The sequence below is a fragment of the Xenopus laevis genome, chromosome 1S (genome assembly GCF_017654675.1).
Source record: "Xenopus laevis strain J_2021 chromosome 1S, Xenopus_laevis_v10.1, whole genome shotgun sequence".
NCBI lineage: Eukaryota > Metazoa > Chordata > Amphibia > Anura > Pipidae > Xenopus > Xenopus laevis.
In genome coordinates, this window is record NC_054372.1 from 157,385,129 (window position 1) to 157,521,375 (window position 136,247).

At 38.5% G+C, this 136,247-nt stretch overlaps 1 protein-coding gene across 1 annotated transcript; it reads right to left on the reverse strand.

Moving 5' to 3' along the window:
- Nucleotides 1-45,879: 45,879 nt before the first annotated feature.
- Nucleotides 45,880-121,473, reverse strand: prdm6.S (PR domain 6 S homeolog). Its single transcript, XM_018244284.2, has 8 exons — nt 121,282-121,473; nt 120,191-120,623; nt 107,809-108,116; nt 68,200-68,327; nt 63,708-63,832; nt 61,681-62,020; nt 53,607-53,783; nt 45,880-46,729 (listed from the first exon to the last, which is right to left on the reverse strand). Exons 2-8 carry the CDS (start codon nt 120,612-120,614, stop codon nt 46,615-46,617), a joined length of 1,617 nt encoding a protein of 538 aa, XP_018099773.1. The 5' UTR covers nt 120,615-120,623; nt 121,282-121,473; the 3' UTR covers nt 45,880-46,614.
- Nucleotides 121,474-136,247: the final 14,774 nt, after the last annotated feature.

A 136,247-nucleotide genomic window follows, 5' to 3' on the forward strand; every position in this document is an offset into this window, starting at 1 on the left:
TGCAAATTCTTATCCCTACACTTAAGGTTATTTCCCACAGAAATCACAAAATGTCGACGATATATTAAAGATCATTTCCAAACAACCAGGGCTGGCAATTTGTAAACACATTTGTTAATAATTTCAGTGGTTGAAAGAGAAATTAGGAAAACAAGGTCCCTCGCTTCCCTCCCCCCTTCCTTCTGACGGCAGACATTAATTCATAATAAAGTGTCTAGAGACAGTCTAAGCTTAGAACCGCGCTGTCTGGATTAAATGTTTGTTGTCACAAATGTCTGTAACTATTCAGAATTTGGTAACTTTCCAATTGTTTAAAAATTCTATATTCATCCGTCTATCTAGAGACTTATTTAATGTGTCCCAAAGAGCCACTAAGAAATATGATGCCAGACTGAGGGCTGGAGCTGGAACCACCATTGAGTTCTGTCCGTTCCCTGTTTAATAACCTCTGTTTAGTTGTCTGGACACCAAGGCTTGAAAAATGAAGGGTCATTTAATGACCTCTGTCTTTTTAGCCAAAAATAGCTTAAGTGGACTTTTCAGTTAAATATAATGTGTAACTATTATTGCTGGAGTCCAGAAAATAATATGTAAGGGATTAGAGCACGGATATTAATAAAGTCTTCTGCTGTGTCAAACTAAAATCTCCCTTTTGAGGAAATCATTCTGTACAGGATCCCTGAATATAAAAATGTTACATTTTAAGCTTCTCAAGACCCCGTCTCTCCTTAGTTTCTTCTATGCTGCCTTCAAGTGTGCCAGTCTTGTATGCCAAGTTATTAGACCAGTGGTGTAACTACGATGGACTACCTCCACAAGAAAAATTCAGAGGGCCTGGGCCTGACACGCTGAGTTCCTGGCACCGCACCCCTCGAGAAAAACATTTCAAGGACACAGTCCTGTCTCATGCAAGTTCTCAGCAATTCACTTCCACCATGATGATCACCCACTTGTTTTTCTTCTTGCAGCAGCAGGTAGCAGAAATGAGAAGGCAGAAGGGACCAGGTAAAGGAAACCCAGTGGTCCAGGCCCTTACCCGTCCCAGTCTCGGGGTCTGCTCTTTGGTAGTTAAGCAAGTGTTTTAGGCAGAGCTCTATGAGCCAAAGGTATATTCAATATACGGCTTCGAATTGCTCACATTGCAGTAACGCTAGCGAAAATTCACCAGTGTTTGGCGCTCAGGACGAAACTCTGCATGTTCGTGAATTAGCGTTGTGTTACGATGGGTGCAAAGTGGACACTGGCGAATTTAGTAAATCTGCCCCTATGTATACAAATTAAAAGCACATGTATGTAGTTTACATATGACCATGACACTGATTGTCCGATGTAACATCCAGTTCCAGCAAAACAAACCCTAGCTGTCCAATCGTGTTTAAGCCTCTTCCATTTTTTGGTCTGCAATTTCGGACCATCCAATGTGTTAGGAGCTTCACTATTGGCACCAGTCTGGACTCCTCCTTCAACCCCTCCCTGGTGGCTGTGCGGTGTCAAGTAAATGGCTTATTTATAAATGTGCCCATTTCTCCCTACATGTGATTTTTTTTTGCCATTCATCTCCATCCCTGAAATTGTCCATTAACTAGAAAATAAGTACAGTATTCCTAAAGATTTGGGGAGGGGTTTAAGTTGCCTATACCAACAATATTTTATCCCACCTCACACCTGAGTAAATCCGAAAAGTTCCGGAGGGTAGAAACTGTTGGCAAAAAAAGTAACATGAATAATAGTAGAAATTTGCTTGTATTTACACTACTGTGGCATACAGATGGATATATATATATATATATATATATATATATATATATATATATATATATATATATATATATATATATATATATATATATATATATATATATATATATATATATTATATATATATATATATATATATAACAAACAAGGGAAAGTTGTGCTCACCACTAGTTTTTAAAATCATTAGGCGGGGGTGCAATGAGGGTGTGACCACAAAATACATATAGACAAATACAAGATTCCTCTGCACTCAACCCATTATCAATATATTTAAGACAGAGACATTTTGTGCATACTGCTACTGAAAAATGCCTTACCCTTTAAACAAAACAGGGATTGTTTGTCCATATATTGCAATATATTTAAGCTGGCCAACTACGTCAAAGTCATCCCATATCTGGCCAGTCCTATGCTCAATTTTCATTTGATTCATTAAGAATTCTATGGTTTCATTATACATTTTATAAAAGGGACGAATGCGTTTTACCTGCAACTTACTAGCTGCTTTCAAAGTAAAACTCCCAAACTTGGCTGCCCTTTTATTAGACACCAGTGGGATCACCTGACTATAGCTGGGAAGGGTGGGAGCTACAACATGGAGCTGGTCACTGCTCTTGTAGAACTATAACAAACAAGGGAAAGTTGTGCTCACCACTAGTTTTTAAAATCATTAGGCGGGGGTGCAATGAGGGTGTGACATTTATAAAATGTATAATGAAACCATAGAATTCTTAATGAATCAAATGAAAATTGAGCATAGGACTGGCCAGATATGGGATGACTTTGACGTAGTTGGCCAGCTTAAATATATTGCAATATATGGACAAACAATCCCTGTGTTGTTTAAAGGGTAAGGCATTTTTCAGTAGCAGTATGCACAAAATGTCTCTGTCTTAAATATATTGATAATGGGTTGAGTGCAGAGGAATCTTGTATTTGTCTATATATATATATATATATATATATATATATATATATAAGTATAATAAATGCTATTGCATATGTACCCAAATAGGGGTTATTTTGTTACAAAGTTATGATCATAAAATTGATAAGCCACCATACCACGTCAAGGTAAACCCCGAATGGCGGTCCCTAACTTATTTTATTTTATATGTGCATTCTAGCATTACCTGTAATCAATGTCCATTGAACGCTGTTTTTTCACTGAGGGCTAACCCCCCTGTTTTGATATTGTATATATATATATATATATATATATATATATATATATATATATATATATATATATATATATATATATATAACATAGTAATGGTGGACACACACACCAGCTGCCAGGGTGCCAAGTGGTAGTTCAGCAAGCACATCCACAGCAATAACTTAGCACGCTCAGGAGGGGAACTTTTCTTGTTTACATGGACTCCGCATACTTGATCCTACCAAACATTATTAATTTATACATACTGTATGTTGGTCAAGTAATCAGATAAGCCAATTGTTTATTGGGCAACTTCCGTTAAAATGATGATAAATGCTAAAAAGCCCTGGGACAATAAAAATCTTTTTGGAGGCTGTATGTTGTCCATAAGTCTGACTCCAGTAAGGATGTAGTTACTGCTTCTCATGAACCGCACTCTCCATTTTTGCCCCCATATTTGCATACAATTATTAACTTACAATCCCCTGCATTTATTGGTGCATCCCTTATAGAAAATGGAGATGTTTTAGAGGTTAAGTGGCTAAAGACAGATGTTTATACTGTTGTAATCCCACTACTTCTTAGTGATATATTCAGCTTCTTGATCTTATTCCCAGCATGCATTGGCTCACAAGGAGAGCACACTGATAATGACAGTCTGCTGGGAAAGCTTCCAACTTGTAAAATAATAGGATTATGAAGTGACTTGTTATATTTTTTGCATAGTATACATAAAAAAGTCGCTAAGAGATGGATCATGGGATTTTCTGAATCCATCCTAATGTCACAGACGGTAACATCAAAGAATGTCTTCCCTTTCCTAATAATAGGGACATGTTCTCCATGCTGCCGTTCAAATGTGGAACTACAAATCCCAGCATCGGCTCCAAACAATGTAGGATTATGTTAACAAATTCTAAATGATCTAAAGCTAGTTTCTGAGCCATTACTTGGTTTGGCTGGGCTGTAGCTTTCACCACCACTTTATACTAAGCACTTGTTAGTACTCGGATTTATAAAACAAAGAAAGAAATCTTATTGTAATTGGCCTGTACTGGCTTTTTATTTAGGACTCAATGTAACCACAATTCCTGTGGGTTAGTCTCTGATATTCTTGGTTATGTGAGTCGGTTGGAGCATGGGATGGGAATACTTTCTTTTTTAGGAATGTTTGTTCTGTATGAAGCAGAATAGAATCCATAGCTGGGCTGTTTTCTGCTGTTAAAGGAAAACTATACCCCCCAAACAATGTAGGTCTCTATAAAAAGATATTGCATAAAACAGCTCATATGTAAAATCCTGCTTCATGTAAATAAACCATTTTCATAATAATATACTTTTCTAGTAGTATGTGCCATTGGGTAATCATAAATAGAAAATTGCCATTTTAAAAAATAAGGGCCGCCCCCTGGGATCATAGGATTCACTGTACTCACAAACATACCAACAAACCATACATGTTAGGTCACATGAGCCAATTAACAGACAGAGTTGTGTCTTTTGCTTCCACACTTCTTCCTGTTACAGTTAGAGTTGTAGTATTTCTGGTCAGGTGATCTCTGAGGCAGCACACAGACCATCACGAAATGGTGGCTCAAGGCAAGAGATGTAAAAGGGCAAGATTTACTTAAATATATATTCCAGTTTGGTGAGATTCTTTAATATGCCACTTAATATGATATGAACTATCTGTTGCTTAAGTGTTCATTTTGGGGGTATAGTTTTCCTTTAAGTGAACTAGAGTAACTGGATAAAAGCTACTTTATTCCATCTCGGAACAGTGCTAATATGGCAAAAGGAGCATTGAATAAGTCAGCAGACTTCAATTTAACATTTTCCCTTTGTATTTGTTGATAATAAATAGGATTATTTCCTCTTTGATATGTTTTCCCTAGTCTTTATGAATGTGTAGTGATTTGTCACTTTTCCAAAGCCTCCATTGTATTCAGGCTGGCCATGGCATTTCTTAGCACTCTGTAGTGTTACAGTCTATCTATGAGTGCACATTGAATTGAATTCGCACAGACTTGGTATCAGGGCTTAGCCCCCATTGTATACTACAGGTATGAGACCTGTTCTCCAGAATCCTCGGGACTTGGGGTTTTTCAGATAACGGATCTTTCAGTAAGTCAGATCTTCATACCTTAAGGTGGCCATAGACGTAACAATTTACGATCTTTCTTGGAAAAGATCTTTCCATGAAAGAACGTTTGTTTCAATACACACGTGTAGAGCTGAATCATCAGGGACAAACAATAGAAATCTACCTGTATCTGATGATTCAGCACTAACAATGGCCAATGTTTCGTTGCCTTCAAAGGCATCCGATCAAAATTTTCCGTCCAGCCCGATCAACGAGCCAAGTGATATCCAAGTTTCTGCCAATATCGGTCGGCTCTTTTCCCACCATACACGCACCGAATATCGGACCAAAATCCGTTTAGTACGATATTATCTGTGCGTCTATGGTCACCTTTAAGTCTACAAGAAACTCATTTAAACATAAAATAAACCCAACAGACAGGTTTTGTCTCCAATAAGGATTAATTATATCTTAGTTGGGATCAAGTACAAGCTACTGTTTTATTATTTCAGAGAAAAGGGAAATCGTTTTTAAAAATTTAGATTTGGATAAAATGGAGTCTATGGGAGACAGCCAATCTGTAATAATGGGTTTCCGGATAACGGATCCCATACCTGTACTGACTAACTGTAAAATCATCCTTAGGGGGTATATAATAAAAGGCACTACATTTGCACGGGAGCAGTAACCAGTAGCAACCAATGAGCAGGTCACCTGTTAAAAAGAATGCTTTTTATTGGTTGTTATGGGTTACTGCTCCTGGGCAAACTTAGTGCCTTTTATTACATATGTAGACCTATGTATAAACATTATGGGATGAATACAAAGGTCCATGATGGACGTTTCTCTATTAGTTCTACAGTAGTAGCAAAAACTTTAGTCTTTTTACATCTGGTATGTATTCGTATGAGTAGGAGCTGCTGTAGTGATTTCTCTGGTACTTATATGGGAAGCCTCACCCACAGACACCACTTATATTGCCATGAAGCTGACGCAAGGCTTTATTAACTAAAAGCATCTGAGCTAAGTACATTAGTGCCTTCCTGACTTAACAATAAAAGCCATTCAAAGCATTTGTTTCCTAAATCAAGAATTGTATTCATGTATTCATGTTTGTTTATAAAAGAAATGCTCACAGTCCTGCTGAGGATCAGTCCCAGTGTAGCATCATTACTATTGCAGCAAGTGGATTTCTTGTCATTAACGTGTGCTGCAGAGCCATGTACAGTATAATCAGCAGGATAAGACTTTCAATATTTACAAGACTTGGGCTGTTTTGAGGATTTTATGAGCAGATTTTGTCGCAGGGATAATGAACCAATACCAGGAGCTTTATGTTAGTAAATAATAATAATAATAATATAATTACAATAATAAAAAGTCTGGATCATTTCTGTCAATTTTATACTAAAGGGTATTGAGTGAAATGTTTTGCAGTGAAAAAGATGCCTCTAGACTACAATTGTCGCCCATAGACTTCAACGCATTTTGACAATTTTTCGCCGTTTCACCAATTTTTGGCAAAACAGGTCCGATTTGCCCATCACTACTACAAGGTTTAAACTCTTAATCATTGGGGCCAGGAGGTGTATCTCGTGCAACTAATGACTTAGTCAGACAGAGAGGCACAACCCTGTGACAACAATAGAGGGAGTCGTTGCACTATTATTCCATGTTACAATACGTAGACCATCTCACCAACCCAAATGTTCTGCATCGTTATTCTGATACTGAGGCCTATTTATTAATATTCAAATGTGTACAGTTTTAGACAATCTTTCAAACATTAAACTAAACTCACATTTAAAAAGAAATGCACAAATGTCTACTGATTTATAAAATAAATAAAAATATGAAAAACCTTAAAATCCTTGTTTACTCTCTAAATGGTCCTATGGATAGTTATTGGGGCTACTTAAGGGGGTTGTTCACCTTTGAGTTAAATTTTAGTATGATGCAGCAAGTGATATTCTGGGACAATTTGCAATTGGTTTTCATTTCTTATTATTTGGGGTTTTTGAGGTACAGTATGTATCTTTTTATTCAGCAGCTCTCCAGTTTGCAGTTTCACCAATTTGGTTTCTAGATTCGAGTTTATCCTAGCAACCATGCACTGCTTTGAATAAGAGACAGGAATATGAATAGCAGAGAGCCTGAATAGAAAGATGAGTAATAAAAAGAGACAATAACAATAAATGTGTAGCCTTTCAGAGCATTTGTTTTTTTAAGATGGGGACAGAACCCCCATTTGAAAGCTGGAAAGAGTAAAAAAAAAAAAAGGCAAAATAATTAAAACTATAATAAATAATGATGACCAATTAAAAAGCTTCTTAGAATTTACATACTAAAAGTTATCTTAAAGGTGAACCACCCTTTAAGATTAAGAAAGGGGTGCGAGGCAGGTGGGTGCAGGCCAGTGTTCTCATCCAGCTGAAGATCCTTAACTGTACTACAGGATAGCTAAACCTTAGGCTAACTGGGGCTATTAGGGGGCCTATTTACTAATTTTTACCAAAAAAGTGACAAAACTCGCAGAACTTTTTAAGCCTATTTAAGAAAAAATGTGCCAGAATATTCCTGAAAGAAAAGTTTCACATCAGCAAAAATAAACGTAAATGTTTTAATGAACTGGGAAAATAAATAAAGTCGTTAGAGAAATTCCCTCTATTGAACCTCGCCAGCTTTTACTCGCTGAGTTTTCTCTGGTGACTTTCATGGTTTTTTTTTTCTTAAATAAATACTAATTATTCAAGGTTCTGTCGAAAATTCTGGAGAATATTTATGTTCATGTTTTTTCACCGCAATTTTGCAAACTGTTATTTTGATCATTTGGCCCCTAGATATGTTGCCTTTTGACTAGGGCAATTGCTTTATTAAGAGGGAACTAGAAGGGGTTACCCATAGCTCCCTAACAGCCAACATATTCATAAATGGCACAGAACAAAACTCTGCCTCTCTTTAAAGACCTGATAACGTATTAATTTTTTTGGGTTTATGTTTTGGAGTCTCGACTACATGGCATCCTTTCCCTTACACAAGATAGTGTATGTTTTGCTAAAGGCTTTAATTCCTGTTTTGCTGTTTATCTGGTTTGGACCATTTGCCTTGACCCATAGGGGCTAATTTACTCGAGGGTGAGGTGGCTAAAGCTATCGTCAATTCGCTAGTGTTACGGCCCGCAGGGACATCGCTGATTTACTAATGGGTGCAGGCGCGAATTCGCTTGCAAAAGAGACTGCTGCTACCAGTCATTTGCACTCTATCACCAGGCGACTTTTTGCTCTGGCAAACGGACGCTACACCGCAAATTCACTAAAATGCGGATTTTACTGAACATTGCTTTGTGCAATTAACAGTGGAAATGTAATGCATTTGCTGCAACATATAACATAAAGACGTCCATTCAACTTTAAATTTCCCGCCTATGTAAATTAACTTGAGTGCAAGACCTCTAGCGAATTCGTGCTAGGCAGAAACGAACGCTAGCACATCTTTGCTCTGAATTGCTCGCATTGCCAAAGTAACGCTAGTGAAAATTCGCCAGCGTTCGGCACCGAGAACAAAACTCTGCATGATAGTGAATTAGTGTTGTCAGGGCGATTTTTCACAAGGTGAAGCGTTGCAAAGGGTGCGAAGCGGGTGCTGGCAAATTTTGCCCGCTTAGTAAATCTGCCCCTCAGCCTTCCCCTTATTTCTATTGTTTTTGCTGTCCTACTAGTCTGATCTCCTGAGCCGAATAAGTTGCCTTCTTGTACTACCACAGAAAGTTCCTGGGCTCCAAATTAACATCCATGATGCTTTGATGAAAAGATTGAGACAGCTGACTAGTCGTCTCTTTCTGAATCAGCATTTTTAACTAAATTGTTACACTTTTCTTCTATTTTTTGGAACAGACCACCTGGTCCTTAAAGGAGAAGCAAACCCAAAAGTTAAAAAACCCCAACCCCCCTACCCTACATAGACCACCCTCCCTCCTCCCCCACATACTAAGTGTTGGGGCCTGGGGTAACACTTAGGCTGGGGGAAGAGGGAGGAGAGTCTATGTAGGGTAAGTGGGTAGGGTTTTTTTTAACTTTTGGGTTTGCTTCTCCTTTAAGAGAGAATAGGTTGACCCCCCATTAGGCATGTTAAGTCCAACTCCAGTGCATACATGAATGCAGGCTGCTACAAGGATGGAGGAAGCAGTTTCTCCAGTGACAATAATTAAACAGCTTCTTATTCTGAGAGCAGAACGTTCATTTATTTCTGATCTCTTTGCATTTCTTTGGAGCTACTGTGACTGGTCAACAAAGGTCTGTGCACAGGGCCACCATCAGAATTCACAAGCCCCATAAGACAACATTTTCTGTCCCCCCATTGGTGACCAGCCCCCCCATAAAAGTTTTAAAAAAACATTGGTGGCTAGGGCCCCCCTAAAAGATTTTTTTTTAAAAATTGGTGGCCAGGGTCCCCACATGAAGACAAAAGAAATTGGTGGCCAGTGGAACTTACCTTTGAAGTTGTCTTACCTTCTTTGGCTTCCTTCATTGACTTCTGCTCCCTCGTTGGCTTCACCCCCCTCAGTGGCTTTGGTTCCTACTTCAGTGGCTTTGGCTCCTACTTTGGCCACTTGGGCCCAGCTAATCCAGCATGGCCGGGCCCCCTTGACACTTAAAAGCAGCCATACTCAGTATGATTGTGCCCCCTGATGGCGGCCCATCTGTGCATAATGCTACAAGGTATAACTGCCTGCTGAGTCTCTCTAAGGAAACCTTAATGCAGCAGGGCTTTTACAAAATATTGTGACATTTTTTAGATAAATCTGTTTGTGAACTGTCCGTTAAAATATCAGTTTTCGCTTTTTCCTAAAGCTCACATCTTCAGCCCAAGTTGATAATGAATTAAGGAATCAAGGCTGCTTATGCTGAACAAACAGAGGATTTAAGTTGGATAAACAGAAGACAACTCAATGTCTTTTATGTCCAACTGGAAGAACGGCAAAACCAAAAGACAATAAATCACTTATGTAAAACAACGTGGTGTAAAATGGTGTGTGTTTATGTAATACATTATCCAGCCATTTGTCTGGAGTATGTACAAAGCAGCAACGAGGCTTAGGAACTTGTCGTAATCAAAGATAAAGAATGTTTCTCTCTGGTTTATTGCTACAGAACATTCACTGCTATTTGGGAATGATGGAAAGTAATTGCTGAACTGCAATGGACTGCCAGCCCTACAGGGATCTAATGTTAGCCAGGATGTCCCAGCCTTTCAGCTGTTGCTAAACTTCATGCAAATATAAAAATGCTCCAGGTTTTCTCACATGCCTTATTTTTTGTTCATCAGTGTCACCATTTATTGGTTATTCCAAGCAGATCACTGGTTACAATTTGGGATAGCCTTTGCTCTTGAGCCGTAAGAGCCGATTTATCAGAATTTTAATTAGTGCTATGTTTCAAATAAACTTGAATTCGTATCTAATTCGAATGTTTCCTTATGTATCAAAGAATCTGAATTTAAAACATTTGACTGAATAAAATTGTGAAAAAAAATCGAATACCTTGAATTTGTACCTTCATTTCAATGGGTCCAAAAACGTGGTAAAAACATTTTACATTTGCTATAAATGGCTTCCATTGCCCTCTACACGAACACGGCAGCTTTTAGATGCCAAAGTCTTACAAACGAATTTTTCGAATTTTATTGCACTTAATAAATAATTTTCATATCGGTTTTTGAAAGCATAGTTTGAATTTAAGAGTTATAGTGCCACAAAAATTGAATCATGGCAAAAATTTTAATTTGATTATTGATAAATCCCCCTCTTAGGGTGCTCACTCCAAGAGCACCAAACAGTAGGATGTATCCCCCTTTGTCTAGCACTCATTCACACCATCACCCTTCAGCCATAGGGCTCAATATTTACTGAGGATTTTATACTAAGAGGCCATCTGACGCCAGTGGGGCCGTCTTAGTACTCTCACTTTTGCACACTTAGGAAACACTATTGCATATTGAGTATTGAGCCCAGGTATTATCATCCCCAAATGAGCCCACACATTTAGGGCAGAGACACATGGTCAGATTTGGGAAGATTAGTCGCCCAACAACAAATCGCCTCTTCTCCAGGGCAACTAATCTCCACAAACTGCCTCCCGCTGGCTAGAATGTAAATCGACGGTGGGATGGCAATAGGTGCCTTTTGTTTTCCGAAGTCGCCCGTAGTCGCCTCAAACTGCAGGCGACTTGGAAAACGAAGCTCTCTGAGTGCTATCCCATCAGCGATTTACATTCTAGCCGGCAGGAGGCAGTTCGGGGAGATTAGTTTCCCTGAAGAAGAGGCGATTTATTGCCGGCCGACTAATCTTCCGGAATCTGAGCGTGTGTCTCTGCCCTTAATGTGTGGGCTCATTTGGGGATGATGTTAATAGCTGGGCTTAATACTTTAAGAAGTTGTCATTGAATCTGATCGTGTGTTTCTTCCCTAAGAGACATGTCGTTGGCAAGTTTGTTTAGGGGAGAGACACCTAGGAGAAATTTAGGGCCACTGGGGACATCAGGTAATTACAAATGTGGCAGTCATAGATGTACAACTTGAGGACACATGAATGTGTCTAAGAACTTTAAATCTGACAGGCAGGACATTTGAGATTAAAGGATATGTGAACTGCAACACTTCACTTATGATCTATCTGATCACATGTTTAAAGTGTAGCAAGCAATATGTAAGATGTACTAGCAGAAAATTAAAAGAAAGAGTGAGAGAACACGTGAGCCAAATTAGAAATCCACGAACAGAGAAAAGTAATGTAACCAGACACTTTACACAATGTAATGGTGAGGACACAGCCTGTTTTTTTGTCCAAGGGATAGAATGGATAAGGTTAGGAATCAGAGGAGGTGATCCCATAAAGCTTTTGGCAAAAAGGGAGGTATTTTGGATCTCTCATTTACAAACACGTTTACCATTAGGACTTAATTATGAGTTTAATGTTACATGCTACACCGGAATACCACCAGGACTGTGCTTTTCTAGAATGAGAAGTCTATACAGGACATTTGGGTTACATTGGCAGAAATGGAGGCAATCATATTGGAGATGAGGTGTCATGTAGTGTTTTTTAAATAATATATCCGTGGTGGTTTTAACAATACATATTATTGGATTATATTTGAGCTATAGTATGCTGACTATATTTATGGGACTGACTATAACTTTAGTGATTTAAAATATACTTGATACATTAGTCTGTTATTTAGTACAATCGTATGTTATTATAAAGACTATAGATCAGCTAGTATTATATGATTATATATGGTATAAGAAATGGTATGAATACTAGTACCCTGCAAAGGTGTACCTAAACGATATAAGGAGGTGAGGTTAACCCCATTGATTGGTCTAAGCAAGATAGGGTGGGACTACCTGGTTTTAAATTCTGTGATTCATGTGATATTGCCAAAAACCCCTATGACCGGAGGGTATGAAACGCGTAAGGTGGACCATCTGAGGGTCAGTATGTACCAATTTTTATTATGCTAACTTAATAAAAAATGTTGATTTTTATAATCAGTGGTTTACGGGACATTTTTTTCAAGTAACCTTTGAGAGTGCCTTGGGAACCGGGGCAAAATCCTGGAACCTCTATTGCCCAGTGTGGACTAGCAAACCAGACTCCCCCTACACCAAGGTATTTTTCCTATTCACTATTGCATACCTCCCAACAAGAGACAAAAAGATTTGGCATGCGGAGCACGATGAAGTGTTTTGACCACGCCCATTTTTGTAGCCACACCCCCTATATACCATGTTCATTTTACATACACACATTTCTGTGGTTTTTATGTGTTATTACAGTTTTGCTAAAGAAGGCGAATTGCCCTTTAAGCTGCAAGTCACAGTTTCCCCAAGAGACCTGCTTATCTTAAATTGTTACAATTGTTCCTTTGCTTATCTTAAATTGTTACAAATGTACCTAAGTGCACTTGCCACTATTCTGGTCTCTCTGCCAAAAGTTTTATGAAGTTTTTACAAAGTTTTAGAAACATATCTTTTTCTGGCTGTTCAGTGCAGGAGATCAGTCAGGACATTTCAGTAACAATCCGGGACTGCTGGTTGAGCTGTCAAACCCGGGACTGTCCCACGAAAAAGGGACAGTTGGAAGGTATGCTATTGCGGCAAGTAGATTGCATCCCATTCTTACCTGGAAAACTAGCATATGGGGCACATAACACACAGGGACACACACAGTATCTGCTACATCTCTACAGTAGTGTTCCTATATGTTTGTTGTGAGCAGACTGGACACATAAAACTCACATTTATAGCCAACCCCTAATCTGTCAAACCCAAAGGAAGAAAAGGACAAAAATAAAAATTGAACTATCAAAAGGTAAAATCATCCCTGTAGAAATGCATTTGAACAACCACTGAAAAAGTCACAGCTATGTAAACCATCAGCCCTAGATGGTAAGGGTGAAACCTAGAGAAATCTGGTAGTCACAGCTTATATTCCTATCATTATACAGGATAATAATATTAACACCTCTAATGTACAAGGATATTAGAAGTAGCTTTGTGACGCTAAAGAGGCAACATCTAATATTGTCTATATTGTTTTGGTAGGGGGTTCAGTATTAATTATAACACAAGTGATAGTGGGCTCTGAGCAGCTCTTGAGAATCTTAGGGGTCGTCACTAATTATCCAGCAGAAAATTTATTTGTCTGTAATATAAGCTGATGCTACAGGGGTGATTATTAAATGCTGATGCTAATTGCACTGGTTTCTGTGCTGCCATGTAGTAATTATCTGTATTAATTACTAATTAGCCTTATATAGTGACATTTCTATTCTATGTGTACTGTATATTGTGAGTGGGTCCCTAAGCTCAGTAAGTGACAGCAGCACAGAGCATGTGCAGTGAATCAGCAGAAAAGAAGACGGGGAGCTACTGGGGCATCTTTGGAGACACAGATCTTTACTGCTAAATGGCTGTGGTTGCCTTGGGCTGGTACAAAAGCGCAAAACATCATGTATAAAATTTCTAGCTACTTATTTAGTTAGGCTTCAGTTCTCCTTTAAGGATGCATTTAGCCCTCTTGCTGTAGAATCGCTCTGCCCAACATATACACGGTACTATAGAGGCAATTTAATAGCAGACACAAAGCTTATTATAGGTCTAGCAAAATATAGCAACCAATCAAATGCTTACCTTTGCCTGAAACTGCCAGTTAGGCCGGTTAAACCTTTCAAGAAGCAACACAAAATAACGGGGAAATAATGATACTCTCACCCTCTTAACACTTCCTTGAGGTGAAAATATCCCAGGAAGGTATAGTGGCCCTTTATGGATAATCTGATCATCTTATCCAGTAGTGATAAATGATGGGGGGGGGGGCAGAGCGGTAGAAGGTTTAGGTGCTAAAGATCCAAATAAAATGAAATATCACACAATGCTGCTTGCAATTGTATGGGATCACATGAATGATTAAAAAAATACACATTAAAGCAGCCTAAATGAATGGTGTGGTTTTATTATCTGGCTGTGTGGGCATTAGGCCTGTGGACCCTGAGGGAACACGGATTATCGAACTTTCTGGATAGTTACCAAAACAATCTGTTCCTTGAGTGTTAAATTTCATAAATCACACGTTTCCCTGCACTAATCATTTTGATGTAGCTTAATGGCCTGTATTGTTTCATAACTGAACACCTCTTGAAGCGAAGGTTCCGCTGTACGTAATTATGTGACAGTTGATAGAGTTACAAAGGATTTGGATCTTGGCAGCCGGGTTGAAATAAACTATTTGAATGCTGTACTTATGATGTATTTATTTTGGAGAGCAGTGTTTTTCTTGTGGGTGAAAGACGTTTTGTTTCTTATAATAAACAATATGGGAGTTGACATGAAAAGGACTATTAATGTAAGAGCGCAGCTTGTTTCCATATCCACAGATAGAGCCACCCGGATGGCTTCTGCTTAGAAATCATCTTGGACCGCACTTGTTTATACTTTCATAGAAGATGTGGGTAAAATGTAAATCCTACCTAATATGTAACTGATCCAGAGGAAGGCAATTTCTTTTCCTGAATTTAACTCTCTATAGCAGCCAGGGTGGCAGTGTTGGGAGCTGTTTAATGACAAACATGTTTATCCATCCCTTATCACTAACTGTGGTGAGTCTTTATTATGTTTAACTACAGGTATGGGATCCATTATCCAAAAATTCATTATCCAGAAATCTCCCAATTACATGGACATTTCCTATCGACTCAATTTTAATGAAGAACTAAACCCCCCACAATGTTAAGTCTCCACTGGTCCCCCTCCATGCCTGCCCCCTGAAAGTTTTACCCCAGAATTCTGTCCCCTCTTGAAATAGTGATTCGTTCTCCCCTTTCTGCAATTTCCATCTCTTTCAGAGCATGCGCAGTTGTCGCGAACCACAAGATTGCTCCAACTGCGCATGTGCACGAAGATTACAGAAGAATAAAATGACGCCCGTGAGCTCCGCTGCGCTCACTCTGCACTCTGCAAGAGGGAACAGAAATCTGGGGTAAGATTGTGCAGGGGGAGGCAGGGAGGGGGCCAACGGAGGGGGGCAGTGGGGACTTGACATTGCGGGGGGTTTAGTTCTCCTTTAATCAAATAATTCACATTTTTAAAAACATTTCCCTTTTCTCTGTAATAATAAAACAGTACCTTGGAGTCAAAACAATACTGTTGGGTTTAATTCATGTTTAACTACTATTTTAGCAGACTAAGGGGGTTATCTATCAAGGTCCGAATTTATCTCAATATCGGCTGCCACAAATTGCAATCTAACCCGCTCTGGTTTTTAACGCTTATTTATTATTACATTTTCATGAAAATTTGCTTTGCAGGAAAAGCTCAGATTTTCACGATTGTTTCGTGAATTTTCCCTGAAATCTCCGAAAACATCGTGAAATTGACAAAAACCCCTGACACAACCAAAAATCAATGGGACTGTTCCCATTGACTTTTATGCAACCGCGACAGGTTTGAGATGCCGTGTTTTTATATTCGGGCTTTTTAGCCCTCTGGGTTTAATAAATTCCGAAAAATGTGCGATTTTGTTAAAAGTCAGATTTTATAGTATAGGTATGGAGATTCAATTTATGGAAAGTCAAGTTATTCAGAAGATCATTCTGGATAACAGGTCGCATACCACACATTTGTATAGCTGAACATTGCACTCACTTGACTTTGAGTTAACTGACTTACTAACGAACTCGCTTTAAGTCTTAGAGGGGTAATGTAATAAAGGGCACCAAGTTTGCCCAGGAGCAGTAACCCATAGCAACCAATCAGCAGGTATTTACTGGTCATCTGTTTAAACGCAAACATCTTATTGGTTGCTATGGGTTACTGCTCCTGGGCAAACTTAGTGCCTTTTATTACATATGGGGTTAAGACTCTTTTAATGCATTTGATGCTCTGATCTCCTCACTAACTCCAGCTGTAACTCCCACAATCTTCTATTCTCTAGATTCTGCTCTAGATTTCTAACTTCACTAACTCCCCTTTCCCATCTATGGTCACACTCAGCTTCTATTTCAACTTACACCAGCTCCTTACTTCTAACTCACATTTCTCAAGAAATGCATAAACCATACTATATACCATATACCTGATCTTATACCTTCAAAACTCTTTGGCAATCCCACCCCAGTGGCAATCCCAGCCCCCTTTAACCATCATCTTCAATTCAAACATTCTCTAATTACCCCTGAATTAAAATAAATCCTTCTCTTTATTCCTCCAGTCTTGGTAACCTCCATCTGATCTCTTTGCTTCTCTATCATTAAACTTGCTCTTACTCTATAACCTACAGTCTACAAGTTAATCCAGGGACTAGTCCGATTGCCATCTTGGAATCAGGAAGGATTTTTTACCCCCAAGGGGCAAGTGCAGGTGAATCTAAAGGGTGGAACTTGTGGGGCATGAGAAGAACAGTTGTTAAAGCTATGAATTCCCTAGTACACACTATATAAAGGTCTTCAGCACTGTTGTTAATAGTTAAATATGAATTCTGATTTTTATATTTTAACAATTTTATAGAATGTGCTCTCTTCTCCCCAAATTTAAAAAAAATGTTTGTGCCCAAGGCAGGTGCTTGGAACCTGAACAAATGATAGCAGTACGATTTATCTTAATAAACACTCCTCTATTATTAAACCTCACATTTTTCTGGTTGAGTTTTTAAAGGAATTTTTAGAGGAAAAAAAACCTAGAATTTTGAGATTTATTAAGCTCTGAATTTGAAAAAAAATTAAAATCCGAAAATATTACAGCTAAAACCTGTTGAAATCATGTAGAAGTCGATGGAAGATGGTCCCTTTAACAATTGGAACATGTTTTTTTACCTTCAGGATTCTTGTTAGTTTTGGGCTGTTTGCTCTGGGTTTTTTTTTCAATAATCTGATATATTCAGATTTTTGGGTGACAATTTGATAAAGTGAAGTTTTTGGAGAGACAATTAGAAAAAGTTGGACTATTTGAACTGACGCTGGATTTTGTTGTGACTTTTTGTGGCACCAATTTTTTTTCGAGAAGTTTTATTGGTAAATTAAGGGGATTTGGGTTTTGGAGTTTGGTTGAATTTTTTTAAAAATAAAGTGAGAAGAAGATAAGTTTTAGCAAATAACCCCCTCAATGATTTACACAAGGAGGGGCAGTGAGTGGCTTGTCTGTCAGCATGATGTTGAGAAACCTGTTCCATTCTAAGTTTGTGAAAATTCATTTTGCAGGGAGGGGAACTACTTAAAACAAATTAAAACTAAAAAAATGGTAGGGGGAGGGGAAATTGCTCCCACCTCAACATGTGCCTCTGTTATCTGCCTTTAGTTTTGGCCTTGCGACCTGAGACAGGTAAATCATATTACTAATACTGCAAATTTCCGGTTATACACATCCCAACATCAGTTCACATTTAAGGGACATATTTATCGAAGGTCGAGTGATAGAGATTTTTTTTTTACCTCTAATGAACTCGAATGACCTCGTAACTCGAATAGTATCTTATTTAAGAAAAAACTCCAACGTCTAAGGGTAGAACTACATGGGCGTTTTTTGGTGCGCGTCCATCCGTTCCAACGCGACGCAAGGAAGCACAGGAGTCACGTCCAATGCACCAAATCTAATGTAAGTAATACAAATGTGGAAAGCTGACTCCGAAAATCGCCTGTGTAGTTCTACCCTAAAACTCGAATGAATAATACCGACCACGATTCAACAGAACTAGATACGAGATTTTTTTTCCAAAAAAAAGGAAGGCTATTAACAGCTTCAAATGGGTCACTGGACCTCTGCCATTGACTTCTACATGAAGTGGGCAGATTTTAGGTGGCATACTATCTAATTCAAGTTGTTCCCAGGGTTAAAGTATGATAACTCGAATTCGAGTTTGAAATATTTTTTGACCAAATATCCAACTCGAAAATTCTAATTCAAATTTACCATTCAAACCTTAATAAATCTGCCCCTAAGTGATATGTTTGTAATATGTGACACATTTTTAGGACATAGTAATTGTCCCTGGCACAATACAATAAGCGAAAAGTAATAGCCCATTGAAAAAGCACAACGTAGCAAAGCCAATATTACAACTTAACATTTATTAGCTTAATATTACAAATGTTTTGTTTGGAAAGATAATCAGTGTTGAGTTTTTATCTTTATCTTTTAAAATGTTTTTCTCCCATCAAAAACAAGAATCATATACCTCTAGACTGTTGTTACTACTGATTCATTCTGGCAACATGAGATGCATTTAGGATAGCTGGCCAGGCTCGTTAATTGGGTTTTGATTATGAAAATAAAATTCAAGTCAAATGATTGAATCAACAATGACCTTAAATGCAGTTAAGTAAAGATATAGTTAAAGGAACATTATACTGAATGTTATTGCATTAGAAAGCCAGATATGCTTTGCATGGTTTCTCTGCATGAATAAAAAAGGCTACATCTGTAGCTGAGAGATATTCTTTCAAAGTTCAAAATCAAGTGTTTCACCATTCGTCCTGATCCCAGTCTGTCCTCAATAAATGCTATGAAGAATGTTTTCTTGCCAGAGGAATCTTAGCTTCGCCCACTGATATGAACTGATACAAATATAGGACACTTAGGCCATAAGGCACCATTAGACGGATGCCAATGTATTTAGTTTATTTTAACCTTAATTCAAAGAGTCTGAAAACAGAGGAAGCAAGTCCAGTCATGGTTGGACTGGGACCGTGGGACACCGGGAAAAACCCCAGTGGGCCCAAGGCTGTTGTGGGCTCCACCAGCCCAGATCCCCACCCCTTTTCCCTTTTTTCGCAACTGGCCCAACACAATGTGCTTGTACACGCATGCGCACTCACTCATAAGCATAAGGGGGGTTGAGGGGGACCCTGTGACAGGAGCCACGGTGGGCCCCGGGACCCCCAGTCCCACCCTGGGTTCAGTGAGTCTTTGGGGGCTAAGACTGTCAAGGGCCCAGAGGGGTTATAACCTATGCATACTTTCGAAATATATACATAACTCAAAACAGTAAACATTTGTACGTGATATTGTTTTATGATGTTTATAATTAACACAACATACATTTGCTACATGCGTAAGTATTCAAATAAACTCTACACTGTTTTACATTAGTAAAAATATTAACAGGAAAAAAAAAGATATGTGCTGCTTATATAATGAATAGGGATGCACAGAATCGTCCGAACCCTCGAATCGTTAGCGAAATATTATTTATTAAGAACAAAAAAAATCCATAAATCTTTGTCATCTAAAAGCTGCCAAGTTTGTGTGGAAGTCAAGGGAGTCCTTCTATGGCAATTTTAAGGCATTTTTTTTCCTTAGTTATTTTCATGGTTTTCGACCCATTAAAAGTGATAAATAGCTTAAATTCTTTCAGCTATTCCATTTTTTTACAAAATTGTTCTTGAATTCTTTATACTTAGAAAGCATCAGGGTTTTTTAAAGTAGAAACAAAAAACATTATACAAACTGGAAGTTTTGAAAAAAAAATTGATTAACGCTTATACCTTACCTGGACAAGGCTACTACTACAAGCTTTGGATATTATATAAACCTGTTTCTCTAGGTAAAAGGCTACAGAAAGTTATTTTATATATATATATATATATATATATATATATATATATATATATATATATATATATATATATATATATATATATATATATATATATATATATATATATATATATATATATATATATATATATATATATATATATATATATATATATATATAATACACAAAAGCCATGAATATCCTGTAAATTATATCCTTATAAACGGTGAGTAGTGATGTCATCAGTTATAAATGGTGAGTAGTGATGTCATTTCTGTCACATGACTCACTAAAATTTGTGTATTATAATAAATAAAGTACCCCCAGTTGTAAAATATGAGGATATTAGAAGTTACCTCGGAGTTCCATGACCTGTATAAAAACACTCGGCCTTCGGCCTCGTGTTTTTATATGGTCATGAAACTCCTCGGTAACTAATAATATCCTTATATTTTACAAGAGGGGGTACTTTATTCACTATATATATATATATATATATATATATATATATATATATATATATATATATATATATATATATATATATATATATATATATATATATATATATATATATATATATAAAGACCAAAACCAGGGCCCAAGGGCAATGGCGGCTTTGGTATATTGCCAGTGCCTTCAGAAAAATACTATGACTCAGGCAATGGTTAGACTATTCGTTGACTCTAAATTCCATTTCAGGAACATTCTGGTCATTATCAGATAAATACCATTACACTGTGCTGGAATCCTGCTAAAAATCCTAGCTTGCAGGTGTAAAATAAAAATAATGTTTGATAAAGTTTGGGTGACATTATTCCCAGAGCACTAAATTCTTCATTGTGAAATATGTCATGTATTTGGCTTTGAGTGAAGTCTAAGAAAATGCCCCGTATTCTCTCCAGTCAACACATAATGACACAACACTTCTGTGTGAAACACTTAAAAGCCCGACAATATTAAAAAGTCTTTTAAAAAAACGTTGATGTATGTCAAGAACAAATTGCTAAGGGGAGCTTGGGGCTGCATTAACATGACTTCACCATCTCACGTTTTAATGCAAATACATAAATTCATTTTAAGAACCAAAATATTTGGAAGGGAAAATTTACAGTGGAAAAGCATTTATGGTGTAATTTATGGGGTGCTTGGGACATACAAATGGGTTGGGATGGGAATATTAGTCCATACATTAGTCCATACAAATATTTTAAAATAGTCACATAACTGTCTGAAAATTACAATAACCATATTAATTTTTGCCCTTTTGCATTCTTTATGTAGCACATTTATCCTTGGGTCAATTTATCTTGCTCCCTACTTGACCAAGGGCAAAGGCCACTGCACAAAGGCTTTTATTGGTCCACTATTTGTAAGGAAACATCTGGAACAATGTCTCAATTAGTGAGATCATTCATTCTGTGAAAAAACAGGTGTCAATTCCGGCCCTTATTTAAGGAAAGAAGGCAGCAATGTTATTGGGCATCTCTCTCTGAAAATATGAGTAACATGGGACGTTCCAGACATTGTTCAGAAGAACAGTTTATTTTGATTAAAAGTTGATTGGAGAGGGGAAACATATAAAGAACTGCAGAAAGTGATAAGCTGCTCAGCTAAAATGATCTCAAATGCTTTAAAATGAGGTTTTTGGGTGGGCCCCTGGTGTCCGACACTGCCCTTATTATGATTATCACGGCCATTGAGAGAGCTTCAGGGGTCAATGTCCAATCTTTATAGCTGATGCTTGTGTAGTCAAGTTTTTCTACAAATGTAACATGTACAGTGTTAAAAGCCTGGAGCTGGTATTTATTTATGTTCAGCAATTCTTATAGAGATCTGCAATAAAATAACATACTGTGCAAAGATTAGAACGTTGCTAAAATATCCATGTGCCCATCAATGGTTTCTGGTGGACTTTCATTTATTGCAGGTCATTTTTCATCCAGTCATATTCTGCATTTTGAAGAAAAACAGCTGAAAAAAAGACACCCTGGCAGTAAATGATGTTTGAATTACGCAGCTCTTAATGTATATAATACGTCTGTTAAGATATTTTATGTGTCTGTTCAGTGTCACAAATCACTTTCCAAGTCATGGCCTGGATATCAGTCAAAGCAATTGATGAGCTGACAGACAAACACAAGTTTTCCTTATCTTTTGCTGCCCTTGTCTCCTCGCTCCTATCTTGCCCGAGTCACAAAAAATTCTTGGATTTGCTGTCCTCTTACTGTTACCCCAACACCATGTGAGGTCTGTGCATGGGGAACTCTCTCATCTTACGTCTCGCTTCTGTTACAGCAATAACAGCGCCTGGTAAAACACCTACAGAATCCTCCTCTGTCTCTTATTTAATGATATACTTTCCTGCCACACAGCCGCATAGACTCAGTGCAACTAAATCATATTATTGTAAGCTCAGACAAATCAAAGTACAAGTTAACTTTTAATATGTTATAGAACGGCTAATTCTAGCCAACTATTACATGGGTCTTCATTATTATTTTTTATAATTCTTTTTAATTATTTGCCTTTTTCAAATGGGGGGTCACTGACCCCATCTTAAAAACAAATGCTCTGTAAGGCTGCACATTTAGGGGGTTATTTATGCAAATGCAAAAATGCAAAAAACTTGAAAGAGTTGTTTTTACTATAAAATTATAATTTTTAGTGGAGAATTTGCCGAGATTTATTATACCCCGACGATGGAAAAGTCCAAATTCGAAAATACTCCATCTTCAACCTGTCGAGGTCATTAGAAGTCAATGGCAGAGGTCCTATTTGCAATTTGAAGATATGATCTATATCTATATAGCTGGGTTTCGTACAATCATCCGAATATTTTGAGCTTTTGAATGAAAAATTCAGACTTTTCGGGCATCAAATCTGAGTTTTCCACACGACAATCTGAAAAAGTTGTGGTTTTCGTGCAACAATCCGAGAAAAAGGAAGATTATTTCATACTTACCGAGATCTTCCTTTCCTAGACGTACTCCATGTCAGTACGTTACGGGATAGCCCCTCCTCCCTGCTCCAATTAGAAGGAACCTCCCCAAGCCTTTAAAAGGCCACCACACCCACCTACCGGCGTCTTTGTAACAAGCTCTTAAATTACCGGAAAAGAAAGGGCGGGTGTACTGACATGGAGTACGTCTAGGAAAGGAAGATCTCGGTAAGTATGAAATAATCTTCCTTTTTCCCTAGACGTACTCCATGTCAGTACGTTACGGGACATAGCAAGTTAACGTTATCCCATGGGAGGGAATATGCTTTAAGAAGAAACTGTAATAAGGAAAGGAGTATCTCTGACTAGATAGTCCACCATCATGCAAACTCCTTACCTTAATATAGAGAGTCCAGGTGAAAACCCCAGAATAAGTTCACCAGGCTAAGAATAGAGCTATAGTATAGCATATACTATAGAGAAAGAGAGAGAGAGCGCGAGAGAGAGATGTTAGCCCACTGAGAGTGAGGAACAAGTTAGCTCACTAACCACCACTTCACCCTCCAGAAGAGAGAGAGGGGAAGACAGTCCTGTAAAAGGCGAATTCAGCAAGCTGAAATACTTACTCTCCTACTCACCAAAAAGCATTCATCACATGTATGCCTAATTTCAGTGCACATTGCAAGGTACCTGTAAGAAACACTTGGTAGGAGTAAGAACCCAAAACAGACACAATATAGAAATGATCTGCTTAGGATATATCCATAAATGTAGGATATCCAATGTACCCTCAGGTACCCAAGGCAAGTACCATAAATATCTTCATATCAGAATGCATGTTAGTCAGGACTGTTCTAACAGAAAGCAGATCCTAAAGATCGGAGACAAGGGCATCTGAGAAAATAATTGGGATTAGAATTCCTTACCCTGTGTAAGGTCCTGTGATGAGGCAGACTCAATTAACTGTAAAGAGTTGAGCAACTACAGTACCTAAGAAAGAGCCCCTGTTGGTTGACCCAACCTAGTACTCTGAGAGGTATAACTGAATACCCCTAAGGTTACAGATCCCAATAACCACAGTGCAACTAAAGGACTAATTCCAAGATTTATGGAGGCAGATTATATGCCCTGGATAAATGTTTATAGTCACCCACAAACCTGTGTTCTCTCTACCCATAAGGGACCCACTTAGATGTGGAATCAACTATACTACATATTTAATCGTTGAGGCTGACCTTGGAACTGGAGGGACACTATGGATGTTCCAGTAAGTGTCAGAAGGGCCTCTGATCTACTAGAGTAATGCTGGGTCATATGTATCAGGAGTAGCACAGGAATGTGAATCCGAGAACAAACCAGGATAATAGGAGTGTTGTATCTGGAAATTACCTGGACATTGAGCTCTGTGCGAATGTTTCAGACACAATTTTCAGCAGGTGTAAATGTAATCCCCCTAGCATAGGGAATAATGTGACAGACATGGTCAAAACAGACAAAAAAAATACTTCCAAGCCTCCCATTTGAAGCTAGACAAACCTGTAGGACAGATACATAAACTATCCTTAATTCATTCTCAATGAAATTAATGACTGGAAGTGGTAAGAGATTACACTCTACTGTAATGACTGCAACCGTCCCACTTAAGGGAAGACTATGATCCTGCTCAGAAGAGCCAAGTACATTTTCGGCCGAAGCAATAGGATAAGTAGCAACTGCAGTATGTAACTGTAAGGAGGAAAGATCCAAAACTGCTGGTGTTCCAAGAGGGCACAGACATAGAGAGGGAAAATAATTAACGCTCCTAGGATGCCTCCATCTGCTGTCCAATCAGTTACCTATCTGGTGTGGAAGAACAGCCGGCCCTGTATTCTAAAAAACCACTAACTAGGGGTTTGAGAATTGAAGAAAAAAAAAAAAAAAAAAATAAAATAAATGGGCCCAAAATAAGTGCCTTCTGGACACAGAGCCTTAAGTCACAAAGCCGTTTTGATGATAGTATAAGGTAGTATAAGCAGAATATCCCTATCCTGGGCCAGACTTGAACAGAGGTCATCTCTATGGACTAACAAGACACTTTGGAGGACTCCTATAGCCTGAAAACCCTTGGTTTGAAATATATACCTTATGCAAATTCCCAGTGGCCTGATATGTATGTGTACCCTGTCTCTATAGACACCCTGTATTGGCAGATAAAATGTCCCCTCTATCCTGACATTAAGAATATCAGTAGAAATAGTATAGGAATAACACTGGGTAGTGGCTCCCCTCTCTAATTTGTAGGAGGCACCAAGGAGTCACCCTAAAAAACGGTAGAAATACATCTGGGGATCCTTCAGCCAAGCATAGAGAACTGTATACCTTGTTCTTCCTTAAACCTATGAATATGGAATTTCCACAGGTTGCACCCCTCGAAACTAGCCAGATGTCCTGGCTGCTATAGTGAAATTTATGGATGAAGAGTTCAAGTACTGATTGTTCCAGGAATCTTCAAAAATACTATATGTTGCATAAAAATATAGGTTTATTGAGCCAACGTTTCTGGTTCCAAAAAAGAACCCATCCCAAGGACACAAATCATATATAGATATCTGTGCAAACATATATACACACTCATATACATGCCTTAATAATAAAATATATGCACCTGCCTATGGCCCTCTTATAGATGCAAACATATATGTTGCTTGGTAGACCAGTTGTATTATGGAGTTTATCCATTTATTGAGCATTTGTTCTGAAGGCAGTAGAATCCCCCTGCAGGATGTGGGCCATGGTGCAAGCATATATTAAAATATGTGATAATAATATGTACCTCGGTCAGAGTCCTAAGCTCCTGGTAGAGCACAGTACCCGACCCCAGAGCTCGAGCTGCGTGGGTAGTAATAGACTGCACAATTGACTGGGCAAAGCAATTATCTGGTCCTCCATTCGTTCAGGCAGTGATCGGTGATACAAGGCTGCTGAATCTGGAAAAATTTACATTCAATGGTCCCAAAAGTAGTACATACCTGTGGTTATTGTTAACCCAGCAATCCTTATGACAGACAGGCTTCAGAACTCCTGTAGTGCTTATCAAGACAAAGTTAAGCTTACCTGCCATCGGGAAAAAATATTGCCTAGTGTTTAATTTATTAAGCCATATCTTATCCCAGGAGCAATGCCATAGAATGAAAAGACCTTCATATGTAGGTATTCCTATCAGTACTCATCTGGATTAAACCTGAATGTACCCCAGAAACAATTACAACCCCATGTAATGCATAGTTTAGGTTAGCTGCAGTCAGAGCACACCTATATCAGACCTTCATAGCCACCCAGTCCAGTGATGTACATCTATTAGAGCTACTGGTTCAAGGTGAGTAATAATTAGAGCATATCATACTGCAGAGAATAGGAGCATACAGATATGATCACAGCAACATGTAATACATAAAATATTAGCTACTGCTTAGGGCAAGCGTAAATCTGGTCCTAGCCGTTCCCAGGCCTGTGCTTTACATACCTTAGGGCTACCTATTCCAGGTGAGCCATAGCCAGGGTATATACTGCAGAAGAAAATATAAGCACAGATTCAATCACAGTAACATGAAATACATAGTTTATATGAGCTGCTGCTTAGGGCAAGCATATCTCAGGGCCTAGCAACTCAAAAGGCCTGTGCTCTACATCCATTAGGGCTACTTGTTCCATGAGAGAAATAGCCAAATCGTAAACTGCAGAAAACATGCAATACATAATTAGGTTAGCTGCTGCTTATAGCAAGCATGTATCAGGACCTAGCAGCAAGACAGATCTGTGCTCTACATATCGCAGGGCTACGTGTTCTTTGTGAGCAATAGCCAGAGCATAAGCTGTATAACAAAATAGTAGCACAGGTACAATCACAGCAATATGAAATACATAGTTAGATTAGCTGCTGCTTCGAGCAAGCATGTCTCAGGGCCTAGCAGCCAGCCAGACCTGTGCTCTACATCCTGTAGGGCCACGTTTTACCTGTGAGCAATAGCCAGAGCTTAAGCTGTAGAACAAAATAGGAGCACAGGTACAATCACGGAAACATGAGGTCCATAGTTTAGATTAGCTGCTGTATAGAGCAAGCTTATATCGGGCCCTAGCATTCAGCCAGACCTTTGCTCGACCTCCATTATGGCTACCTTTTCTATGTGAGCAATAGCCAAAACATAGAATGCAGAACAAAAATAGCGCAATACATATTATGGATTATCTGATGTTTATAGCAAGTATATATCAGAGCCTAGCAGCCCCCCCAGCCCAGTGATCCATATTCAATAGGGCTACTGGTGTCCTATTTGTAAATGGCTTGTGCTTTCAGGCAGGAAACAATCATAACCAGGCACAGTGCAGATAAGCATATGAATATATAGCATGCAAGCAGTTAGTTAGACTTTAGTACACTGCAGAACAGCATATGGACACACTCCTTACCTGCTGCTCATTATGCAAGGCTGGAAGCTGACCCTTTAATGTCACAAATTCCAGGACACTCTATTGTTAACAGGAAAACAGGCCTCACAAGTTTACTGACAACAGCAGGACTTACCTGAGGCTGCAGCTTCCTCGCTTGCTGAGTTAGAGAGTGGGCGGAGCCATCTCCACTTGCTTTAGCTGGACCTGATTATACTCAGCTGGTGTCTGCACTCAGTGGGGGGTTGATTATACTCAGCTGGTGTCTGTATAGGCAGGGAACCCAAAGCAACTGCGTGGGTTATACTGAGGCAAATTGGATAATTAGTGTTGGTGCTTCCTGCACAGGCCCAAGTTTGCTATAATATGAAGCCTATAGCGAAACTTTTTTATATTTTTTATTTTTTTATTATTATTTTAACTACCTCCACCTTAGGAAAGTCTGTTGAGGGAGGCAGTTGGCCATGACCTGCCCCCATTAAAACAAAAATAAAACAAAGGTAACAGGGGGCAGTAAGGTTCAGGCCCCTAACTAATTAGCCTAAATTAACTGCCACCTCCCTCGCCCATTCGTAAAAATGGGGTGTAGGGGCCACATACACCAGTGCCGCCTGAGGCCCTCTGGGCAGGTCGGGAGGGCACACGAATGGGGGGACAAGCACCTGCCACCCAATGCTCTTGATAGCAATACAGGAAGGCAACTGAAATACAGGCAGACAAGGAGTAGCAAACATTGCACCTCAGTGCCTTACCTGATTCAGGAGCTGAAGTTCAGAAGACTCCAGGTCTGAGGTAGTGTGCTGGGGGGAAAAAAGGTCCCATGGACCAAAACCCCTGTCCCTAGGACGCCTTCCGGGCAGGCCTAATGCTTTCCTAGGCATAAAAAGAGAAAAACAAAAATTTGCTTCTAATGATTGAGGCCTTTGTTCAGAGAACAAAGCCAAGAGCATAAGAGAAGGAAAAAAAAGACGCCGGTAGGTGGGTGTGGTGGCCTTTTAAAGGCTTGGGGAGGTTCCTTCTAATTGGAGCAGGGAGGAGGGGCTATCCCGTAACGTACTGACATGGAGTACGTCTAGGGAAAGCTGTGTTTTTCCCTGATTTTTTTGTGGTTTTAAAGGATAAATAAGGGTAAATCATGCATTCTAGTTTGGTCTGCCTTTTTATATTTAAAACATCAGAAAAATTTGGATTTTTATAAATAAATTTTTTTATCAATAACTCTCTTATTTTTATTTCTATTATTTATTTATTTTTGTTTTCAGGCCCTCTCCTATTCCTATTCATATACAACCATGTATTTTAACTCAATGCATGGTCGCTAGGGTAGTTTGGGCCCTGCAACCAGATTGCTGAATATGCAACTAGATAACTCAAAAACCATAAATAAAAAAATGAAAACCAATTTGTTTCAGAATATCACTCGCTACATCTAAGGGGCAGATTCATTAAGGGTCGAATTTCGAAGTTAAAAATACTTCGAAATTCGACCCTCGAATTGAAATCCTTCGACTTTGAATATCGAAGTCGAAGGATTTAGCGCTAATCCTGCGATCGATCGATCGAAGGATTTTTCGTTCGATTGAACGATTAAATACTTCGAATCGAACGATTCGAAGGATTTTAATCCAACGATCGAAGGAAAATCCTTCGATCAAAACATCACAGGCAAGCCTATGGGGACCTTCCCCATAGGCTAACATTGACTTCGGTAGGTTTTACCTGCCGAAGTAAAGGGTCGAAGTTTTTTTTAAAGGGGAAGTACTTCGACTATCGAATGGTCGAATAGTCGAACGATTTTTCGTTCGATTCGTTCGATTTCGTTCGAATTCGAACGAATTTAACCAATTCGATGGTCGAAGTACCAAAAAAATACTTCGAAATTCGAATTTTTTTCATTCGAATCCTTCACTCGAGCTTCATGAATCGGCCCCTAAAAGTTCAGGTGAATAACCCCTTCAAACTTATTTTACATAAACACAACATTTCAGCAAAAATGATTGTGATCACCGTCCCCTCATATTAAACCAGAAATATAAAGCAATTGCCGCTACTTTTTTTCGGTTGTTTGCTTGGTATTATAATGCCACGGTAACATCCTCAGCTATAGCTTTGATGTAGAACAACATGTGCAATAAAGCTTTCTATTAGAAGAAAAAGATGCCTTTTGAAAAGGGTTTTATTTATTAATCAATAAATCCCAATTACAGTAGGTGACCTGACTGGAGTCCCGAATGGTAGAAAATTGTATTCTAGACTGTATTGTAGGGTTAAAAAGATCATCCAGGATTTTGGGGATGAAACACTTTTTTATTGGTTTTGATTTTTCTTTGTCTTTGTCGTTCAAGAAATGCAGAAAAAGCGTTAAAATTGGCGGTGCCTAATCATTTGCTTACTATTAAAATCAGATGTTTCCTTGTGCAAAGGGGCATTAAGTCAGTTAACTCATTTGTATATTCCTTCAGCAAACTACTATATTATTAGTAGTATCTCTATGTGCATCTCTGTAATATAGTGAAGTACAGTGTTTGTCTCATTATCCCCCAACAGACCGTCTGGAGACTGTATCACTCACTACCCAGGACAATAATCCCCAGTAGCTTTTACTGTAGATTTCACCCCATTATCAGGATTTTTCTACTTTACAGGAAGCTCTTGGAAGGAATTCTGACTATTTGAAACCCAGAAATATAGACAAAAATGCAATGGCCAATGGAGAGTTGATAAGGGCCGTGTAAACATCTGGATTGTGAATTTGTCGGGGTTTCGTCATTATACAGATTTTTTAATACTAACTTTTTAGTTAGAAAGGATTGAATTGTCCTATATATCCAGTGAATAACCTGGAGATGGAAAGTTCTGGGAATGGCAGGGTCTACAGTAAAAAATGTATCACACGGTAACACATTTGAACAAAATCTTATCCATTGAAAATATAAAATGGGACTGTTTCACAATAGTGTTGGAACAATCCGGTAAAGAAGTAATCATCAGAACCAGGCAAAGAAGCTTTGGCAACCACCTACCTATGGTCCAATCACATTGTTACCTTTCTGGAAGAGTTAGTGGTAATGAAAGACAAGGAGCTGCTCAAATAGCATGCAGCTGTGCATATTAAGCATATTTTTGGGTATTGTGCACCACCCCTTCCCAAAATGGTTCTACACTAGACAGGTTCATGATGATACTGATAAAATGAGAAAGTCCCCAATATATCCTGCCTGTCCCCTTTGATTGTGGCCCTTCCTAAGGGGACCTAAGGAATACCACAACATTGCTGCCCAGACCATAATTGGTTTCACTGATGGCAGGAGAGATTTGGAGTTCTTCAACATCACCTTTTGCCAATGCAAATTAGGCTCCCGTCCTGTTCAGAGAAGAGATATACAGTACATGTAAAAAAAAAGGTTTAAAATGTGAGAATTTTAAATGTTATTGGCTCAAAACCATACAAAACGAAGCAAACTTTCAGGCCCTCCTTTGTACAGGGTTGGCAGTAGTCACCCAAGATTGTGAGTCACACCTCACAGGTTCCTGTAAAAGGATTATGACCCCATGGGAGGGTTATAGAAGATGATACAATATATTTATATAGGAGATGATACAATCTATTTATATAGGAGATGATACAATCTATTGTGGCTGTCAGAAAAGGCTCAGTCAGTTGAGTAACATTCAAGAAGCAGATGAAGAGGAAAATAACTTAATGAACACTCAACTCTAAAAAATTCTATTAGTCTAATACAGAGAGTAACTTTAACGGGGTAATACTGCTAAAATAAATAAGGGTTTAGCTGCTGTACTACTCTATAGTCTGCTTTTCTCCTTTGGATAATAGTGTTATGTAAACCTAGGTTGTGATAAATGGAATCATAAAATAACAAACATGTTAACTGTAAATACTGTATTCAGATAAAATTGCACATAATCACTGATTCCTTTAGAATTTTCTCTTTTACTTTAACAACTATTCTAGGCCTTTTTGTTAGTAAAGGGAACATACAGTTACTAAGTAATTATCTATAGGAACTAGAAGATCAGGAATATTGGGAGATTTATTTGGCCTAACATAGTGATTTGCATCAAGTGTTTAATATTCATATTTAATAATAACATTGTATTACAAACTGCCCATTGGCCCATAGTTGCCCATTAGAACCTTGTTGAATGCTACTTTATATGTGCGATTAGTTGTCTGCTAAATGCGCAAGAGGCTTCAATTTTCGGGAATTAGAGCAATGCTAGAAATCACATGTATTTCTGCAAGTACAGTAAGCAAACTGCAATTTTGAGCGCAATTGCCATGTTTTTTTCCCACAATGCAGCATTTTATCCCTGAATTCTTGCATCTTTGCTGTTGCTAAGATGTACTCACAACTTGAATGGGAGGTTATTTATGAAAAAATCCGAACATCTAAAATGGGAACAATCCAAAAATTTGTTTCGTATTCTAATCGAATACGAATGAAACTCGAATAAAAATTTTCCGAAAAAACTTGAATGTCAGGAAGGCTTTTGACATATTAAAATGGGTCAATGGACAACTGCCATTGACTTGTAAATTAATTCGGCAGGCTTTAGGTGGCGAATATTGAATTAGAACTGTTTCTATGGATAAGTTGTGGTAAATTTCACATTTAAATTTACATTTGTGTGAATTTTTACACCAAAATAAATTTGAATTTATTATTCGACCCTTAATAAATCTGCCCCTTCCTGTGTCCAAAATAGAACCCAAGTGTGAGTGCATTTCATCAAAAATCTGGGACAGTTGTGTTGGATATTTCCAAAGTCTGTCTGACATAATTTCCAGTGTTTTCTGGCTTCATTTATGGGGACAAACTTCGCCGATTTACAAACGGGCGCTGGCGTAACTTCGCTAGCGAAGGAGATCGACTCTATCTGTACTTCACACCCTAATGCCAGACGAAGTTGCGCTCTGGCAAATGGACGTAACTACGCTAATTCACTAAGATGCGGATTTTACTGAACGTTACCTCTTGGGCCAGATTTGCCTTCGCACCTCAGACCAGGCAAAGTGCAATAGAGTAGATAGGACTTCCTAAAAAAATAGCTGAAATTTTTTCTAAGTCCCAAAAAGCGCTGGCGTCTTTTACTTTTTACAGGGTGATAGACTGCAAGCTTCTCCCCTACATTTCCTAACATATGGCACATAAACTATACACTGGGCTCATGTGTAGGGCAATATAACAAGTGATTGACACAGGGAGCTCAGGGAGCTCTGGAACTACTGTCTGGTCAGGAGGTGGCAGTAGTTTTGTGGTTCCCCCTGGTCAATAGGCACAGAAGCATTCAGTTCAGAACAGGAGGCAGGAAGTACTGAGCGGCACTAACAGTGCAGGAACTAATACTGCATCTGTAGACCTACATGTGCCCTTAGTTCTCATTACAAAGGTATAAAATAAAATTGTAGATGAATTCTGCATTCTAAATAGAAAGTCCACTTAGTCCTGATTTCATTAAAAAAAAGATTAAATACATTTATTAATGGAAGTAGTGAAACTATTGGGTCATTCCAGGATTCTCTCTTCTGCTGAACCTTAGCAATTCAGTCCATTGTCTGTAGATCTCATTGGGAAACTAATGCTCCATATTCCAAACATAGATGCTGTCAGATGGCTGGGCACTGCATTATTTTAGCACTATTTGTTCAATATCTGTTGCTCCTTCGGGATTAATGAGTTTAACTTTAAAAATAGATTGTGTCTTCTTATGTTTATGACTATTTTTGGAAGCTGAATTATAGCTGGAACCAAAGCCACAGGGCTCTGTCATGAGCAACATAACTCTAGCCACGTGCTGGAATCAATCAACCAACATCATCTGTCAAGAGCTATCGATTATATAATGCACTCACATTTCATTCACTCATAACTATTGTGTTGGAGCAATAGAATATAATGCTAATCCATTTGCAAAAAAAAATTTGCACTTAAACTTAATGGCGTTTTTATAGGATGAGGCATCTCTGCTCGCTTGTACCACTCCAAATAAAATGAGTTCATTTCCAGCAAATACATCGCGGTTTTGGCAAATGAGTCTGTTTTACAGTGAACTGATGATCAATATTAGGATCTATCAAGGCTCGGGGAGAGTTTGAATTAATAGAAGGAGTGTAAAAGTTATAGAACAGGAAAAAAGGCAAGTAGAGTTTTCAGCGATCACATTAACAAAGCTGTTACAGAGAATAGTCAGGCCCCAAGGGAAATATGGCAATGAGTGTATAATAATAGATTAATGCAGGGAGCGAATAAACATGAAATAATTTTTGAAAACATAAATGCTCCAATTCTACTGATTCTGTTGTGAAACGGATCTTTGGTTCTTGGCACAAATTTTCTTCTTTTGCTTGAAACTCCACATTTATTCAGAATGGTTTGGCCATCTCTGCCAGATATCTAGGTCACTGTGAAAAACCTCATTAAAACATATAGGGGCCTATCTCTTAGGCTGTGTAAAATCATTTACACAGGAAAAACTGTGTACAATAAATGGTGAATTATAAAAGCTGCGAATGCTCCAAATCAGACCTCACTTTAGAGCCCACTGATTGAGTCTCCATCTGTTAACTGCAATACATTGTATTTCTTGGATTTATAACCAATTAATAGAACAACCTTCAGACTCTGAGGGGGGGTATTTACAAAAACTCAACTTTTTCTCACTATAATTTAACGTAATAAAACTTCTTGAAAAAATTGGTTTGAGAAAAAGTTGTGAGAAAATCGTGCATCGATTCGAATCAAGCAACTTTTTTGAACTGACTCCCTGAAAAACCCAACTTTATCGAATTGTCGCCACAACAACTCAAATTTATCGGATTGATGAACGGAAACCGGCACAAACAGCCCTGAAACTATTGAGTATCATAAAGGTAAAAAACATGTTTCAATTGTTAAAGGAACCATCTGCCATTGACTTTTACATGACCTTGGAAGGTTTTAGCTGAAGTATTTTCAGATTTGGATTTTTAGCAGTTTAGGAGCATAGCAAATCTTTAAAAAATAAAAAAAATTCTTCTAAAAATTCAAGTTTTTCTCCTTTAAAAACACGACCAGAAAAATGTAAGGTTTAATGAATAGGCCACTGGGTGTCCATATATGTCTCAGTGTAACCTATTCATGTCTATGGGAAAAATATTAATGGCAAATAAATTCCAACAGTGAAAAAGACCATAAAAACAGGGGTGGGGGTGGGCACTGTTCTTTACATAGCATGTTCAAGTAGCTGCTGCTTTTTATGCCAGAACTTTACACTGAAACTTCTTAAGATAAATATCCGATTGTTTACTTGGCGATTCTGGGCATGTGTGGTGTATGTGATCACCGGGATAAATACCACCCATAGAGTTACCTTGAGGTGAGGTTAGTGGAAACAGCTGCCAAAAGAGTTTTCAAAATAAATGTTATTTTATGTAATAATTACAGAATTTTGGGTGAAAGAGGTTATAATAAATGCCCAAATAACTGCTGAAGATAATGAAAGTGTCCTGCACAAAAAGAGGAGCCATAAGGCTCTAGATATTATCTTTTCCAGTAGCAAAAAACATACTTGCATCCCTGCTGTAAGTACTTCTACAAAGTAGCCCGGTTTTTGTGTTCCAGGTTATAGGCAAGTACAGTAGTGCAATTCTCCTGCATGTTAAAACAATGGGCAACTGTGTATAAGAAACATGTTCAACTAAATATTGTAGGCACATAAGGACTACGTTACACATAATAAAGAATTGACCATCCTTACTGCTAATCAGGCCAAAACAGCACGTTTTTATCTTATACATAGCTTCCTAAAATGTGATGAATGCACAGTGACATTAAGGGGCAGATTTATCAAAGGTCGAGGTGAATTTTCGAATGAAAAAAATTCGGATTTCGTACTATTTTGTTGTGTACTTCGACTAGGGAATAGTCCAAATTTGATTCGAATTTGAAAAAAATTTGAAAATTCTAATTCGAAATTTATCATGTACTGTCTCTTTAAAAATTCGCCATCTAAAACCTGCTTAATTGCTGTTTTAGGCTATGGGGGACCTCCTAGAACTTATTTGGAGTCAATTGGTGTAGTACGTTTTTTTTTTTGGGAAAAACTTCGAATCAAATTCAATTGAATGCGCTATTCCTTCGTTTCGAACAATTCTAATTCGGCCGAATACTGACCTATTCGATCAAAAATTTACCTATTCGACCAAAAAAACTTCAATTTAATTTTGGTTGGTCTTTTTGAATTCGACCCTTGATAAATATGCCTCTAAATTATCTTTGATGTTGGCAATTTAACAGGGAAAGTGAGCCAATGCTTAGATTTTAGAATTTCAAGAAAGGTGTGGAATATTTGAACTTGTATGCCACATAGATGCCCTGACAGAAATACAGCATACACATCATTTATTTATATAGTGCCAGCAAGTTATGCAGCACTTCACATTAATTTCTAACAAACAGGGGTCTTAGAATTAAACAAGGATGGCTTATAGTATAAAGATAGTGTAAGGCCACTCACCGTTGTGTGGAAGGGATGTCTGGTTCTGTCCGTCCTTGCAGGCAAGTAGTTTGTCGCAGTCGCCGGCGAAAGCGCGCCTGTGCGTCTGTGCGCGGGCGTGCGCTTTGATGCGCGTGCGCATTGTCGCGCGCGCTGCGTATGTTCGTGCGTTGCGTCGCCCGGCGTTTTTGCGCATGCGAGTTCACGCCAGGCCTATATCAACTCAGTTGACATACAAACAAACTGCTAGGTTATCTTAGTTCATTTCCAAGAGACCCCAGCGTTATAGATTTGATCTCCTGTTGTTGACCCGGCTATTCCTGACTCGCTTGAACTCTGCCTGCACCCGACCTCGGCCTGACTTGACTACGAACCTATTCTGCCTGCATCTGACCCCGGCCTGAGCCCGTTTATGAACCTGAGCTGCCTGCCTCTGACCCGGACCTGTTTGACCTCAGCCTTCATACTCCTGTTACTTTGTTTGGACTCTCCGGCCTCTTTTCACAGCGCATTCTTCCTGTTCCATCCTCAGGTTAGTCTGTCGCTGGTGAAAGCTGCTTGTGAGCCCTCTTCTACTAACTGATCCGCATAAAGCCTTATAGTATAACCTAGCCATGGATCAAGAAGAAGAGGAATCTGTGTTAAGTCAAATGACACAGCAACTGGCTGCTCTCACCCAAGCAGTCCAAGAACTACAAGGAGGATACAATCAACTCCAGGACCAGCTGCAGAATGTGCAACCTGCTGCTGGACCACCTCCTGTTATAAATATACAGCAACCCAGTACTTCTGCCTCTTCCGCTGCTGCTGAGCCCAAGTTATCTCTCCCAGAGAAATTTTCCGGTGACCGGAAGAAATTCAGACTTTTTGTTAACAATTGCAAGTTGTTTTTACGTTAAAACCCTTATCTTATCCGACAGATCAAGTGAAGGTGGGGTTTATTATTTCCTTGCTTCAAGGTCAACCTCAGTCCTGGGCCTTTCGTCTTATGGAACAACAAAACCCTGCACTCTCATCTGTGGAAACCTTCTTTTCTGCCATGGCTGTCATTTATGACGATCCACATCGTACTGAGACTGCTGAAGCTGCATTAAGAGCTCTCACTCAGGGCCGACGGCCTGTAGAGGACTATGCTATGGAGTTTCGGGAACTTGCTGTGGAGACTGAGTGGAATGATGCAGCACTCAAACATCAATTTCGGTTGGGATTATCCATAGGTTTAAAAGATGAGGTTGCTCGTGTGGGAATTCCTGGCTCCCTGGAGGAATTGATTCTTCTGGCCGTACAATTGGACATAAGACTGCGCGAAAGGAGAACTGAAAGAGTTGCTGAGACCTCTCCTTCTTGGGTCACTCCCAGAGCTCCTCCTCCAGTGAGAAACATTCCTGTGCTTCCTGACCCTGAGCCAATGCAAATCGGGACTATCAGACCCACTCTTTCGACTGAGGAGAGATTGAGAAGACGAAGGCTTAACTTATGCCTCTATTGTGGGCAAGCAGGACATCTTCTTCGAACCTGCCCTATTCGTCCAGCTTCCCCAAGTAAAAGAACTTCATTTTCCGTTACTAATCAGTCATTAAGCTACTCCCCTTTACTGATTGTATCTCTTTCTTTACAGTGGGGAGAGGAACAGGTGAATCTTCCAGCCCTTGTTGATTCTGGTGCAAGTGGGTGCTTTATTGACTCTCAAGTAGTGGATAATCTTCACATTCCTCTTCTGTCTAAAGAGAGTCCTGTCTTTATTAGAGTCGCGGACGGTTCTGCAATCAGCTCCGGACCTGTGACTCAAGAGACTATTTCCCTGATCACTTGTTTGAATAAAATTCACTTTGAGCAATTGAGTTTTGATGTTGTGGCCTCCCCATTATTTGCAGTCATCTTAGGTCTTCCGTGGCTTCGTAAGCATAATCCTGTTATTGATTGGGTCTCCGGAAAAGTAACCTTTTACTCTGAACTTTGTCAAACGTCTTGTCTACAACCCCTTGGGAAACAGTTATGTGCAGTGCCTTCAAGTATCCAACTTAATCCTCTTCCGGAACAGTACCAAGAATTCGCAGATATTTTTGACAAGAAAGGTGCGGACATATTACCTCCTCACAGAATATATGATTGTCCGATTGAACTTTTGCCTGGCAGTCAAGTACCCTTTGGACGTATTTATCCGCTATCCGAGCCAGAACTAAAGACTCTGAAGGATTATGTGGACGAGAACCTGGCCAAAGGGTTCATAAGATATTCTACGTCCCCAGCAGGAGCTGGTATTTTTTTGTAGGGAAGAAGGATGGTTCATTAAGGCCATGTATTGATTACAGGGAATTGAACAAAATAACCATTAAAAATCGATATCCGCTTCCTCTTGTTCCAGAACTGGTACAACAGCTTCGAGGTGCAAAGATTTTTTCAAAACTTGATCTGCGAGGAGCCTATAATTTAGTGAGGATCCGCAAGGGAGATGAGTGGAAGACTGCTTTTCATACCCGATATGGGCATTTCGAATATCTGGTTATGCCATTCGGGCTTTGCAACATGCCCGCAACATTTCAGCATTTTGCAAATGATGTTTTACGGGACTTTCTTGATATTTTTGCAGTTGTTTATTTGGATGATATTCTTATTTTTTCACAGTCACTTCAGGAGCATCGAATCCATATGAAAAAAGTCTTCACTCGTCTCAGAACCCATCGTCTGTATGTGAAATTAGAGAAGTGTGAATTTGAAAGAGAATCTGTGGAATTTTTGGGTTTCATCATCTCGTCTAAAGGAATTCAAATGGATCACAAGAAGGTCTCTGCCATTCTGGACTGGCCAATCCCTACTAATCGCCGGTCTGTTCAGAGTTTTATAGGATTTTCTAATTTTTATAGGAAATTTATCAAAAATTTTTCTCAAATTATTCTTCCTATAACTAAACTTACATGTTCCAATAAAAAATTTGTTTGGACTGACGAAGCACAAGTAGCCTTTCCATTCTGAAGAAGACTTTTACTTCTGCCCCTATTTTGTGTCATCCTGATCCAACTCTACCTTTTGTGGTTGAGGTAGATGCATCAGAATCTGCAGTGGGAGCCATTTTGTCTCAAAGAACTACAGTCAAGGAGGAGCTACATCCTGTTGCTTTTTTTTCTAGGAAATTGAATAAAGCGGAACAAAACTATGATGTCTCTGACAGAGAACTGTTGGCGATTAAACTCGCATTTGAGGAATGGAGATTCTTGCTTGAGGGTGCTAAACATCCAGTCATCGTATATACAGATCATCGAAATCTTGAATATTTACGTTCCGCTAAACGTCTCAGACCAAGACAGGCTCGTTGGGCAATGTTTTTTATGAGATTCTGTTTTCACATTACTTATCGTCCAGGTAGTAAAAATGTTAAAGCTGATGCCCTTTCTCGCATGTTTTCCACAGACCCAACTCCAAACTCCTCTTCTGAAACAATTCTGAAATCAAGTAATTTTTTCTCTCTCCTTCAAGAATCTTTAATGGATCGTTTAAAGAGAGCATCATCTTCGGTACCTGATGTTATTTCCGGTCGATATTTCTTGTCTCGAAGGTCTAATTTATTATTTTTTGGAGCAAAGATTTTGTACCAAGTGAGATTCGGCTCGATGTTCTCAAAACTGTTCATGATTCGAAACTTGCTGGTCATCCTGGTATTAAAAAGACTATTATTTTAGCAAAAAGATTCTTTTGGTGGCCAACTTTAGCCAAAGATTGCACGGCATTTGTATCATCATGCGAGACTTGTGCTAGATTCAAGAGTCCACGTTCCAAGCCAGTGGGGTTACTTCAACCTCTTCCTATCCCAATGCGTCCTTGGGGATCCGTTTCAGTGGACTTTATTTCTGAGTTGCCACCTTCACAAGGACAAACTACGATTTTTGTTTGTGTCGACAGATTAACCAAGATGGCACATTTTTCATCATTACATAAATTACCTTCGGCCGCAGTCACGGCTGAAACTTTCATTAGAGAGGTGATTCGTCTACATGGAGTTCCTGATGAAATTGTGTCTGACCGTGGTGTTCAGTTCACTTCCCAATTTTGGAGAGCACTATGTAAGGCACTTCAGATCAAAGTTTCATTTTCCTCTGCCTTTCATCCACAATCTAATGGACAGACGGAGAGGACTAACCAGACTCTTGAGCAGTATCTACGATGTTTTTCTTCCTTTGCTCAGGATGATTGGGTAACATTATTACCGCTGGCAGAATTTGCCTTTAATAATGCCCATCATTCTTCGATACAACAATCACCATTTTTTGCAAATTTTGGTCTTGACCCGGCTATGTTTCCAGCTTCTGTACCTGAAGTACCTGTTCCTGCAGTCCAGGATCGCCTTGCTTTTTTGTATTCAAATTTCAAAACTCTACAGGAGACAATGGCCAAGGCACAACGTGATTATAAAGACTATGCGAACTGTAGACGTTCTTCTGGGCCAAACTTCAAACTTCTGTAAATTTGAGACTAACTTGCCCTAGTAAGAAGTTGGGTCAGAAATACCTGGGACCTTTTTCCATTATTAAACAGATTAATTCTGTTACATTTCAACTTGAGCTACAGTGCTCTTGGAAGATACATCCTGTTTTTCATATGGCTCTTCTTAAACCTGTGATTCCTAACATCTTTCAAGAACGGACTATTCCTCCTCCTCCTGCGGTTTTGGTTGATGGTCAGGAGGAGTTTGAAGTGGAGAAAATTTTGGATTCAAGATTTCGAGGTAAACGAATCCAGTATCTTGTCAAATGGAAGGGTTATGGTATGGAAGAGAACTCTTGGGAACCCGCATCTAATCTCCATACTCCCAGTCTTCTTCAGAGGTTTCATCGAGCTCATCCAGAGAAGCCAGGTTCGTTTCGCGTCCTGAGGCCGCTCCTTGGGGGGAGGCACTGTAAGGCCACTCACCGTTGTGTGGAAGGGATGTCTGGTTCTGTCCGTCCTTGCAGGCAAATAGTTTGTCGCAGTCGCCGGCGAAAGCGCGCCCGTGCGTCTGTGCGCGGGCGTGCGCTTTGATGCGCGTGCGCATTGTCGCGCGCGCGTCTTTGCGTGCGCTGCTTATGTTCGTGCGTGCGTTGCGTCGCCCGGCGTTTTTGCGCATGTGAGTTCACGCCAGGCCTATATCAACTCAGTTGACATACAAACAAACTGCTAGGTTATCTTAGTTCATTTCCAAGAGACCCCAGCGTTATAGATTTGATCTCCTGTTGTTGACCCGGCTATTCCTGACTCCCTTGAACTCTGCCTGCACCCAACCTCGGCCTGACTTGACTACGAACCTATTCTGCCTGCATCTGACCCCGGCCTGAGCCCGTTTATGAACCTGAGCTGCCTGCCTCTGACCCGGACCTGTTTGACCTCAGCCTTCATACTCCTGTTACTTTGTTTGGACTCTCCGGCCTCTTTTCACAGCGCATTCTTCCTGTTCCATCCTCAGGTTAGTCTGTCGCTTGTGAAAGCTGCTTGTGAGCCCTCTTCTACTAACTGATCCGCATAAAGCCTTATAGATAGGATCAGAGGGCCCTGCTTACAAGAATGATGTCTAATCTCTATGTACATCCATTGGGCATGACATGGCAGCAATGGCTGTGAACCAGATATTAATTGGGCTTGAAAAGCTTCTTCTTCTGTCTAGTTATTTTGACTTTACATTTGCTGAAAAATGTTCTTTGCAAACAAGAGGTACATCTATGGGGAAGACCTGTGCTCCAGCATAGCCAACTTATTACTTGGGTTTTGGGAAGGAACAGAGATGAAGGGGGAACCTTAAAGGTCATGTAACCCCCCCAAATTAATCAATGAACATCCTCTTGAAATCTTTAAATACCTGCCACTCTGGTTGTTAAAAGGTTAACAGTAAGGCTACAGCATCCCCTTAATCACTTAGAATTTCTTCTCCTCTTCTTACCCACTCTGCCCCCTCCCTCAGGAATTGACTTTGACTGTTGAGTTATGAGAATGCTCAGTTCTTCTCAGCTCAGATTACTAAACACACCCTCCAGTCTAACAGCCAACGAAGAGATAGCATAGCTGGTTCCCAAAGAAACTCTGATCCTATTTTTTTCTCTTAACCACCTCTCCTGAGCTCAGCAAAGCCATTACAGTGTTCAACCCCAGCAGAACTTTTTACCAAAGTATGTTGTGCCTGTGTAATCCTGCATTTTGCATTGCATGAACTTTACAGCATAGATGTCTCCATGTTACAGATTTGGGGACCATATGTTTGCTGTTGCTGCTGGGCTGGGCGCTGGCACAGGTACATAAATACTTGGGGGCAATATGATGTGATCAGATTTATTTTTGGCTGCTGTTGGCACAGGTAAAGATTGGGGGCAATATGATGGCTGCAGGAGGGCTGTATAATGGATGGCTGCTGGGCTTGCTGGTACAGGGGGCAGTAATATAAATGAAAAAGTGTTGTGCATTTCTTGCTCTCTTTATTTAAAAACCATCATGGTAAGGAGGGAAATGGTAATGTAGGACAGGGGGGCACTGAGTGAAGCTCTTGCCTAGGGTGCCAAACTACCTTGACCAGGCACTGGCAGGGATGTCACTCATATGTGAAAAAGAGAAGACATACCCTTAAATCCATATGCCTCCTCCTCCCCTGTGTATAATACAGTACCCCAGCATGTGATTAAACACCTAAGGGGCCCCTAACAATAATTTTCAATTGCTAACAAACCCCCAGAACAAATACCAAAGTATGACACACACAGGGAGCATAGGGAAGACAGAACAGAGCAGGAGACAGGAATCAGGACCAGTCTAATATGTACTACATACAGTGACATAGTGCTGGTGCCCCATTAGCATTTTGAATAAGGTGTGAACAGGAGAACAATGTGGGCAGTTTCAGTCTGGGTCTCAGGTGTGAACAGTACAGGCCTTTAGGATGTGAACAATAGAGGTGTCACAAGTGTGAACAATACAAGGGGATCACAGGTGTTAACAATACAGGGGATTACAGTGTGAATTTGAGGTTTAAACAATGCAGGGGCCAGTCTCTGTAGTGATACCTTTTAAATCTAACATATGGTAAGCAGACACAGCAGGGAGACTTTGATGTGGAGGGCCATATAAGGGGGGGGTCACGGGCCGCCAGTTGGACAGCCCTGCCCTTGCCCTAGGGTATTTGCCAACATTGCCATGTAAAGTAGAATACTACTTAAATTATAGATATATTTGGAATTAGAGGGCTTTATTGCCATCACAAAAATGAAAGACTAAAAAGCCAAACATACATCGTCCACCACAACTTATTACATTATAGTTGAACACCGTAGTGATCACAGAGTTATAATTAAGATTTGTTTGAGGATCAGTGATGTCGTTTTATAACAAAGCTTCTTAAGATATTAGAGCAGATGGATATTTTGTTGCATTCTGTGTGCCTTGCCTTTTCCACTCAATGCTCCCTCAACCAATAACATGCCATTGGCAGGAAACACATAGAAAGACATCTATGAGGTTATGTATTAAAAGACACTAAGGTCTCGGATTCTGACTTTGTGCATCCTCGGCTTATAATAAATCTCGAAAAATTCAAGTTTTTTTCCATTTTTTTGAATTTTATAGTAAAAAAATAAAATGTTTCAAGTTTTTGGCATTCGGACTTTAATAAATAAGCCTCTAAATTTGCCCAGCAGCAGTAACCAATAACAACAAATCAACAGGTAGAATTTACTGGTCCCGTGTTTAAAAGCAAACATCTTATTGGTTGATATGGGTTACTGCTACTGTGCAAACTCAGTGGCCATTATTACATATAGGGGTTAGTTATTGAAATTCTTTTGCTAGATCATCTACATGCATTCATCTCACTGGTCCAGACATGAGTTGTCTCTTAAGAGATTCTTTGGTTGAAGTTGCAGCAGAAAAGCTCCCCAGGGGTATATTTATCAAAGAGTGAAGTTAATAGTGAAGTTTCGCCACTAGAGTGAAATTCTGCCACTTCCCATTCATTTCTATGGGATTTTTAAAGGCGTATTTATCAAAGGGTGAAATTTCACTTTCACCCATTGATAAATACGCCTTTCAAAATCCCATAGACATGAATGGAGAGCTGCGGAATTTCACTCTAGTGGCGGAACTTCACGCTTTGATAAATTTACCCCCCAGTGTCTATGAAAGGTCAGAGAAATGGGGCTTGTCTGACAGTGATATCCACAAAGGTTGTTTTGATTCTGGAATTCTCTCTAATTTTTCATTTCATTGGCTGGGTGCAAGAGCATATACTGTACAGTATTAGATCCCCTCAACTCCCCTTTGTTTTTCTTCCCTGGTTATATTTTAACATGCATTGCCATATGATTACTATTAGGATTTTTTAGGGATTGTTGCTGTTTTTTTAAATAGATTTCAAGCTCTAATTCTGACCCAGTACAAATTTTTGAAGGTGCACACACTGCACAGTAGAACCTGTACCACTCATTCATAAGGACCCATGAATATGAAACATATAACTTTTTTTGTACCAAGTTTTTGCAACAAAGGATTCTTTTCTTTTACTCCCACCTGTTTGTGAAGTATGGACTTTACTTTCTCAAGCTGTAGGTCTGAGGTTTGCATGTTTCTACTGGTGAGTGGTGGTATTTCAAGTCCATACACTTTACCATATGACACATATCAGATCTATTTGCCTGCAAAACTGATTGGTTCACCAGTCAAGTCTGGTTATAGGTCCACCTATCTGACCAATGATGTTATGGCATTCCATAGCAATGGAGAACTTTTTAGGAGCACAGTTTTTTCAATGCAGAGTGAAAAACAAATCAGGCAATTTTTTATTTTTGGGTTTTCAACCCTTTTATCTTGAAAGATTAGAGTCAAATGGGAGAATGTAATATAGGTCGCTAACATGAAAATTGTTCACAATGCAATTAAATATTCTTATTTCAAACAATTTTGCCTTTGCAAAGATTTTGCGAAACCCTTTGCCTCTCATGCGACAGTAGGATAGCGACTGCGAATTTTATAGTCTGCAGTGTGTGTGTTTTGCTCCAAAAGTTGACACCGCCTTCAAGCAGGTCTTAAAAGTTGCGAACATTGTGACATGCAAATTGTCATTCTTATTTGTGCGCAAGTATGTTCTACATTTCCCCTAAAGATAACTACAATTACAGTTTCACCAAACTTGTGAATTCATAGCCCTAAAGGGACATTAAAATATAAATGAAATGTAACCACAGTTCAGCTTTTGCGCTTCACCGCCCACAGTGCCTAATCCCTGGCTGATTCACACCAACGCAAACCACAGACAAAGGGAAAAACACCAATTCTAGATATTTAGTGCAAAGCAGATGCTGAAGGCACAAGCATATGGGAAATGCCCTTCATAAGAATGCTGCATCTGTGGAAGTGGGTTGCCCACAAAAGATTGTACCTTTGTTTTCTGTTTTAAAATTAATGCAGTAGGGTGATAGCCCAATAAGAATTCTGTGCGCAGTTTCTTAGTAGAGAATCACTAAGGGCTACAGTATGGCAGCCCCTAGTGCCCCGTGCACTGATACATCACTTGGTCCCTCTTGTGACCCCCTGGTATTCCAAGATAGGGATGTGGCAGCACTGATAAACATGCAACAGCATACAGAGACTCAGAGGCTCAATTCTTTATGCTCCATGATAATATGGCCACCAGAGGCCACTGTTTCATTAAAGTCTGTGGCTGTAATTTGATTAGTGGCTTTGCTTTTCCTATACATGAAAAAAGACCAACATTCAGATACAGAGGGTCCCTGGAAATTTCTTTTTTGAATATAGCATAAAAAATTAAGTGACAGAAAATTCTACTTTTGAACCCAATATATATATATATATATATATATATATATATATATATATATATATATATATATATATATATATATATATATATATATATATATATATATATCCTTTTTAAAACAACAAACTAATTACGTTTCTGTACATATTTATATAGATATTTATTTTGGAATATTGCAACATGTTTAGTCCCAAATCATCCTACATCATTATAAACAATGTTGATGAAACTGTTTACATGAAAAGTGCAAGTTTGATTCATATCTAGTTTCAGTAGATGATGGATGTCAAATGTCATTAGGCTCGGAGTCAGTACCTCAGACACGGTACCTGTCATCACCCCATCCTGGTGAGTGTCTATCATCACCTTGTCGAGAGAAAAATAACCTTTACAGAATGAACTTTCCCCAGTCTGAAGCTTCTCCAAGTCCTGTTTTGAGAAGAATGAGTTCATGCTACAAAAAAGCCTTGTCCTTGTGCATTCATAGCCATAAATGTTGCCAGAGGATGGAGAATGTAGCGGAGCCTTCACTTTGGTATTAAATAACATTTTTTCTTTTCATTAAAAAAAGATATTTAGAAATAAAGCTATATATATATATGCATGTGTATGTGTGTGTGTGTGATGGGACTAAAAAGGTTAAGTCCCCTTGTCCTTTGAAATATGTTTCACTCCCACTCATAAATAAATAATGTCTCTCCTGGTCTCTAGTCCATGCCAGGATCAATGTCTCTTAACATCTTACTTATTTTATTACTGCTTTTGGTTTTCTTGGACTGATTGAAAGTTGTTCAGAGGAAATCTTTGGTTTTGCTTAAGTGTCCGTGACATTTAATCATGACTTTTCTTGCAGTTTAATTCCAACCAGTCAATCAGTTAATCCACTTCAATTGATTCTGTGCTCTCTGTTATGGGCTTGCACTCGTTGGGCATTCTCTGATGTCGACTCAGCTGGGTGGCCTGTGTGAAGCTCCTCTCGCACCTCTCGCACCTAGTGGAGACAACCGAGAAAATTAACAACACCAAGATTTTCTTTAGGGTGACATGGTTTTTGTTTATCCTCTCTAATGTAAAGAGACATTCAAAAGGGCCTTTGGATTTCACCATTCCAAAAAGCTTATTTGGTGGTTACTAGCAGAAGCTTGATGACTATGATAGGGCATGGCCTCGCTGATTCAGATCAGAGAAATCTGTCAATAGTAAGGGGAGTAGGTGATTTCTCAGGAGAGGCCTGTCTTGTCCCTGCTCTGATCGTTGTCACATCAAATAAATAACCAATAAAAAGAGATTTTTAGGAGTGAGCCATCAAAGATGTAGCTTGTCTGCAGCCTGCTCGGTAACCTCTGGAAAAAATTTATGACAAAATTTCACCTGCTGCTTTCAAAATCTGGAATTCAGAATCCACAAGTCCACACTTCCACCCTATATATATATAATACAATTCCACCAAATATTAGACACATGCAGGTCATCATAACATAACTGCTCTAAACACCACATTGTAATTAATGGGGCAGATATTATCCCATAGGGATAGAAGGTTAGAGGCACTAGATCCTTAGAAATGTACATAACCCACCACTAAAACAAGTACTATAATTACCACAGATAGACATTATGAAGGTGCCGAAGCTCCTATTTAGTTTTATGTTCCTAAGCAGAAATATTATTGACGTAGCTGCAGCGCATATTTCTCAAAGCACCAGATTATCCTCTGCACTAATGTGCTGAATAATATCCATTTCCAACAGCTGTGTCGATGGCAGGGGATCTCATATTGTCAGATCTATTGCTTTGTTCTGAGCCATGATTAATTCTTTAATGGAACAACGTAACAGTCTATAAAGATTTTTCAGTATTTCATGTTTATATGGCAGTCGACATTTATTTGGCAAAGTATACATTAAAATACATAATAAACAGCACAAGCCTTATTTATGCATATCACTCGATACAGCAATAAGGTCTACTTATATAAATACATGGGTGACACTCAATATAAATGACCCTGTCTGGAAGAGTTTACAATTGAAACAATGTGAGGTAAGTGCCAGTAATGATGATTCGTTCATAAAGGAGGCAATAGCTTCTCATTTCCCACAAACAACTCATGGTAAATATAATAACAGCTGCTAAACTGGAGTTTTCAGTCGGGAGTTAACAATTCAAAATTTTAAAAGGGTGTAAAAGCTTAGAAGAGTATATCTTTAATAAATATACAATATATACAAGGAGCAAATTGTAATGTGTCCGGTGTTGATAAACTCGACTAAGCCTGTGATGAGGCCAAGCAGTAACTATTGCAGAATTGGGTGACCAATGGGTCTCGTGTGCAGAACAAGAGACTTTTGGACCACTGGACTAATAGAGCATTAAAGCCAAGTTGATCAATGACTGTCATTAACATGTGTACAGTGTCATTACCTATAAGGATAGTTATTTTCTCACCCTAAGGTGCAAGACAAGGGATAAGATAATTGCATTGGGAATCTGGCTCTGAGGGTTTATCCAGGGTCTTTTGCCTGATGCTGAAAAAGTGACCTTGCAAATTGACGGATGTGAGGTCCTGCTGGGGACAAACCAGTCAATCACATTCAGCCTTCCTGATATATCAGGAGCAATGAAACAAAACCAAGTCTTCCACCTCACTTCTTGCCAGGCCTTTGCACTGAAGTATAATTCTCTGTCATTTATATTTACCTTCATCATTTATTTATGCTACACTTCCCAAACATTGTTTATCACTAATGTTTTCAGTCCCTGCCCCGTGGAGCTTACAGTTGTTACCATGCCCATACATTAAAATCAGTTTCATGTTTAACATGTCTGTTTGTTTCTCTCCTTGCTAGGGATGGGCGAATTTGACCCGTTTTGTTTTGCCAAAAATTCACCGCCGGCGAAATGTCAGCGACGCCCATTAAAGTCTATGGGCGTCAAAAAACTTTTGTCGCGCGGCAAAATTTTTTGGACACACGTCTATTTATTTTGACCATACAAGTCTATGGGCATCATTTTTTCCACGAAACAAGGCAAACAAATTCGCCAATCCCTACTCCTTGCAGAAAGAACTCTGATTGGAATCAACCCGGGACTCTGCCTCTGCTCAAGCCACTTCAAGCATTTGCACCAACATCTCTAATAAAGACATATATATAACCTATATTTAACCGCCCTTTTCAAATTGACCTAAGCGTAAGAGTGCTAACGAAGTTTCGAAATGAACGATAGCGAAAGTTCTCTATGAAATGCTTGCGCTGACAAATTAACTGTAGAGAAACTTTACCAGCATTTGGCTACAGAAACGCAACATTTTAGTGAATTAGAGTAATGGTAACGAATTTACACCTGGCAAAGTGTCACGAAGTGTGGTGAAGCGGCCGCTGCCAAAAATTTGCCCTTTAGTGAATTTGCCTCAATGAGTCTTTACTCCTCTATGAATCTGGAGAAGGGAGGCCCACATTGTGGCTCTTCAGGACCTACTGCCACCAGTACAGGGGTGTAACGACAGAGGAGCCACAGAGATATAGGGGGCCCCTTGAGACCCTCATTAATGAGACATTTCAATATATATTGGTAAAACAGGACAAACTCTGGATATGTTGGGGGTCCTAAAATGAATGTGATGTGGGCCCAGTAACATCTAGTCACACCACTGTTACCAGAGGCCACAGGCGGGAAACACTACTTTTAGAAGCATTAACAAAAGTCAAAGTTTCCAAACTCTTTTTTCACCGATTTTACACTCCACACCCCCAGCTAATGTGTCTGCATAGCAATGAATGACGTATTGCTCTTAAACTACATTAAAAATATTCTCTGAACTACATTTCTGAACATGTATTTATTTATAGGGCTGCTAGACCATCTTGCCATACGATTATAAATAAGTTGTGATTCCTTGATTGTCTTTCTGGGAATATTCTAAGCAGCCTGTTCCACTGTTATAAAAAAATGCACTGTGATCTTGACAAATGTAAAATGTCAGCTTTAATGTATCAGACCTATCAGCTCAATGAAAATAATTCAGAAGTATTGATTGCAGAATGATTTTTGGTGTATTCATTAACGTCTATGGGCAGATCATCCCCTCTGAGCGCCTGAAGTGCTGATGACACATTAGTGTATTGCTGATTGTTTATTAGGAAACTGATTAGTTCATGGATTGGTGTGCCAAAATATACTGCTTTTTATTGCATGACAACTTGGAACCAAAGTATTTAGTACTTTTTTTTGGAACTTCGGTAATTTTGGAGAGGAAGGTGTGAAATTAAACTTGTGTTGCAGTTTTATTGTATTACAACATTATTGGAACATTCCAAAATGACTAAACACAAATGCAATAATGAAGAACGAATAGAAAGAGATAATATGTTTGTGTGTCAGTGCTTAACGAATTTCTTTTCCTCTGTGGAAAATAGCACAAATAAATTTGCTTATAATGAAACAAAGTTTGGACCAGTTGCTGGTCAGCAGTCTAAACCATGTTAAAGGGGGATATTCACCTGTCTGTAAATGAACAATTTTTTTTAAAAAAAAAATTTAAATCAAGTTTTCAAGATTTTTACCTGGCAAGCTGCACTTTTCACCATAAGCTCCCCACAGTCCCCCTATGGGTAGATCTACACAGGGGATTTTGTTTGCTATGGTCCAATGAAAAGATCTGTACAAGTCAGATGTAGATGCAGACATATTAAAATAATTGGACTGATATGAGGATCTAATGTATAAACAATATGAAAGAATTCCTATCCAATATGTAAAAAGCTAAATAAATGCATGCTGCATTTTCATATGAAAAGGATAGGATTTTGCCACTTCTGGTGACTGAATTTCTGGTTATTAAAAATGAAATTCGGCTCTTCTAGTGCCAATAGCACAATTGCTCTCTCTGCGCTAGCGATGCGGCCCCCCCTCAGGCAGCAAGGGGCACAGAATCATTCTTGATACAGGTGCATGAAAACAAGAAACCAATCAACAATATCTGATAAGATTTTATATTACAACATGAAGGATCGGCTTTTGGAGCTTCTCACAAGTCTCATGCTGTTGAATGCAGTTGTTTGACATGCCAGAAAATCTGACAAACTTCCATGAGGTTCTACCCATAGTCATTTGCAGGGGCGCTCCGCCAATGAGGCGAGCTGAGGATTCCAGGGGCGGCAAAAAGCTGCTCCTGCACCTTTAAGAGCTTAATTTCCGGTTTTTAAACCGGAAATACGGCTGTGCTATTGCGAGAGAGCGCAATTGCGCTCTCCGCAATCGTGTTCCTGCCTCCCCTCCCGACAGGTAAGTCGGTGCGGGGGGCGGCATTGCAGGAGCAGCCTCAGGCGGCTCCTTCCCCAGAAACGGCGCTGGTCATTTGAACCTAAGGTTACCACCTGTTTGGTTTTGACCCAAACAGTTTGGTTTTCTTAGGGCCTGTTCGGGTCTCAACCTTCTGTTCCGTTTTCAGCCTTGTAAAACCCAAACAATAGTCTGGCCAATAAATGAAAAACATTTAAAGGCTCACCTCAACATGGCTTAGTTATTACCAAGTGCACTTCATTTCTTATTATTTCAGAAACAAAAACGCAAATAAAAAAGTTTTTTTTTAAAATTAGCATTACTATGTTTCCGAGCTTTCTGGATAACTGATTTATGTATAATAGATCCTATGCTATCTGCCTCACCCCCTTTGTTCGGGTTTAGTGGCCAGCAAAGGTGACAACCCTAGACTTGAACCCCCTCGCCTATACTAGCATTGTCAAAGCATACTTCCTATACTTGAGCAAAGTATAAAAACATTATAATAAATATATGTTTACTAATACTAACTAATGACTTTTGCTAAATGTGAAAACAGGACGAACTAATAAAAAAATATATATATAAATTTATAATATATAAATATATTTATTAAAAAAGCAAACATACAGTGTATATATGTTTATATCTATAGAATGGGCTTACAGAAAAGTAACATATCACATTAAAATAAATCTATTTATCATTGCTGGCCTTTAAACCTCTTCAATTAATTACTAAAATCTATTTACAGTGCAGCCAGAGGAAATCAATTATATTTCAGCTTTGCTTTTCCCATTCCTTCTAACAACTGTTTAATGGGGGCTATTTGTCAAAGGCTTCCATCTGCAAATATTACACAAAATGAATGGGGAGCCAGAATTAAGTACAGTATCTAAGTGTTCTTTTTTCTTACAAGACAGGTATTGTCTTTCTAATGTATTATTGCTCATGGTTTATCAAGTGACGAGAATTAATTTGAGGAGAAAAATCTTTTCTCCAAATTCAGTTCCAGTTTTTTCCCCAAAGACTTCAATAGAGTTTGCACCTGATAAACATTGAGAAAAGTTTTTCGGAATTGCATTGCATCTCAAATTGAATCTCGTCCATGAGTTCTCATGTGATAAACCTTTTTCTCACTGAACTGAATCTGGCCCAAAGTAAGAAAACAAAGCTTGTGACCTTTTATGAATATTATCTAAAAATTTGGAATAAAAATCCTTTTAAGATTAGTTATGTTTTTGGTTGGTCATAATTCACTAATCCCATTGATTGTGCAGATGAGTTATGGGAGTGCAGGGCGGTATATTACTGGATCAGCCAATGACCCAATAAATATTCTAGATAAGGTCCTATATTTTTTTCTAGTTTTTGTGTTAAAGATAAATATACAGGTCGGTCAGGAAATGACCAAATTGTACAAAACCAATGTGTGCGGCTGAGGTTTTCAGATTTAGAGTTAAGTCTCTAAAGCAACTGGACTTTATGACCTGGATGAATAAGAATCTCAATTGACATACTAATATGAGCATTCTGCTGCTTTGCCATACAATATTGGTACACAGATGACCTGCTTCACAAGTTGAACATTATTTGTAAAGTGGAACCAACTTCTTGCAGGTAAAAGGGAAGCAGTGCAGTCATAAAGGGGATAGTCTAGAAGGATTGGGCAAAACCCATTGGGACAAATTCACTAAGCACCGAAGCGCCGAACGCTAGCGTTAATTCGCTAGCGTTTGGCATTTTCGTTACTGCACAAATTCACTAACGAACGCTGGCGTAGTTTTGCTAGTGTTACTTCGCACTCTTACGCCAGGCGAATTTTCGCTAGCGATGTAACTACGCAAATTCACTAACTTGCGCAGTGTACTGAACGCTACCTTTTACGCTAGACTTCCTTCGCCACCTCAGACCTGGCGAAGCGCAATAGAGTAGATAGGGATTGTTTGAAAAAAAGTCAACATTTTTTCTAAGTCCCAAAAAACGCTGGCGTGTTTTCTACATTATGGGTGATAGGCTGAAAAAGATCGAAAAAATTTTTGGGGCTCCCCTCCTTCCCCCCTACATTTCCTGACTCATGGCAACTTACCTAGACAGTGGGCACATGTGTAGGGCAAAATAAAATGTTTATTTGCTGATTTGAAGGTTTTCTAGGCATTTGTAGTGCTGATACGTGTTCCTCCATTGAAATTTGAATTTCGCGCCGTATGCAAATTAGCCTTCGCTAGCGTAACTTCGCTTTACATAGCGAATCAAAGCTAGTGCAACTTCGCAACCTTATGCTACCCCTGAGCGCAACTTCGGATTTTAGTGAATTTGCGGAGCGCTGGCGAAACTACGCCTGGCGAAGTGCGGCGAAGTTGCGCCTGGTGCAACTTCGCATCTTAGTGAATTTGCCCCATTGATTCTGTGTTTGTAGTTATAAAAGCAGGGGGAAAGGGGGAAATTATTCAATCTGCATAACAATAAAAATAAGCAATGTGCTACTAAAACATTATGTATAATTGTTAAGAATACAAACTCTGTACTTGAAAACTCTATCCCTTTCTGTGTGTTACTGATGAAGCTTCTCCTTAGCTACTTACTTAAATGGCTTTTCGCCCGTGTGCGTCCGGATATGATTGTTTAATGTAGTTGCCCCAGCAAAGGCTCTGCCACAATAGCCACACTTGAAGGGTCTATCGCTGGAGTGGGTGACGACGTGGTTCCTTAATTCTGAAGGCTGGGAGAAGGACTGAGTGCAATGTCCACACTGGTAAGGCCTAAAATAGATACAAACACAGTTGAACTGTCTCTATATGGACTTTTAAATGTCTTTTATAACAGTGGGGTTTTTATTTTTTTTAATTCTTTAAAAGTGTCTAATCAAACAAGAATGCTTACACAGCCCCTGCCCCCAGAATACAAAAAGAATACGATTTTTTTGCTAGGGTGACAAAACACTTTTTATTTAACATTTTTATGAACTGTGCTATTTTTCATTACCCTTCTGTAAGAGGCCATTGGTAATCTAGATTTGCCTTTTGATTATCTGACTTGACCATGACATCTGTTCCAGAATTTAGTGCCTAAGCCTTAATACATGTGGAACCAGAGTAAGACAACCCTAAAATATATTTTACCTAAGGTTTGATTAATGCTGTGAAGGCAGCTATATGCACTGCTTTACTGTCTACTGCTGTGGACATTGGGGAGCCAAAGTCATACTGTATATGAGGGAAGGAGCACACCAACTTGTTCTGGTAATTGCCTTTATCACATTTTATTGTAGCAGTTGAAGCACAGGCTTTTGGGGACCAACTCCTTCCTCGGGGTTGGTCCCTGAAAGCCTGTGCTTCAAATTTTGTAATAAAATGTGATAAAACCAATCGTCAGAACAAGTTGGTGTGCTTCTTCCCTCATATATGACTTGGATGGTATATTTGGTTCTGGAAGCGGTCTGGGAGGTAAATGCACCCGGCAGAGTAAAGTAAGTGGTGTGCTGCAAAAATAATTGGACATTGGGACGACACCAGGCAACTGTAATTGCAGCTACATGTTCATCACTGACAGAGCTTTAGAACATCTCCTTTGTATTCATTTACAGCCACTAAAGAGTCTGGACAGAGAGCGGGAATATGTGTCTGTCTGCCAAGAAGCTCCCAGGACATTGTGGTGGAAGTTATATGTAGCTTTGGAGTGACTGCCCCAGCATTAAAGAGTCTTTGAAAATGTTGGCAGCTATAAGACGCAAACTAATTTTCTGATTGCTTTTCTAATTTGAGGACAGTCACAAGTGTTGGGATGCTAAAGGAGTGCAAGGTTTTCTGCACATTACAGCGGTTGCTCCTTTGTTGCCACATGCAGCACAAGGCTGCGAGTATGGTGAAAGGGAGCTCTGTACTTAAATGATATGTAAACCTTCTCCACAAAAATGTAATCAGTGAACAGCCTCTTTGAAATCTTTACATAACTGCCACTCTGGTTGTTTAAAGGTTATTATTAAGGCTGCAGCATCCCCTTAATCACTTAGAAATGCTTCTACTCCTCTAAACCACTCCGCCCCCTCCCACAGGAATTTACTTTGGCTGTTAGCTAATGAGCATGCTCAGTTCTTCTCAGCTCTGATTATTAAACACACCCTCCAGCCAATGAAGAGATAGCATTGCCAGTTCCCATAGAAACCTCAAACTGTCTGATCCTATTTTTTCACCTAACCACCTCTCCTGAGCAGAACTTTTTATCAAAGTATGGTGCGCCTGCATTCTGCATTGCATGAACTTTACAGCATACATGTCCTGTTTGTAGATGTCACTGATGATGTGTCAGAGGGAAAATGTCCGCCGGAGGGAGGGGTATATGCAGTACAAATATGCCCAACATGGTAGGAAAATGTTTATATGTCAAAATGACTTTTTTTTTAAAGTAGATTTATTTTAATAGGAGATTACAACCTGCTATACTATTTTATGGTATTGGATTGTATTTATAAAGTTTCCTTGCTCTTTACTTACAAAATTAACTTTAAAAGTGCTCCAAATATTTTTCATCGCAACATGGGGGCGCTCACTTAGCAAGAGCAGCTTGTTGTTGCTTTGAATTTAAGAGATTCTTATGATTCTCCAGGCCGACATCAGCTCTATACTTCCAGTTAGATCAGCACATGTTTGTATTCTACCTATACCTTGGTGCCTGGTACATTCAGCTTTATAGCTCCTATTGGGGAGCAAATGCAGCTTATAGCCAATAACAGTATCTGCTTCATCGTGCAAAGCAACATGTGATTTACCTGCTGATGACTCTATCTTTAATCTAGAGTTATACAGACATGACTATCACCTCTGTTTTAGAGATATATTTTATATAGCACTTTGTAAAACTTTCATTACCTTTTTAAAAGGATCTATAAAAAAAATGAAAATTTTATATAAATATTATAAATCATTTATGAAATAATCTAGTTACTCTTCATTCCCCACATCTAAGAACCTCCTGAAACTCTTAATTCTCTCTTCGTGCAATAGGTGGAGTCAGTTTTGAGTAGGGACGCACTAAATCCTCTGTTTTGGATTCGGCCAAACCCCTGAATCATTGTCGAAAGATTCGGGTGAATGCTGAACTGAATCCTAATTTGTATATGCAAATTAGAGGTGGGAAGGGGAAAACATTTTTTATATCCTTGTTTTGTGACAAAAAGTCACGATTTCTCTCCCCATCCCTAATTTGCATATGCAAATGAGGATTAGGATTCAGTTTGGCTGGGCAGAAGGATTCCTGTATTCGGAGCATCCCTAGTTTTGAGTCACAGTTTTACTCTTTCAAAACAACTGGCCTGTTTCTCTGCATACAGGGTGTGTGCCACAATCAGTTTTTTTGTTAGCTTTTGTTTGTGCAGGCATCAGTTGATTGAGTGAGCTCTGCTAGTATAGGGAGACATAGTAGACCTACGTGTCAATCAAAATCTGACCCAGATTAGCAGGAAAAGAGCATGAAGTGAGACAGTTTGCAGAGAGGGAGATACTGAAGAGTAACTTGATATTTTCATAAATAGTACCGAATTTTTAATTGATTATATTTAGAAAATGTAATAGTTCAGTGAGATGAAGCTTATATAAAATTTTCATTTTTCCAATAGTTCCCCTATAACGGAGCTAATATAACAAAATAAGAAAAAGAGCAGACAATACATAAATACAATAAACAAACAGCCGTAGTCTCTGCTTTTCATTATAGTCAAAAAACATGAACTGCTCTAACTATTATTATTTATTGCAAAATTCAATCCAGCAGTTTTAACAAAATAAACTTTAGTGGAACAGGACTACTGAATATGCAGCGTGCTTGAGAAATGCATAAGAATAATACCACTTATAGTGATTATACAACTTTTATAATGCTACTTCTCAGCCAGGAATTGTTATATTGACCAGGTAACAGACAAACTCATATGACATCATTATTCTAAAATAGCTTGGACCTTGATCTTGTGCTCTGACCCTACCACCCTCTCCAAAACTACCAGCCATGCATTTAAAATTGTATCCCCCTACTGTAAATGATAAAGAATAATAGAAGTTATGTTGGTGTTCTGAGACTTTTATGTGGTCACGGAATGCTAGAGTGACATCTAATCTCCTTAATATTTAGGATTATACAGCTGTAACAATTTATCCACAAAACTATACATTGCTTCCTGCAGAAGATACTGTTAGTATGATGGATCAGAGCAACATATGCAACAAGTCCAATATAAAGTTTGAATTTCACAGATTATTTTGAATAACAGATTATTCAACAGCTATGAAGCCAAATAATTGGTGAGACACCTAGAAATTGCCTATCTCACATTTTCTTTTATACCATCATTTTGCATTGAAGGTGCACATCACATACTGTGATTAGTGATGGGCGAATTTGCGCCGTTTCGCTGAAAAATTAGCGAAATGGCGCCGTCCTCTCGTTTTTGACGCTGGCGTCCATTTTTTGAAAAAAAAATTCGTGGGCGTTTCGCGAATTTATTTGCTGGTGGCGAATCGCGCAAATTCGCCGCAAATTCGCGCCTGGCGAATAAATTCGCCCATTACTAACTGTGATTGGCCCCCTGGCACAACGGATGAAAACATGCAAATCTGCCCAAGACAATACATTTAAAAGGTTACATAGAAAGTTCTACACTTTTTTACAAATATGTGCTAGATTCAATTCAGTGAGAAAAGGGTTTTTCATGTGAAAACTCATGGACGAGATGCAATTCAGTTCAGAGAAAATGTTTCTCACTGTTTATCACGTGAAAACTCTATTGAAGTCTATGGGGAAAAACTGGAACTGAATTTGGAGAAAAGTTTTTTATATTTGAAATGAATCTCGTCTTACATGATAAACCATGAGATAACTTTTTCTCAGTGAATTGAATCTGACCCATGTTGTTTGAGCAACTCCATGGCATAGAATACTAAGAAGTAGACCGTCACTGGTATTGATCATTACTCTCCATGAAAATTCTATCTCTGTAAATACAAACAATATAAGAACACAAGTCAATTTTATTTATTGGATATCTAGTATAGGTCAATCTAAAAACAACTGGACTTGCTGAGTAATCAATGAAGACGTTTCACTACTCATCCGAGCAGCTTCTACAGTTCATCTGACTGGTGTGGGAAGTTTTCGGCATATAAACTCTTCCTGTACTAGATATACCATGACCTGGATGAATGAAAATCTTCATAGTCTTATTTATTGGATGTTTATCTCGGCCTTTTATTATTGCCTTAGCCATAGAGACACAGACAATAGGGTGAAAATCTGCCACTCTCCATTAATTTCTATAGGATTCTTAAAAGAGTATTTATCAATGCGTGAAAGTGAAAGGTCACCCTTTGATAAATATGCCTGTAAAAATCCCATAGAGATGAATGGAGAGTGGTGGAATTTCACACTAGAGACTAGAGACTTTACTCTTTGATAAATATACCCCATTTTCTCTGATTATGCTTTTTATAGTCAAGCAATGGAGACTTACTGTATGCTAGATTAGCATAGATTTGAGTCCTTATTATGGGTATCAAAATTATCATTCAAATATTTTATACTAAAAGCTACTAAAGACGACATAGTCCCAGAATATCTTGGGTCAGGGGTAATTTCTGTACCGATGATGTGGAGATTGGCACTTGAGAGGCCTAAAGCTGGCCATAGATGCAAAGATCCTATCGTACGAATCATCGTACGATCGGACTTTCCCATCTCCCGACCCGCCACTAACCATTCAGATCAAAGTCTTACCAGTCAGATTAGTTAAAGAACAGATCAGCAATGTTCTGCCCCTGACAGCAATCGTACGATATCTACTGTATGTCCAACCAAAGCTAGTGACAGTCTCCCACTGAAAATCATACGATCGGCAATACACGCAGAGATATTATCGGCAGCCGACAGAAATTTTCTAACCTGTCCGATTGACCAAACGACCGATCTCCGCCGGACGAAATGCTCCACACACGTTCCGAAAATCGTACGAATCCTCGATTCGTACGATCAGATCTTTGCGTCTAAGGCCAGCTTAAGGGTCTCATCAAAAATGCAAAAACTGCATTACAGTCTCACAGTTTGTTGAACACTGTACTAGGAAAATAGATTTAGATTCAGAAATATGATAGACTACAAACACAGATATTGCAGCCTTCAGAATATTATAGTTTTATGTTGTGGTTCGGGAGGCCTCATAATATATATTTTAATCATTCTACATATATATATCAAAACCGGACAGGTGGCAACTCTAATATATATATACTATATACACATATATTTTTTTTTCATATATAACCTTGTGTTGTTACAGCTTATAATAACATGCTTCTACAAATCAGAACATGTACATGATTGTGAAAAGCCATGTAAGAAAAAAACCAATGTAATCCAAATGAAACAAGGACTTCAAGCTAATATTTTTGAAGAAATGTATCTAAAAAAGTATAAAGGGATGAATCTGAGCTAGTTCTCTCTCTTTCTCATATATAATATCTTTAACACAAATACAAAACATTGCATTTTGAATGTAACAAATACAATTGAATGCAATGAAATATACATTTTAGTCCAAATATTAAAACCATAAAGGGCACAATGCTTTTGTGGAAAGCATTTTTTTTCAATCCCCAGCACTCGTATTGTTATATATATATATATGAAATATATTTGTTGAAAAAAAAAAGCTAAGTAGACAGAATTTTCATGTTAAATTAATCAGATTTTTTTTTTTCTATTGCCAACCATGAGAACTGTCAAATGAACAAGCTTTGATGCATAAATAATAGCTCTATTATATGCACTGTGCCACTGGCTAAAGTACCAGAAATACTAATTCACTTGTTCAGCTAAATTTCATCTTCAGTTCACGGCCATAAAATTCTGTATTGACAAACATTCAAACCAACTTTGACTCTAAGGTATCTGGTCAACATTTTTCTTCTGTATGGATATTTGTTTATTGAATAAATAGCATCTGTTTTCCTCCACATCACTGCTAGAGCAGGTATATCTTTTTGACAGCTCTACACGATTTATAGCTTTGCATGCTCTGAAGAAAAATAGTGCTAAGCAAAAAATTCCAATTCATTGCCTCTTAGTACTTAATTAAGTTCATACACATTGCATGCCAGAGGTGAACCCTTAATGATTGTGACACAAAAACAGAGAAGCGGCATATTTTATATCCCAGGGATGTGTGGTTTTGTTTTGTAAAATGCATGAATATAAGTTAACATAGAGCATAGTTTGTTTGGGTTGTAACTTACAAAGTATTAGTTTTATGATGTACTGGTATTAATGCTATTAATAAGATTCAGATTCCCATAACTATGTTGGTGTTATAGCCCCAAAATGCACATAGTTCTTCCAGGTGCAGTAACTCATTACAGCCAATAATATATTATTAAACAGGTGACCAAAAAATGCTACTTGTTGATTGGTTGCTGAAGGTGATTAGACCTGTAGCTAACTTTGCACCTCTTAATCCATTACCTTCATATTGTTCTTTGCACATGCTAATATTATTTTTCATCCATTTATGGGGCCAAAACAGCATATCCCAAACAATATCTGGAGGGGAATTTGTCAATAGTTGCAGTCTTCCAATTACAAGTCTGCATAGACTTGGGGGGGGGGTCTAAAGTTTTATTAACCTGATCTGATTATCTACTTAGGTTATCAGATCATGTAAAGATCACCTGTCTAGTGAGGATTTTCCATTCCACAATATAATATATTTACATGGCATTAAATATGCCAGCACATAAACTTATAGTGAGACAACATAGAAATAGACAACAAAGAGTCAAAAGACTGACATATTCATGGAGAGGAATATTTATGTGGTGTTTTTTCCTTGAGGTCATGGATTCAAATAGTGGATCAGGCAAGGATATTGTTCTAACAACTCATAGCCATTTAATTTCTATCATACGACCTCCCACCCAACCACTCAATGTTATGGCATGTTTTGCGATTGTTGTTTGTGCTGTACTAAAGAATAGAACACATTTAAATGTTTGTAAAATGTGTTTGAGTGACCTTTTAAAGTTTCTGAGGGGAGCAATGCATTTCTACTATACATTAAACATATACAGGTATCATAAGTCGGCATGTCTTTGCCACAAAATGTTTACATTGGAATGTTAAATAAAAGGTGATACCACAACAAGGCAAGGCTAAGATTATTTATATGAGAGTTGATGCAAATCTTTGTCACCCATGTATTATATTGTGGATAATGTACCCCCTATTGTCAAATAAATGGGTTATTATAAATCACCAAGACATTACATGACAATGACAAAGGCTGAATGCTTTTATACAGGTCATGGAACTACTAGGTGACTTTTAATATCCTCATATTTTACAAAAGGAGAAAAAATATTTATTATAATATACAAGTTTCAATAACTCATGTGACTCAACCATTTTAACTGATGACATCACTAAGCATGGTTTATAAGGCTATAATTTGCAGGATATTGTGGCTCTTGTGTATTATAGAGCAATAAACTCATATCTGAGTGCTTTAACAAAAGACTTACAGTACTTCTGGTCCAATCGAACTTTGACTGATTTTCAAAACAACTGTTTTATGTATTTTACTTTACTGCCCAAGCCTTCAGTTATAGTGATTTTTTTTACCTGTCTGGGTTCTGGGTGCACACATGCATCTGTAGAAGAATTCGTTGGGTGAAAGTCTTAAAGCATTGTCCACATTTCCAAAGATGCCAGTCACTGAATTCTGAGTTTAGCTGGCTTGTTGAGGTAGGACTGGCAAGTATTCGCTGGTTTTTTACATTGATCTGGTTAAATCCTGTGTCCAGAGGCCCAGATTTCTCCATTAGAGAATAATTTCTATTGCATGGAGTCTGTGGGAAAACTAGGGACCTTTGCAATGAGCTGCTTAACTTGCCATTTTTGTTGAAAGATTGTAATGTGTCTTGCCGTGACATTGCTTCAATAACTGGTGAAGGAACATTCACTGCAAAAAAAACAAAAAAACAGAGATTATAATCACAAATATTTCGTGCAAACAAAAAATTTTCTTTTTTCACAGGGAGGAAATGTCCAGTATGCCATTGGCTGTTAACAATAAGAGTGAGTCATTACTCTTAAAGGAGATGCAAAGGCTTCTCATTAAATTAAGGGATTATAATAGAATCCTTAAAACCAAACAACTTTCCAATATACATGCTTTACTTTATTCTTTCTGTTGAAATAATCAGTCCGTTTTCCTCTGCAGCCACAGTCAGCCTTAGGCAGCTGCTTGCTTCATTTCTGCTATAACCCTGTAATTAGAATCCCTTATCTTAATATAGATAGGTGAGCTATAGGGTCAAACCCCACAGGGCTGCAGCAGCAGAATTCCACAGTCTAACTGCTAAAATAAATAAGATGCTAATACCGGAAATGAGTTTGCTTTTGAAGATTGGAACAGCAGACCTGCTTTTTTCATAAACTAAAAGACTTTTCAGCTAACCATCTTATTGTAAAATCATAATACAATACTAAATATGCATCATCTACTTTGACTGAATATTTGAATGATTTCAAAATATTTTATACACACAGTAATACAATCATGCCACTTGCAACTCTTTATAGAGCACCTGTCACCCTAAAATAGTTTCTCTCACTAGAGATGTGGGTTAATAGACTCCAACTCCTGCTAGAGGAAACAATAGTTTTTTTTAGTTTTTTTAAATGGCCTCACCAGCACTAGACTTCCCACAACAAGAGTGAGCTCCTGGTGCAAGCGGCTGTGGGGGAAATTTACTAAAAGGCGAAGACGTCATTTCGGCACTTCCCCGATTTACTAACGGTAGCTGGCGTAATTTCACCAAGGAGATAGACTCTGGCGCAACTTCGCACTATAACGCCAGACGAATTTTCTGGCGAAAAGAGCGTTACTACGCAAGTTTTTGATTTTACTGAACGTTACCTCTATCGACAGACTTGCCTTCCCCACCTCAGACCAGGCAAAGTGCAATAGAGTAGATAGGTGTAGAACGCTGGCGTTTTTTCCTATTTAAAGGGTGACAGACTGAAAAAGATGATAATTTTTTTTTGGGGTACCCTCCTTCCCCCCTACATTTGCTAACATATGGCATTTAAACTATACTGTGGGCACATGTTTAGGGCATTATAACAACTTTATATAATTTTATTAAGGTTCCCTGGCCTTGTGTAGTGTAATGTATTTGCTGCAGCATATACGGCCATTGTACTTTAACTGCACGCCGTATGCTAATTAGCCAACGCGAGTGTAACTTCAAACTGCTGAACGTAATTTCGCTGGCAAAATTTCGTCAGCATTCGGGACCCTGTGCGCAATTTCGATCTTCGTGAATTGGCATTGTCCAGACGAAATTACGCCTGGCGAAGTGTTTCGATGTGCGCAAAGCCAGCGCTGGCGAATTTTCGCCTGTTAGTGAATTTGCCCCGAACGTTGTGTACTGTTCATGCACATAATGAGCTTCTTACATAGGCTCCTCACAATCTGCACATGTGCATAAGTAGAGTTGCGGCACTCACTCATTATGGGCATGCGTGTGCCCCACAGTGCAGGCAGCCTAACGCTGGAGGGGACAATTTAAAAAAAATGATTTGAGACAGTCGTCCTTTAAGGGAAGTCATGGAAATGAGTTTAAGCATACTGGGTCTCTTACAGTTTTCATCCTGAGCAATGCACTGCAATGGAATCCCAAAGAATGATGTGTAGCTGTCATTGTACCAGACCAACAGTTCTGTGCCTCTTGGGATGTCAATACAAGCTCTATAAAATATATTCGATCTGGAAAAGAGAAAAGAAAAGCATTTGTCACATCTTTTTACATTCAGATAGTCGTGAATAAATATTCAAAGATGACCTAAAAGTACTGCATATTTTCCATTATACTCTTACTATACTTAGCAAACAAAAATAAGACAATGGGTGTTTAGATTGCAATAATGTTGAATAAAGCAATATCCCAAAAACAACAGATCTTTAGAATAATTCATTATAAAAAAAACTTCAGTCCTTCACTAACTTCAGTCAACTGAAAAAGACTGAGGGCTCCAATGTTTTTACAGAATTGCAGACTGGCAAGATAAGACATGAAAGAGATACCATAATCACATATACTGTATTTTCACTGTTTTTCCTCAAACTAATTTAATATGTATACCGGTATGGGACCTGTTATCCAGAATGCTCGGGACACAAAGTTTCCCAGATAAGGAATTATTATTACAATTTGGATTTCGATACCTTATGTCTTGTTAGAAAGTAATTTACACATTACATAAACCCAACAGGAGTGTTTTGCATCCAATGAGGATTAATTATATCTTCGTTTGGATCAAGTACAAGCTACTGTTTTATTACTACCAAGAAAAACGCTATACGTTTTAAATTCTAATTATTTCATTATAATAAAGTCTATAGGAGATGGCCTACCCATAATTTGGAACTTTCTGGATAACGGGTTTCCAAATAACAGATCTCATACATGTTTACATTGTTTCAACAATGTTTAGTTGTGGAAGAGGACTCGTGTGTGTGTGTGTTGTGCTTTCAGTTTTACAACAGGCAAATTCAGGGTGTGTATGGTGTGCGAGGCTATAAGCAGCCCTGGGATTAAGAGCCCATTGTTTAGCTTGGTACAGGAGAGTGTGTTTCAGAGCATAGAGTCCTATGGATTTCCTATTGAATAAAGAACTCTCTGTTCAGCAGTGCTTTATTGAAGAGGAGCACTTAGGTGACCCATCCCTTAACTTACGTTTCATTCAGATGTGCATGTTTGGGAGAGGTCTTAAGGAAAGGGCACAGACATTTACCGGGGCAGAAGTGTTGCCTGAATGAACACTAAGAGCCACATCCTTGTACTTCTGTATTTTTTTATCCCTTATATTGACTGTCTTTAATTAGGCAGTTATCTTTTAAAGTTATATATATATATATATATATATATATATATATATATATATATATATATATATATATATATATATATATCCTCCTTTTAAACCAAGTGGCTTGTAAAAGAAGGAAACTACAGATAATTATTTCTTCAGCGGGTTTAGACTACAAAGATTTGCTTCTACACATGTGAAAGGGAAGAAGATAAAAATGTAAATGTTTGTTAAACCTTTACTTTCAACTTTCCATAAAAATTGTCTGGAAGAGGGCAATTTGTTCATTGTAGAACGCTGCAGACATAGGGGGATCCTTCAACACATTTTTCACTGCAGTGAGATATGCACTTGTCAACATATTTTGTCACCGCAAAGTGGCTCTTGGCAACGAGATCATAAAGATCAATAAAAAAGTGCAGATTCTCAATATTTTACTTGCAGCTGCAAAACTATCTTCTTTTTCTCCATATTTACAGCAATATTGTCTCACATGGGCGCTGCTTGCTAAGCAGAATGTTTTTCTTTAGCTTTCTATGAATATGTGACAAAAACTAACATCTTTCTCAATTTCACTCTTTTCTCTTTACCTTCGCTAATAGAGTTGTTTCAAATTGACTCAACTACGTTGACTTAAAGTCCCTGACATTTGCAAAGAGAAATAAGAGCAGCAGCTTAAAAAAATGATTAAAAAAATCAAATCTACTTTGTAATTTGCCATTGCAAACATTTCATCTTTCACTTTGGCTCTACCTAACATAAACAAAGCAATGTAGCAATGAAGGTATTAAAGACCAAAATGACAAAGTTTGCTGCTGAAAGAGCAGAACTGTTTTCAAGCAATGGGTGGTCTCTAAGGGTTGGTGTAGACCAAAAAATAGTGTAAGCATACTCCATTTCTTCCAAGAGTAAAACGCGTCCAAAACTCGCACAACGCTCTGCATGCTGAAGTACATCAAAGGGATTTTTCTCATTTCGGATAATATTTCCCTTGCTGACATGTATTTAGTATTGTGGTTGGATGACTCATAAAGATAGCTTCATGGCGTCCCAACGCTGTTGAAGCAGAACACATGCCAATGGACATTATTGTCAGCCTCAAAATAAAAACAAAACGTTCAACTGAGGGTCAATCAATCACACAGCTCTTTGAAGAAAATTCCATTTAGATATTAGAAATCATAACACAGTGAATTCAAACCAGCTGACATTTTCTGTAATGGACGTGTATGGACAATACAAAAATAGGCCAATACGTAAATATCCACTTCTCTTTTTCCATTTCACTGAGTCATTGCTAATTTAACACAATGTATTTCCCTTTTTTATGATCCAAAATACACCGCATGGTAGCTGGCTAGCTATATTTCATAAATGTCACAAACATACATGGAAACATATACGACATGGGCAGTGTAGCAGAGGTTTGCTGAGCACTGTTGCTGTTCTAAAAAATTTAATTATTTTTTTTCAATAGCTTTACATAATAATGTCATTTTAATTTTCCATGTGATCATGGGCTGCTTACAGTTAGCCTGATGAAATGCATACAGAAATAGGAGCCCAAATTGTTTTTATTTGCAGCATTAAAGAGCATTGAATTCTACCATCAACCAGACTAATTATGATTGGGTTTAGAAAAGAATTACCATGAGAAAAAATGTAATATACAAAAACGTTAAACAATTGTATACCAAAACCTAATCAGAGAAACTTTGAAACATGACTAATAATTTAGAACTGACGCAAACTCATGCATATATTCTGTAAATAGCACACAGCGCTTTACAGAGATAATACATCATTCATATGCCCCAGTGAAGCTTGCAATCTAAGATCCCTATACAACCTCCTGTACATTTTATCAGGAGCCAATTAAACTGCCTGAGGAAACACACTCAGACACAGGGAGATCATACAAATACCTTGCAGATTATTCCCAGAACTCAGGTTATGTGTTATGTGAAGGTATGGAGGGGTGTGTGTATGGATGCTGGGTTTTCATTTGGAGGGGTTGAACTTGATGGACTTTGTCTTTTTTCAACCTGATTTAACTATGTAAATATGTAACTATGTTACCTACTAATCCAACATGCTATTAAAGGGCATGTAAAGTCTAAAATTGAATAAGGCTAGAAATGCTGTATTTTGTATACTAAATATAAACATGAACTTACTCCACCACAAGCCTAATCAAACAAATAATTTATGCTTTTAAGTTGGCTACAGGGGGTCACCATTTTATAACTTTGTTAAACATATTTCAAGACTAAGACTAAGTGCACATGCTCAGTGTGGTCTGGGCTGCTTAGGGATCGTCATAAACAAAGCTGCTTGAGTTCTGCATGGCTGGTAAGTAAGGCGGGGCTCCCCCTGCTGTTCATAAGTATAATTGTTTCCCTGCTCAGCAGTTAGGGACCGTCTGACAATTCCTATCCACAGCAGTAAATGAAGGGAGAATTTCACTGCATACAGTCAGGTTTCTTATAAAACAGTACACATTTTTTAATTAAAGTATATTGGAGATAGGTTTCTTTTTCATTAAAGAAAGTAAAAATGGGATTTTATTTTTTTGGCTTTACATGCCCTTTAACTGTAAATATGTGCCTTTTACTTAATAATTATATAATTAGTATTGTAGATGTGTTGATACAGAGATGCCATATTGATCATTGGTTTTTTCAATTCTAAAATATTAAGGGAGCAATGTAATAAAAGGTACCAAATTGTTATTGCGTTATAGTCTGTCTTTTTCTCATATTACCCCTCAATACCTTCCAAAGGACTCAGCGAGCGTATGATTTATAGGGAATAACTGTAAAGGCATGGCCAAATGCAGTGGTGGCTAGTTTAGGGCATCCTGGAGGGTACTTATGGTGATATTTGCGAAAAATACCTGCTTCAGATAACTGGATGCCTGATACAACTGTAACCTTGTAATTAGCAGTGGCAAACCTAAAGGTTGAGCTTTACAGGTGAAGCTTGAGCCAAAAAAGTCCAAAGCACATGGCAATGACGCCAAATTATGCAAAGGTCAAACAAAGTAGCAACAGTATGCTTGCTTAGAACCTCCATGAAAGATACCATGAAGGCATCAATGTCATTTCACATGATAATTATTATTCAGTAATAAAATGTCAAAGTTATTATGCCCAACAAAAGCAAAGTATAGATGTATTCAACTGACACATCTTAAATGAACTTGGACATATAGAAAGTCAAGGTGTAATTTTTTGAAACATGCAGGTTGATTTAACACATTACCTGTACTGAACTACTGTCAAATTCTGTTCCCCGCAGTGTCTAGCGCATCGGACATACCTCATCCAGCTTGACTTACTAGGCTCTCCTCCATCAATAAAATGCTGTAGAGTCCCATCTTGGTCATATATCTACAGAAAAGGTTGCAAAGTCAATTAGTAGGAAAAAAGCATTAGCTATCATTTTTACTGTGTTACTGGTGTCTCAATATATCTTTTGGTGGAATTTACTACTCTGTGGTCTGTCACTAGTTTATGGAAGAATTTAGAGACTTGGATGACATGCAAGAGAAACATTTAGAGTTGTACTATAAATGTGTTGTTTTATGAAACCTACTATTTATACTGTATGTAATAACATATTCAGAGAATATTAACCCTATTTCTATCGGGTAAAGGATAATTCAGCTCAGCTTGCCAATGCAATATTTGCCCAGTGATTTTGATCATCTGTCTAAGGACATTATTACTACTACAATTATCCTTTTATTTATATAACACTGCAAGGCATCAGCTCTAAATAGTGTTTCACCATGCAGCCCAATGGTAAACAGGGATATCTCTGCCAGGTAAAAAGCCACAAATCACTTGTGCCACTGTCATAAATGAATTTATCGGTGAAAAATAATGTAATGTTTTAACAACTAAGCTCTGCCTGCTAACATTTTTTTTTAAACTTTATCTGCTTTAGATTTTGGCTTTGTATTGCAGTATAACACTGTTAAGAATGTATTGCCATACAGCAGACAGATTTTGGCTGCCAGCTTGGCCACTCGTAACTAGCTGTCCACCTATTGGCCCATGTATGAAGCCAAAAAAATGTTCATTTAGATATCAGGGAATGCAGGAAAATACCTTCCACTTACATGACCAAATCAGGTAAGCATATGCTCATTTCGTAACCTTGTCAAATGAGAAGATCTTGCCTTTCATGACCATGTTTATTTTACATGGTATTTTACCAAGAAGTATTGTACTCTATAGTACCTTTTTTCATAATGTATCTGTTTGAGCAACTTCAAATAACAAGGGGCCGATTTATCGAAAGCCGAGTTTTTAGTTTTTCACACATTTCGAGAAAAAATGTAGCAAAAAAAAAAAACAGTGAACACAAATATACTTTTTAATATTTTTTGGAACCTCAAATAGCCAGGATATATGAAAGAATAAAACAACAAAAAGTCAACAGAAAAAAACTCAACAAGTAAACTTTCACGGTTCAATAGAAGTCAATGGGAATTGTCTGTAACAGATTTAATTACTGTATATATTTATTTCCCCAGTTCATTAAAACATTCAAATTTTTTAGCCACATTGAATATGAATGAAGCATGTCATTCTCGCTAGTGTGTAACTTTTTTTCTGAGAAAAAAGCATGCAGAATATTCTGTTGAGTTTTTTCTCAAATAGACTTGCCTTTGGGGGAAAAGATGCACACGTTGGGGCACATTTACCTAGGGTCGAATATCGAGGGTTAATAAACCCTCGATATTCGACTGCCGAAGTTAAATCCTTCGACTTCGAATATCGAAGTCGAACGATTTACCGCAATTCGTTTGATTCCAAAGATTTTCATCCATTGATTGAACGATTTTTCTTTGACCAAAAAAAGCTTACAAAGCCTATGGGGACCTTCCCCATGGGCTAACATTGAGGTTCGGTAGGTTTTAGATGGCGAAGTAGGGGGTTGAAGTTTTTTTTAAAGAGACAGTACTTCGATTATCGAATGGTTGAATAGTCAAACGATTTTTAGTTCGAATCGTTGGATTCATAGCCGTAGTCGAAGGTCGAAGTAGCCAATTCGATGGTCGAAGTAGCCAAAAAAATCATTCGAAATTTAAACTTTTTTTTATTCTATTCCTTCACTCGAACTAAGTAAATGTGCCCCGTTGTGTTGCAGTTTGGAACTCGTGTTTTTTTCCTCGACCTTGAAAATAAGTAAATAGGTTTCTAACTCAATAAATAGCAAACATTTCTGTTCAAAATACAATTAATTAATTTTGGAAATGTGTTTGATTCTTGATCTTGATACAAACCACTGAGTAGCTGACAGGGGGATTTCTGGGCCCCCAGGCTGCCCTGAGGTGGCCTTCCCTACGCCGCCCCCTCTCACCCTGCCACGCTCAGGAAATCAGTGTCAGAGAGGGGCAAGGTGTGGTCTGCATTGCTAGTGCCAAATTGCCGTTTAATAGCACAAGTGCAAAAAGCAGCTTTACAGTAGATGCAGTATAGTGACAGTTTGTGCAACAACTGTGACAAATGTTGTGTGACCGCAACTGAAGTTGCAGTTACTAAATGGATGCTTTTTTTGTGCTCTATTTAAACTCATACACAAGTTACAAAGTAAGCCTTACCAACTTTATGCAAACCACAGCCTAATTTTAAGAGGCCTTCATTTATGGGTGGAAATGTACAGTAATCCAAAACAAGTATCAAATTGCTCATTAGGCCCACACATATTGTTTATTATACAGTTAGAAGTGACCTAATCGTATGATATAATGTGTGAAGTCAGCTTAAAAGGAAACAGGTTTGCAAAGGTTATTTTGCACAGGCATATAGTCTTATATTTCTTCATATTTAAGTATATTCATAGAAATGGAAGAAGACATTATTTCTCATTTGAAGAACGCTTTTTGTTGGTCAGTTTTCTAGTGCAATTCTTAATGCTATTTTTGGAAAAATGTCTCTCATATGATATAGTATAATATTCTAATCAAGCCAGAAAAGTGCATTGTTTTTTATGCACCCCTGCTTGGTAGGAAACTAATGAACATAAAATAGGCTGTGCTTAACGCATCTGAATCTAACTTGGGATTAGATTCATTACCCCACATTTTGCTCTTCTTCTTTGTCAAATGCTAAAATACTCACAAGCTAAACAGGATGCTAACTCTGACCCACTCCCAAACAACTTTACTAAACAACATGTAGTTTATACCTAATCTCATCATCCTAAATAACACATAACAACATCAAGTGACTTGTGAAAGGGATCACGTATGAAAGACCACTAACCCCAATTAAAATTACACTGTACAGACAGTTTGTTTCTTTTTTCCTAGTACCGTACCAGCAACAAACCAGTCATTATACTGTGCCACTGTGTAGTCTGTCTGATTATGAGAAAAGTCATCAGTCAGTTTTTGCTCAATCAATCAAGCAATGCAAGTATATAGATTGTCAACCAGTTGAATTCAAAATGCTCTAATGTGGGCTTTCAGGCTGTACTGGTAGCCTCTACTACTACATTTATGAGGAGCTAACTACAGGGCACATACTACATTTGTGTGATATTCACTATACCCTTTACATCAAAGAAATGTCAGACTGGGACTTTTGTAAATGTCTGGGGAAGAAATCCACTTAGTTTCCTGTATAAGAAAACAAGTCAAAATATATGTCACCACTAATCATGCTTTTCATGAATTCTATTTATTCTTTGATCGGGTTCATTTGAATTGCTGTTGATATAAGCGATGTAATGTGTACAGCTTACAAATATTAAACATGTTTTAGCCAATAAACTACATGCCACATTTTTTAAAAATAAGGTTTAGTTGATACATGACAGTTAACTTTAGGCCTCATTTACTAATTGCTTGTTTGAATTAACCTACAATTCTTCCATCATATCATCCCGATCCTCCTATGAATGAGCAACTTCTATGGGGTGATTTACATGTTAAAGATTGACTTGAAAGTGATACCAAATTGAATGTATTTGGAAAACCAAGAACCTCTTTGTTATTCCAGGGGGAATAAATAAATAAGGGTCAGCATTGGACAGTGAATTGTGACAGCTAGAATTACAGCCTACAGAGAACAAGGGTAACCTTTGCCAAGTTCTGGTTAAGGCACACTTAACTAGAAGCATGACAAGATCCTAGTTGGCAGAAGCACACTTATTATGTACTTTCCTCGGACATTACAAAATGGACATTGGCCCTCACAATGATTATTTATATATGGTCTTTTTTCTTTGAATAATTACAATTGTGTGGTTTCAGCATAATTATTCTTCTTGATTCTTGTTCCTTTCCCCTTATTTTCCATTACTCTGATACTTACCCAAAGATTCGATAAGGGGATGGCCAAGAAAGAAGAAAATTGTAATTTTCTTTTCATGACCATCACACATAGTAGCATCTTCCAACACTGTACAAATACATTCCAGAAACTTATAGCTGAGACACAAAGTGGGAAGAGGGAGGAGGTTTTATAGTAGGACACTATATTCCGAGAGGAAGGATTATCCAGAGGTTTAACATTCTACGACTGTAGATGATGAGAAAAAAAGGATGGGGTATAAGCAATTTTTTCCCGTATTGGTTCTCTCCATCAAACCTGTCTTTAGTCTGGTATTAATAAAGGAGTTTTCCATGCATACAACAGTTCATATAGTTCATAATGCAAAGTAAATAGTGAATCAGTACTTACACAGGTATTTTTGTATGTATAGTAAAATACTTTTGAAATGCTCCAATGCTGTCCATGAAAAAATAATTTATATTGTGCATTCTGCATATAATATAAAAAAAGTCACTGGGGGTCATTTATCAACACTGGACAAGTTTGCCCATGGGCAGTAACCCATGGCAACCAATCAAATTTCTTCATTCATTGTTCTACTTACAGCCGGTTTTAAAAAACTAATCACTAATTGGTTGCTATAGGTAACTGCCCATGGGCAAAGTTGCCCAGTGTTGATAAATGACCCCCAGTGACTTTTTTTAAATTATATGCAGAATACACAACATAAATTATTTTTTCATGGACAGCATTGGAGCATTTTTGTGCAAACAGTAAGATCTAACCTCCCACTTTCACATACTACATCTTTATTGCAAGGCTTTTCAGAGATCATCCATACAAAATGGGTCTAGTGTCATTCTAAGGTTTTGGCAGAATTAAACTTCAGGGAGCTAGGATTCAATTATATGGATCTGGTTGGTGATCAGAGGAAGCCACTAGTCAATTCACTTTTCCCTTGGAAAAAAAACAGGAAAAAAATCCTGATTCATTCATTTAGCTCCTCTGTGGAGCGAGATGATGTTGGACTGGTGAGACCAATGCTCTTTTATGTTGTTCTCTTTTGAGAAAACCCTGCTGTGAAGAAAACATCTCCAAATTAAAGTGACATATTTCTACATCCAGCTGTTAAATATGATGGTTGCCGTTTTTCAAGATTTTGGATGCAAGCCATCTTTTAGGCTGTAATATATACCTATCTGTTCTATATGCAGTTTGCAGCAGCAATTTATACAAAACATTAAGACCAGAGCTATGGTTTCACAGTGTCAGGGAGCCGGGAGCTCCCTCCAGGGAGGTTGTCAGGATCGAGGAGGAAGCCCTCTTGAGGGAGCAAGTTCGCGGTGTCCAAAGGGTTAATCAAAAGAGTAGTCGAGATCCAGGCAAAAGTTCACAGGCAGGCAGATATCAGCAAAGTCCAAAGTCCAGGCAAAGGGTCAGAATATAAATCAGGAACAAGATATAGCAATAAAGCTTCACAGGAAACCCAGGATACAATAGGGAAAGTAGTCCTATACTTGGGCGCCATTCTGGCATCTAGTTGGCGTTTTTATTTTGAATTTGGCGCCAATGTGACGTCATTGACGCCCTTTCGCCGACGTCGGCGCGCTGACGTCATCGCGCCGGCGCCGCTACCCACGTGGCGGCCATGGGCGCCGCCATTTTGGAAGCGACGCCGGCAAGGAGGGACGCGCCGCCCGGAGCTCTTGGACCTGCTCCGGGCGGCGATCGTGACAGTACCCCCCCCCTCACGGGGGGCCTCCGGACCACCAGGACTTGGCTTCTGGGGAAATTTGGAGTGGAACTCCCTCACCAGACGAGGAGCATGGACATCAGAGCATCCTTCCCAGGAGCATTCTTCAGGGCCGAAGCCTTTCCACTTGATGAGGTACTCAAGAGAGCCCCTGGAGATCCTGGAGTCAAGGATCTTCTCCACCTCATATTCTTGTTGGCCATCCACAGAGATAGTAGGAGGGGAAGGCTGGACCACGGAAAAGCGGTTGGAGGTGGCGGGTTTCACCAAGGAGACATGAAACACGTTGGGAATTCGCATCTCAGGGGGAAGCTGAAGTCTGACAGCCACAGGATTGATCACCTCCAAAATGGGAAATGGACCTACGAACCTCGGACCCAACTTAGGAGATGGTACCTTCAACCGAATGTTCCTGGAAGACAACCAGACTTTATCACCGACCTTGTAGGGAGGAGAGGGTCTACGTCTACGATCTGCAAACGACTTGTGAACCAGAGCACTCTTCTCCAGGTTTGACTTGGTTGCAGCCCAAATAGCAGACATGTGGGCTGCATGGTCATCAGCGGCCGGAACATCAGACAGTCTTGTGGGAAGGCTAGAGGATGTAGACCATACACAGACATAAATGGGGACCTTCCAGTGGAAGCGTGGCAGGCATTGTTATGAGCAAATTCCGCCCACGGGAGGAGATCAGACCAATCATCTTGACAAAGGGAAACGTGGTTCCTCAAGAACTGTTCCAAGGCTTGGTTCACTCGCTCAGCCGCTCCATTAGTCTGGGGATGATAAGCTGAGGAGAAGTGAAGATTAATACCTAGATCTTTGCACAGGGAACGCCAGAATTTAGCCGTGAATTGAGACCCTCTGTCAGAAACGATCTCAGTTGGGAAGCCATGCAGGCGAAAAATGAACTGGATGAACAACTGTGACAACTCCACTGCAGATGGAAGCTTCTGTAGAGGGATGAAGTGGGCCATCTTGCTGAAGCGGTCAATGACAACCCAAATCACGGTGTTCCCACAGGAGGGAGGAAGTTCAACCATTGCCAAATGTGTCCAAGGACGAGAGGGAACAGGCAACGGCTGTAGTAACCCACTGGGGCGAGAATGGCTGGACTTGGAAGTGGCACAAACAGTACAGGCAGAAACAAAGTCTTTGACATCTTTTTGGATAGTCGGCCACCAGACTAAACGTCGAAGGAGTTCAAGAGTCTTTTCTGGACCGGGATGTCCAGCTTGTTTGGAACAGTGAGTCTGTTGAAGAATGGGGAGACGTAACTCGGAGGGGACAAACGCCATCCCAATGGGGGTATCAGGAGGAGCAGAAGATTGACCAGCCAGGATTTGATCAGCGAATTGAGGGTACAAGGAAGCGATGATCTTGACAGGAGGAATAATAGGCTCTAGTCTTTCAGGAGTACGATCCACCGGAGTGAAACTTCGAGACAGAGCATCGGCCTTCTGATTCTTGGAGCCAGGGTGAAAAGTCAAGACGAAGTTAAATTGAGAGAAGAAGAGAGACCACCTTGCTTGTCTGGGATTCAGCCTCTTGAGAGATTGGATGAATTCAAGATTCTTATGATCTGTGTAGATCGTGACTGGGATCAAGGAACCTTCAAGGAGGTGACGCCACTCTTCTAAGGCAAGCTTAACCGCCAGGAGTTCTCGATTTCCTACATCATAATTTTGCTCCGCAGGAGAGAACTTCTTAGAGAAATACCCACATGGATGCAGCTTCCCATCAGAGGGATGTCTTTGGGACAAGATGGCTCCGGCTCCAACTTCAGAAGCATCCACCTCGATGAAGAAAGGTAACTCTGGATCAGGATGGCGGAGAACCGAAGCAGAAGTGAAGGCATCCTTCAAGGATTGAAAAGCTTCAACAGCAGGTGGGGGCCAAGAGCTGGGTTTACCCCCTTTTCGGATGAGAGCAAGGATTGGAGCAATACGAGAAGAGAATCCCTTAATGAATTGCCGATAGTAGTTAGCAAAACCAATGAATCTCTGGATTGCCTTAGTACTTAGGGGTAGAGGCCACTCTTGGATTGCAGACACTTTCACAGGATCCATCTCGAAACCCTCTGGGGAGATGATATAGCCCAGAAAAGGGATCTTGGACACTTCAAACACACATTTCTCCAGTTTGGCAAAGAGAGAGTTCTTCCTCAAACGAGAGAGTACTTTCTTCACCTGAGATCGATGGCTTGCAAGGTCCTTGGAGAAAATCAAGATGTCATCTAGGTACACGACCACAAATTTTCCCAAGAGATCCCGGAAAATGTCGTTCACGAATTCTTGAAAGACAGCGGGGGCATTGCAGAGACCAAAGGGCATTACGAGGTACTCGTAGTGCCCATCCCGAGTGTTGAATGCTGTCTTCCATTCGTCACCTTCCCGGATGCGGATAAGGTTATACGCCCCACGGAGATCCAACTTAGTGAAGATTTTAGCCCCCTTCAGTTGGTCAAAGAGTTCAGCAATCAGGGGCAAGGGATACCGGTTCTTAACGGTGATTTTATTAAGACCCCGGTAGTCAATGCAGGGACGTAGACCTCCATCCTTCTTTTCCACGAAGAAGAATCCAGCCCCGGCAGGAGAAGTAGAAGGGCGAATAAACCCCCGCTGGAGATTCTCTTGGATATATTGCTTCATGGCAGTGGTTTCCGCTGGAGAGGATAATTACGACCTCTAGGGGGCATGGTTCCAGGCAGAAGATCGACAGGACAATCGTATTGTCGATGTGGAGGAAGGAATTCTGCAGACTTCTTACAGAATACATCAGAGAACTCCCTGTAAAAGGAGGGTAGAGTCTTCAGATCAGACATAGAGATATTCACCCTCTGGAGGGGTTCAGCAGGAAGACAATGCTTCTGGCAAAATGGGCTCCAACGGGAAATCTGTCCTGCGGACCAATCAATGGTGGGATTATGCAGGCGTAGCCAAGGGAGACCCAAAACGACTGGAACTGATGGACAGGAAATAATTAGGAACGAAAGTCTTTCTTTATGCAGCGTCCCAACCTGCACAGGCAATTCACCAGTCGTCATGGAGATAAATTCAGCCACCAGGGGTCTGTCGTCAATGGCAGTGACACGAAGCGGAGTGGACAATGGGAATAAGGGAACTTCCATGTGTTTGGCGAAACGAGCGTCCATGAAGTTCCCAGCAGCTCCAGAGTCAATGAAAGCAGAGCCGACAATGGTCTTAGTGGCTAGGCGAATCTGTAAAGGAAGTAGAAACCTGTGAGTGTTCTCTTGAGACTTCGGAGTAGTGCCCCCTACATGAGTTACCCTTGATATACCTCGGGGAACAGAACTCGTGGGCTTCACCGGACAAGAGTTCGCAAAATGAGACTGTCCGCCACAATACAGACATAAGCCAGCCATTCGTCTACGGAGTCTTTCTTGTTCGGAGAGACGAGCCCTTCCAACTTGCATCGGTTCCTCCGGAGGGGAAGGAGAAGCTTGAGCAGCCGGAGTTTGCAAGAGAGGTCTCTGGAAGCGAGGTGCCAACACGGGTTGAAATCGTTCACAACGCTCCCTCTCTACTTGATGCTCTCTAAGACGAGTGTCCACCTTGATGGATAGTGCAATCAGATCTTCCAGCAGATCAGGGAACTCCCTGGAGACAAGATCATCTTTAATGCGAATAGACAGACCTTGATAGAATACGGCCTTATAGGCATCGTCATTCCAGGAAGTTTCAGCCATCAAAGTTCTAAAGTCAATAGCATAGTCACTGACACTGCGGTTACCCTGTCGGAGTTGCAAAAGACGAGAAGGGGCATTTGTGACCCGACCCGGGGCATCAAACACAGTACGAAATGCTTGAAGAAAAGTCTTGGCATCAAAAGTCAGTGGAGAATTCTTCTCCCAAAGAGATGTTGCCCACTCAAGCGGTTTGCCCACCAAACGAGACATCACATACCCCACCTTGGAACGTTCATTGGGGAAGTGCGAGGGTTGAAACTCGAACTGGATCTGGCACTGTGTAGCGAAACCTCTGCAGGCCTGTGGGTCCCCACTGAAGCGAGGAGGAGGCGGAATACGAGGCTCACCAGACGAAAAACCTGTGCTAGACGAGACGTCCGCCATGGGAGAATTTACAGCCGCTTGGGAAGCAGGAGGCGCTGGAGGCACTCGGGAGAGAAGGGTATAGAGTGCCTGTCCTATGTGGTACTGCTGGGCTTCATATTCCTCCATGCGGGATGCCAGTCCGCGGATCGCTCGTCCGACATCAGGCGTAGCTTCCTCAGTAGGATCCATGGCCCAAGTATAATGTCAGGGAGCCGGGAGATCCCTCCAGGGAGGTTGTCAGGATCGAGGAGGAAGCCCTCTTGAGGGAGCAAGTTCGCGGTGTCCAAAGGGTTAATCAAAAGAGTAGTCGAGATCCAGGCAAAAGTTCACAGGCAGGCAGATATCAGCAAAGTCCAAAGTCCAGGCAAAGGGTCAGAATATAAATCAGGAACAAGATATAGCAATAAAGCTTCACAGGAAACCCAGGATACAATAGGGAAAGTAGTCCTATACTTGGGCGCCATTCTGGCGTCTAGTTGGCGTTTTTATTTTGAATTTGGCGCCAATGTGACGTCATTGACGCCCTTGCGCCGACGTCGGCGCGCTGACGTCATCGCGCCGGCGCCGCTACCCACGTGGCGGCCATGGGCGCCGCCATTTTGGAAGCGACGCCGGCAAGGAGGGACGCGCCGCCCGGAGCTCTTGGACCTGCTCCGGGCGGCGATCGTGACACACAGTACATCTATAGATAAAAACAATACAGGAAAAAATCCCACTACTTATTAATCAAGACTAATATTGTGTTCTGTTATGATTATTTGAAAAATAGAGGAAGACGATCTTTTGCACTGCAGCTGTTGTGAAACTACAATTCTCTTCAATGGAATTATTTTGATTACCTTAAAAACATTTTTGTTAAAGTGTTATATAACCTTAAAGGGGACCCGTCACCCAAAAAAATTATTCAAAATCCTATTTTATCACATTAGTCAAGCAAAAAAAGTTCTGTCTTGCATAAAAAAGGGCATTAACTCAAGGGATGAAAACATAATTATGCCTCTTTATAGGTCCCTGGTAAGGCCTCATCTGGAGTATGCAGTTCAGTTTTGGACTCCAGTCCTTAAGAGGGATATAAATGAGCTGGAGAGAGTGCAGAGACTAAGTGCAACTAAATTGGTTAAAGGGACGGAAGACTTAAATTATGAGGGTAGACTGTCAAGGTTGGGGTTGTTTTCTCTGGAAAAAAGGCGCTTGCGAGGGGACATGATTACACTTTACAAGTACATTAGAGGACATTATAGACAAATGGCAGGGGACCTTTTTACCCATAAAGTGGATCACTGTACCAGAGGCCTCCCCTTTAGACTAGAAGAAAAGAACTTTCATTTGAAGCAACGTAGAGGGTTCTTCACAGTCAGGACAGTGAGGTTGTGGAATGCACTGCCGGGTGATGTTGTGATGGCTGATTCAGTTAATGCCTTTAAGAATGGCTTGGATGATTTTTTGGACAGACATAATATCAAAGGCTATTGTGATACTAAACTCTATAGTTAGTATAGGTATGGGTATATAGAATTTTAATTAAAAGTAGGGAGGGGTGTGTGTATGGATGCTGGGTTTTCATTTGGAGGGGTTGAATTTGATGGACTTTGTCTTTTTTCAACCCAATTTAACTATGTAACTATGTAACTATATAAAATGAACTTTAATTACACTATATAAATTATTTGAATCTTGTTTCCTTCAGTCTGGGAACTCATAATTATAGCAAGCAGGCAGGAGCCATTTTGTGGACACTGTTATTAAGGCATCTCAATCTTATTTTTGCACCACAATAAGGGGCCCAAAGTCCATCCCCATGCCCTGGTTACACAATTAAATGGTGAAGAGAACGGGGGAATGTGGGGAGAATGTGGGGAGAGTAGTGACATCTAGGAAGTGGAAATGGAAAGTGAAAGCAATTGTCTGCCCCGCCTCTATGCCTAGGCATAGAGGAGGGGCAGACAATATTTGATTGGCAGCTGGGATTTTTAAATGATCTTACAACAGCTATGAATGCTTTAATAAAAAATAGAAATTAGATTTCTTGTTTAATTTGAAAAGGACTTTTATAATACAGATTTTTGTGTCTGGGTACAGGTCCATTTTAAATTTTTTCATACAAACATGACCACACACACTGCATTTGTACAGAGGCCATCTTCACTCATTTTACTGTCTAATGACATGGGTTTATTTTACTCAGGTAATCCACCAACTACACTTACGAATTTACGAGACAGCCAAAAGTATTTCAATAATAAGTTGCCATGGGTTTTAGCCCAAAGGAATATGAAAAATAAAGCTATTATATTTATAGATGAATAACTTGAAGAGAAAAATACAACCTAGCTCTATCATAGTACTGTACTCTTTAAAGAATGGTGAATGCTCCAGCAACAGATAAGCAATAGTATCCATACAAATATGCAGATGAATCTACTTTGATTGCAAGAATTTTTACAAAAAATGTTGATGGCCAAAATTTTAGGATGTAACTTAATCTTAGAAGGAAACTCTGGTGAAAGAAGTAACTTTGTGTAAAATTCACACTTTAGCTGCTTGAGTTCTGCATGGCTGGTAAGTAAGGCGGGGGCTCCCCCTGCTGTTCGTAAGTATGATTGTTTCCCTGCTCAGCAGTTAGGGACCGTCTGACAATTCCTATCCACAGCAGTAAATGAAGGGAGAATTTCACTGCATACAGTCAGGTTTCTTATAAAAATGGTAAATTTTTTTTATTAAAGTATATTGGAGATAGGTTTCTTTTTCATTAAAGAAAGTAAAAATGGTATTTTATTTTTTTGGCTTTACATGCCCTTTAAGTATGTGATTGTTTTTTTATTTTGAGGGATTTCTTCCATTGCCCAGGCCTCTTTTCTCTATCTTCAGCCCTACTTAAATGCACTAGTGAATCTTAAATATATACTCCGTATTGACAGTAATGGTATTCCTTCAACATGACAAGTTTTGTTTAAAGTTACTTAAAAGTCTCAAGAGAGCTTGAATAAACAGTTAGTTTAACACAATCAAGAAAATCTCTATCAGTTTACATTCCACAAGTGCAATTTTTAGAACTGTAAAAACGCATGTCATTTGCAGCATATACTGTGAGTAACTTTTCATCATTTTTTAAGTCACTAGAACAGAATGCGCAAATGTGGAATATACCTTTCTGGCATTCTATGACTTCCTGAATTTTTATGTTTAGTAAAATGCAGCACATGCCATAGCTATATTTAAATTGTAAATGTTATATCTCTACTCATTCTATTCATCAGACAGTGCACCTATTTTGAATTACCAGCATATTAGTGCAGGATAATGCTACGCAAGCATTCTAAATGTATTATTTTATATCAATTATATATCTTAAAATACACAAAGCAATTGGAATCCACTGTATATGTGAATGGCCTGGAGGAACTTAGTGCCATGGTTCAGACTTTGATAAGTGTTAACCAAGAATATTATTAATACTGTACATTTTAGTCAGCCTGATCCATTTGAATTTACTGTTTGAAAATGAACTTCATAAATATACGTCTCTGTGGCATTAAATCAATATCAGAGCAGCCAATGTTAGTATGGCACGAGGGACCTGTAATGTTATATCAATTCTCAATGCAGCCATGATTTTTACATGAATCCTACCAGGGGATTTCCATAAATAAAACTAGACTTCATAAATTTCCAGTCTAGTAGATACCATTCTTATATCTATTTTAGCAAAGCTATAGTACATTTTTGTCATAACAGTGTAGATTGTGGCTGTAAACTTTTGATTTATTTCATGTTCTCTCTTCTGCATTTTTAAAAGCATCCCCCCTGAATCACCCATAATGATCTTTAACGTGCCATCAATATTTGATGTTGGGGAAGGCCATCCATTTATTGGATAGGTAATATAACTAAACTCTCTTTTTGCCAGGTCAATAATATGCATTAGTTTATAAGGTAGGTCAGGATATAAATATATATATATATATATATATATATATATATATATATATATATATATAGCATTATTAGGCAATGCCAAAAGCCCTGAGTATCACTTTCCTAACTGTATGTGGATAAATACAGCAGTTTATTCTGTATACATGTAAAGAAGTCATGCACAAGATTACAAATTAAAAGACCATTGAATAACATATTATTTACTGTATCATAGGAGAGACAGTAGATCTGAGCAGAGCTCTCTTTAGTTCCTATATCAGTTAATATCTGTATATCATTTGTATACTTAATTTATATAACCTGCTACTGTAAAGCATTGTGGTATAGTTTTTATAAAGGCGTCCATTACAATAATATCTCAGCGGGATAAAATATGAGCAAACTTTTAACCCAAAGTTTTCAGTTTCATCAGATGCAAACTTTTCACCACGTAGTCTGGAAAAAAGGTGTTCTGTTGGAGCTGTCCAGTTACCATGATGTTGAGCTTTTTTTTTTTGTAGATACATTTCTGTAAAGTCTTGTTTTTTTTTTATAATTTTCTGCAGTTTCACAAAATTTTACACAAGTTTGCTCATCACTAGTAGTGAATTTTAAGAGATTTTCTGCCTTGTCACTGGCTTGCCCTGACCATGTCCTGTTATGTCCCAGATCTGCCCAGTTGTGCCACCTCTTTGCCAAATATTAATGTTAAAACTTTAAGAAACCAAAGAAAGTAAACTTCCTTCATGTAGAAAACCTAAAAATCATCAAGAACTGACATATTTTAATAATTCCATTAACAAATAGAGGCACATTTATCAAAGGTCGAATTTCGAATTCATGTGAGTTTCTAAAAACTCCCCTAAACTAAATTTGAAATTTGACCAATCGAAGTTTATTTAAAAAATCAAATTTTTCAAACTCGAATGAATTAAATCAACCCGAAAACTTGAATCGAATTCAAATTGAATTCAATTTGAATCAAAAAAACTTTCAGGAAGGCTGCAAGCAACTCCAAATTGATCCCTGGACATCTCCCATTGACTTAAACAGCAATTCGGCAGGTTTTAGGTGGCAAATAGTCGAATTCAAGTTCTTAAAGTGTCAGAGTATGATAAATCCCAAAAATCAAATTCAAATTTTGTTTTAAAACTGGAATCAAATTTGAATAACTCCCTAGTTGAATTTGACAGTTTTGACCATAAAATTTTTTGACCCTTGATAAATCTGCCCCATAGAGTTCATTGATCATTTTTTCCTATTGGTTGCCTAAATTGGGTTGCCTGATGTAAAATAGTTGTAGCCATGCAACAAAGAATGGCTAAGACAGAACTGTTCTTTCATGAGAGAGAAATTACAGAAAATGTTTATTTTATTGGAGTAATGGTCTCCTGTGGTTTTACTTCTTTTTAGTATTGCTTACAGTTTTATATCTCTGATGGAACGCAACTCTCTAAATTATGATGTTTTTATAAGTATACACTGCATTCTTTCCCTTGCTCATGTAAGAACGAACGTTCTCAGACACTCAGACATTGACATGCAGTTTCAATATTTAACAGTATTAGTCAAAATATTACTTGTGATCACAGAGTAAAATCAGCTATGGAAGTTAAAAATGTGCTGTTAAGATGAACTTTGTTTCTGAAGTACTAAATGAAAGTGCACGAATTTAGCATGAATAGTGACAATAACTCATCAAAAACTGCCTATGAGAACATGCAGCTTTAACATGACATACACAAAGCACAGCTCAATAATATTCACAGGCAAGAAAACAATGGGACTTTAGAAATTTTTTGCCCACTAGCAAAGGTAGTGCCTGTTGGGCAGTCATGGTATCAATTAATGCCTTATGTGTAGCCATGATTGCCGAACAGACATTACACTTGCTAGTATTTGCTAATAGTCTGGGAGTGCAGGTATAGTAGCAATTAGATTCAGTAATGACAAAGAACTGCAACTTTAAAATATACATTCATTACAAAAATGTTAATGATTTTAAAGTTCTGTGTAAATGTAAATTGGTTTGGAAAGCAGTATCTCTGGCTGTTTACTTTATATGTATTCCTGGCTCTGAATCCGAAAACAATACCGCAAGCCAGTTAAATAAAAGGACTGAAAGAGATCCATCTGCTGTTACAAGGCTAATGGCACACTAGACAAACCGCTACCTTCTGCACTTTGTATGTGTGCACTGATGCACACGTAGGCATTTGCCTATCATCGCACAAACAGAGTACATTTTGGCAGATTTTCGCCTTGGAAGGCTTTGCCACACTTTGCCCACTTTGTCAGATGTTCATTCGCAGCACATACGCTAATTCATCAAAATGTGAAAACTGGCAAAGTTTCATTAACATAAATTCATCAGAGTGAGCATTTCATAGAGAACTTTTGCTAACCTTCATTTCTGCCTAGCGAAACTTCGTTAGTACACTTGGAGGCCCATTTATCAAAGGTCAAATTTTGATTCATGTGATTTTTTTTTAATTCGAATATACTCACACTTCGACTGGGAGGTTATTTAACAGAAAATTTGAATGTCTAAAATTCGATCAAATGGTTCTGTCCCGAAAATTCGAATCTTATTCGTATTCGTATTTGATTTGAATCCAGTTTTTCTCCCGAAAAAGAACTTGAATGTCAGGAAGGCTATTAACATCTTCAAATGGCTCAACAGACCTCTGTCATTGACTTGTAATTGAGCATTGCTTGTTAATAAGTCTGTCTACAATGCTAAAAATAACTGTGCCAATAGATAACATTGCCTTTATTCATGCAGTACTGTTGCACGTAAGGTTTAACTCATACTATAGTAAATGTTAAAAATGTTACAATGCAAAAAATTGCACTAACTCAAAAGTCTTCAAGCTGTCATACCCAATGGGAGATATTTGTAATGTGTGCTAAAGTCAAAGTTTGTTTGAAATGAAAGAATAGGTGGAATCATGTATAATAATGATAAAGAAAAACGACACAGATCAATTGATTACATGAATTTAACATGTTATTCATCACCAATACAGGAAAATGAACACATTTTTGATCCTCACAGGGATCTTTGTCACTGTCTTGAAGTTACCATGTATAACCCAAAGCTAGTATGTGAAAGTTGATTATAGTAATAGAATGAATATAGTAATTGATTGAAAATAAAAGGGGGCAAAGCTCTGCATCTCATACTTCATTAAACCTGAATGATGTACAAGTTACACATGTGAGGAGTGGAATAGGGGATGCCTACATGCCCCAACAATGCCACAATTACAAGGTTACCAAATGTAGGCAGCACTGTATCTGGAAAGTGCAGGCTCTTGTACTCCAATAGAAAGGTGGCCATAACCTGTACACTAGCCAGAGCGGGCCAAAATTTTTCTGATTTCAATAAAAAAAAAATATTTTGAAGATTACACAGTAACATGGTGCAAATGAATCATATGCCAGTAGCACACAATTACATTTAGGGCCTTATATATAAAAATCTGAAATTTTATTTGAATTAAAAAAAGTCCAACCAAACTAGAATCCAAGATTAGACCTTATTCATTATTTTTAAAAAAAACGTGATTTCATCAGTGTCGGAGCGAAAAATCTGAATCGTTACGATTTTTTCTAAGGTTTTTCCAGAATCGTACAATTTTTTGCCCGAAATAGTAAGATATTCAGGCTAATTCCAGCAGCGCAGACCACAGAAAGTGCCGGAGCGAAAATCTGAATCGTACTATTTTTTCTAAGGTTTTTCTAGAATCGTACAATTATTTGCCCGAAATAGTCAGATTTTCGGGCTAATTCCAGCACAGAAACTTCCAGGATAGGAACCTCTACCATTGACTTATGTACTACCTTCGTAGGTCTGATATGCCGGTGATTTTCAGATTCTGACTTTTTGCAGCATCGGATTTTAATAAACCCTGAAAAATGTGAGTTCTGCACCAAAAAGCCAGAGCAGAATTTAGTACATAACCCCCTAGGAGTCACAACAAGTCGGACAATTATTTGACAGACAATAAATTGCTACCTGACTTTACAAGCTTATTTAGAAGTAACATCAAGAAGTAACAACACTGAGAAACATTCTCATTATATACTTTTGCTTTATCGTTATAAATCCAAAAAACACAGCAGGGGCTGTATGTAAAGCAAATCAAAACTGCTTAAAGGGGTGGTACAGCATTACATTAACCTTTAGTAAGTTATAGAATGGTTCATTCTAAGCAACTTTTCAATTGGTCTTCTAAACAACTTTTCAATTGGTCTTCATTGTTTCTTTTCTATAGTTTCTGAATTATTTGTCTTTTTCTTCTGACTTTTCCCAGATTTCAAATGTCACTGACCCCATCTAAAAACAAATGCTCTGTAAGGTTACAAATGTATAGTTACTACTAATTTTTATTTCTCATTTTTCAAATTCAGGCCCACTTCTATTCTTATTACAGTTTCTCATTCAAATCGGTGCATTTTTGCTAGGGTAATTTGAATCCTAGCAACAAGATTGCTGAAATTGCAAACTGCTGAATAAATAGCTAAATAACTCAAAAAACACAAATAATAAAAAATTAAACCCAATTGCAAATTGTTTTAGAATATCACTCTCTAAATGTGGAGGCATATTTATCAAGGGTCGTATTTGAATTCATGTGAGTTTTTTTAAAACACGAATTTTGAATATTCGATTTTTTATTTAATACCGAGCCGAAAACTCAGATCTAACTCAATTCAAGGAAGTCAGGAAGGCTGCAAACATCTCTCCCACTTATACAGGAATTCGGGCAGGTTTTAGGTGGCAAATAGTCGAATTTGAATTCATAAAGGGCCAGACTTTGATAAATCTTGAAAATTGGTTTTAGAATTTTTTTAAAAAACTCGAATCGAGTTTGGATGATTTTCTAATTGAATTTGACAGTTTTGACCATAAAAAAAATCAGAAAATTTGAATTTTCAATTAGACCCTTAATAAATCTGCCCCTAAACGTTAATTATGAACAACTATTTTAAAGGCTTTATGTAACTATCACATTGGGAGATGCTTGTCATAGGTGTGCATACCATATCTGGAAAAAAATTGAATGTTGGGATGTTTGGAGATGTTAACAGCCTATAACAATGTGAATGCCAGTTTATGGATATTCAGAAGATTTGCTTCATATAGAACAGGACTCTACAAACAAATACAACCAATCCCAATTTGGTTTGTGGAAGAGCACTTTGTATATATTCAAGATTACAAAGTCTGTCATGGAAATTGATTGTGCTGAAGTTTACCTGTAGTCATTCCTTTATGCTTGACACCAGTACAGCTGTTTTAACACCCTAATATTGGTAAACTTCTGTATTATGCTGTAATTTCAGAATATCAATCCACAAAGATCAAAGTACACCTCTGGGTAACATTTTAAAAATGTCTACATGTGTTTTAAATCTGGAACCAGCATCAAGTGTATTGTAGAACCAAAGTCACAACGTTCATATCAAATTTCTAAACAAATAATTATATTTGAACATGTTATGTTGAACTTTACATGATCTTCACATGGATAAAAGTTTCATGAGGCAAAATGTTTAGAATTAAGTATATCAGTAATATCTATATAGGTACAGAGTTGATAAAGTAATAATTACCACTCATGACGGGTCCTTCATTTCCAAGCAATAAATGATTTGTCTTACCAAAATGATGAATTTCAATTATTACTCATTTTATTTGCATTAGAGGGATACTGTCATGGGGGAAAAAAATGTTCGAAATTAATCAGTTAATAGTGCTGCTCCAGCAGAATTCTGCACTAAAATCCATTTCTCAAAAGAGCAAACAGATTTTTTTATATTCAATTTTGAAATCTGACATGGGGCTAGACATATTGTCAATTTCCTAGCTGCCCCTGGTCATGTGACTTGTGCCTGCACTTTAGGAGAGAAATGCTTTCTGGCATGCTTCTGTTTTTCCTTCTCAATGTAACTGAATGTGTCTCTCTATTGAAATAATTATTTTCAAATCTTTTCATATGATGTGCATTTCTGGCTAACACTGATGACTTTATGAGCAACAAAGTATGGCATTTCTGGTAGCATACTTACAACATTTTTCAATACAACATTTTCAGATATCTAAAAAATAACTCTCGTAAGATATCCTTTAGCAAGCAAAATCTGCGTTGTTTTTAAGTGAGCACCACCAAAACTCTAAACTATAATTTTTGAATGAAACTTCCCCCAGAAGTGGCAGAACCATTATTTTATCTGTAAGTGCTCCAGAGCTTCTTGTGCTTTTTTGTTACAAAATTAGGTTCTTAAAATTAAATCTTAAAATTTTACTTTTCTATTTATGATTACCCAATGACACATGATGCTTAAAAAAAGCATAATATTATGAAAATAGTTTATTTAAATTAAGTAGTGCTTTACATATGAGCTTTTTTATGCAATATATTTTTAAAGAGACCTACATTGTTTGAGGGTATAGTTTTCCTTTAAAGTGGCCACAGGGCCCACAAATCAGACACTAGTACCTTAAAGCCTTCCCTGATTTAACTTGTACTTATTTCTCTCTTCCTATTGATAAATCCTTGTTAGATTGTATATCTGGTATGGAAATGTAATCTTAAACTATTGCTGAACTGCAAAAGGCATGTCCCTGATATCTAAAGGTAGAGTTGAAGTAAATGGGGTTTATATTAGTGATGATAATATGCAAAAGAAAACACATTACCATAACTATCTTATCAATTTATCTGAGAAGCTTTAGCAGGCCAGTTGTAGAGTGACTTTTAAGCAACAAGCAACATCTGCTTGGACATGTTGGTAAACCTGTAACATTTTGCAGTACAGAAATGCTCACACTCAAACATTGGGTCTAATATGTGGATATATCTCTATATGACCAATTCAAGGGCAATGACACACATGGCTAAATAAGCAATTTAAAAAAACATAGTACTTAGAGCATCTGAAATAACCATGTGTGCATTTATTCTAAAGGAGTATGAAATTAAAGCTTTGCTTTCTATTTCCAAGTACCAACAACTCAAAATCCAAATCCAAAATCCAATATCTTGCACTAATTAGATCTAAGGAGGATGAAACAAGCTGCCCATAATTCCTTAAGTGACAGTTTAAAACCTGCCATTCTTGGTTTTAAGGAATGCTATGGTGCAGATTTATCAAGGGTTAAATTGAAAATTCGAAATTCGAATAATCGATTTTTTTTTTTTTATGGTAAAAACTGTCAAATTTGACTAGGGAGTTATTCAAATTCGATTTGACTTTTTCAAAAAAATTTAATCGATTTTCAAGATTTATCATACTCTGGCCCTTTAAGAACTCTAATTCGACCACCTAAAACCTGCCGAATTGCTGTTTAAGTCAATGGGAGATGTCCAGCGATGAATTTGTAGTTGGTTGCAGTCTTCCTGACATTTGATTTTTTTTTTGGAGAATAAATTTTAATTGAGCTTTTAAAATTAAACCGAATTTGATTCAAGTTTCCGGGTCGATCCTATTCACCCGAGTTTAAAAAATTTGTAGTTTATGATAAATTTCGATTGGGACATGGGAGTTTATGGGAGATTTAAAAAACTCACATGAAATTGAAATTCGACCCTTGATAAATGTGCCTCCCTGTGTGTAGCATGAAGCATGTGAATAACTTCTGTTTTAAGGTTTTCAATGCATATATTGCATCATAAATACGTCTTTGGCCCTTGTTACCCTAACTGTGATGGTTTCTTTTCTAAGAGGGGAAGAAAAAGAAAGATGTGGCTGGTCAACCTGATGAAAACCTAGACTCTGGTATGACTGCAAGGTATTTAAGGAATGCCTTCAAAGAAGTTAGGTATAACAAAGTGGAAGGGCAATAATTATGCATTCAAGACTTCATATTTACCTTACAATATTCATTTGCATTTAACCTTGTGGACTTGCAGTGTTGAAATCCTACGTTTGATTCCAGCCGGCACTGTCTGCAAAAGTTTTCATGTTCTCCCCATGCTTGCATGAATTTTCTCTGGGTACAATGGATTCCTTCCACCCTCTAAAAACATACAGGACGGTGAACTGGTTTCTGATGAAACCAGCCATAAGGTATCAGGGACCTTAGAATGTAAGCTCCACTGGGGAAGGGACTGATGTGGATAAAAATATAATCTCTGTATGTACTACAGAATATGCTCCGAATATATGATAAAGGATGCTAATAATCATATTGTCTGTGACAGACATACAATTATGTAACACATATCCATTAGTTTCACTGTAAAAACAAGGCAGAAAAAATTATGAAAAATGAATTGTGGAATAAAAGGAGTTCCATAATTCCCTAGTGTGCAGTGTTATAACATAAAGTGTCAAGAATAGTTTTTCTTTAGAGCATGAAGGCTTCCACTTAGAGATCCCTGTTATGGAGAAGCACAGATGTTTTCATCCATGTTCTGCCATGTGTAAATCAAAATCTGAGTTTCAACAAATGCCTTAATAACATTCAGCAAGATTTATAGCTAGGTGTTTGTTTATTGTCTGAACTTTCCCAAGAAAGCAGGGTGGATAATATTAACCTCCCAGAGTTTTAAATTGTTTCTTTACCATCACGTCATGAATGGAAAAAAAATGTATTTGATTAATATCGCCTAAATCTATGCTGTCTGGGCAAAAAAAGAAAGACATTTTAAGAATGAGAGTTTCACTTTTTTCTTTTACCATTATTCCATTTAAAATATGTATATAAATGGCCTTTAGGCTAAGTTGACAAGAACACCATAACAGTTCAGCTCCACCTTGACCCTTTTGATCTATATCATCCTGTCAACATATAAACAAACATATGATAGGTAGTATTTCAGCAGATCTAGTAGATACTAAAATTCAATTTATCACAGAGTTCATGCCATGTGACAGTTGAGAAGGGCTCTGGACAGTACTGACAAAAAGCAATTTCTATCTGCAGAAATAAAAACATGAAATTCACAAGCAGGTATTCTTCCGTTTTTTAGTGCTAATGGGAACATTTGGAATTCTGGAAATGAGCTGCATCAGAATTAGAGAAGCAAACTACATGAAACCCCTCATAGTGATAGACAAAACATGATCATTATTGCAATAATAATTGTGAAATTTGTATTTTGGCCTGTCAAGCTTCTTATTTAAAATGTTTTTGTAATGTAACACACTGTTTACACACTAGTGATGTGTGGGTTGACCCACACCCAATCCTAACCAGCCGGTTTCTTATCTGCACCTGACCCTAACTCGGCAAGCACTCATTTTTATAGGCCCATGCGTGCATACTCCACTGTGACATCACTGAAGGGGCAGGCCACACAGGCACAAGTTTATAAAAAGGAGAGCCTGGAAGAGGAAGCAGGGATCTCTTATTTAGCTTTATCTAAATTGCTCTATTAAATAATATAGATCTGAAACAACAGTTTGAAGGTACAAAAAGTTACGGATTGGCTGAAATGTGTTTTACTGCCCTAGTTTTTTTGGAAAAAAAAAATAAACATATATATATATATATATATATATATATATATATATATAGAGCGAGATACGGAACGCACACCCCCAGCAGTAATTACAGATAGGGTGCCAGTCAAAAAAAAGCTTCAATAAGTAATGTGGGGTGACGGCACAGCAAACAAAAACAGCAACAAGTTTCTAGAAGAAAAATAGGAGGTTTATTGGACTGAACCAACGTTTATATATATATATATATATATGTGTGTGCGTGTATGTATGTGTGTGTCTGTGTAACGGATGGCACTCCGCTTCCCAACATCACCCAGTTGCACGGTTAAAGCTTACATATCATTTGCAAAAAAGAACCAACACTGGGATATTCTTGAAAATGCAAAAATGTATTTAGTGAAGCATGGCTATACATGCTTCACAAAATACATTTTAGCATTTTCAAGAATATCCCGGGGTTGTTGGTTCTTTTTTTGGAATTATATATATGTGTGTGTGTGTGTGCATGTGCATGTGTATGGGTTGATCTTTGTCTTGGAACCCTTAATGGATGAGGGTGGTTGTGTGTCTATAATCTGGGATGTGCAGTTCCTAGCTCGATTTTCAGCTGTATTGCTCTAGGAGCATAAGTCAGATATGACTAGGTAGCTGAACAGCGTGACGAAACCCTAATTATAGTGGGGTTAGTAACCTGGTGGCACTACTGGGAACCCCAGGTGTTTAGGAAAAGGACAAAGGTGATGGTGTTATAGAGAAATGCTCCAGAGAGTTAATTACTGCCTATGTGAGTTCTGTATTGACCATACTGTTTAATGACTCTGAACTGCACCTGATAGTTTCATAAATCAGTTTACAATATGCATCAGAACTGCAGCCAGATCCTAGTCTATATCCACCACACAGTGGCATCCATTTCTTCCAGTATTGTTTGCAATGACATCCCAGGCTTAGAGGATTTTAATTCAAACATTATTCTACCAATAGACTGCTGGAGAAACCTAAATTTTAGTGATGGGGTTACCTATATTCTCATTGTGAAATATTTTTATGTGATGCTGATTTGACTACTGTTGAATTTATAAACAATAGCCTTGCTTGCTTTGCCTTGTTTAAGATTTGTTATATCATCCACTCGCACAGCTAAATCAGTCACAAACCTCTCCAGGCAGCAGTGAAGCAAATGTGAATTAGCTTTTCAGACAACATGTGCTGTGCAATACTTGCTCTGATCCTTAGTTTACATCAGAATCTTTGCTATAAAGCAAGACAGGACTGTATTGTGTCAGAAGGAGGTAGAGATATTCACAGTGTTAATAACATTTAATAAGATTTTTTCCCCCAAAAGTACATACTGTAGTATACAAATTATTACCGTTGACTTTTTTTAGCTGTTTGCCAATTTTTTGGTGAAACAAAAGGGGTCATATTTGCTCATCACTAGTAACTAGCAAAGTGAAATGTTCCTCTTTCTTTAATTTTGTCAGGCAAGGTGCATTTTTTTTAAATTGTGTGCAGCATGATGATTGGTCCAGGCAAATTCACTTAGGTTGAAGGCTAAAACTTTACTTAAAAAAAAAAAATATCTATAGGAATATGTAAAAAGAGTAAATATTACCAATAAAATTTGAGATAAAGTTCACACCACCAAACCGGCAATATCAATCTAGTTCAGTTGGGCTGAACAAAGTCCAACCATAATACCATGGCAGGTGTCCAGGGAACACAAATGTAAGGGAATCCATAACAAACAGTAGGTGACATATCATCCATAGATTCTAATTCAATCGTGACCTGTTAAATAAAGAGTTTACTATTTTATAAAACTGTTAATCCATGCATCCTCTCATAATACAATAACAATGGCAGAGCCTTGGTTCTGCTAATTAGTTCTACTAATATGAAACATTTCCATTGGATTTACAATTTATATTACACATGTATCCAAAGTTATAGCAAGTCTTTCGATATAAAGTATTGTGCAGAAGAATAGTGTGGCACTCTAAGCTTGACTAATTTAAAAAAAAGGGCAAAAATGTTATTCATGGGCTTTGCAGGGACAAAGTGATCACAGGGTAGCACAGGTATAGGATCCCTTAACCGGAAACCCGATATCCAGAAAGCTCCAAATTACGGAATAGCTGACTCCCATAGACTCCATTTTATCCAAATAATCCAAATTTTTAAAAATGATTTACTTTTTCTCTATAATATTAAAAAAGTAGCTTGTTCTTGATCCCAACTAAGATATAATTAATCCTTATTGAAGGAAAAATCAACCTATTGGGTTTATTTAATGTTGAAATGAATTTCTAGTGGACTTAAGGCATGAAGACCCAAATTACAGAAAGACCCGTTATCCGGAAAACCCCAGGTCCCGAGCATTCTGGATAACAGGTCCCATACATGTACATCTTAAAAATAACAATAACAGAAAAATGAGTTGCAGCAATGTTTGTCTTCAATACATCATCCATTGCCCTCTCTTGCCCCAGCACAGCAAACTGTACATCATAGTCCTCATCTCTCTAGTAACCCGAGTACTGAGTGAAAAGCCTCTACTTCTAATGTTAAAAAAAAGTGCCACTAGCATACTGGAATACAGAACAGCATTCCACTAATTAGTATGGGCAATTAAATCAACTTAAAGCATACATGTGAAGTTGCAGATTAAGTCAACACAATGGCGTTCTCCTTTGGAGGCTATCACCAAGCACTGTGTTATACTTTGTCAGGGGGTTCTGTGATTTTGCATATAGATGCAGGACCACGTCACAATTATGAATTAAAATATGAAATATCTCATAGCACTCGCCAGTTTTTGCTGTTTAATTTAGCCAGTGAACAATGTTTCAGAGGAAATAGGGGTCAGTGTCTCCTTATGAAAGTCTGCTTCTTTTTTAAAGGTTTTATAGAGGTTTTATTTTATATTTTATTATTTTTAGTGTTATAAATATATATTTATAACACTAAAGAATGAGAGATTAGAGAGAGTAAAGATAGGGAGGCAGAAAGAGGATGCTAGAACATAGTCTAAAATACCACATAAAATAATAGTATGCAGCAGAGGTATCAGGCAATTGCAGCCAAGGTCACCAGATTATCAAACTTCTTGGGACATTAGGGCTTATTTACATAGCTACCATGCAGAAGTGCACACAATAGCACGCCAGGTGCAAAGCTAAACCCTACCTTCTCACCAGACACAAAACATCTGCTACTTAACTTGATTATTGTTGAATATAATGAGTACAAGTGAGAAACTTTGATAGAAATATATTCGTTATATAACTCTGTACAGACAGCAAACAGCTATTTACGGCTTCTCTGTGTCTGTGGGATGGGCCTACTTCCTTGCTCTGTGTTTCTTAATATTTTTTTCATTTTTTATCAGTTTTGTTCTTCTTTGCACTTCTGTCTGTACTATTAATGCTTAGTAAAATGTGCACGGCTAAGCCTACATTTTTTCAATTGCCTGAAATTTTATTTGACCATGCCTCCTAAAGGCAGCAAGTCACTCCCCTTTGTTGCTAGGCCATGCTTGATGCTGCTTACTTCCAAGGGAATTATCACAGTAAAGTTGTGCAAAGTCAGTAACAGCTTTGTTCAAGACAACAGAGATACAAGGGTGGACAAAATTAATGACTACAAACATAGAGGTTATGCTGTAGATATTTTAAAATGGCTTGTTTTACAGGAACTCAAAAGGGAGGTATGTGGGAGCACTCCAATGCCAAATAAAAATACAAACAGTATAGTTACAAACATACAAGAAGGAAAAGAATGGAAAAACTCTACTATAATTTATATAAACAAACTGCTGTATAGTCATGGGGCAGCCATGTAAGCACAGGATACACAGTAGATAACAGGTAAGTTTTGAAGAATCCCATTGTATACTAGAGAGCTTATCAGCTATCAGTTGTGTATCCTGAGCCTTTTCTCATTTTTGCTTTTACAGGAACTCACCAGAAGGAACAGAAGAAATTAAAGGTTTGGTGTAAATATGAAACGTGAAAAATATCTTTTTTACAGTAAAATCTCAACATATATTTATAATATTTATGTGTGTGTGTGTATTTATTATTTATTCTCTTTAGACTGCATATGCAGTATCTGGGATGACCCAGATAAGATTCATAAGCAACTTGAATTGAAGCGGCAATGTTTCCTTCACTTTGTATGACAGCTTTAAGTGGTACATAAGCACAAGTTAGCAGATCTTGAGTCTGTTAGACAAGATGCTTAACCTTGGGTCAACAACATGCTGAAAACAAACAGAAACAAATCCATTTGAGGTCTTTGAGTCCTTAGCCTAACTGGCAGTTCACAGTTTCATATGCCACCAACTGATATCTTTAATTTCATTGTTACGTTCTATCTACTTCTTTGCAAATAAACAACGCATGGTATTTTGCATTAAGGTGTTTCTATTAACTCTAAACTGACCTCAATGCACAATATAAAGGAAAGCATCTCCTGCTAAATTTAATAAAGGAAATCTATACCCCGGCATTGTAGATCTCTATATAAATATATTGCATAAAACAGCTCATATGTAAAACCTTGCTTCATGTAAATAAATCATTTTCATAATAATATACTTTTTTACTAGAAAGTGAAATTGGGTAATTCTAAATAGAAAATTGCCATTTTAAGAAATAAGGGACATTCCCTGGGATCCTAGGATTCACTGTGCACAATTAACGGACAAAGTTCAGTCTTTTGCTTCCACACTTCTTCCTGTTACAGTTAGAGTTGTAGTATTTCTGGTCAGGAGATCTCTGAGGCACCACAGAGAATATCATAAAATGGGTCATGGGAAAAGGTGTAAAAGGGCAATATTTACTTAAATATATACAGTATATTCCAGTTTGTTAAGATTCTTTAATATGCCACTTAATCTGTTGCTTAAGGATCGTTTCCTTTAATATTCACAGAGACAATAGAATTTCGCCTAGCTTCCTTCTAAGAAAGCACCACAGGAAGTGGTGCAGATTGCCCACTTCATGATAGGCTGCAAGACAATTAATTAAACACCCTAACAGATCGAGCCTTAAAGGAACAGTAACACCATCAAATGAAAGGGCATTAAAGTAGTGAAAATATGTCTTGCTGCCCTGCACTGATACAACTGGGGTGTTTGCTTTAGAAACACTATTATAGTTTATACAAACAAGCTGCTGTGTAGCCATGGGGGCAGCCATTCAAAGCTGAAAAGGGAGAAAAGGCACAGCAGATAACAAATAAGATCTGTAGTATACAATGGGATTCTTCAAAACTTACCTGTTATCTAGTTTGTATCCTGTGCTTGAATGGCTGCCCCCATGACAACACAACAGTTTGTTTATATAAACTATAAAAGTGTTTCTGAAGCAAACACACCTGTTTTACCCGTGCAGGGCAACAGGACATGATATTGTCATTCCTTTAAAATGCTTTAATTTTTTGGTGTTACTGTTCCTTTAATGAGACAACAGCACTAATGTCTCTGGTCATTCTTCCATTGCGTTCTCTACATCACCAGAGTAATTTATATTAGACAGGGTCACATCTAGGACAGAGAAAAAGTGTCAAATACATGTTGGGTTGTTTTTTGTAATGTACCCCTTGCAATACCAGTGGTTTCCTCTTATCAGGTGGTCCAATCCTGTTTTGAAATCTATCCCCCCCCGTAGAGTCCTTGTACCTGACTTTAGTATATTGTGTGCTAATAAGCATGAAATATCTATTACAGTCTGTAATGTACATGGCATGGTTCAGGATAGCAAGTCTCGGGAGTACCCAACCCACTATCGCACAGCAGAAGGGTAAAAAGACACTGTGGGTTGAGAGGGATTATTTTGAGAATAGGAGCACACATACATTTTACATTCCCCTCATGAGTGATCATTTTCTTCTGACAAAATAACAGACATATTAAAAAATACAAGAAACCCATATGGAGGAAAAACAGTGTCTGACTGGATTAATTTGGGTTCTATGAGGCCCTATGAGGCTCACAGATCTTCACATATCCTCCCACACCACATACCCCTTCCACACTCATGGCTACCAGTTCCCATCAGTATATGCACACACTTTCACTAAGGCCCCCACCTCCAGCAATGTGGCAGAACTTGTGGCACTGGTATCCCAGTGGGCCATTCCAACCCTGAGGAAGAAACTGAATAAGTTCAAACACATTTCTTGATTTAAAAAAAAAAAATCAGTTATTCTGAGTTTCAAATATTATTCCCCATCCTGCATTCTAAGTGAGTAAAAATAAACAAAGCTTAATTTCATAGCCAGCTATTTGAAGACATCTTGGAAGGTAGGAGCTGAAGAGAAATTATTTCTGAGATTTTTCACTGGTTTTCAATAGATGGCAGCATTTGTCTTTTTTCAGGCAATTAAAATAAACAATGAGCAGGTTAATTTCCTGGACATCCAGCATGTCTTAAAATGAAGAACACGACAAGGAGTTAACCTAGGGGACTTTCTGTTTTTACTAAAATGATAAGCTCGTGATTTTTTATTTTTAATGAAATGCTAAAGTGACTTATTTCACAGAATAGCAGCAGGACTCGTGCCTTTGAAGCACAAAGCTGATAGCAATATAAGCACATGAGTCATTCACCTTCATAGCGATTGCTCAGAATTTAAATCAAATTAAAAGTACATACTAAGCACTTTTGGCTTAAATCAGACTTCAGAGGGAAATGAAGCCCTTATGTTCTCTGCTGTCATTACATTTGTTAAGAATTTCATCAAAATGTGGAAGGAGTTAGTTGTAGATTTAGAATTTAGATAGATTAAATACTCCTTTGAATCAAGTCAGCCTTGACAGGAATGTTTATGGATGCTGATTTATTAACTGCTTTGAGTGAGAAAATACTTTGTGCTGGCCCATTTCTATGTCCTTAAAGGCCTTGGTGTATTGTTAAATGAATATGTTGTTTTAGGGTTGCAAATACAAACGGTTTAGCGACTTGTATGACATGAAGGGACAACAGAAATTACCCTCAATATACTATATTACCAGAAGTATCTAGACACCCCTTCTAGTTAGTGGAAACGGCAACTCCCATTGATAATACAGGTGCATAATTAAGTCAAGTAATCTCCAGCAACAATAACTGGCAGTAGTGTCAGGCCCGGATTTGTGGAAAGGCCACCTAGGCCCAGGCCTAGGACGGCAGGATTTTAGGGGGGCGGCATGATGCCCAACCACACCCACATTGGTTCAAAAACACTGGTGATGTTCTAGGGATACAATCATTTTTTAATTTTCCCATGCGCCAATCCCCATTGATGATGAAAATTTGCACACTAAAGGGGAGGGGACAGGGGCGACGAACGACAGTGGGCCTAGGGGCGCCCACTATGTAAATCCGGCCCTGAGTAGTGTGGGTCATACTAAAGAGTTCAGTGACCAGGGGTGTTATATAAATGCATTAACACTGTAACCTTGAAGGATGCATATATATATATATATATATATATATATATATAAATATATATATATATATATATATATATATATATATATATATATATATATATATATATATATATATATATATATATATATATATATACTATGTATTCTGGCACCCTACGTAGCTGCTTGTGCTTCTATGGCTGTACCAGTGAAAAATCAACAGAGAAATATTTTCTGGTCGGACTTGTAAAAGGGAAAAACAATTTTTCCGTAGAGAAAAATTCTCAAATTTTCCGTGATTTATTAAATCCCCATGGTGTTAAAAGTCCAAATAAAAAAGTACTCCTACTCAGACCTGCCGATTTCATGTAGAAGTCAATGGCAGATGTCCAGTTAATATCCTGATCTGCGCTGGGTTTCGTTGAATAATCTGAAGATTTCGTGGTTTTCAGGCATCAAATCCGAATAAATCACAGGTTTCGGCCGTCAAAATCCAAATTCCGCGCTGTTTTCGCCGGCAAATCTGAAAAATTTCTACGGTTCTGGGTTTTTTTCCTGATTGCATCGATTTTTTCCCCGCGCAAGAAATTTTTGGAAAATTTTATTGATAAATGGATGAAAATGTCCATGCAGTAATTTTAAGAAAATAGTGAGAAGTTTTCGGATTTTGATAAATAACTCCCAATATATGCAGATTACTGTTTTGCTGTTGAAATAACAACAACTCTGGACATAGTACAGAAAATATTATAAAGCTATGTTAGCCTAAAACAGTTTTATGGACTCATTTCTAACAGTTAATAAAAACAGCAAATATATTAACAAAACAAACAGAGCTATGTCTTGACTTAATGGTTATTACAGAGTAAAAATGTAGCAACAGCATGTGGTTCTTAGTAGACCATTTCTGTGTCACAATGAGATAATCAATTCATTAAATAACTGCAATAATCAAGCAAATTGTTATTTTTATATATCCTTGCATGTATCATCTTAATAGATTTGCTCTTTTTAATGCTGATGTCATGTCAGCTAACTGGATTGATGTTTCAGCACTTAGCACAGAGGAGCAATAAATGTGTTTCGGTCAAAGATATAAGATAATCATTTGTTTTTTACTTCAGACTTTAGTGCAATTATCTCACAATGGTATTACTTTTTCCTACATATGGTATACAGCAATAAAAGCATTAACATAAAAGGAAAATGTAACATCATTCTGCATAAAATGTAATGTGTGTTTGATAGATGAAATAGTCATTGCATTTTTAAGATACTATCGCTGCCTAATGTCACTCCACTTTTTTGACCCTTTCAGGGGGTATTTATTAAAACTTGAGTTTTTCTCACTGTTTGCCAAAAAAAAATTAGACCAAATTCCCAAACCTGAATCCCCTTTCTTAACTAATAAAACATTCACTGCAAAAAACGCTGCAACAAAATTAAGCGTTAATTTGAATCTTGCATTTTTTTCAAATTGACGTTCCGAAAATGCTACTCTATCGAGTTGTTGCCTGAAGAACTCGAATTTATTAGATTATTGAACGAAAACCAGTGCAAACAGTCCAAAATTCTCATGAATTCTGAAGGTAAATAGATAATATTAATTGACACCACTGCATAGTGCTATGTGAAAACAAATATATACATATATTTATATATTTAATGTATACCAAAAGTTTAATGGAATATATATATGTGTATACATATAAAAGATGCACCAAATCCACTATTTTGGAATCGGCCGAACCCCCGAATCCTTCACGAAGGATTCGGCCAAATACTGAACCGAAACCTTAATTTGCATATACAATTAGGGGTGGGAAGGGTAAAACATTTTTTACTTCTTTGTTTTGTGACAAAAAGTCGCCAGATTTCCCCTCTCCAACATTCAGATTGCACAGTAAGCTATTTTTATTCATACCCTACTAACTGCCTCATTTAACACCATAACTACATAGTATACCAGTTTACATAGATTCTTTGAAAGATCACTTATAATGCTAATGAAATATTAATAATTAGGCCAATAAGCTACCCAAGGGTTGGTAACAAATCTCTTTATCGGGAATTGTAAATGAAATGTTGTAAGTTAGTTAAATCTTCTTCAGGAAGATTCTCATTCAACAAAGGAAATAACAGACAAGCTCAAGATCTGTGTGTTGTATATTTTATCACATCTCTCTTGACAGAGAGGAAAGCTCAGCAAAAAAAGGTAATTGCACTGTTTATGCTCAGGTTCCCACTCAGCACACAGCGATAACACATAACATGCTTCAGATAAAGGCATGTAACATTTCTAAGAGGTTTACTTTGAAATGCAAGCACAGATTTGTTCAGGCAGTCTAGCCAGTTGTGATCTCACAAATAGACCATCAGTGCAATGCAATGGGAGTAGTTCCATGGTTTGGATGATACACTGAAGGTGACACCAGTAATAGTTGATAAAAATCTTAAATGATTAAACATATTCAGAAAATAAACATACACAAACCTGCCAGGAATTGAGCAAAATACAATGTCACTACATATACAAGGATGGGTTTGATTAGTAAACTGTATCATTAAATTGTATTTAACAATGTCAAATCAAAGCAAGTGGAAATGTGCTGCAATAACTGCTTAGTGAGGTTGCTTTTGCAATTAGACGATACAAAGCCTGTGATTTTAAGTAATTGATTTGAGGGAATCGTACACTGTCAGTGCTTTGCTTACTGCTCAATCTCCGAGGCTGACATTTATGGCGCACTGATTGGCCTCTGTCAGTAGCAGCAGTTGTAAATTCCCTTTGAAAAGCTTTGTGTTAACAGCCTTTAGGCAGGCAGCGTGAAGACAGCCACAGACTGCCTGACAATTATTTGACCTGCTGCCCCTATTAAAGTAAGTAAATCAAGATTTCAGCCATTATGCTGGAGACTGAGGCCTACCCAGATTTGGCCTCTTGCCACACATGCTTAATAAAGGCAGAAAATACTTACGAGGGGACAGAAAAGCCTGTTAGTTCTATGTATTGCAATTCACAGATCTGCTTTCTTAAAGTAAAAAAATCACTTATTCTGCAGTTCTCACAAACTGAAAACTGTTCTTTTGAAGATTACACAGTAACATGGTGCAAATGAATCATAATCCAGTAGCACGTAATTACATTTAGGGCCTTATTTATCAAAATAATAAAATTTCTGACTATTTGAATTAAAAAAGTCCAACCAAACTATAATCCATGATTGGACCTTATTTATTATTAAAAAAGCACGATTTATTCAGATCAGGTAAAAACAGAATTGTATGATTTTTTCAGATTTTTTTTCCGAATCGCTTGATTTTTTCCAGACTTTTTCCGGAAAAGTCAGAGATAGTTGTATTTCCGTCTAATTCCAGTATTTTTGGATTTGGAGTTTTTCCATCCTCTGGGTATAATACATCTGGAAAAATTCAAGGTTTTTTTCCCACAAAAAAATTGGATTTTATAGTTAAAAAAACTCAATTTTTTTTAATTTTTTTTGGATTCGGAGTTTAATAAATAACCCCCACAGATTTGTGTTAAGTTATATGTGTAAAGTTTGCTAAAGGTCTATTCACTCATATCAATCAATTAGCAACCTATCAGCATTGTTACCGGTTTAAAGGAGAAGGAAAGTCTTCTTCCACTTGGGGGTGCCAAATGTAAGTCACCACCAAGTGATTGTATATAATTAGCTGAAACCCTGGACAGGTGATCCTATCAGGAGAAAACTGCACGGTTCTTCCAGTGAGCACCACAGAGTGATCCTCTTCCGGCTTCTTCTTTCTTCAAATTTCCCGGGGCAGGCGCACGAAATAGCTGACTTTTTCGTTAAAGTTCGGCTTTTCGATCTACCGCGAGAAGAAAGAAGAAGCCGGAAGAGGATCACTTTGTGGTGCTCACTGGAAGAACCCCGGGCAGGTGCAGTTTTCTGCTGATAGGAGCACCGGCAGGGGTTTCAGGTAAGTAAATACAATCACTTGGGGGTGCCTAACATTTGGCACCCTCAAGTGGAAGAAGACTTTCCTTCTCCTTTAAAGCAATCATGTTATTGGCTGCTATGGGTCACTGCACCTGGGCAAACTTTGTGCCTTTTATTACATTGAGCTTACTTTCATTATTTAAAGGACATGTAAACGCTCTTTCACTGGGTAGGTGCCAAAATTTTAGGCCCCCCTGCAAAATAGATATCATTTACTAACAATCACATTGCAAATTTTTCCACTAATCTAGATAGGAAAATTAGTGGTTTTCCTATATTTCTAAAAGCTCTAAAATTAGAAATATATTAAGTTAAAAAACTAGTAAAAACTGGGGGAAAATGCAAAATGTTAAAAAAATTTGACCTTTGATAGATCTGCCCCAAAGTTTTTCAGTGTTCAAAGGAAAAATGGTTATAAAAATAAATGTAAACAATATTTTTTTAAAAATGGAGCTGAAAGCATACAAACTTTCAGTTTGTTTACGTTGTGTTTTTTTCTTAAACTTCCGGATTGTTCCCCACAGAAATGTAAGCTTCTAGTGCGCGCATTCCAGAAGTCTAGTCCTATAAAACTGTGATGTTAAGCAGAAGGGGGAAACCATGTGCAACCAGATTAATTTATCTCCTGGGGATAAAGACACATTAATAACTGAGATAATGTTTTCCTACATGTTGGAATTAAATGTGCCTTTTCAATTCTTTATTAGCAAACATACGAGGGGAAAATTATCTCACACTCATCCATAATACCTAATTGCTGAGAAAGTTTCTGAGCTCCATTGAACAAACATAAGATTGTTCCCATAACTTCAAAATGAAAATGACCAGGAATTTTCATAAGGCATGAAAGTATTGTTGGCATACATGTCATGTAGAAAGAGTGAATGTTTGCTTAATATGTCTCACACTGTTTCCCTTGAAACAAATCAAGTTTGCATTGTGCTCCTATGTAGCACATGAAATATTAAATCTGTTAGAAATGGAACATTAACAAATATGAGTAATATTTTTGGCTAACTCCTCTACAGATATCCCAGGGTTCTCTGCTCACACTATGGGTTTTTTTAACATCTTATTTAGCATATCCACAGCACATACCTCCCTGACTGCTCCAATGCGAGCCACAGAATTTATTGACATTACTTCTTTTTTTCTTTTTCTGCTTTTAAATAAATGTTGTAGGGAGATAAAGAATTTGGTGTACCTTCTCCCTCTATTTCATATACCGGTATATATTTCCATCGTACAGGTTAAGAAAAGGATTCTCTAGTAAGTCTGTGAAACTGTGTATAATTTTTACCAACTGCAAAAGTTCAAAATAACTATTTACTGTAATACATAGCAAACGCCACATCTTCAGCCTTATATACATACAGTTTAAACCCACAACATTGTATAAGACTGCTACAAAAAATGCTGACTTCCAATGATGAATACCATAAAATAAAACATTCCAGTTAATCAGAAGATAATTTTCTGTCTCTTTCCTAAGCAAGCATGTGATATCCTGAACTAGTGTAAAAAAATTGACTAATTTGAAAAACGGTGTTCTGTTATTGTATAACAAGGAAAAGGTGGTACGTCTGGAATAAAAACGCTTTTTGTAACTAACATATCCCTTATAAAATGGTGATATTGCTCTCATGTATTGACAAGGGAAGTGGAAAGTAAAACACACAGTACTTATATACAGTATTGGATAGGGATAGATTTCCACTGATTGGTCTCCACAGCTCATTCATGGCTCAAGGGATTAAAGAAAAATGTTGTCTCCTGATCTTAGCAAGTTTAATTTCACATTTGGGAATTTGAACTGGGATGTCACTGCAGCTCAATGCACAAAGCGACATACCCCAATTGATTAAAACAGGGAAAACTAGCCTTTCTATATTTCAGGTTTCAATTTCTGGCTAAGACTCTGAATAAATTATATGAGTAATAGAAAAAACATACTTCAGCATTACCTGATATCTGTATGTGCAGTTAATTCAGGTTCATTTTAGGAATAAATGATGCAGATAATTAGTAAATGTTTGCTGTACTCATCTTGTAATCCTTCTTCTACAGCTTCTACATACCTATTCTCATTGGTCAGATTGCTTCTACAATGTGCTTTTATACTGGAAAATGGAAGAATGTGTGTAACCAAATATAATGAACGCCAGCCTAAATATTTCCCATCTACACTATGACCAAAATGAACAAACTGGTACAGCAATGACTAAGTACTAAAGCCCTCGTTTATTTTGGTTGCTTGCCTTAGAGTTTGTTGTTTATTTTGCGCGCTTGCATTTATAAGCATCTAATTTCTTCCACAATTACCTTTCCCATTTCTAGACCCTGTGCAGTTATTGTTGAAGTTTTAAATCATGCAATGCTCATTAAAGGGGATGTATATTCTAACATCTTTTTTGAAAGCAGTATTTATTTGTTCCTTTCTATTGCATGCACTGATGGTATACACTGATTGAACAATTTCTATGGTTTTATAGGTATTTGCAATTGAAAGTAGGTTCATTTCTTTCTGCACACCTGGTTCTTACTCTTGAAACAATGTAGCAAAAGCCAGCAGATTAACAGACTTGTTAAGAAGCTTGCTATGAATTGTGAGTATTGTGGGGAACTGGCTTCTGCTTCATTGTTCCAAGAGTAAGAACCAGGTGTGCAGAAAGCAACAAACCTTTCAATCGCAAATACCTATAAAACCATAGAAATTGCTCAGTCAGTGTATACCACCAGTGCATGGCATAGAACAAATTTCAAAAAGATGTTAGGATATACATACCCTTTAAGGAGCATTGCATGATTTAAAAATCCAACACTAACTGCACTGGGTCTAGAAATGGGAAATGTAAATGTGGTTAGAAATTAGATGCTTATAAATGCAAGCAAGCAAAATAAGCATCAAACTATAAGGCAAGCAACCAAAATAAATGAGGGCTTTAGTATCTAGTCATTACTGTGTTTGTTTGTTATTTTTGGTCATAGTGTGGATGGGAAGTATTTAGGCTGGCGTTCATTATATTTGGCTAAACACATTCTTTCATTTTCCAATATAAAGGCACAGAGAAGCAGCAATCTGACTAATGAAAAACAGATTACAAGATGAGTACAGCAAACATTTAATAATTATCTGTATCATTTATTCCTAAAATGAACCTGAATTAACTGCACATACCGATATCAGGAAATGTTAAAGTATGTTTTTTATATTACTCATATAATTTATTCAGAGTTTTAGCCACACATTGAAACCTGAAATATAGAAAGGCTAGTTTTCTTTGTTTTAATCAATTGTGGTATGTGGTTTTATTCATTGAGCAGCAGTGACATCCAAGTTCAAATCCCCAAATGTGAAAATTGAACTTGCTGAGATAAGGAGACATTTTTCTTTAATCCTTGAGCCATGAATGAGCTGTGGAGAATAATCAGTGGAAATCTATCCTTTTATCTAATATATAAGTACTGTGTGTGTATTGCTTTCCACTTCTCTTGTCAATACGTGAGAGCAATATCACCATTTTATTAGGGATATGTTAGTCACAAATACACATAAAACCATAGAAATTGCTCAATCAATATATATTTTAAAGCTACTTAGAATATTTTTTTTCCACTATGAAAAATGTTTTTTCACTATTTGCCTGGAGATTTCCTTAAAAATAATAATACAACCAAAAATATTCAGTTTTAGCTATATTTAATACTCTAGTACATGCATACAGGTCTTCCTAAACTTTGCTTCTCCTATCACCCATATGTAATATCTCCTTAAATGAGCCGTTATAATAGTCCACCTTTATTCTGCTGTATAGCGCATACATTTTTACTATACCTTTCTATGGGTCTCCCTATTTAACAACAGACACAATGAATTATATTTTATCAATGAAAGACTTATATCTGCCACACACTCCCTTTGCTCTGAAAGTGACCATCTCACTTCTCTGTGCATTCTAAACATCTATAGCCTCTTCTCATAATCAACTGTTTTCTCTTGCTGCTTCTGATCTGTGTAGTACATATATTTTACCCAGAATATGATGCATGCACTAAAAAACTAGAATTAACTAGAACCAATTGTACCAAATCTATAATTTCAAATTATTTTACATTTCAGTACCCTTTTATGTATTTGATTGGAGCACTTTCAGAAAATAAGCATAGCATTTTAAAAAGGCTGACATATACTTGCATTGGCATGGCAGTTACAGTGTAGTGGTAAAAAGGGGTTAGCTTGATAATTCTCTTTAGCAATCATCATTAAGCAGATGTATTCAGATCCATTTATCATTTTCACTGTGTCCTAAACCTGTAGGCATGTCATAGTAAAACTGAAAACGTTTTAAGTGTTTTTATCATGCAGCTTAAAGGAATTGTAAAGTATAAAAATAAAAATTGGGTAAGTAGATAGACTGTGCAAAATAAAAAAAGTTTCTAATAGAGTTAGTTAGCCAAAAATGTAATGTATAAAGGCTTGAGTGAATTAATATAACATACTACTTCCACACTACTTCCTGCTTTTTAGCTCTCTTGATTTCCACTGATTGGCTACCAGGCAGTAACCAATCAGAGACTTGATGGGGGGGGGGTTCATGGGTCATAACTGTTTGCTTTTGAATTTGAGGTCCATGCTAAGGATCAATTGTAAACTCACTGAACAATTATGTCCATTTGGGCCCCCTTAAAGTTACTGACAAACTAAGAGCTGAAAAGCAGGAAATAGTGTTTTGGCTATTATGTTAGACATCCAGTCACTCCAGCCTTTATGCGATACATTTTTTGCCTAACTAACTATATTGGAAACATTTTTTTATTTTGCTCAGCCTATCTATTTACCCAGTTTTTATTTTAACACTGAACTGTTCCTTTAATACTAGACAAATGAAAGCTTAGCGACATGCATTTACTGCATGTTTGTGGATTGAAAATTACAAGCAATATGGTACGGTTCATTAAAAAAAAAAATAACTTACTTCCCAGAGATGCTGTGTGTTTCGTACAGCCCCGCTCTGCACTTTGTCTGGAGAAACAAGGACTCCCTGGAAGGGTCCAATCCATGTTCCTTGTTGAATTCTCTGAGCTGCGCAAATGCCGTATGCCAGACCTGGAACAGTACTGGTACACAGACACACCTCACGTGGCAGGTCCCGCAACCACTCAGGAGTTTCGGGTGGAGGAGCCACTGCTGCAGTGCTACTGGTTCCCACTAGGCGACGCAGAGAATGAAGTGGACCATGCATTGGACATTCTCCATTACGATTATCTGCACACATGTCACAACCTATAACCCAAGAAAACAAAATAAGTACATACATGCAAGGGAATACATGCAAGGGTACAGTCTGAAGCTGTATCAGAGTACTTAAGAATATTAATACACATTAAGAAGTCAAAAGTTCCCTCATTTAAGTAATAGACACAGTCAGGTTGCTGGACTTTCTTGACACTCACAGTAAGTCAGGTAAGGAGGCTGAATCAAAAAATATGTGTATTTAAAGAAAAACGCCAATGCTACAAACACAAGTGCTGGAGTTCAAATTTGCACCCATTAGGGCCCATATCATTGCCACCTAGGTGCAATCTGTGTTCCGCAACTTGCATCTGTTACAGTTACAGCATGACTCAGGAGTGGCCACTGGCAGACAGATAGTTAAAGGGTTTGTTCACCTTTTAGTATGATGTAGAGGGTGATATTCTGAGACAATTTGCAATTAATTTTCATGTTTTATCTAAAAGTCTATGAAAGGCCGTAAAACTGTGGTTCCCTTTGTCCCCAAAAAGAGAAGGTTTTGGGAGAATCAAAGCACTCCCAAGCAGCAGTCACAGCACCAATCACAAGATATCACAAACTTCTGTTTTGGTTAAATCAATTGAAATGGCTACATATCATCAATGTGTGCATGGACTCAAACTGTATCACTATAAGCATCAGCTTTATTACCCACATTACATATTTTGTAATAGACATTCCAAAATGAAGTGCCAGTAACATAGTCCTGCGATAGAATGGCCAAACAATATATATCATAATTAAAATTGTTACTGAAAGAATGGGATTGAACTGTTTATAACTGCCCTGTACTGACATGGCATATTAGATTCCTGTAAATAATGAGGTTGAACAGAATTTAATTAGGTTCCTACTGTACAAATTTATGGTTATTGATGGTTTTCTTGGAGTCTTGTCGTCTGGACATATAATGTTACACAAAATCTATTCAGCAACCCTTTACAGACACTTATTTGGCATTTAGGAGGACTCCAATTTTGGAGCTTAGGGCCTCTTTGCTCTCGGAATCCCATTTTAAAATAATATTAAATTAATATTGTGGTTAATGTTAAAAAACATATAGGTTTTCAACTAACTAATAATTTCTTATTGCAATGCCTCTGAGGAAAATGCAGACATCAGTGACACTTGTAAGGAGAGATATTCAGATGGGAGCTGCACTAAGACAAGAGCCTACTACAAAAATAAATTCCCTTTAAGGCCTTTTTTTTGCTACATCAGTAAGCATTTTGTAACCAATAGAGCTTCCTGAGTTGTTTTAGGATGGTCATTGATGTCTTAAAGATAGCTAGACGTCTGGTATTAAAGTTTTTCAATTTTTTACAGGAAGCCATGAAATTGACTTTTCAATGATGCAGGAAAGGCACCTTTTTATTAGTAATAAATGCTCCTCCACCCAAATAAATATAATTAATAATATTAAATATGGTTTTAAACACAAACAACAATATTCTATTTCAACAACAACACTTCTTTGAATGTTGCTATGAAAAGATTAATGACAATACAATCAGTTATTTGAGTGAGTTTTAATGCAAGGAAAGGAAGCCCCCCTATAAGATATATTGGATCATTCATTTGACACCCAACTGCTGCATCAGCGAAATCAGTGACTTGAGGGGGGCACATGGGTCATAACTTGCTTTTGAATCTAAGCTGAAAGCTAAAGATCAATTGCAAATTCACTGAACAGGTATGTACCAAGTGGCCCCCCTTAAGGTCCCAATAGACGCAAAGATTTTTCTTGCCGAACGACCAATTTTAGCGAAGTCCGACCAATCCTTCGAAATTGTCTTTTTAGTTGATGGACAATTGGTACAATCGTATGATCGTTTCGAGATAATCGTGATCTCACAATGACGATCGGAACTTTTAAAAATCTTTACATGGCCAGCTTTAGAGTCACTGACTAACTCAGAGTTAGAGAGCTGCAAGTCAGGAAGTAATGTTCTGGCTATTATGTTAGACATCCAATCACTCCAGCCTTTATACATTACATTTTTGTAATATATTAGAAACATTTTTTTATTTTGCACAGCCTATTTATTCACCCAGTTTTCATGTTTACACTGAACTGTTTTAAACTCCACCCAAGGCAGAAGATTCACAAGAGGTAGCATAGAAATTATAGGTTTACTACTGTGGTTAACTACAAATCCCAGCAGCACAGCAACTGAAAGGCCACATGTTTGACCTCCCTGATATATAGCATACTTTTGAATAGTTAGGGCAAGATACTGTCAGGTGATGGAAGCATTACTCATCATCACATAAAGTCATACAAATGAGAATCTATAATGTGTTTTTTTTTAATGCTAAACAAATAGATTCTCATCGATAGCAAACATCCAAATCTCATTACCATTTTTATTACTACACACTCTTGATTGCTGACTGCCATAGGATCAATATGTATTTATATCACTGTTTGCACAAGTAGTGTCAATATCCTCTCATTTTAGAGATTGCTGTTTAGTTGCCCTAACTGAATTTTTACATTTTGTTTTATGTCATTTATAGGGTGATAACATTTAATACAGTCGCCAACCATGCATTAAAGAGTAGCAATGGGTATTGTTTGCTCAGTCATAATTTTAAAGGGGTTAACTTTTAGTATGTTATAGAATGGCCAATTCTAAGAAACTTTTCTATTGGTCTTCATTATTTATTTTTTATAGTTTTTCAATTATTTGCCATCTTCTTCTGACTCTTTCCAGCTTTCAAATGGGGGTCACTGACCCCATCAAAAAACACATGCTCTGTAAGGCTACAAATGTATTGTTGTTGCTACTTTTATTACTCATCTTTCTATTCAGGTTGTTTCCTAATAATATGCCAGTCTCTTATTTAAATCAGTGCATGGTTGCTATGGTAATTTGGACCCTAACAACCAGATTGCTGAACTGCAAATGGGATTGCTGCTGAATAAAAAGCTAAATAACTCAAAAACCACAATTAATAAAAAAATGAAAAACAATTGCAAATTGTGTCAGAATATCACTCTCTACATCATACTAAAAATTAATTCATAGGGTATCTCCAACTAATTATTTTTTTCCTTAATATTTAGACAAAGGATTCCCAACAGCAGAAAAATTATTTTTAATATCTATACTTTTTAAGCGGAACAATAGTTTAATCTAACTCTCGAGCAAATTTTTTTTTTATGTTCCAGGACCCAAAGGGCGTGAATTTGCCTCTGACTGATATTAATGTTAAACATTGTGCAAAGGATTTTCCAGAGATAAGAAGTCCTTTAAATAAGGCCACAATGGCAACAGCAATTCTTTAAGTGCCAATTCATACTGTAGTAAAACCATACCATCTTACTGTGCAAAAGAACACTGCTTTTTTAATTTTAATTTAAAAAATAGCTGCAATTTTATTTGAACAACCAGAGACAAGTCAGTAATTGTAAAACACACATTTTCAGATGAATTCACTGGACATTTTGCACTTAGGCTGTGTATGTATTGTGTGTGACATTTATATGGGTGTACTTATGTAGTATATCACACTAGTTTGCACTTAAAGCAAAGAGTAAAAAAATATTAAGAGATGCAAACTTGTGGTGATAACAAGACAAAGTGCATGGCAAATAAAAAACACTTCTGTTCAATCCAGCAGAGGTCAATAGTGATCAAATGTCAGTGTCTTTCCCTTGAGGCCAGTTGAGAGGCCTTGGCGAATCCATTGCTCTTCTCAATGTACTTATTAGTGACAGGTGTCCACATAAGAAAACTGTTATAATTGGGGACTGTTTCCCAGCTTGTGTAAAAGGCCATAAATAGAGTGAGCACTGAAGCACTGGAAGTGACTGCCTTTTATTTAGGTGTAGATGTGACCAGAAAACCTTTGTTAGACACAGAAAGGAATTTTGCAGAGAAAATCTGTGAATAAGCCATTGTTTTAAGTTTTCATCATCATCTAAAACAAGGCATCAAACATATAATATAGAGCTGAGCTGATTTATACAAAAATAGTAGAATACTTGCTTGGCCTCACTATGTAATAAAACAAAGAAGCTGACCATTGATGTAAAGATCTGCAAAAAAAGTGTACATACGGCAGGTCTAATTAGGATAATTCCAGTGTCAGGTCCTCACATCAACTATCAGATCATGAAGGGTTCTGGGGCAGTGCAATTAGGTAAAGACCTCAGTCATGGTCCTATTCAGGTATGGGGACAGGGGTATTTTAGTGACATATATATTAGGTGCCAATTCAGATTTGAAATGCCCATGTGTGGTTAGCTTTACTCAACTGGGAATGCCTTAAAAAACCTGAATTCTACTCAAAACCTTTTTGACGTACATCACAGTACAGGCCAAACAGACTGAAGTCTCACATGAATGAGGTTTCTGTTAAACAGATATGTATTGCAGAATATATAATATTATTTGTAATAAGAATCTCATTTTAGTATATAAGCGCTTACGTGCAGGGCCCTTTTTGCCTCCTGTATCGGTCAGTATTCATATGTAATGTGCAGATTTTGTGTATTGACTTTTGTATTGGAGAGCTCTGCAGAATATGTTGACGATAAAGAAATAAATGTTAATAGCAATATGTGAAAAGCTGAATGAATTCTTATTTTAGGAATTAATATATTTTTTTTTTTTAACTTTGTATTTATTAAAGCTTGACCGAAAAAAGACATACAATGGAATGTATTTCTTACATGTAAACATATAGTTATGAATAAAGGAATTAATATTTTTTAAATATAAATTTAATATATAAATTAAAATACGACCTGCCAAAATTCCAAGGACTTTTTTCAGACCATTTCAAAGTATGCTTTTCAGTAGGTAACTGTAAATGTCACCTTGTAAGGGGCACATTTACAAAGGGTCGAAGTGAATTCGAAGTGAATATTCGAATTCAAAAACTTTGAATTTCGAACTAATATTTGGGTACTTCAACCATCGAATAGGCCTAAATTTGACTTTGACTTCGATTCGAAGAAAAAAGTTCGACTTCAAAAATCGAAGTACTGCCTCTTTAAAAAAGTTCGACTTAGACACTTCGTCACCTCAAACCTGCCGAATTGCTATGTTAGCCAATGGGGACCTCCTAGAACCTATAGCCAACATATGGCTAAGTTTTTAGAAGTCGAAGTAAAATCGTTTGATCGATCGATTAAATCGTTCGAATCGTTCGATAAGAAGGATTTCATCGTACGATAGAACGTTTTGACTTCGACCGAATATGGCCAAATTTGATTAAAAAAAACTTCGACTTCCAAAATCGAAGTAATGCAATTCGATGGTTGAATTTCAAAGTTTTTTGCACTTCAAAATTCGACCCTTGATAAATCTGCCCCTAAGTGTTCAGTATCCAAACAATTCCTTTTTTATTTTTACTGTGTTCTTTTTTTGTGAAAAATTTTCTACAAGAACTGACTTAAAATTCATACTAGGTAAATACTACCAAACATATACAGTATATGACCTTAATTATTTTAGGACATATGCCCCTGGCTTTTGTTCTTGGGGCCCCAAGTTTTTTTTGTTTTTTTTTGATTATAGTTTCACATACGTATATTTTTGAAAGCCAGTATACCAGCTCTGAAAGCTCTAGTAACAATTTACTGATAAAGGTGAATATTCCATTTAATGCCTTACACAGATTAAATTGCAAGATGACACAGTATAAATGCTAATTATTCAAAAATCAAAGATTAGACACAATCACCTCAAAGAGATTTCAAACGTATTAATGTTTTAAATGTGATGTTTTTTAAAATAGTTTTGTTACTCTGCTATCACAACTGTTCAAACTACTGAAAGTACTATATTAGCTACTACATCATTATTATTTTTCTTACAAATAAACAGATTGCAGCTCAAAGTATGTTTCAAAGATATACAGGAGAAGAAGGATAAATACTTTTGTCTAAATTACTTTGATACCAGTGCAGCACATAGGCACAATTAAATTAAATTGAATAATTATTGTACAATAGCTGAAAATGTGAACTACCGCCAAAAACTCCAGGACTACAAAACAAAGTGTCAATACGTTCAGCACAACAAATTAACTTCTTGGATGGAGAAATATATTCTCTGCTTGCTAATGGTTAATGAAAATATATTCCTTCATCTCCCAACCGATCTTCAGAAAGCAGTATTGAATAAGCGGTTTGATAAATATGCATATCAATGATACCATTTGTCCTGCACCAATTATGGGGCGCAGAGGTAAATTCTGAAAATGTGAGCAAGCTTTATAAATGTAATTATAGCTATATAGCTTATAGAGTGAAACAAGCATAAACGGGGAAGACAAATGTGAGCACAAGCTCCGCTGATACAAGGAACCAAACACAGGACTGTGACTGAAACTTGAGCAGACTAACCCACAAACACAATTTCCCTATACCAGAGGCAGATTGCATGCCTAGCCTGTAGCATCCAGCCCTAACCTTCCCAGCCTTGGGTTTGTTGTTGATAAGAAAAACTCATAAAATATTGTTGTTTCCTGGGTGAATGCACTCTTGAGGAAATGTCATTATCATTGTAAAATCTGAGAAAAGTGTTAAATGGGGCTTATTATTTAGGAAGACAGAAGGTTATGATTAGCCTAACTTGAACTTGACTTAGCGAAATATTCTCTGTAAAATGCTTCTTACATGTGTACAAGATGTACAGAATTTTGTGAATAGTTTTCCCCCTTATAAGCAGCAATCATTAGTTGATTACGGTTAGATGGGTTACTTTCCAGCTATAATTTATCCTCTAGAATTGCTTATGTTATAATGTCACTGATCCCTCCAACGCATGAGAACTGCATGCACACCTCCAAACTGTCTCAATTTTTGCGGACAGTCCCGGTTTTGACAGCTCAACCTGCAGTCCCGGATTATTACTAAAATGTCCCCAGTTTCTCTTTGATCCCCTGCTAGAGTTGGCGCCTTCCTGTATATTTATCTTTTTCCCTATTAATAACATTGAGATCAACCATCATTTGTACCGGCCAGGTGGCAACCCTATCTCCTGCCCTGAACAGCCAGAAAAAGCTGCAAAGTTTCTAAAACGCAATTGGTTTTTGGCAGAGAGCCCAGAATACGTGGCAGGTGCACTTAGACTTTTGTTACAATTTAAGATAAGCAAAGAAACAATTGTAACAATTTAAAATGAGCAAGTCTCTTGGGGAAACGGTAATTTGCAGCTTAAAGGGCAATTCACCTTCATTAGCAAAACTGTAATAACACATAAAAACCACAGAAATGTGTTCAAACTTTGATAACCTGCCAAATTTTGTAACATGAACATGATTATTAGGGGGTGTGACCACAAAGTGGGCGTGGTCAAAAAGATTGCCTCACTCTGGACAGCAAATCTTTTTATCCCTCTTTCTATTAGGGATGTAGCGAACCGCCGATAATGTGTTCGCGAACGCCGTTCGCGAACACCGGCAAAAAATGCGAACAGTTCGCGAACAGTTCGCGAACTTCGAACATCCGAAAATCGTTCGATTCGAACGATCGAAGGATTTTAATCGTTCGATCGAACGATTTTCGTTCGAATCGAACGAAAATCGTTCGATTTTAGCGACCGAATGGTCGAATGGTCGAACGATTTTGACGCGAACGCCTATTGGCGAACGTCGCGTGACGTTCGCGAACTTGCGGCGGACGCGAACAGCCGATGTTCGCGCGAACAAGTTCGCCGCAGAACAGTCCGCGACATCCCTACTTTCTATTACTAAAATGTTGGAAAGGTATGCTGCATGCATGTAAAAATCCAGTTGAGGTACCACAAACAGGTCCCATGTGGATTTAAGGAGTAAGCAGTTAGCAATGACAGCATTAGCTTTATTGTTCACGGTTTTCCCTTTTTATATACACTCCAGTTACAGAAATTGGCCCAGTTTAATTTAGGCCACACACTGTTTGAGTATCTTTTAGGCGGGAAACGTAACGCAGGTTTGAATACGTTACGTGCTTACGGCAGGAAATACATCTTTGCGTAACCCATAGCGGGTATAGGGAGCTGTCTGTGGCAAATTTTAATTCCCATCATCCTTTTGTTCCATCCACAGTACAAAAAAGGGGGGAGAGTAATCAGCAGGGACTCTGACAGAAAGGAGGTTATAGCCACAAGAAATAAACACGAGTGTGAATGCGCCTTTCTATTCACCAATAAACAATCATATAAGCTGTTTGGTTAATTCTGTTTTTACTCCCGTATTGTACTTGAATCCATTGGGAAATCGTCCAGTGTGTGTTTTTTAAAAATATAAGTTAAACGTAAAGAGACCGAGGTGAAGTGCAGTGTAGCGACTCTAGCGAGCATTGTCCTCAGCTTAGACAAGGGTAATAATAATAATAATAATGTGTGACCAGTCCAGGGACATCAGGCGGCTACAAACCAGGCTCCTTCTCGTGCAGTTGCAGCAACATTTTACTCAGAGACGACAACGATAAAACGCAGAAGTTGCCGAGAGTTTCTTCCCCGAACAGACTACACGAATGAAAGCGAGACGCTAGTGTCCGTGTCTGACTGCACAAGAGGAATATTTTGCGACCCTGCTGCTGCCCCACACAGACCCCCATATACAATGCACAGATGATGAATAGGAGCCAGGAGCTCGGATCGATGCTCTCTCCAACAAAACTATAGGGCAATTAATTGTGGCTTGTCCCCTCATCCTTCATCTGCTTGTGGCACATATCGATGGAGATTACTGCTGATGGACCATTTTATCACCTTAAATAAACAGCCACCACCTTTTCTAACCTCAATCTAATATATGGCGGCTGCATATAGCGTGTCCTGGAGACATGGGGGCTGGGAGAAGGCAGATCAGTGGGCTTGTTGTCACCCAAACAATAATCACTACAAATAGCCATGGCTACAGCTGCTGAAGAACCTCTTTTCGATGCGGGTGGTTCGCCTTTCAGTTAATTTTTAGTATGCTATACAATGGACAATTCTAAGCAACTTTTCAATTGGTCTTCATTGTTTATTTTTTAGTGTTTTTAAATGCTTTGCCTTTTTCTTCTGATTCTTTCCATCTAAAAACAAATGCTCTGTAAATCTACAACTATATAGTTATTGCTACTTTGTATTACTCATCTTTCTATTCAGGCCTCTCCTATTCATATTCCTGTCTCTTATTCAAATCAGTGCATGGTTGCTGGGGTAATCGGCACCCTAGCAACCAGATTGCTGAAGCGACAAACTAGAAAGCTGCAGAATAAAAATTTAAATAACTCAAAAACCACAAATAATAAAAAAAATTAAAACCAATTACAAATTGTCTCAGAATATAACTCTCTACATCAAACTAAAAGATCATTTAAAGATGAACAACCCCTTGAATTAGTTTTTTGTAGCAACTTCAGGGCACAGGGCTAATAGCTAAACCCTATAGCCTGCAGCTCCCAGGCCCCCTGGGTAGAACAACATGGACATAGGCTATGACCAGATTTAGGGGGTTTGAAGGCCTCCCTAGATCTCCCTATATGAGATCCCTAGTTAAGGAGGAGCCACCGAGGAGCAAAGGGTTAACAGCAAGCAGCTTCTCCCAAACCTAAGCCTACACTAAGCCTACACTAAATAAACACAAACCATCATCCATTATACGTTATAAGTATGTCAGCCACAAACCCACGATCATCCATACTTCAAGACTGAAATCTGAACGCAAACTATATATATATATATATATATAAATATATATATATATATATATATAAATATATATTTATATATATATTTATATATATATACAAAAGCAACAGGAACTACAAGATCCACATTAAGAACTAATAACAATAGTAGTAATTAGCATCTATGTAATTATAATTATTATTAAGAAGACATTACTACTATGATAATAAATTAAAATAATGATTTACAGTAACGATTTAGGGGATGTCGCTCATCGCACATTACAGGTAACTAGTTGTTTGCAACTCCCTGCCTGTCACTGGTTAAGGGAATGATTTATTCTGGCCATGTGCAAGTCTCAATGGTGGGGGCATAGACCCTACTATGCTTATGAATATAATTTTAACGAATCTTATGAATATAATTTTAATAACATTATATAAACATTCCAATTCTTTGCGCACGCTGCTTTGCGACTCGACTTTGTCGCTGCAAAAAAAAAACTCAGAATATAGTTACAAAGGGCGTGAAAGAAACACACACACATAGCAGTTGTCAATAGATAACAAATCAATACAACTGGTGTCTTGTGGGGCATAGATCAATATAACATATCCCCCAAATAAAATGAAGGGGAAGGTTGCCAATTCTTGCTTATTTTAATTAGCAAGAATGGATATTTAAAGATATTTTGACATTAAGCAGCATTTGCCTAATGTATGTAATTTCTAACAAATATTAATGTTTCTGATTACATCATTTCCACGCAGGGAACTGTATTTTATTTTGTCAGAATCTGTATACATTTTCCCCATTCTTCAGATCTGAGTGTCACCTGTAACAAGATTTCAATTGTAGAATTACGCCCCTTCCCTTTACCTGTTTTTAAATTACCAAACACTACAAACTGGATATATATTTTGATTATAGAAACTACAAACGTTTTCAGCATTTTAAAAGCATCATTCAGTTTTTTGTTATCAAAACTTTTATGATTCTCCCTTAAAAAATGTATCGTTTCCCATTTAAATCTGGAAATAAAGAGAATATCCTAATTTATGTTTTGCAACAAAACAAAAACATTGCTGAATAATAAACACGTATATATGGCAAAGGTATATTTGGTTTGCATATGTTATATCGAATTATTTCTTAATTGCTTCGATTAATTTTTATTATATTATTATATATTATTTCACATCTTGATCATTCTCCGGATAAGAAAACGAAATTTAAAAGCAACAGAGCATTATATCTGATACTTATGGTATGTATCATTAATTACAAAATGTGGGGTCATTGTGAAAAATAATTCAATTCTACAGGATAGCGCCTGCATTTTTTGCGCTGCAAAAAAATATTTGGGGAACCACACTGACAAGTTTAAATGTAAGTTATTTACAGTGGATTTTCAGAACTATATTGATAGGAAGTTTTACATTTTACACAGATTTCACCTCTTACAAAATCGCTTGCTGTAAATCATTCGCACAACGAAATTAAAATCCCATGTTGATTTGCAGAGGAAAACATCTGATTTTTATAGTCCAAAAATTCTAATTGGCCAATTTTGGAACAACTAAAACGAAACTGATACAAAGTAAAGTTTTTGTTTTATTGATATATTTATATCACAGGGGCCCAGTAATGCTCAGATAGACAAATAACAATGTCGCCAATGAGCTGCAATTTGTCAGCAAGTGTAACTACAAAACCCTTAAACAAATAACACACCACAGTAAACATTTTAACAATAACAGATTATGTCACTAAACAACTGAACTGACAGCGATTGCTCCTAAATAAACCTAAAGATAAGGCTTATTATTTTGGGAAGTAATTATTGTGGTGATCCAAACTGTGCTCAACGATTTGTTAAAAACCGAGCGCTAATCACTATGGCATGCACAAGCAAAAACCCAGCATTAGTTGCACCATTTGTAAATGCACAGCATAGTAGTAATGTGAGATTATAACATGAGTCTGTGTAGGTTGTCTGCCTGGGTGATGGATAATGCGCAGAGTGAGGCAGTTGCTGAGGAGCAAAGGGACAGAAGTTGCCTGATGGGAGGCTGTTGCCATGGGATACAGCAGTCTTTGAGGCTGTTACCAGGGGCACAGCGGGTGGAGTTGTTGCATTAGCAGCCCTGTCAGAGTATCAAGAGAAATAGTAGATGAAGCGATAGGTGATGAGGAGGGTACAAAGAGGCACAGTGGATGGACCAAGGAGTCAGGGAGGTTGTTCATGGGAAGCAGTGGGCGCTATATGAATTCTTTAACACAGTTGGCACAAGAGATGCTGCTATGGGGCACAACACAATAGACAATACAGGTGGTATGTGGGGCTGTTATTATGGGGCACAGCTGTTGGCACAGGCAGTTGTCGGTGCGCTAAGTGTCACATAGTGATGGAACGTGGCATTTATGAGAATGTCGGGTACATACGGTTGTTGGGGTCGCTGGTCGGGGTGCTGAGCGGGATGATCTCCATGCGTTGCTGTCCATACAGGTAATAGTCCAGATCCTCCGGGGAGCACTGGGATCTCTCGGGGGTCTCCTCTAGGCACTTAGACATTCCCAGCTCGTTTCTATGGGGGGCCACGGCCTCAGCGCTTTGTAGGACCCCGAGAACTGTGGGTATGGGGGTGACTCCGGCCAGAGAAGAGGGTGTGGAAGAGTTAGAGGAAGAGGCCGAGGAGAGGGATGCCGGGCGCAGGCGGAGAGGCTCCATGGGGGGCTCAGGAAGGGCCACATGACTCACAACTCCAGTCTTGATGTGACTCTGGGGGAAGAGCTGCTGCCAGTGCTGCAGATACATCGTGTCAACCTTCAAGAACGCGGATCCGACAGTCTCTCCGGACTTCAGCATGGCCAGCACCTGGGGACACACACAGCGCTAATCACAGCGGCACTTGCACTCAACCTGAGGGGACTCCCTCTATATACCCGTGTTTTACCCCCTTCATTTGCCTGTGTATCAGCCACACAGCGCTCTGGTGTCTGGACCCTCAGTAACACACAGCCGCGCTCATTCCCAGCAGCCATACAACTATATAGAAATTGTTCCCAATTCCCATACAATTATATAGAGAGCATTTGCATACAACTATATATAAAGTGTTCCCATACAATTATATAGAGAGCATTTGCATACAACTATATATAAAGTGTTCCCATACAATTATATAGAGAGCATTTGCATACAACTATATATAAAGTGTTCCCATACAATTATATACAGTAGAGAGCATTGCCATACAACTCTATATAAAGTGTTCCCATACAATTATATACAGTAGAGAGCATTGCCATACAACTATATATAAAGTGTTCCCATACAAATAGAGAGCATTTGCATACAACTATATATAAAGTGTTCCCATACAATTATATAGAGAGAGGATTCCCATAGTGACACCGGGCACAACTCTCTGTCCCTCGCCTCCCCCACGCTAGGGCCTGCACACTGGCTGTATATTGCGGGCAGACAGTTAAGGAAGGGATCCTCGGCACTGGCCGCCTGGGCCAGCACTTACCTGTCTGAGATCCCACTAACGGGAGTCTCCGAGCAACGGGAACAAGTCCAGATCTGTCCCGGGAGTCGGGACCCAGGGGCTGCTGGCCGGAGTCAAGAAGAGTATGAGCGCTGGGCAGGCTCGGAACGGACTCTGCTGGGTCGGGGATCTCTGCTGCTCTGTATCACACACACACTCCTGCTGCACACGTGGGCTGTACCAAACACTACTGCTCTGGGGTGTGTGTCTGGGAGAGGGGGAGGGTTAACCCTTCCTTGGGGCACATCCCTCAGGTAATAGATGCACAGTTCTTTCAGCAGGCTCCCCTGCAACAGACCTCTATCGACCCTCTATCACTCTCTATCTAATAATGTATATTATAGAAGTGAGCGAATCCATCTCTCATATATCTATCTATCTATCTATCTATCTATCTATCTATCTATCTATCTATCTATCTATCTATCTTTCTTTCTTTCTTTCTTTCTTTCTAGCTATTATATATAAGATCTATATGTCTATCTATCTATCTATCTATCTATCTATCTATCTATCTATCTATCTATCTATCTATCTATCTATCTATCATCATCTATCTATCTCATACCTTTCTTTCTTTCTTTCTTTCTTTCTTTCTTTCTTTCTTTCTTTCTTTCTTTCTATTATATATTATATATTATCTGTCTAGCTATTATATATTAGATCAATATATTATAGAAGTGAGCGAATCCATCTCTCATCTATCTATCTATCTATCTATCTATCTATCTATCTATCTATCTATCTATCTATCTATCTATCTATCTATCTATCTCATCTTTCTTTCTCATCTTTCTTTCTTTCTTTCTTTCTTTCTTTCTTTCTTTCTTTCTTTCTTTCTTTCTAGCTATTATATATAAGATCTATATGTCTATCTATCTATCTATCTATCTATCTATCTATCTATCTATCTATCTATCTATCTATCTATCTATCTATCTATCTCATCTTTCTTTCTCATCTTTCTTTCTTTCTTTCTTTCTTTCTTTCTTTCTTTCTTTCTTTCTTTCTTTCTTTCTTTCTTTCTAGCTATTATATATAAGATCTATATGTCTATCTATCTATCTATCTATCTATCTATCTATCTATCTATCTATCTATCTATCTATCTATCTATCTATCTATCTATCTATCTATCTATCTATCTATCATCATCATGTCTATCTTTCTGATGATACAGGATAACAATAAGAACACACAGCACCCCAGCACATGATATGTCAGTGTCGGACTGGCCCACTGGGAAATCAGGAAAAGTCCCGGTGGGCCCAGGAATCAGTGGGCCCTCGTGCTGCTAGACATTTGGCCTATTTCATGGCCATTCCCTATTTCAATGAGAACTAAGTGGCTTAATAGATGGAATAATAGATTATAGTATTATAGTATGTAAAGAAAAGAGATCAGGAGAATAGAGGTTGAGGGAGGAGAGGAAGAATAATAGTAGTGAGAGTTTGTGAGAGTTTTTGGGCAGGCCCCTAGTGTCCCAGTCTGACACTGGATACGATGCTTTATTACGGAAGAGCAGAGTTGGATTTTAAGGCAGTTCCAATCTCCCATGAAGTGCAGTGCTTGTCTCCTATACCCCAGCGATCCCCTGTTGCTACAGTCCATACACCATTGGGAGACTTTATTTATGGTACATTTGATTTGCTATACTTTTCCCTGTTGTTAGTGGGAGAGATCACAGCGCCAATGGTGGGATATAATATGTCAACAGCCTCATAAATCCAATTATTTATTTAAGCACATTCGAACCTGGCTTTTATGTTGTCAATAATGATGTTATATGTGCTCTGTGACACCAAATTAAATATGTTTTTTCATTTAACTGCTAGGAAAACAGGCCAGTGCCAGTGATGGTCCATTGTTTCTCCCCATTGATAGCCCCTCCTCTATTGCAGCAGTACCCCCCAAGCTTGCAGGTCACGTGTGGGGCTAAACTATTGCTATTCATGCATGTGTATGCACAACCTTCATTAATTCATTAATAGTATAAGCATACAATAATATATAGTTTTATTGCGTTTTTGCTGTGTCATTTTTTAATGAGACATTTCCAGGTATTATGAGTGTTGTTACCATTATCCATTACTGATGCATTGCACTGACATATTTGCACAATACTTTGTAGAGATTATTCACATCAGTCGCAATGGAGCTTGCAATCTAAGTCCCTATGACATTTACACACACATAGTTTTATCAGGGCCCCTGAAACCTGAATTTGGAAACATTTAAATTGTTTGATTACGATTTTGTTAGCATACCAAATAAGTACTTGTTTCCTGTTAGTTAACTCATTAAAATAATAAATGAAGCAGCTCTCTGGGATTTTATGGCTGATATTTTTATCTTGATATCAGAGAATCAGGTCATAAGGGTCACAGATATATCTGAACCCATCAGGAGCTTTGCTAGCAAAGGCAGTACACAAACCCAGAGTCATTTTAAAAAGTCATTATATGACATGGTTTCTGTTGAAAGTGAACTACATATACTAGTCTTTATTATTATAACTTCTTGGGTACATCCCCAGGATACATACATTGTTATGAAAAAGTGAGTACAAAAGAAAATGTTTGTACACACAGAGGGAATTCTAACAACATTGCAGAGCCTCAGTTATTACTGTAACACTACATTATTATAACTCCATATAACTAGAACACTATAATTATTGCATTGAAATATAGCCCTTGTTATGTAAGATTCTATCCATTGTGGGCCATGTGATCAGTACAATTATAGAAAAGATTACTGCTAGAGTTTTCAGATTGTATTCCTCTGGAGGTACAGGATGGCCTGGATGTACCAGCTAATATATAATCAGTGCTTAGTATTGCTACTTTCATAACTAACTGAAAATTGCATAATAATAATGTCCCCCCTACTTGAAAAGGGACTATCCCAAATATGTAGGAATTAGAAATTTCCTGAATATGATCAATTCAAAAAATTCTATACTGTTTCTGAAATAATCAAGTTATTGTTCACTGTTCCCTTCTTAGAAATCTATCTCTCTACATGCAGAAGTTGGAGTTAGATGTTGATGGACAGATCGGACACATTGGTACGCGTTTGCTTTGCTAGGCAATGTATTAGAGACTGAGACTGTTTTAGAATCTGGTCCAAAGCTGCAAGCTGAGAGAGGCATAGTGAAGAGTAACAATTATTTCAGAACAATACGGAATTTTGAATTGATTATATTTAAAAAGTTTTGCGTTTTCACAAGTTTAAGCTTATATTACATTTTTTTATTTTTTCCCCTTTACGATGTATGTATATTTTAAATTCATGGGGACTTCTGATATCCTTATTTTACAGTAGGCTGCATATTACTCCCAATATATTTCCCATGTATTAAACAAACTCCCTGAATTTCTCAAATTCCTTTGGTTCCTTGTTTCTATGTTCCAATGTTTTCTAAGTAGCTTCACTGTTGCAGGGCATACTCGCACCAGGCCCTTTACATTAAGATCACCTTCACCTGATGCCACTCTTGTGCCAGTAGGGTGTCACTGTCAGCAGCAATCCTCACAATGACTCCAACTGTAAGGGATTGCATGTATATGCTTCATCAACCCCCCCCCCCCCCATATGGAATGCCCTAGCAGCAGTCTTATTTACACTGACACATGTTTGTAGGGATAATGGATGAGCAGACAAATGAATACTGGGCTCCACCCATCTGTTTTAAGCCATTTTACAAATAAATTAAACACATTACAATAGTCCCAGTGTCAAACAGCAGTTATATTCATCCTGATATCATTGCCCTGGGACATCCTATGAGCAGACATTCATATTTGTCCCACTGCTAAAGGGCACCTTCAGCAAACTCACAGCACAAAAATATTTCCCATTTCTAGTTTTGACTGATAAATCAAAGAACCTCCAGATATCTCATTCCTTTTTTTAGATAGCAAAACAGGAGTTAAGCTGTTAGACTGTATTTAGTGTCACCCAATGGTTGTTCCAATCCTTTGCAAAAAGCCAGTGGCAGAAACCAGGCCACAGAATGGACTTGCAGAGCAGAGGAGTGGTGGCAGCATGCTAGAGGTAAGAGTAAAGGGCAGCAATGTTTTTCTCCATTGATTAATGACCTATACAATAAAAAACAGCTAGAAGAGGAGCTGCAATCAATAAATAAAGTCCCCATATGTATCATATTCCCTGGTGAAATGAAAAGCTGGAGGACAGAATTTTCCTCTTACATATGGGGGCTATTCTCATCTGATTTCATTTCACACTCAATTAAAAAGTTTGCATTGCATATTAATTAATTGTCCTGATCCCACCTAAAGACAAAAGGGCTGCTGCAGAGTGGCAGGAGGCCGATAAAAGGATTCAACAGCTTCACTTCCTATCCAAGCTATCCCCTGATCATTGTTTTAAGGTCACAGCCATCACAGTTAATAATTCATTAATATGGATATGTATTCTTATGGGAGAACAGGGGGCCTTCAGAAACCCTATACAACTGCACTCATACCAGTCTGCTGGACCATACCAAAGACTAAGGCTTGTCAAAAGTCGGTGCAACAGCTTTTTTGGCAATCAATCATATGTCTGCAATTGTACCCTCTGGCTCTGCACTTACACAACTGTACCACAAGAGGGCACTCCTCTCTCTACTCTGCTTCAGCTCTTCTGAAAGGGTGACAAGGTTAGTCAGTATTTAAAGACCTGTGCTCCTTTTGAGTACAGTAAATCCATAAATCATACAATGTTTACCAATATTTATCTACATATATGCTTGGACCTGTTGGCTGAAAACTTCACCTGGCTTTCAAGAAGCAGCATGGTTACTGAAGTTTATTTTACCTTTAAGCAAACTGACTGAAAAATGGAAAAATACGGTAAACTCAGGCAAGAGAAGTTTGCTTACACACTGCCGTGGCAAATTTGCAATGTAAAAGGCTTTTGTGTGACAAATAAAGGATTTAGGAAAAAAACTAAGGAGTCAAAGGAATCCTCAGGAAATTTAAAAAAAATGAAGAAAATCGGCAAAAGGCAACATAAAACATTTTTAGGGTATGACAAGTTAGTATGGGATCCCCAGCACTGGAGGGTCATCCATGACTTGACAAGACATATTGTGTAACAATTTTGGGATGCTTTCAGTATATACCTCCAGGATGTCCACAATCTAGCTATTCTTAACAGAAGCTGAAGCTTCCTGATTTACATCTCGAGACTAGAGGCATCTATATTGAGGGCCCTTTTAAGCCAATCTGATTGTATTGTCAGACTGTAATAAAGCCTATGCATATTGGTTGGGAGAGAACCACATCAATTGGCCCCTCTTGCATTTGCCAGAATCAACAGATTGTGAGTCTGGTCTGAATGCAGTGCTTGTCAGGTGGGATATTCTGCCCAAGAGATATTGGTTGTACAAACTGTTGGTTTGTCACCATACCCAAGCCAAAATGTTACTGACGTGGCCCACTCCAGCAGTGATCCTCTGGCTCCCCTAAATCCTAAAGCATGACCACTATGCAGGGTCATTTTCCTAGTGCATATAACTTTATAGTGCTGGGGAAACAATGACACTATATAATAATAATAATAATAATAATAATAATTAATATAAATACTAATAATAAGAGCAAAACTTCATAGCATAGATGGAAAAGCAGGGTCATCACTGCCACAAATTGTCTGTCAATAAAAGCTTGAGAAAGCAGAGAAATAGTGAGGGTACCTGATTTGTACCTAGCTTTGTAAATAGGCAATTTTCCTGAATTTTTCTCCCAAGTGGAAAAGCTGAGATACTATAACTCCAGCCCTCTTGCAATACATCACCAAATCCATAACTCCAGCCTTGTTTTTGCCTAGAGCACAATAGCCATATCACCAGGCCATTGGCAATAACAGTTCATGTTCCTGAGGGCTCTCTACATAATTCACGATTCCTTTCTTTAGTGATTAACTGGCAGAAGGGAAAATTTGTACTATAGACTATGACTGTACTGTAACCGTTTATATGGTGATCATAAGAAAGGTAATGCTTGTCACATACCTCCCTGAAATATGCTTATCCAAGCAGAGAGGATCATTAAATACAAGAATGTAAATAAAGGAACATTTTTATACTGATGGATAATAATGAAGAGGAAATGGAAACACTTGCTGCAGGAATGGAGCCAAAAATATATCCTATATAAAGTTATGTTTAGAGTTATTCCACCAGATTAAACAATAGGTGAATTTATGAATAGAATGGGAATATTTTTAGCTGGAATATACACTGCCTTGCAAAAGTATTCACCCCCCCTTGGCTTTTTACCTATTTTGTTACATTCCAACCTGTAATTTAAATGTTTCTTAATTCTTATTTTGTGTGATGGATCTGCACAAAACACTCTAAATTGGTGAAGTGAAATTAAAATATATATATAAAAAAGATTTAAAAAAAATAAAAAACTGAAAATTGCCATGTGCATATGTATTCACCCCCTTTGCCATGAAGCCCCTAAAAAATCCTGGTGCAACCAATTACCTTCAAAAGTCACATTATTAGTGAAATAATGTCCACCTGTGTGCAATCTAAGTGTCACATGATCTGTCAGTATAAACACACCTTTTCTGACATGGTACCACAACAAACCTGCCAAGAGAGGGCCGTCCAACAAAACTCACTGACCAGGCACGGAGACCATTAATCAGAGAGGCAGCACAGAGACCAAAGGTAACCCTGAAGGAGTTGCAGAGCTCCACATCAGAGACTGGAGTATCTGTCTATAGGACCCCAATAAGCCATACACTCCATAGAGCTGGGCTTTATGGAAGATTGGCGAGAAAAAAGCCATTACTTATTAAAGTTAAAAATAAGGCATTTTTGAGTTTGCCAAAAGGCATGTGGGCAACTCCCCAAATGTATGGAGAAGGGTGCTCTAAAATAAGACTAAAATTGAACTTTTCGGCCACCAAGGAAAATGCTATGTCTGGCGCAAACCCAACACATCCCATCATCCCAAGAATACCATCGCCACAGTGAAACATGGTGGTGGCAGCATCATGCTGTGGGGATGTTTTTCAGCAGCAGGGACTGGGAAACTGGTCCGAGTCGAGGGAAAGATGGATGGTGCTAAATACAGGGATATTCTTGAGCAAAACCTGTGTCAGTCTGCCTGTGATTTGAGAAGGTTCACCTTCCAGCAGGACAATGACCGGAAGCATACTGCTAAAGCAGGAGTGCCTATACTTTTCTAATAGGAGGTCTACTTTTAGGGGGTTATTTACTAAACTCTGAATACAAAAATCACGAAAAATGTGTGATTTTTTTTATAAAATAAAAATATTAAAGTCCGAATCTGAAAACCCGGCATCTCAGACCTGTCGAGGTTGCATATAAGTCAATGGGAGAAGTCCCAATGATTTTTTGATGTCTGCTAGGTTTTCAGGCAATATCCCGAAGTTTTCAGAGTTTTCCAATGAAAATTACGAAAAAATTGTGAAAATCGCATAAATAATTCCAAAAATTTGTGAAAATAAAATTTTTTCACGCAAAGAAAATTTTCAAGAAAATTTAATAATAAATAAGTGTAAAAAACCCTAGCGGATTTGATCGGAATTAATAGCAGAAAATATTGAGATAAATTCGGAATTTGATAAATAACCCCCTAAGTGATTTTGACCTATTAGGATCTACATCTGTAATAGCATTGTTAGCATTATGTTCCATGGAAAATATTACTTAAATATTGATTGATGGGAAATTGTATATTGCTTTAATTAAACCACTATTTCTTATGTAACCTTGACATAATAAATATCTGAATGAAAAGCATGAAATAGGACAGTGATTTAGACAAGCTGCGTCTTGAGATCTACTGATCACCAGCTAAAGGTCTACTGGTAGATCCCAATCTACCTTTTGGGCACCCCTGTGCTAAAGCAACACTCAAGTGGTTTAAGGGGAAACATTTAAATGTGTTGGAATGGCCTAGTCAAAGTCCAGACCTCCAATCCAATTGAGAATCTGTGGTCAGACTTGAAGATTTCTGTTCACAAGCGAAAACCATCCAACATGAATGAGCTGGAGCAGTTTTGCCTTGAGGAATGGGCAAAAATCCGAGTGGCAAGATGTGGCAAGCTCATAGAGACTTATCCAAAGCGACTTGCAGCTGTAATTGCCGCAAAAGGAGGCTCTACAAAGTACTGACTTTAGGGGGGGGTGTGAACAGTTATGCACGCTGAAGATTTCTGTTATTTTGTCCTATTTGGACTATGTACTGCTTCTGCTGAATTTCATCAGTGCTTGTCGTATGGACATCATATCATTAGTTTAATACTGTATGGTGTCAGCCATCCTCACCATCCAGTGTAAGATGATAGAGGGAATCACACTGCCTACGCTGTCGGCACTAGCAAAACAGTAAAAGTGACTCTGCCAGTAGTAGACATAGCAAAAATTAAATTCAATTAAAATATATTTTAGCAATCCTTACAGTAGGACAGACACCTTTTAATTGGACAAATCTACAGCATATCTGTTATGTAAAAACATGTTACCCTTTAAAATGTATTATATTTTATTCCCTCCTGTCTGCAGGCCTTTTTCCTTCTCTTATGGTTTAATGTGCACATGCAATTAAAAGTGTGTTTTATTTTATATATCTTAACCTATAAACTTACAGGACTTGTGTACAAACAAGATTACAAATGAGTGTATATAATTCATAGAACTGTTCCAACAAGTTTTCATCTATTATGGCCTTGAATGAAGCTATTTCTATATGTGTTATTCAGGCAATGCTTGGAGTGTGCAATCTATTTTCCCTTTACAGTGGCCCCGTCGGTCAGCCTTGATCCAATGTGTGGCAACCATGTCAGCTGGCAGTGCTTTCGATACAGACATACACATTCAGAAAAGCAGCTGGATCCTAACGGCTGCAAATAGATCAACTGATTTATTTGTGCTGTTCTGCCAGAGATGTATAAAAAAAAACCATGACATTCCCAGTGCACACTGCCAAGCAGTCTTTGTGTGAATTATAACTGTTTAGGTGTCCAACACATAAATGTACTGGTTATTGCTTTGTCAGGAGACAGCCCTAGTCTAACTCTGCGTGTAGAACCATCCAAATGAATCATCTTACAAATATTCAGGCTTATCTTTTAATACGTTCTTTCCTTTATTACTCCTGCATTTCCATTACTCCTCTGTCAGCCAGGGGGTTAAATCCGTCATTGTTAAAGCTATTTTGAAAATCTAGCGAGTTTATGGTGTTTGGATTAAGTTTAAAGTGTAATACAGTATCCATAGCGCTGCTGAAAAACACACAGACTACGTAGAGTAAGTGCTATAAGTTTCTGTTATGTTTCATAAGATTCTACTGGATACACTTTGGCAAACTGTATATTGTATGTCACATTTAGTTCCTCTTACATCAAGGTCTAATCTCCAATCACCACTTTGGAGCTGCCCATGGTGACATAATATTATTGGCCAGGTAATACCTTATACAGTAAATAAGGGCAGTCTATTCAGCCACTAATGACTTCACCTATCCTCAAGATGACATATATCATACAATTGTATGATGTTCTTTAATCAACTGATCTTGATTTAATAAACATAAAATTACTGGGTGGGACTGAAGTGTGTTAGGAACCCCCGCTAGTGACCCTAATTGATAATCTCCCTGTTCCTGGTTGATATGTTAATGAGAACCCTAAAAATACAATTACAAAGCTATAGAACATGTTAAAGACAATGAAATTTACATTTACAAAGGGGTTTCAATTTGTTATGGACCCTACAGTGATAATCTCTGTAACGATCGCCGCCCGGAGCAGGCCCAGGAGCTCCGGGCGGCGCGTCCATCTTCGCCGGCGTCGCTCCCAAAATGGCGGCGCCCATGGCCGCCACGTGGGTAGCGGCGCCGGGCGATGACGTCAGCGCGCCGACGTCGGCGCAAGAGCGTCAATGACGTCAGAATGGCGCCAAATTTGAAAATAAAAACGCCAACTAGACGCCAGAATGGCGCCCAAGAATAGGATTACTTTCCTGAAGCATATCCTGGGTTTCCTGTGTGCCTTATTGCCTAATCTTGTTCCTGCCTTGTATCCTGACCCTTTGCCTGGACTTTGGACTTTGTTTGTATTCTGCCTGCCTGTGAACTCTTGCCTGATCCTGACTATTCTCCGTTTAACCCTTTGGATACCGCGACCTTGTTCCCTCAAGAGGGCTTCCTCCTTGATCCAGACAACCTCCCTGGAGGGAGCTCCCGGCTCCCTGACATTATTCTTGGGCCATGGATCCTTCTGAGGAAGCCACACCTCATGTCGGACGAGCGCTCCGCGGACTGGCATCCCGCATGGAGGACTACGAAAACCAGCAGGTTCGCATTGGGCAAGCACTCGATGTCCTGCTGGCTCAAGTGCCTTCTGCGTCCTCCACTGCTCCACCTACTGGGGATCCCCCCATGGCGGCAGCCCCCACGAACACAAGCTACTCGACAGGTGAGCCTCGCATTCCACCTCCCCCTCGTTTCAGTGGGGACCCACAAGCTTGCAGGGGATTTGCCACGCAATGCCAAATTCAATTTGAGTTCCAACCCACACAGTTTCCAAGCGAGCGTTCCAAGGTGGGGTATGTGATGTCTCGATTGGAAGGCAAGCCACTGGAGTGGGCAACGTCTCTTTGGGAGAAGAATTCCCCGCTGACTTTTGATGTTAAAGACTTTCTCCAAGCTTTTCGTATAGTCTTTGATGCTCCAGGTCGGGTTACGAACGCCCCTGCCCGTCTCTTGCAGCTCCGGCAAGGAAGCCGCAGTGTCAATGAGTATGCTATAGACTTCCGAACACTGATGGCGGAGACTTCCTGGTGTGATGACGCTTACAAGGCTGTATACTACCAAGGCCTATCCATCCGCATCAAAGATGATCTCGTCTCCAGAGAGACTCCTGACACCCTGGAAGGGTTGATCGCTCTATCCATTAAGGTGGACACTCGTCTCAGAGAGCACCAGGTGGAGAGAGAGCGCAGTAGACGATTTTCTCCCATGTTGGCCCCTCGCTTTCAAAGGCCGATTCTGCAAACACCCGCTGTTCCTGTGACCCATGTGTCGACATCTCCCTTGGAGGAACCCATGCAAGTAGGAAAGACTCGCCTCTCCGAGCAGGAAAGACTCCGAAGACGTATGGCAGGTCTCTGTTTATACTGTGGTGGGCATTCCCATTTTGCCAACGCCTGTCCTGCCAAAGCCAAGAGTTTTGTACCCCGAGGTATGTCTCAGGTTTCTCATGTAGGGGGCATCACTCGAGGTTCTCTGGAGAAGTATCAAGAAAATTCACGCAGGCTTCTCCTTCCTTTGCAGATTCACCTGGCAAGTAAGTCTATCTTCGAAAGGGCCTTCCTCGACTCCGGAGCGGATGGCAATTTCATGGATGCCTTTTTTGCCGAACGCATGAAGATTCCTCTGCTTCCATTGTCTTCTCCCCTGCGAATTACTGCCATAGATGACAAACCCCTGGAGTTTGAATTCGTCACAAAGTTCACGGCGGAACTATCTGTACAAGTTGGGGCGCTGCATCAAGAAAAACTTTCATTCTTCATCATCCCCTGTCCTTCTACTCCAGTGATATTGGGTCTTCCATGGTTACGTCTGCATAACCCCACCATAGACTGGTCCACTGGGCAGATCTCTCGTTGGAGTTTATTTTGCCTGCAACATTGCCTTCCGCCAAAACCCCTCGAGAAGGTGAATGTCTCCTCTGCGGAATTAAAGACTTTGCCCTCCACTTACAAGGGATTTTCCGATGTGTTTTGTAAAAAGTCTGCAGAGTTCCTTCCCCCACATCGCTCCTACGACTGTCCGGTTGAACTCCTGCCTGGAGCTATGCCCCCCAGAGGGCGCACCTACCCTCTCTCTCCTGCAGAGACTACCGCTATGAAGGAGTACATCCAAGAAAATCTCCAGCGGGGGTTTATCCGCCCTTCTACCTCTCCTGCAGGGGCTGGGTTCTTCTTCGTGGAGAAGAAGGACGGAAGCCTTCGGCCTTGTATAGACTATCGGGGTCTGAATAAGATCACTGTGAAAAACAGATACCCTCTGCCCCTGATTGCCGAGCTCTTTGACCAGCTGAAAGGGGCAAAGATTTTCTCCAAGTTGGATCTCCGGGGGGCCTACAACCTCATTCGCATCCGGGAGGGTGACGAATGGAAGACGGCATTCAACACTCGGGATGGGCACTATGAATATCTCGTTATGCCCTTCGGCCTATGCAATGCCCCTGCCGTCTTCCAGGAGTTTGTGAATGATGTGTTCCGAGATCTCCTAGGAAGGTTCGTAGTCGTATACTTGGACGACATCCTGATCTTTTCCAAGGACCTTGAAAGTCATCGCTCCCAGGTGAAGGAGGTACTCTCTCGTCTGAGGAAGAACTCTCTCTTCGCCAAGTTGGAGAAGTGTGTTTTCGAGGTATCCAAGATCCCCTTCCTAGGATACATTATCTCTCCAGAGGGATTTGAGATGGACCCCGTGAAAGTGTCGGCCATCCAGGAGTGGCCTCTCCCACTGAGTACCAAAGCAATCCAGAGATTCATCGGATTTGCTAATTATTATCGACAGTTCATCCGGGGGTTCTCTTCCCGCATTGCACCTATCCTGGCCCTCATCCGAAAAGGGGGTAAACCCAGCCTGTGGCCTCCATCTGCTATAGAAGCCTTTCAGTCCTTGAAAGAGGCCTTCACGTCCGCTCCTGTTCTTCGACATCCCAATCCTGCACTACCCTTCTGCATCGAAGTTGATGCTTCTGAAGTCGGAGCCGGAGCTATCCTGTCTCAGAGACATTCCTCTGATGGAAAATTGCACCCCTGTGCGTTTTTCTCCAAGAAGTTCTCATCCGCAGAGCAGAACTATGACGTCGGGAATCGAGAACTCTTGGCAGTCAAGCTTGCCCTTGAAGAATGGCGTCACCTCCTGGAGGGTTCTGAAATTCCTGTCCAGATTTTCACCGATCACAAGAATCTGGAGTTCATACAGTCCCTCAAGAGGCTAAATCCCAGACAAGCCAGGTGGGCCCTTTTCTTTTCCCGATTTAACTTTGTTTTGACTTATCGCCCAGGTTCCAAAAATCTGAAGGCCGACGCCTTGTCTCGTAGCTTCACTCCGGTGGACCGTGACCCTGAGAGACAGGAACCAATCATTCCACCAGTCAAGATCATTGCCTCTCTGTATCCCCAATTTGCCGACCAGATTCTGGCTGGGCAGTCCTCGGCTCCTCAAGATACTCCGATTGGCATGGCCTTCGTCCCTCCAGAACTTCGCCTGGCCATCCTGCAACAAACCCACTGCTCCAGGCAAGCTGGACATCCTGGTTCGGCTAAGACCCTTGAACTCTTGAGGCGCCTAGTCTGGTGGCCTGATATCCGCAAGGATGTAAAGGACTTTGTGGCTGCTTGTAATGTCTGCGCCACTTCTAAGCCTAGCCATTCCCGCCCCAGTGGGTTGTTACAGCCTTTGCCGGTACCCTCTCGTCCATGGACGCACCTCTCTATGGACTTTATTGTCGAACTTCCTCCCTCCGGTGGGAATACTGTGATCTGGGTTGTTATTGACCGCTTCTCCAAAATGGCCCATTTCATCCCTCTGAAGAAGTTGCCCTCTGCGGTGGAGTTGTCCCAGCTATTTATCCAGTACATCTTCCGCCTGCATGGTTTCCCGGTGGAGATCGTCTCCGATAGAGGCACCCAGTTTACTGCCAAGTTCTGGCGTTCCTTATGCAAAGACCTGGGAATTGTTCTTCAGTTTTCATCTGCATACCACCCGCAAACGAATGGGGCAGCTGAACGTGTCAACCAAGCCCTGGAGCAGTTCCTGAGGAACCACGTATCCCTCTGCCAGGATGACTGGTCTGATCTCCTCCCATGGGCGGAATTCGCTCATAATAATGCTTGTCATTCCTCTACAGGAAGGTCTCCGTTCATGTCGGTGTATGGTCAGCATCCTCAAGCTTTTCCCCAAGACTTTGTGCTATCTGACGTCCCGGCTGCTGACGACTCCGCAGCCCATATGTCTGCTATTTGGGCTGCGACCAAGTTGAACCTAGAGAAGAGTGCTCTTGTTCATAAGACTTTCGCGGATCGTCGTCGAAGATCCTCTCCTCTCTACAAGGTGGGTGATAATGTCTGGCTCTCTTCCAGGAATATCCGGTTGAAGATACCATCTCCCAAGTTGGGTCCAAAATTCGTGGGACCATTTCCCATCTTGGAGATAATCAACCCTGTGGCTGTCAGACTCCAGCTTCCACCAGAGATGAGAATCCCCAACGTGTTCCACGTGTCTCTGGTGAAACCCGCCATCACCAACCGGTTCTCTGGCGGTCAGTCTCCTCCTCCTGCCATCTCAGTGGAGGGTCAACTCGAGTACGAGGTGGAGAAAATCCTAGACTCCAGAATCTCCAGAGGGTCCCTTCAGTACCTCATTCAGTGGAAGGGCTTTGGCCCTGAAGAATGCTCCTGGGAAGCACACCGTGATGTTCACGCTCCTCGTCTGGTGAGGGAGTTCCATTCCAAGTTTCCCCAGAAGCCAAGTCCTGGTGGTCCAGAGGCCCCCCGTGAGGGGGGGGTACTGTAACGATCGCCGCCCGGAGCAGGCCCAGGAGCTCCGGGCGGCGCGTCCATCTTCGCCGGCGTCGCTCCCAAAATGGCGGCGCCCATGGCCGCCACGTGGGTAGCGGCGCCGGGCGATGACGTCAGCGCGCCGACGTCGGCGCAAGAGCGTCAATGACGTCAGAATGGCGCCAAATTTGAAAATAAAAACGCCAACTAGACGCCAGAATGGCGCCCAAGAATAGGATTACTTTCCTGAAGCATATCCTGGGTTTCCTGTGTGCCTTATTGCCTAATCTTGTTCCTGCCTTGTATCCTGACCCTTTGCCTGGACTTTGGACTTTGTTTGTATTCTGCCTGCCTGTGAACTCTTGCCTGATCCTGA

Excerpts from the sequence above, each read along its gene's own strand:
- prdm6.S (XM_018244284.2), bottom strand. The coding sequence starts at position 120,614 with ATGCTGAAGTCCGGAGAGACTGTCGGATCCGCGTTCTTGAAGGTTGAC. Across the intron at positions 62,021-63,707 it reads CATTGCTCAGGATGAAAACT|TGAATGTTCCTTCACCAGTT; the intron begins GTAAGAGACCCA and ends TTTTTTTTGCAG. Across the intron at positions 53,784-61,680 it reads TGCACCCAGAACCCAGACAG|GCCTTACCAGTGTGGACATT; the intron begins GTAAAAAAAATC and ends TATCTATTTTAG.